This window comes from Sorghum bicolor, chromosome 4 (assembly GCF_000003195.3).
Source record: "Sorghum bicolor cultivar BTx623 chromosome 4, Sorghum_bicolor_NCBIv3, whole genome shotgun sequence".
NCBI lineage: Eukaryota > Viridiplantae > Streptophyta > Magnoliopsida > Poales > Poaceae > Sorghum > Sorghum bicolor.
In genome coordinates, this window is record NC_012873.2 from 4481233 (window position 1) to 4612747 (window position 131515).

At 41.6% G+C, this 131515-nt stretch overlaps 17 protein-coding genes, 2 long non-coding RNA genes and 1 pseudogene across 33 annotated transcripts; 13 read left to right on the plus strand and 7 right to left on the minus strand.

Annotated features, from left to right (window-relative positions):
- Nucleotides 2353-6821, minus strand: LOC110435061. 2 transcript variants are annotated; one of them, XR_002452716.1, is made up of 6 exons: nucleotides 6249-6821; nucleotides 5832-5993; nucleotides 4413-4536; nucleotides 3823-4165; nucleotides 3627-3738; nucleotides 2353-3509 (listed from the first exon to the last, which is right to left on the minus strand). It is a non-coding gene; the product is annotated as an uncharacterized LOC110435061 (long non-coding RNA). The 2 variants fall into 2 exon arrangements; XR_002452715.1 differs by having other exon boundaries at nucleotides 2353-3738.
- LOC8076117 (pentatricopeptide repeat-containing protein At2g35130) lies at nucleotides 6878-14332 on the plus strand. The gene is made up of 19 exons (XM_021458998.1): nucleotides 6878-7252; nucleotides 7790-7857; nucleotides 8010-8143; nucleotides 8534-8622; nucleotides 8754-8811; nucleotides 8901-8953; nucleotides 9190-9288; nucleotides 9373-9486; nucleotides 9956-10057; nucleotides 10142-10238; nucleotides 10363-10422; nucleotides 10980-11211; nucleotides 11465-11679; nucleotides 11860-12092; nucleotides 12268-12517; nucleotides 12620-12765; nucleotides 12887-13092; nucleotides 13181-13305; nucleotides 13387-14332. Exons 1-19 carry the CDS (start codon nucleotides 6974-6976, stop codon nucleotides 13989-13991), a joined length of 3165 nt encoding a protein of 1054 aa, XP_021314673.1. The 5' UTR covers nucleotides 6878-6973; the 3' UTR covers nucleotides 13992-14332.
- LOC8077176 (glycine cleavage system H protein 2, mitochondrial) lies at nucleotides 15056-17005 on the plus strand. The gene is made up of 4 exons (XM_002451573.2): nucleotides 15056-15325; nucleotides 15978-16066; nucleotides 16289-16459; nucleotides 16547-17005. Exons 1-4 carry the CDS (start codon nucleotides 15235-15237, stop codon nucleotides 16670-16672), a joined length of 477 nt encoding a protein of 158 aa, XP_002451618.1. The 5' UTR covers nucleotides 15056-15234; the 3' UTR covers nucleotides 16673-17005.
- LOC8077177 (TRAF3-interacting protein 1) lies at nucleotides 17428-19530 on the minus strand. 2 transcript variants are annotated; one of them, XM_002453323.2, is made up of 4 exons: nucleotides 19384-19530; nucleotides 19136-19279; nucleotides 18820-18884; nucleotides 17428-17988 (listed from the first exon to the last, which is right to left on the minus strand). In XM_002453323.2, the coding sequence occupies exons 1-4, from the start codon at nucleotides 19433-19435 to the stop codon at nucleotides 17761-17763; spliced, it is 489 nt and encodes a 162-aa protein (XP_002453368.1). In that variant the 5' UTR covers nucleotides 19436-19530; the 3' UTR covers nucleotides 17428-17760. The 2 variants fall into 2 exon arrangements, with proteins under 2 accessions (XP_002453368.1, XP_021316057.1); XM_021460382.1 differs by having other exon boundaries at nucleotides 18811-18884.
- Nucleotides 20450-21837, plus strand: LOC110434616. Its single transcript, XM_021458999.1, has 3 exons — nucleotides 20450-20703; nucleotides 20784-21172; nucleotides 21269-21837. Exons 1-3 carry the CDS (start codon nucleotides 20450-20452, stop codon nucleotides 21835-21837), a joined length of 1212 nt encoding a protein of 403 aa, XP_021314674.1.
- On the minus strand, nucleotides 25633-29020 carry LOC8076119 (MADS-box protein ZMM17). 2 transcript variants are annotated; one of them, XM_021460429.1, is made up of 8 exons: nucleotides 29012-29020; nucleotides 28418-28704; nucleotides 27021-27090; nucleotides 26757-26918; nucleotides 26629-26670; nucleotides 26510-26551; nucleotides 26063-26383; nucleotides 25633-25944 (listed from the first exon to the last, which is right to left on the minus strand). In XM_021460429.1, exons 2-7 carry the CDS (start codon nucleotides 28603-28605, stop codon nucleotides 26108-26110), a joined length of 780 nt encoding a protein of 259 aa, XP_021316104.1. In that variant the 5' UTR covers nucleotides 28606-28704; nucleotides 29012-29020; the 3' UTR covers nucleotides 25633-25944; nucleotides 26063-26107. The 2 variants fall into 2 exon arrangements, with proteins under 2 accessions (XP_021316104.1, XP_002453370.1); XM_002453325.2 differs by lacking the exon at nucleotides 29012-29020 and having other exon boundaries at nucleotides 26112-26383; nucleotides 28418-28920.
- On the plus strand, nucleotides 36923-41957 carry LOC110434617. Its single transcript, XM_021459002.1, has 4 exons — nucleotides 36923-37051; nucleotides 39188-40942; nucleotides 41078-41291; nucleotides 41428-41957. Exons 1-4 carry the CDS (start codon nucleotides 36923-36925, stop codon nucleotides 41754-41756), a joined length of 2427 nt encoding a protein of 808 aa, XP_021314677.1. The 3' UTR covers nucleotides 41757-41957.
- On the minus strand, nucleotides 42394-43700 carry LOC110434585. The gene has a single exon (XM_021458893.1). It carries the CDS (start codon nucleotides 43349-43351, stop codon nucleotides 42974-42976), a length of 378 nt encoding a protein of 125 aa, XP_021314568.1. The 5' UTR covers nucleotides 43352-43700; the 3' UTR covers nucleotides 42394-42973.
- Nucleotides 45676-53668, minus strand: LOC8076120. 4 transcript variants are annotated; one of them, XM_021460278.1, is made up of 14 exons: nucleotides 53454-53668; nucleotides 52263-52472; nucleotides 51707-51757; nucleotides 51323-51453; nucleotides 51117-51233; nucleotides 50900-51022; nucleotides 50116-50171; nucleotides 49789-49958; nucleotides 48642-48695; nucleotides 47939-48048; nucleotides 47306-47419; nucleotides 47097-47222; nucleotides 46781-46845; nucleotides 45676-46057 (listed from the first exon to the last, which is right to left on the minus strand). In XM_021460278.1, exons 2-13 carry the CDS (start codon nucleotides 52437-52439, stop codon nucleotides 46818-46820), a joined length of 1257 nt encoding a protein of 418 aa, XP_021315953.1. In that variant the 5' UTR covers nucleotides 52440-52472; nucleotides 53454-53668; the 3' UTR covers nucleotides 45676-46057; nucleotides 46781-46817. The 4 variants fall into 4 exon arrangements, with proteins under 4 accessions (XP_021315953.1, XP_021315950.1, XP_021315951.1 ...); XM_021460275.1 differs by having other exon boundaries at nucleotides 45676-46115; nucleotides 53454-53582; XM_021460276.1 differs by lacking the exons at nucleotides 47097-47222; nucleotides 47306-47419 and having other exon boundaries at nucleotides 53454-53582.
- LOC8076121 (glyceraldehyde-3-phosphate dehydrogenase GAPCP1, chloroplastic) lies at nucleotides 59742-65027 on the plus strand. The gene is made up of 14 exons (XM_002451574.2): nucleotides 59742-60200; nucleotides 60707-60780; nucleotides 60876-60934; nucleotides 61031-61069; nucleotides 61423-61523; nucleotides 62395-62507; nucleotides 62889-62988; nucleotides 63079-63225; nucleotides 63362-63422; nucleotides 63526-63623; nucleotides 63699-63841; nucleotides 64277-64360; nucleotides 64450-64539; nucleotides 64632-65027. The coding sequence occupies exons 1-14, from the start codon at nucleotides 60123-60125 to the stop codon at nucleotides 64684-64686; spliced, it is 1242 nt and encodes a 413-aa protein (XP_002451619.1). The 5' UTR covers nucleotides 59742-60122; the 3' UTR covers nucleotides 64687-65027.
- Nucleotides 75129-77363, plus strand: LOC8077178. Of its 2 annotated transcripts, XM_021460251.1 has the most exons (4): nucleotides 75130-75465; nucleotides 76052-76242; nucleotides 76344-76461; nucleotides 76534-77363. In XM_021460251.1, exons 2-4 carry the CDS (start codon nucleotides 76148-76150, stop codon nucleotides 77155-77157), a joined length of 837 nt encoding a protein of 278 aa, XP_021315926.1. In that variant the 5' UTR covers nucleotides 75130-75465; nucleotides 76052-76147; the 3' UTR covers nucleotides 77158-77363. The 2 variants fall into 2 exon arrangements, with proteins under 2 accessions (XP_002451620.1, XP_021315926.1); XM_002451575.2 differs by having other exon boundaries at nucleotides 75129-75465; nucleotides 76052-76461.
- Nucleotides 80281-80837, minus strand: LOC110435159. Its single transcript, XR_002452835.1, has 2 exons — nucleotides 80747-80837; nucleotides 80281-80589 (listed from the first exon to the last, which is right to left on the minus strand). It is a non-coding gene; the product is annotated as an uncharacterized LOC110435159 (long non-coding RNA).
- Nucleotides 80515-80992, plus strand: LOC110435158 (defensin-like protein). The gene is made up of 2 exons (XM_021460605.1): nucleotides 80515-80599; nucleotides 80749-80992. The coding sequence occupies exons 1-2, from the start codon at nucleotides 80530-80532 to the stop codon at nucleotides 80982-80984; spliced, it is 306 nt and encodes a 101-aa protein (XP_021316280.1). The 5' UTR covers nucleotides 80515-80529; the 3' UTR covers nucleotides 80985-80992.
- Nucleotides 82958-84187, plus strand: LOC8077179 (chlorophyll a-b binding protein 1B-21, chloroplastic). The gene is made up of 2 exons (XM_002451576.2): nucleotides 82958-83237; nucleotides 83363-84187. Exons 1-2 carry the CDS (start codon nucleotides 83044-83046, stop codon nucleotides 83904-83906), a joined length of 738 nt encoding a protein of 245 aa, XP_002451621.1. The 5' UTR covers nucleotides 82958-83043; the 3' UTR covers nucleotides 83907-84187.
- On the plus strand, nucleotides 86032-86964 carry LOC8077180 (RING-H2 finger protein ATL80). Its single transcript, XM_002451577.2, has one exon. The coding sequence runs from the start codon at nucleotides 86032-86034 to the stop codon at nucleotides 86797-86799; it is 768 nt and encodes a 255-aa protein (XP_002451622.1). The 3' UTR covers nucleotides 86800-86964.
- On the plus strand, nucleotides 89779-94543 carry LOC8077181 (tubulin-folding cofactor E). Its single transcript, XM_002451578.2, has 15 exons — nucleotides 89779-90145; nucleotides 90334-90504; nucleotides 90653-90699; nucleotides 90901-91047; nucleotides 91138-91212; nucleotides 91398-91507; nucleotides 91612-91739; nucleotides 91894-91955; nucleotides 92052-92159; nucleotides 92249-92283; nucleotides 92559-92627; nucleotides 93387-93478; nucleotides 93567-93643; nucleotides 93905-93982; nucleotides 94101-94543. The coding sequence occupies exons 1-15, from the start codon at nucleotides 89839-89841 to the stop codon at nucleotides 94197-94199; spliced, it is 1605 nt and encodes a 534-aa protein (XP_002451623.1). The 5' UTR covers nucleotides 89779-89838; the 3' UTR covers nucleotides 94200-94543.
- On the plus strand, nucleotides 94868-97278 carry LOC8077182. Its single transcript, XM_002451579.2, has 6 exons — nucleotides 94868-95163; nucleotides 95362-95460; nucleotides 95690-95760; nucleotides 96063-96168; nucleotides 96625-96757; nucleotides 96871-97278. The coding sequence occupies exons 2-6, from the start codon at nucleotides 95384-95386 to the stop codon at nucleotides 97003-97005; spliced, it is 522 nt and encodes a 173-aa protein (XP_002451624.1). The 5' UTR covers nucleotides 94868-95163; nucleotides 95362-95383; the 3' UTR covers nucleotides 97006-97278.
- On the plus strand, nucleotides 98337-99058 carry LOC110434420 (annotated as a pseudogene).
- Nucleotides 109534-114541, minus strand: LOC8077184 (copper-transporting ATPase RAN1). The gene is made up of 9 exons (XM_021459924.1): nucleotides 114178-114541; nucleotides 112957-113571; nucleotides 112384-112813; nucleotides 111833-112158; nucleotides 111363-111421; nucleotides 110943-111285; nucleotides 110625-110825; nucleotides 110257-110514; nucleotides 109534-110155 (listed from the first exon to the last, which is right to left on the minus strand). The coding sequence occupies exons 1-9, from the start codon at nucleotides 114460-114462 to the stop codon at nucleotides 109679-109681; spliced, it is 2994 nt and encodes a 997-aa protein (XP_021315599.1). The 5' UTR covers nucleotides 114463-114541; the 3' UTR covers nucleotides 109534-109678.
- On the plus strand, nucleotides 117991-121490 carry LOC8076122. 8 transcript variants are annotated; one of them, XR_002452737.1, is made up of 6 exons: nucleotides 117991-118612; nucleotides 119027-119122; nucleotides 119205-119246; nucleotides 119335-119389; nucleotides 119596-119639; nucleotides 121206-121490. XR_002452737.1 is itself a non-coding variant. In XM_021460413.1 (6 exons), exons 1-6 carry the CDS (start codon nucleotides 118496-118498, stop codon nucleotides 121231-121233), a joined length of 369 nt encoding a protein of 122 aa, XP_021316088.1. In that variant the 5' UTR covers nucleotides 117991-118495; the 3' UTR covers nucleotides 121234-121490. The 8 variants fall into 8 exon arrangements, 2 of the variants coding, with proteins under 2 accessions (XP_021316088.1, XP_002451626.2); XR_002452735.1 differs by having other exon boundaries at nucleotides 119348-119389; nucleotides 119596-120192; XM_021460413.1 differs by having other exon boundaries at nucleotides 119348-119389.

Sequence of the window (131515 nt, forward strand, 5' to 3'; positions counted from 1 at the left end):
CTATTTCATTGCCATGATTCTCGGTTTGGCGATAGAGTATGTAACGTGTTTCATATGTATATGCATGAGAAGAGTATATACACATACAATTTTCATAAGGAATACATATTCATACATTTTTAAGACGGGTATATACACATACTTTTGTTTCATATGCTGTACGGTAACTAGTATGGTCTGAGTATGTACATATACTATAGCTATACATATACTCTAGGAAATTAATATAATTCATACTTTATAGGTTCCGTTTTTTGGATGGAAGTATGTAGACATACTTTTTGAATGGGTGTGTATATATACATACTTATTTGAGAAGAGTATATACGTATCTGTGCATACTTTTTGGGAGTATATATACATACTTTTTAGATGAGAGTATATTTATACATTTTCTTGTTGTAAGAGGGGATATAGATGTCTGCATAATGTAAAACCTTATAAAGAGTATGCGTGCATATATTGTTCTATACATTAGCATGCGGCGCCTGGTCTCTGGACGAAGGCTAATGAACTCAATGGGAGTCGTACCTGTCTAGCGAGTCGTGCGGAGAAATAATAATTAAAAAGATCATTTATTCAATAGACGACTGGAATATGCGGTGGACCGTATACACGGTATTGGGTTTACTCATTCGTGATCCGCTAAGAGCATCTCCAACGGTTTTGCAATTGAGGTTTGCATTTGACTAATTTGCCAAAAAGCTCAAAATGAGATATCCAGTGGTTTTGCATTTTGACAAAGTTGGCAAATGAGGGAGGAAACTTAGCATTTTTGCCAAACCTCAGACGACTTGGCAAAGGCCGATCGGTCTCTCCTCCCGCGCGGTTTCTGATCTCCTGCGCGTCTCCGACTCCTCTTCGCGCCATATAGGGGAAACTTCCATCGCGACATATCGCGACACAAAGTCCCGATCTGCCTCTGACTCCTCTTCGTGACACAAAGTCTCACCACGCGCCGCCGTCCGCCTCGTGAAGAAACCCCTCCACACGCACCGCCGTCTCCCACTTTTTTTTTCCTTGAAGCGAACGCACCAGCGCGAACTGAAGGAGGCGGCGGCACAACACAACGCGCGGGAGAACGCGCGAGACTTCCCGCGCGACGGAGTGGACGGCGCGAAGAGAAAAGACGCATGAAAAAATAACGACCGGGTCCACCATTTGGTTTTGCCAACTCAATTTTGCCAAAACCATTGGAGACACTCAATTTTGTGACTTGGCATATTAATTTAAGACTTGGCAAACTTCTTATTTTGCAAAACGAAAATTGCAAAACCGTTGGAGATGCTCGGCGTGGGCAGTGCAGTTTGGAGGAGGGAGTCCGATCAAACTTAGAGAAGTTGAACTTAGTAAATGTAAATTTTAGTTTGGGACACAAGTACTAGCCGCAAATTGTTTCAAGGTCTGCGTTAGTAAACCTTTTTAAGCTTGGAGTGTAATATTATAAAATATTTTCTTCATTCTAATTCATTAGCCATTTTGGTTTCTTTCTTTAGATATATAATAGTATCTATATATAGCGTGTAAATACATAACAAAAGCTACATACTACTAAAAACGACCTATAATTTGAAAAAAGGGTAGTAGCATACTAGTGATGTGCGACTCATCGATTTTTGCAAAGAGAGAGAGAGGAAAAACTATGAAATATAATGAAACTAGGTAGCGTACCCGTGCGTTGCTACGGGACAACTATTCTTTTACTAAAAACACACCGATCGCACGAGAAGATAACAATAATATAAAATTAAATATTAATATTAAAGTGACATTTAATCCAAAAAGCTAGCAAAGTTTTTGAAATTAATGCAGTCACGAAGAGCGCAGTGTCACAGGCTCACTAACTCTATTGTATAATTTTTTTTGTGTTACAGCAGGAACAAATAATACTATGATAATTTATACATTGTGTTTTCTATTGTTACAAAAAAACGATAACGCAAGCGTGTCAAAATGTAGATATGGACGCATAAGGCGTCAACAGCTTCCGTGCTGGCCTTGTGGATGCACCACCCAAAGCGCTACAGAAACTCCATCATCCGCTCCTTCTGCTCCGCCGTGAGCTTGGTCTTCTTGCATAGCGTGGAGGCGAGGTGCCTATTGTTGCTCGTCCAGTTCTGGGGACGCCAATCTGGAAGCAGAAGGCGTTGATAGCTTCCATGCTGGCCTTGTGGATGCGCCATCTAAAGCGTCGAGCGAACTCCAGCATCCTCTCCTTCTGCTCCGCCATGGGTCGCCATTAAGGGGGACAACGCCACGGAAGCAATGCCCTAGATCTTTACCTTGTTTTCTGTTCCACTGGCTCCCAGCCTAGTCTCATGCGGCATCTCATCACTTGAACTCACACAAGCTTTTTCTTTCTTGCTAATCCCAGGGGACAGTTTCAATCACTGATTAGTCTAATTAGTAAACTCACTGCTGCCTTTCTTTCTTTCTTTCTTTCTTTCGTTTAAAGAAAATTTCTTGCTTTTCTTTAAAGAAAAGGATACCTAAAATCTTCAGAGTGTAGATTTTGTTAGGCATGTTTATGCATTTATAGCATTGCTCCAATACATGATTATAATATCTTCCATTTGTGGGAATCTAGAGTTTACTTTATTTAACATAAATTAAAAGATAAAATTTAATCCAACACATGCATATTTATAGCACTCTGACTAATGCAATTCTGATCATTATTGCTATATGGTTTGCCCATGATGCAATGCTATCTAGAACTACTGCCTACAAGCTCGGATAGATATCTACCAAATTGAACTTGCCAAATTGAAGTTTTTTTCTTATTAGTTCCCTACTCAGTTGCTCAATCATTTTCTGTTAAGCGAGTCTTCTTATGTACCATTCTGGGAAACTGGCATACATTTCTCATATTGCTAACTCTGCAATTGGCTTTTAAATAGCCTACAAACAGAGCCAACATACCTATGTGGCTCGGGCTTTTTACCGGTGGTTTGGTGCAGCTTGAGATTCTGCAAAATAGAAATAACTAAATATGTTTTCTGCACAACTATTCAGCCACATCTGTTAATAAATTGTACATTCACTTTGTGGCTGGAAGCAGTGTGTTTGCAGTCCCTTGTAGACACATTGATGGTCACACAAATTATTCTAAATTTTAAGATATTATTCAATTTTAAAACTCAATAGAATTAAAAACAGGTTTTCTACATGTAACTTGAACATAGGGAATTAGGCATAGACTGAGGCATTGGTATTCATCAGAGCAACACAGTTATGGTGTTCGGTTTCATCTATCTTATGCTTCTAATGCTGAAATCCTGATATATTTAGTAAGCATTCATGACAATATGGTAACTAAGAAATGAGTGGAGTTATACACATCAATGGGTTTTTGCACAGGATCTGAAATTAACTTAATTATCCCCGGTCCAACCTGATCAGGAGAAAGGAGAGCAGATGGCATACAACCTGAGATGATGCGGTAAGGAGAAAGGAGAAAGGAGAAGGGATGGCATACATCGTAACCTATTTATGGTCATTTGTAGTTCCTGCACAACTTATGATCGTTGGTAAATTAAGCAAAAGAAAAAAGATGAGCCTACAATGCCAATTGTGTCAAGAAAAAAAATTGACAGTCACCAAAGACAATACAGAAGGGCACTTACCTCTCCATCATTCTATCAGTTGTTTTAAGCACTGGCTCATCATCGAATATTGATTTCATTACCATGCTATGTAACTTGTAGGAGGAAATTCATTCGGTTCGGAAAATTCATTCTGCACGGCAAAGAAGATAACTGGATCAGGTCAAGGCTAATTAAAAAACTGATATGAACAAATTCATATGGGGAAGTGGAGAACCTATAGAGAATTTGGACATTGAAATCCTAGCAAACTTGGCCTCCTGTGCGGGCAAGCAAGTTCCCCAAAGATTCAAACTCAATCAGTTGATCAATGGCATACAAATCAGAAAAGCTTCAACATCATTGCCCCTCATCAACTCGCTCAAATTTATGGTTCTGTTTCTATGTCAGATAGATATGGTTGCCATGGGTAATTTTCACTTACAATGGGCACGAGAGTCAGCGATGGCATCTCATCTCATATTCAGATGCATTCGCACTACACATCTCAAATAAGAAACCACAGAGAGCGCTGCTACTAACATCAATGACAATCACTAATGATGACTGAATGCACTTCCCTGCAATTATAATAAAAACTATGAATCTCATGCCATTAACAAAAGAAAACCTTGCCAAACTATTTGTCTAGCTTGATTTTCTACTTGTGTACGACCAATCCTTGCCCTCAAGTAGGATATAGCTTAAGAACATGGGAAAACGTATTTGGAAATATGTATAAACAATTACCACCAATAATACAAATTTACTTAATCACCACCAATAATACAAGTGAAAGCGTATTTGGAAATATGTATAAACAATTACCTCCATTAATGGAGTTTGTCAAGTCTGCAAATGGCGTACGACCTTCATTGTTTTGTATAGGTTCCGTTATGAACAAACTAAACAGTAAGTTAATCCTTAGTTTCAATCAGAAATCAATCTCTTCCTGAAAGTAAAGATAGAAATTAGATGCTCTAGCTTTTCCAAAGAAGGAATACACATGAGCTAGCCGAAAACACATTATTCAACATGTTTTGATTTACAGTTAGGACCAGTGTAGAGCAATATGGGACTATTTGGATCTAGAGGGCTAACAGACATGGTTGAGTCTTCTATTATTGGTACAGTTGTTGAATAGAATTGAAAATATATATATATTCAGTATTGGTATTGTGACAAGGTGGGAGTATAAATCAATCAACCATAGGCAGGTAAGAGCAAAAAAGAAAGTAAGAGCAAAAAGAAATAAATGACCAGCAAGTATTGATTCAATTTTAAGAGAATTGTAAGCCAAATACTTCACAAATGCAACTCAACATACTTCTTAAGCATCATGAGCTCTTCCCCCCTAAGCATGACTTCTCTCTCCATAAGTAAGTACAATTGAAATAATTAAGAGATGAAGTTCAATTGGTGCATATTAGAACTCTACTGTATTTGCTTAGAAATGAACCACCACATAATTTTCGACACTGCAAGGAAAAGCTGGTACAGCACATGGATGGTTAGTAAACATGGTACCAAACAGCCCCAACCCATGCCTTTACGGCAATGCTAGATGTGTTAGATGCAACGAGCCTTTCTAAACTTGTGTATTCATATATTTTATCAGCATACTCGGATCATATCAATATGAGGCAGTGGTGTTCTTTTCAAACTAATGCAAAATTAGCCCTGCAAAATTCATGGATATATGATCACAGAAAACTCATGGAGCAGCTCCAGGTATTGCTAAGGCTGCACCTGTTTTTCTACATGAAACAACTAAGTTATGTCGTGCATACTATGAGGCCGCAAAAGTAGATAGCTGCACAATGAGTATGGTACTGTGATCGCTGACAAAGAAATGTGTATGTCCAAATAACAGAGAGAATTGTCACAACACAATGTGCAGTCAAAAAGGAAATTAAGAGTTGATTGTGCAAATGTGTTGTAAATTGCTTCTCTCTGTTTCTTAGATGCAGACAACAATCCGTTAAGACGTTGTTAACTTGTTACCACTAAGAATTGTCACCACTAATACAAATGACCTCTATAGCGACAGTAGGATGAAAATTCAACGTGGGGAGGGCTATTTCAATTCAGAGCAAAGTTTACATACAACTAAGAAAGGCTCTAGTCGCTGTTTGGCTATACCAGATCAAAGTTTACATACAAATGACATAATTCAGAGCAAAGTTTACATACAACGTGGGGAGGGCTATAGTAGATCCGATTCAAACTAAAAATCAAATGACATACCTGTTTGGCTCTAGTCGCTCGTGTTTGTTGATTCCGGTAGAAGCATCAACAACATTGTAGACCTCAGGTATTAGTTTTAAGTCTCATTCTGATCTCTTAGAGCCAATGCTCACAAAACACTCCTTGTATGGGAGAAAGCTTGGTTCTGTAATTCCTGATTTCCTGCAATATTAAACAGCTAGTAGTTATTTTACAGTAATTCCTACATTATTTTTGCCATGAAAAATTTGAATACCTGATTATTTTTGGGTAAGCTGCAATCATATGCGATGGAAAAAAACGATTAAATTCAGAGCTAACTAATATGTTGGACTCACGATCATCTCCAACAACACAACAAAGTACAGAAAGAGATCGAAGTTACTTAAGTTAGGGTTGGCCGATTTGCAGGGAGCAAAAAGAAGGGGGTTGGAACACCTGGTATCAGCAACGGTTGAGCGGGATGGCTTTGGCCTCACCAGCGTCGGGATGGATTCGTCGTCACCAGCGGTTGATAGGTGCGTCCGGCAACCGGCAAGACGCAGGCGCTTCCGAGCAGGATACGGGAGCGGCCGAGGAGGATCTGCGAGGGGGGCTCTGCTCGCCGGCGCACGGCGGCGATCCCAGGGCGGCGAACCAAGCAAGCCTGCCGGGGCTCCGAGCAGGGGCGGCGAGGAGGATTTGGGAGCGGAGGATTTGCAGGAAACGGGAGCGGCCGAGCGGAGGATTTGCAGGAAACGGGAGTGGCCGAGGAGGATATGCGAGGGGGGCTCTGTTCGCCGGCGCACGGCGGCGGAGGGGGCGGCGAGGAGGATTTGGGAGCGGTGCTCCGAGCAGGATACGGGATGCGAAGCAGGATACGAGATGCGAGGAGGATCTGCGAGGGACGTGCGGGATTTGGCGGAAGAGAGAGCCGTGCGGGATGCGCGTCGGTCGCAGGAGGCAGGACGAAACCGAGACGGAAGATTGTCGCACGAAAAGGTTGTCCTCTTTTTAGTCTTTTTAGTTGTATTGTAGGAGATAAAAGCATACTGAAAATGACCTATAATTTGAAAAGGGGTAGTAGCACACTGAAATTTATAGGAAGCACAGGCACAGAGCAACAAGCGCGCACGCACAGAAAAGCGAGGAATCAAAGCATCAAGCCCTTTCTCTGAGCGCCAATGGCACGGTATCTTCTCGCCCCCACCTCCTCCACGACCTCCTCTGCTGCGCCTGCCCTCCTCCCCAAGGATGCCGCCAAGAAATCGCCGACGTCACGGCCCCTCCGCCTCCGTGCGCTTGGCTCCAGGACCAGCAAGGCGCGGCCCATCATGGCGGTGGCGTCGGAGCAGGCCGCGCCGGCCGCCAGGTACCCCAAGGTGGCCGCCCCTACCACCGGCCCGATCCCGGCCGCCGAGCTGCTCGGAGTCATCGAGGCCGCTGCAAAAGCTGGCGCCGATGTGAGTTTCAGTTGTCTCTGTTTGCTTGATGTTTCTGCTCCCCCAATTTCCGATTTTGGGGTAACACTCGCAGGTCGCAGCTTATTGACTAGTTTGGTTGAAATGTGGTCTGTGAGTTGGCAAAGCTGCACGTTTGTTGAACCGCAACAAGAAGTGCTAGTCGTTCAGTTGGTGAATCCGCTGATTATGCTAATTGCGCTATGCTGTGCCAATTGGCAAACTAATTGTTGTAGGAGTATTGAGTTTTAGGGGTAGCTCTGGCCTCTGGCATAATTATCTCTTTTAACCAGTTATTATAGGCTTATAGGAGGCCAGTCTGCTAGTTTTTTTTTTCTTTCAGTCAAAGAGCATTGGAATTTTGATACACCAAACAAATACTGATAGTTGGATGCCCTAGTGCTTTATTAAAGTTTAAATGCTTCAAGCTCTGTAATGGTCACACCATTTTTAGAAGGCAGGAAACAAGTCCTTTTCTTTCATGTTACCATTGATGGAGATAAAATTTCAAGGTATTTCATCATCTCCTATCGATTTCAGGTTATAATGGAAGCTGTTAATAAGCCACGCAATATCCAATATAAAGGTGTTGCAGACCTGGTGACAGAGTAAGAATGCTTGTCGCTGATATTGTCAATGTGCACCAGTTCTTAGTTTGATGTCTATGAGATAGCAGGTTATATAAGATATTAGTGCCTCTTTTCATGCTGTAAAGTGAAACAGCATACTGTTTTAATCTATTGCTCTATACTTTGTTCAGCACAGACAAGTTGAGTGAATCAGTCATTTTGGAAGTTGTCACCAAGAACTTCAAAGACCACCTCATACTTGGGGAGGAAGGCGGCCTTATTGGAGATTCCCAGTCAGAGTATCTCTGGTGCATTGACCCTTTAGGTTTGGTTCCTCACTCAGTTCCTACTTCTGATTTGATGAACATCTATTTAACATTGTAACCATCGTTTGTACTTTGTAATACTGGATGGCTCCAGTAGTTTTCCAGATAACTTCCTATTTATTGCAGCAAACCTGTGAACTTGAACAGATTAGTCCATCCTCCATTTCATTGATTTAGAAGGTGACAGTTGTGTGTATTACTATTATTACCCTGTCAAGAAAAAGAAGTCAGTCCTGTGTATTATTACTGACAAGCAAATTGAGGAATAGAACAATTAGTACAATTCATATATATCACAGCAGTAAGAGTGTACCTGAAGTTGATTAGAAAATTAAGTCAGCATGACAGTCTCCCCCTTGGGATCTAATCTACCGAATTTCTCCTCTCAGATGGAACAACAAACTTTGCACATGGTTACCCCAGCTTTTCTGTGTCCATTGGTGTTCTCTTCCGTGGGAAGCCTGCTGCTTCTACTGTGGTAAGTGTTTGAACATATTGTTCTTGAACCATATGACCATTCCAATAGCAGAACCACAAACAATTAGAGTATTACACTATATATAGGAAACAGTTTCTTTATGTAATTAGTTTTACCACTTTCTTATTTAGGTGGAATTTTGTGGTGGGCCTATGTGCTGGAGCACCCGTACAATTTCTGCATCTGCTGGTAGGTTCTCCAATCAACTATGGCTTTGCTTATTTATGCTAGAGGACTCTAGAGACTTCATTTTTATGTCTTTCCTTTCTCTCGAACAGGTGGAGGAGCTTATTGTAATGGGCAAAAGATTCATGTCAGTCAGACAAACAAGGTAGCCTATTTTCTCTTCTAGAAGTAGTCATGCATTTTCCTATTATGTTCATCTGTGAGTGCAAACCTGCCTTCTGTGATGATTTGCCGGGGGGCCATGTGCTCAATGCAGTCATTCATAAAAGTGTTTTTGGATGTATGGATTAAATGTTACATAACCTGACTGTGTAAATTGTAATGTGGATGTAAGTTTTCAAGTTATTCTCTCTAATCGGTAGTCGTCAACTCATTCTCTAGGTGGAACAATCTCTTCTCGTCACAGGTTTTGGATATGAACATGATGATGCCTGGACGACCAATATAAATTTGTTCAAGGAATTTACTGACATTAGCAGGGTAAGTGTTTGCCGAACTGCAATTGTTTTGCAGATTTGCAGATCTGAGTTTTCTATCATCCTTGAAATATACTCTTTTTTTCAGGGAGTGCGAAGGCTGGGGTCTGCCGCTGCTGACATGTCCCACGTTGGACTTGGTATTACAGAAGCTTACTGGGAATACCGACTTAAGCCATGGGATATGGCTGCTGGCGTCCTGGTAGTTACTTTTTTCTCCCATGGATCATTTAATGATAATTAATTTTTCAAATCATTTTTGATAAATAATCATGAGTACCACAGAACTAAATATCGGCCTTTTTTGGCTTTGTCTAATCTTACCTCAATCAGATATTACCTGTTATTGATGTAACCTAACATTTTCGTTAAAATTAGTTATACACTTTTATGGATTGCCTCTAAGATGGCAGTAACCAATTTAAAAGTACTGTTAGAATCCTGTTCATGGCCTTTCTGTGAACAACTAAAGAGTGCACACCTAAAAAGATACAAAATTGGTGCTTATATTATATTTAGCAATCGTATAAATGAATTTACTTCAGTTAGAGCAATGCCTACTCGTTAAGTCTGAGAAATGAGAATGACAGCTTTGTTTCCAATTTAGCATATCTTGTTTTGTGGTGTATGTTATGCTGAATTGCTGATATAGTTGATCACTTTTTGAACAGATAGTTGAAGAAGCTGGTGGGGTGGTAACTCGCATGGATGGTGGAGAGTTTACAGTCTTTGATCGTTCTGTTCTTGTTTCCAATGGACTTGTTCATGGACAGGTTTGTTCTAATTAATTTGGGATATTGTTTGTGTGGATAAGTTTCCTACGGTTGTTGTTGATGCACCCTTTTATTGAACTGCAGCTTTTGGATCGGATTGGCCCTCCTACTGAAGATCTTAAGAAGAAAGGAATTGATTTCTCTTTGTGGTTCAAGCCTGACAACTACGTAACTGACTTTTGAGTTGCACCAAAAAGGCACCAGCCATGGACTATCAAAATAAAGCAACCATCATTTTTTGGTTTCCTTAAAGAAGAAACAATAATGTTTAGTTCAACAACCCTGTACTTTTAATGGCAATACAGTACAGTTCTTCGGCTCAAGTTTCAGAGTTTCAAGAGCCAAGCTCCTAAAAGAATACAGCTGTACAATTGAACATGGAATGTGCCCATTCCTGTGGCTTTTGGATTATTACATGCATCAGAAATTGAGATTTTGAAAGAGCCACAGCTTACATTCCAAAAAAAAAGAGCCACAGGTTCTGCGTCCATTTGTACATCTAACAGATTGGTTCCTTGTGAGCTGCTTTGGTCTGCTAGACTGCTACTCTTATTTAAGATACCATGCACTGAAAATTTGTCTGCTTGTAGTTACAGATAAACAGCAGATGCTTGCATGGCATTATAATTTCCGTTGCGTCTCAATAAACTTTGCATAACTGCATCGGAGATATTCCCTCGGTTCTAAATTAACATCGGAGATATATGTTAATTGTTATGTATAGAGACAATAAAAGCTATGAATCTAGAAATGTCAAAATGTCTTATAATTTGAGATGGAGGGAGTATACATTACTGTGGTGCACACTGTGATAATCAGAAGATTAGCAAACCAAAACTGCACATGTTAGTTCAGTCACTAAAAGTTGCCGGTGCAGAGGTCATGTTGGTTGTCTTTTTGGATAAGAGGTCCTGAATGATAGGTCACAGGAGGCCCAAAACACAACACTGGATAGAACGAGCCAAAAGAAGAGATATTTTGAGCTTGCTCTGCTCGCAGCTCCTGCCGTTCACAGCTCCCATCCTCTCCAAAACAGCCACAGCTCAAGCAAAAGCACGAAAGCTCAGTGATATTTTCCCTGGCTGTTTAGCAGGTCTGCACACTCGTTGCCTATCGAGAGCGGCGGCGGCCTTCGTCACCCACCCTGTGCTCATGTACGTCCCACTTTACCTCTCTCGATTCTTGTATAATTGTTCCTAAGTTAAAGCAACCTTGCCTGATTTAGGTAATTTTGTCAGTATTTGTGAATTGGGGATTCAGTTTTATGGCACTGATGTTTAACTGGATAATACTTTGGTTACTAGTAACTGTTTGATTGTGCATGTCTTGAGTAGAAGTTCTGAAACAGCATCACTGTTTCAGTGTTTCTATGAATACGCTGACATGGCTTTGTTCATCGTTTTGCAGGCTAAGTGTTGAGGCTCATACATATTACTGGATTGCAAGGCCGAGATGGAAATTATGTGCCTGCAGAAACGTCTTGCAAGAAACAGCCTTACATGACGCAGAAGTAAATTCCTACCGCCATAGTGAGAGGAAGAACAGGAAAAGGGACGGCGCTTACATTGACAAAGATGGCGTAGCAAGAACCTTCGACCGAAAGAAAATATCTAGAAAGAGGGGTAAGTGACAGTGCTACCACTCCTTTTAGTTTCATTGAATGCTGCAAATCAATAATTCTTAGACCATTTTTATCAAAAAGAAAACATCATCATTATTATTATTTTGGATTTACTGTTTTGTTGGAATTTCAAGGATATGGCATAGGTTTTAGCTCTGAATGATATGGCTTGGACATGCAGGGGGTGCTATCAAAGGCCGTGGTTGGAAGTACGGCTCTGGGTTTGTTGATGGAGTGTTCCCAGTGTTGAGTCCAATGGCGCAGGATATCCTAGAATTTGTGCAGAAGGGGACCGACGTCACCAATATCTGGGAATCACTGGACAAAATTCCTCAAGCACACGATCTTTGGGATGACATTGTCAATGTTGCAGTCCAGCTCCGCCTGAACCGACAATGGGAGCCGATCATCACAGTAAGTCCTAATCGTAGCCCTTCACTTGCTGATTATACATCTCATTCTGCCTTAACTTTGTCTGATCATACAATGTGAAACTGGCAAGAGCAAAAACTCTAGTCTTTTGTTACTTCCCTTGGTGCTGCTTTGATTCCTAAGGTTTTGATGTTTGATTTGTCAAGAGTACCTATAGGTCTGTGAGTGGATCCTGTACCGGAGTTCGTTCCGTCCTGACATAATCTGCTACAACCTGCTCATAGATGCATATGGTCAGAAGCGTCAGCTGAACAAGGCAGAATCGATTTACATGGCTCTTCTGGAGGCTCACTGTGTGCCCACAGAGGACACTTATGCTCTTCTACTGCGTGCTTACTGCAATTCTGGACAGTTGCACCGAGCCGAGGGCGTGATTTCAGAAATGCAGAAGAATGGGCTCCCTCCAAGTATGCACCTCCTTGTATTTCCTTTGTCATGACTCATGAGATGAAAAATTCTTGTCAATTTAGGATGAAAGAAAAAAAAACATACCAAAAACTCTCTTGCAGCTGCAACTGTGTATAACGCATACCTGGATGGTCTACTGAAGGCAAGATGTTCCGAAAAGGCGGTTGAAGTGTATCAAAGGATGAAGAAGGAGCGCTGCAGAACAAACACCGAGACCTACACCCTGATGATCAACGTGTATGGGAAGGTAAGGCAATTTTCCTTGTTTGGTTAATGTTCATGGTTCAAAATTCAGATGATCTCATGTCTCTGTCAGTGTCAGCATTCTGAGACAATCAATGGCCGTCGTCATGCTCATCCTTTCGCAGGCAAAGCAACCGATGTCATCGCTGAAAGTGTTCAACGAGATGAAAACGATTGGGTGCAAGCCCAACATCTGCACCTACACTGCCCTGGTGAACGCGTTCGCGCGGGAAGGCCTTTGCGAGAAGGCAGAGGAGGTGTTTGAGGAGATGCAGCAAGCTGGGCATGAACCTGACGTGTATGCCTACAATGCCCTGATGGAAGCTTACAGGTAGAAGAAAAAAAATCAATACCATGAACCTTTCAATTTGACGTGAATCAATGCCATTTCATCAGTTTATTGGTGCATCACATCACAGCCGCGCTGGGTTGCCGCAAGGGGCATCGGAGATCTTCTCTCTGATGGAACACATGGGGTGTGAGCCTGACAGAGCCTCTTACAACATATTGGTGGATGCTTATGGAAGAGCTGGTCTCCATCAAGGTAGGCCAGCAAGCTTCATCTTGTTAATTTGGCCAGTGAACTCAAGAACATGCTGGATTTAATTTGTGATTGGACGTTCAGAGGCAGAGGCGGCGTTCCAAGAGCTGAAGCAGCAGGGCATGCGGCCGACCATGAAGTCGCACATGCTGCTCCTGTCCGCGCACGCCAAGTCCGGCAACGTGGCGAGGTGCGAGGAGGTGATGGCGCAGCTCCACAAGTCGGGGCTGCGCCCGGACACCTTCGCGCTCAACGCCATGCTCAACGCGTACGGCAGGGCCGGGCGGCTCGACGACATGGAGCGCCTCCTCGGGGCCATGGAGCGCGGCGGCGACGACGACGCCGGCGGTGGTGCCGCGCCGGACACCAGCACGTACAACGTGCTGGTGAACGTGTACGGGCGCGCGGGGTACCTGGACCGGATGGAGGCGGCGTTCCGCGCGCTGGCGGCCCGGGGGCTCGCCGCCGACGTGGTGACGTGGACATCCCGCATCGGCGCGTACGCGAGGAAGAAGGAGTACGGGCGGTGCCTGGAGATCTTCGAGGAGATGGTGGACGCCGGGTGCTACCCGGACGCCGGCACGGCCAAGGTGCTGCTCGCCGCGTGCTCCGACGAGCGCCAGGTGGAGCAGGTCACGGCCATCGTCAGGTCCATGCACAAGGACGCCAAGACGCTCTTCGCATTATGAAATCAACAGGCTTTTTTTTCATACTGTGCGCTTGTTAGGCTTACCAATATCCTGTCGAGTTGTATTATTGGTAAACTTTTCTTCTGTTTTCATAATGATGAAATACGTGTTTCAGCACAGTCCAAAAAAGAGAGTAAAACCTACATACTGTTTTTAGAAAAATGTAAGTAGTAAAGAACCAATTTTTCAAAATGAAACAAAATACAAAGCTTAGGTTCCACGGCATGTTGCAGCGACACAAAATCAGTCAAGATCTGTAGTTCAAGTGGACTATTAAAAATCTGTAAGCAAGTAATAGGATTTGGGTAGAACAGAAATGCATTGTTGCCACAACAGTACCATTGCTGGGTCTTACATTCGTCAATCAATGTTTATAATGCAACAGATCCCCTTACCAACTGCAGCCTGCAGCTGTTGTTATTGTTGTTTTGCAGTCTGCATCAGCCACCAACCGCTGTTCAGAAGTCCGATCAGTGTCAGAGAGCACCGGTGTCCTCGCTGGATTGTTTACGCACGCCGATATGATGCCCGATTCCGGCCCGTGATTCGCCGATGCCGACTAAGCTACAGAAGTGGAGTAGCAACAACAAAGGAGTAGTTCAATCTTTTTTTTTTTTTTGGCTGGTTTGTTGGTTGGTGACGCCCTCCACGGCTCCACCTCAACGCAGCGCTGCGTTGCGTTGCTGCAACGTTTGGTGGTCTTCAGTTTAATTTGTTGATCAGTATATTGAGCCTCAAATCAGCACCAAAATGGCGTCCATTGGATATGGAATTTGATGCCAAGTTGCTGATGCAACCATTCATCACAAATTTGCTGGAAAAAAAGGGGTTCGAAGCTTGATAAGTGATTTTTTGGGGAACTTTGATAAGTGAAACTTTGAAAGTCTAAACTCTGAAAGTCTGAAACCTTTCTTTCCTGGCTGAAACGAAAGGGCAAGCCTGCATTTTCTTTTGCATATATCATCAGAACTCAAAGGTCAAATTGCAAACCATAAAAGGCACATACTGAAAAGGCCCACAAGGGCCCATTTTTTTTTCTACTAGTTTTCGCAGTTTGGAGGCGCACCACCAACCTTCTCCATTTTTTCTATTATATTTTTGCAAATCCGCAGGAAAAAGAAGGCGAAACGAGGCCTCCACCAGCTCACACCACCGCCGAGCGGAACGAACTCGGCGAGAGAGCGGAAGCGGCGCCGAGCACCCAGTCCCTCTCCTCTCCTCGTCCGCCGCCGTCTCCCGGATCATGGCCATGGCCGCCTCCTCCCGGCTGCTGTGGGCGTCCCGCGCCGCCGCCTACCTCAGGATCTCCACCTTCCCCAGGGCCTTCTCCACCGGTACGTTTCCTTTTCCCTCCCAACCTCCTCTGTTTCCGCCGCTCTGGTTCGTCGGATCACGGCTCTTTGCGGTTGGTACGGCACGACCCTGTTGTCTCGCGCGCGTATAGATCGGATTTTGGAACTGTTCCTGGTTGGGACACAGCTCTGCGCTCCATCAGGCGGCGGATACGTTCAGGGAATGGGGGTTTACGACGGGGTTTAGCCCCCGCCGCCGCTTCTTGTTTAATCTTTTCTGAATATGAATGTTCTGTCCTTCCGGGGTGGTTTCGTTTATTGATGGTGACAGCACGTGTATGTGTATGAAAAAAAAGAAGGATCTTATATGTTACGCTGCAAATATATTTGGAAGATTAATTTCTCAGATTTATCTTAGTGTTAGATATGGATGAGGAAGGCAATGTATTACAACCTGAAATTAATGATTTTATATGAATAGATAGCCTTTGGTCAAATTGTGCTTCAGTACAGGTGCAGAAGAAATGGTCTCAGGAACACAGATTTTTATTGTGGAGTAGATGCAAGAAGTCACTGGTTGGGGTTGGTCTAGTACTTTTGTGTGTGCATTATTAGTTGTTACCCCTGCAATGCCACTTCAATGCATACAACTTCTGGTGCTCTAATTTTTTTTCTCATGTTATCCCCTTTTCAGTGCTGAAGGATCTGAAGTATGCTGACACTCATGAATGGGTGAAGGTTGAGGGTGATTCGGCAACAGTGGGGATTACTGATCATGCCCAGGTTCATACATTCACATATTTCTATCACTGATTCACTGTGAATTTGGAGTGTGAAGCAATTCTAGGTGTTATGCCCTCGATATGTTAGGTTACCGGTGCTGTAGTCCTTATCTATACTGATAAACACAATGCATGCAATCTGTTGGCTAGACATCAAGTTCCAATGTTTCATGTCATGCTCAGTATAATTGCTTAAATTTTGTTTATTGCTTTTGGCTTCCAGGATCATTTGGGTGATGTTGTCTATGTGGAGTTGCCAGAAGTTGGCATCAGTGTCTCCCAGGGAAAGAACTTTGGTGCTGTTGAGAGTGTGAAGGCAACCAGTGATATCAACTCACCAGTATCTGGAGAGGTCGTTGAAGTGAATAACAAACTAAGCGAGGAACCTGGATTGGTAAGTGCTGCAACTCATATTAGCCAGAACTCATCTGAAAACAAACTTCCATGGGTAGATTAGTCAATGATTATCATTTCTGGTTAGGTGAATGCAAGCCCATATGAGAAGGGGTGGATTATCAAGGTCAAGCTCAGCGATTCAGGTGAGCTCAATTCGCTCATGAATGATGAGAAGTACTCGAAATTCTGCGAAGAAGAAGACAATCATTGAAGAAACCAGAGTGTCTTCTGAACACAAGGACCTGTGTTTCAAGCTTTATCACTGCTTCTAGTCTGCAGACCTGCTGTGACAAATTCGCAAGGTTCATCGCCTGGAATAAATTAGTTTTAGGATTTGCCAAGGGCTTGGGAAATCCGAGCTTGTGAATGACGTGGTCAAGTTTGATTATCTCTTTGTAGTTGTAATCTCGTGATTTCCTTCTTTCTAAAGATAACTTTTTGATTCCTTGGTATGCAAATTTGTTGGCCCTTTTGCAAATGGTTCAGAATGTTAAGCGTTATTATTACTGTGCATAGTGATAAAACAGGGGAATCATATGTGTTATACAGAGATTGCACCATCTGACCATCTGATATTCTGATTCACTAAAAAGGTATTTTCAATGTCGAAGTAATTGCAAGAAATATCAAACTCTTCCAAATCAGAATTCGAAACATTGTACATTGACTGATAAAATGTGAACAATGTTTAGTGAATCTTATGACAATCCAATCCAAGTATGGAACATCTTTTCTAGGTATGTGAGAATTCCTGTAACATTATTATCGATAGTTCAGTATTCCCTAACTTGACATCTTAACCCAACCTTCCAGATAATAAAGAAATAGTTCTGGAACAAGCAGAAAACAAAGCGAAGTGACAATTTTCTCCAATGTCTGGTGAATTATGATACACTCAAGAGAACTTTGCATCACATTCCCATAATAAATAAAGAAATAAATGAGGGCAGGGGGATCTACCTCATGTAAGGTTGCCGTAGAAAATATTAGCAATCAGCATTGCAAGAAAATCAATGTATGTTGGCACTTAACAACAGAACACATCCTTCCCCCAGAAACAGTATGTTTGCTCATTGTCAGGATCTAACAGTAGTAATAATTGAAAAACTAGCATTAATGTTAAACACTGGATACTAGAGAGACCCACGATCTACCGTCCTGCCTTAGACATTATGCACATCAGCTTAAATACAATAACCTAGAACATTAAAAGCCATTGCCACATGCAACTATAAGAAAATCTCGCCAGGAGAACACAAAATGTCTCAAGCTGAAGGACCCGATGAAGCAGAAAATGTATCATGTTTTGATGTTCCAATTGTGTGCTGAACGTGGGCCACTCGTAATCCCCTCATAGTATTGTGATGGCAGCTTTCCTTTGTTCCATTGTTTCACAAACTTTAGGAACAGATCACGAGCAGACTCTGAAGACAAATCTGAGAAATATTTGCCTTTTTCTTCCTTCAACCAGGTAGCAAACTCATTGTTCTTTGCAAAGTAGTCATCCTTGGATATTTCTTTGAAGACCTGTTTCAGCAAATGGCAAAAATGAGAAACAGGGATAATTCAAGGCTTGGCGACGAAGAAAGGAAGACAAGAATTCAGTGAATGTCAGTCACCCCTGTCTTTTGCAACGATATACAGAACCTATTGGTCCAGTCAAATAAAGTCGAATCGCTATTTCTGTTCTTCTTTCTTAGCAATTTGGTACTTTAATTTTATTATTAAAAATATCACATCACTGCTTTTCTGGAAATTTTATGATAAAAAAAACGATATAGGTCATGCAACTAGCATTATAAGCTAGGTATGCACACCATTATAACTGATTTGTTTCCAGGGATTTGCATACTGATATTTCATTCACTTATAGGCTATAGCAGACAAGGTTGAATGGTAACAGGGAATTATGTCTTTGATTCAGCCTTGACAAGAGAACAAATTTTGGCAAGTTTTGATCTCCTATTCAGCCAACAGATGAGAAATAGATTCCAGCAAGTTCCCATTGAGGCCACAAAAATAAAGGACCACACTATGGCTATGAGAATTCAAGAAATTTGCAATGTCTTATCCTTGATCCATTGTTTCAAGATTAGAAGTAAGTGTCAAGTCCGTTTACACACTTTAACTTGCAAGGCAGGCCAACGCTCCTAAATTTGGTTCTATCTCAAGCACTACTCCATTATCAACCCATAACAAGCTCAATCTTCTGCAAAAATTTATCTAAGAAGAAAAAACGCAGCCCTAAAGAGCTAGCAAGTCTTGGCAATTCAAGAGGAGTTGAATACGCCACTGTAAACTATTTACTTGGCACTGCCCAATGAAACTGAGTATAGTGTTAGTCCTTACAGAACTTACAGCATCCTTGTCTTTTCTCTTGCTCTTCTCCTTCTCCTTAGAATGCCTATCCTTCGAATCTCTCTCTGTCATCAACACAGAAACATACATCAAAATCATAACCTAGCAAAACTTTCACATGACCTAGTGTACATGGAGCCAGCAGAAATTCACTTAACATGCTGCAGGCTGCGGATCAAAATCACTTACATCAGCAAAAGTAAGCTTATATTGTTTCCGAAAATGAGAACTGAAGCTGTAACGACTTAGCATCCTTGAAATGCTGATGAAACCAAATAACCGGAAGCTGTAACGACTAACGAATTAGGAGCCCAACCTTTGCCTTTGTCCTTGTCCCTGTCGCTGTGTTTCCCCTTCTTCCTCTTCTTGTGCCTGTCGCCGTCATCATCCCTGTCGTCACGGCTGCTCCTCCTGCTCTCCTTCTTGTCCCGCCTCCTCCGCTCCCTCCCCTCTTCCTCCCCTGAACCAAGCAAGAAAAGAAATCAACGGTCCGCAGCAAAACGAACCGATGGGCTCAACCACGAGAGGGGGTGCGAAAGGAATCCCTGGGTGGTGGCTGGGTACCTGAGGAGGGAGAAGAGCGGCGCTTCCTGGACTTGCCCTCGCCGCCGCCCATCGTCGCCGTCGGTGGCCTCGGCCTCGTCCGCCGCCCCGGGTCAGAAGAAGGGAACTAGAAGGTCGGGAGCCTCGTGTTGGGCCCAAGTGTAAACAAGGCCCATGTATTTTTGGCCCGCCAAGTCGGTGGATGGAGGAAGAATGAGGCCTTGTTCAGTTTCAAAAAAATTTTGGTCGGACACGGTAGTACTTTTGTTTTTATTTGGCAAATATTATCCGATCATAGATTAACTACGCTCAAAAGATTTATCTCGTGATTTACAGATAAACTATGCAATTAGTTTTTTATTTTTGTTTATATTTAATGCTCGCAAGATTCGATGTGGCGGGGAATCTTAATTTTTTTTATTTTTTAGGTGAACTAAACAAGGCCTGAGTATAATTCAGAAAAGCTCAAGGGTTTGTGCGCAAAGTGACCCACAGTTTCAATTCCACATCTTTTTTTTAGCAAAATTCAGACCCACAGTTTCACGTGCAAAACTTCTGTGTCCTTTTTTTAAGGAAACTTACTGGACCCTTAGAGCATCTCCAAGAGATATGTTAAATGTACTAGCTAAATCTTATAATTTAGCAATTTTGTAAAATATAAGACTTCTCAAAAAATAAGAGTTCCACAAGAGGTTGGCTATTTCTCGTGTACTAAATTAAAAAGATGCCACGTCAGCTAACTACCAGCCGATTCCCATCGGATCAAAGCTTCAGACCTGTTCCTCACGCGTGAATAGGAAGCAGGGACTCATCCTGCGGCTTGGCTTCACGTTCAGTAGGACCAGGAGAGTCCAATCCGGCGAACGGACCCGTTTCTCACACGTGTTGCCCAGGTTCCGGCTTCAATCCACCACCAGGAGACGTTCATCTTGCCGGCGACACGCTGCTGCTATCATATAAGTTTTTTGATACCTCATCATGTATGTTCATCTTTAGGTCACCTCTCAATGAGCAGATTCATCTGTAGGTGTTCGATCATCACCTCGTCCATCTGTATGTATTTGATCAAGCTAATCAAAGGTTCACAATGGAACTTGAAGATGTAGTTAATGAGCTGATGGATTCTTCATCGTCGTCGTCGTCATCGTCGGATGATGACGATGAGGTATATGCTGCAGCAGAGCATATAATACTATCAAACATTGTCAATCCAGCATGCCATCGTGGTTCTGTAGAGGGACATCGTGTTGTGAATCGTGACAGGCAGTCAGGACACTGTAGATTGTATGAAGATTATTTCTCAGATAATCCTACATATGGACCGAGCTATTTCAGGCGCAGGTTAATTTTCTCATATTTTATCGACTCATGTTTAGTGTATACATTGAGGCCTGAATAATTATTTTTATCTGATGGAATAGGTTTCGAATGCGACGTCACGTGTTTGTCCGCATAATGAATGCCATTGAGATGTATGATGACTATTTCGTGCAGAAGAGGAATGCGGCCGGAACCCTTGGACTATCTTGTTTGCAGAAGGTGGTGGCGGCTTTCCGAATGTTAGCTTATGGAGTAGCAGCTGATGCTATGGATGACTATATCCGTATTGGGGAGACTACTGCTCTAGAAAGTCTTAGAAAGTTTGTCAGAGCTATTGTTAAGGTATTTGGACATGAATACTTGAGGTTGCCCAATGAGGATGATACTGCCAGATTACTTGAGATTGGTGAGAGTAGAGGTTTTCCTGGCATGCTTGGTTCCATTGATTGTATGCACTGGACCTGGAAGAATTGTCCTTATGCATGGCAAGGTATGTATAGGGGACATAAAAAGGAGCCAACAATTATTCTTGAAGCTGTTGCTTCTAAAGATCTTTAGATTTGGCATGCTTTCTTTGGGATGCCAGGTTCGCATAATGATTTAAATGTTCTTCAAAGATCTCCTATATTTGCAAGGCTTGCTGAAGGTCAAGGGCCACAGGTAAATTATAGCATCAATGGGAATAGTTATACTATGGGTTACTATCTAGCAGATGGTATATATCCATCTTGGGCCACATTTGTGAAGACCATACCTGAGCCACAGGGTAATAAGAACAAATATTTTGCAAAAGCACAAGAAGCTTGTAGGAAGGATGTCGAACGAGCATTTGGGGTTCTACAAGCTCGTTTTGCCATTGTTCAAGCGCCGGCACGCGTGTGGGATGAGGATACAATTCAACTTGTCATGACGGCTTGTATCATTATGCACAATATGATTGTTGAAGATGAGGGAGTTGATGAAAAAGATTTCAAATATGATGATGTGGGAGAAAAGGTGACTGTATCACACGATGCTACACCTAAGTTCGATGCATTTATGCAGAATTACAAGAAGATCAAGGACAAGGAGACACACACAGCGCTTCAAGCCGACCTTATCGAGCACTTGTGGCACAACTTTCCAGATTTATATACAAATAGTACTGTTGAATAATTTCATTATCACAACATCAAGGCATTATGTATTAATTTGCAGACCTATCTTCTTTGTTTGATTTATTAGACACTGTAATAGTTTCAGGCTTGCCTTTCATTTATATTGAAAACCTGAATGTTTTGCTAGAAAGCCTGCAACACTAGTTGGTAACAGTGGAAACGCTCACTATAGCCCGACAGTCCAACCTGCACTTCTATGTATTGTTGGACAGGCTACAGTAGGTTCCAGAGAGCAAATGCAGTGTCACAAGCCCAAATATATGTGATGGTGCAAACATCAAAAGCAGCTCCTTTACAGAATAATATAGATAACAAGGTTCATGCAAGAACATTAATCAAGTCGATATGCTGTGAACTAAAATGTTTCAGAAAATTAAACATATCTCACACTATGCCCAAATCTAAAAAATTGAAAATCATGGTTCTACTAATTTCCAAGCCGTCTTGCAAGTATTTTCTTCTGTTGATCATCGTAGAACTGTTGCTGTCTGGTTGACATCCTGCTCATATCAATATTTATAATTCTTTCTTCTTCTCGATCCTGCTCAAAATCAAATTTTTCTTTGTCAAGTTTTATCCTTTCTTCCTGCAAGGTAAGGGCTTTTTGGCACATCTCTTGTTTCTTCAACTCCCTCTCCTCTTTCTTCAACTCCCTCTCTTTTTTCTTCAACTCCTTCTCAGCATCCACCTCTTTCTTCTTTGCCAATAAATAATCTAAAGCTTCAATGCTCGAACGCTGCTTTAGTTTTAGCTTTTCCTTCTTAGTCCCTATAGGCCTCTCCACTGTGGTTATTGTGGTTTCAGTCTCAGCAACATAGTCTGCTACATCAGCAGCAGGAGTTGAATCAGCAGTGGTCTTTTGCTTTTTGCTGAAAGGTTTTTGAGGTCCAGTTGGCTGGCGCCTATTCGTCCACTTAGATTGGTCTTTGAGTATTTTCCAGCAATGTATGTATTGAAAAGTTCTGTTGAATGGGTCTTCATTCTTATACATAGTTAATGCGTTTGCTTGCTGCAATGGGAAACAAAGATGACACATGAGATTCAGCAAAAACATATAGGAGATTAGGATGTGAAGGTAGGTCATCTAACCTTGTCATCAACAGATGCACCACTCTGATTTCGGCCCTCTACCTTTGAAACACAACCAGCAAATATGTTGCAGTCATGTAGTATACTAGACCACCGACTCATTAGAGAACTTTGTGTGCAATCAGATTCAAATTCCTTTTTTGAATGAAAGTAATTATGTATTCTTTTCCAATAGGTATCTTTTGATTGATTGACTCCTCTCACAGGATCTAAACTCACATTTAGCCACGATGACACCAACATCTCGTCCTCTTTAATAGTGAAATTTTTGGACCTTCTTTTATTTCCTTTGACGGCAGCAGGGACCTCATCGCGTGCTTGTATTTCATTATGAGGTGAGATATTGTCAGACACTCCACCTGGAGGGAAACCTTCTATAATCATGTCGGTCAAAGGTCTCCCTGAATCCATTTCGGCTGTAAAAACATAACACAAGGAATATATTAGATGATGAACTGAACAAGGAACAAAACATAGTACAAATTAAAGCCTAATAATTTTCTGTAGACTGAGAAGGTGTGCTTGCTCATATGTATTATAAAATGTAGCCTAATAATTTTCTGCAGATTGAGAAGATGTGTTTGCACAGATGTAATACAAATTAAGTCTTATAATATTCTGCAGTCTGAGAAGGTGCTACTATGAGAAAATTTCACACAGAGTTCTCTCAAAATTAATTTTTAGATGTACTACTGCAGCTTTGATTTTGAACACCACAAGTTCACATTGATCTGTGCTACTGCCTACGGCTGCCATTGTGCATCATTCAACCAGCAATGGTACAGCGCTAGTAGTACTAGTAGTCTGAACTTTCTTTGGATGGAAACCAAAGCTGCTTCAAGTATATAGAACTAAAAATAAGTCAAACTAGTTGGTTTATCATTCTTGTCTAAGGTTTATTATTCTTGACACTCAGACCTGTTGTTTTGAAGCATTTTGTTGTTTGCTGATGAGCTCCCTGCCAACTATAAACTATTGAGACTGTAAACACTAAACCATCGAGCATGGACCCCCTACAGTTCCTAAACGACAGTGAGAGACTGAGAGATACGTACTGAATTAGACTCACCGGAGCACACATCGAGGAATGGGTTCGACGAAGCAGTAGCAGAACTGTTCGGTGCAAGGACTTGTCGTCGCTGGCCTCCTTGCGCCGCATTCTCCAACCAAGGGAGCACCACTGAGTCCTGCTGCTCCCATCCGACGGCTGCCGGGATCGACGAAGACGAGTTGTAATCTCCCCGGCGCAGTTGGGATCTCACATTTGCCTGCTGCTCCCATCCCAACTGCTGACGATCCGCCTGATGCTGCACCCATCCGCCTGCTGCTCCTATCTGCGTGATGTTGGGATAATAGAGTGGAGCAGTTGGGATCTCCCCGGCGCTCGACGGAGCTTGTCCATGACGAAGCTGATCCAGCGGTGCAGTGGGGTAGCGATTAGGAGGAAGCGACCTGTCTATGAGGAAGCGGCTCACAGTGAAGAGGAAAAAGGTAATTCGGATCGAGTCGCGATTAGCTGCTCCGGCTGTCCAGCGGCAGCGGCGGCGGTGGCAGGAGCGGGTGAGAGGACAAGGCGATGGACGGGATGGGGAATTGCGCGGGTCCATCTGGATCCCCACGATGGGAAACTTCACAGCACGCGGGAAACTCTTCTCTGCGCGCGGGAAGGATTGTGGGCGCGCGCGGGCAAGCAGACGTGGCGAGCGATTTCGGGGATGGCGAGCGGCGCAGGTTTGCTTTCTATGCCGAGCGAAGATTCTGGGATAGCCAACTTGGTATTTTAGCAAACCATATAGCATACCTGTTGGAGCTCATTTTTTCCTAAAAAATTCCAAATATAGCATACACAACAAAGATAGCATATCTGTTGGAGGTGCTCTTAGGTCTATATATCATGCAAAAATTCCACTCCCCTATTTTAATTTAGCCTTTCTATATTCATCATTTTTGTTATGTACTTAGATATAGTGTGTCTAAATACATAGCAAAAGAAATGTATCCAGAAAAATCAAAATGTCTTATAATTTAGAGAAGGAAGTAATATTTTTAAGAACCCATGTGCCATCATTTTCTAATAGGCTTTATAATATTTTAAGTACACAAATAAAAGTGAAAGTTGCAATGTTTAGTTAATGTGGAAGGTAGAGAGAGTTTTCTTGACAAAACGAAAATACTATATATATTGGTGTACGTACCAGGAGAAATAATATATGCACGTACCAACCCCCATAAGAAAGACAAAACGAAAATACTATATATATTGGTTTAATCTGATGCTCCAACCGTACGTAACTAGCTGTACTCGATCTGATCTGATGTTCCAATGCATCAACGTAAAATTCAGCATCAAATTCTAGATTAATTGTGGTTTAATCAAGTATGATGAGGAAGAAGGGTGTCAAAACTCAAGAGCCCTCAATCCCCTCTCTCTATATAGCATGCATGAGGAAGAAGGGCGTCAATAACCTCTACTCGATCGATCTATAGCATGCATGAGGAAGTTGTGATCTCTTTTTTTTTCCGCTCTCGCCTAATCTCTCTTTACTTGAGGGTTTGAGGCTCTCTAGCCCTCTTTGTAAATAATGTTAGTTTCTCTTGCAATAAAGTTCAGCCCATCACATGCTAATTTGCGATAGATTTCTTCAAAGTTATGCGCCATTTCATACACATGCATGCATGATCAATAGCTCATCATCAGCACATATACAGACATCCGAACGATTAGGCTTATTATTAACTCCAACTCCATGATTTGGTTAAATACTAGATTAGAGCTTAATAACTATTGTTACCGCCATTGCACAGATCAACAGGAGTCTATGAACCTATCTTAATTAGATACATAACTGATGAATTATCCAGAGATTGCATGCATATATAAAACTGTTCAAATGACAAACTAACATATGCAATTATGTTATGCATGATGATGAGCTTTGAGACCTTCAAACTCTCCCATCCTCTTCCACAGTGTGACAGATTGACAGTCCTCCCAATGGATCAGATCGGAGTTAATCTGCAGCAAAGAAAAGCTTGTCAGCGATTTGTAGGATGATCGTCAAGCTAGACAGCACCAAAACTTTTTGACACGCGTAGAACAATACATGTATACAAATATATAGTTGTATACACACCTGATGAGTGAGATCAGATGTGTGCACATGTCTGGCTGGGCTAGCTTACCACAGCTGCAGGCCGTGGCCATGGAGGCCGCCGCACGCCGCCGCCGGGTCCTGCAGGTTGGGCTGCGTCGGCTGTAGCCGGAACCCGAGGTCGGCGTGCTGCAGCTGCGGCGCCGCCGACATCAGCTGCAGTGCCGTGCCGCCCGACGATGACTCCCCGCCGTAGTAGGTGGAGTGCGTGAACGCCGCCGGCGGTGGCAGCATCGCCAGCGGCGCCGTCATCTCCCCCAGCTTCACCTCGCCGGTCAATGTCGCCTGCTGGTTCTCGTTGATCTGACGAAGAATCAACAACAACACAAGTGCACATGCCGATTATGCATGCATGTCGTATTGTACAGAGAACAACGTACGACAGTCAAGCTTGAAGAACACAAGTAAACATTTTCTTGATTGCCCTACCATGCGGTACAGGAAGGTGTTCTGATCTTCCAAGATTTGTTCCTGTCAGTCATTGATCAATTGCATTCAGAACTACACGATCATGCACGCGTACGACGTCGTCTATTGGATTGTCATACCTTGCGACGCAGGTTGTCAAGCTGTTGATTCAGGAGCTGATGCTGCAAGAGTACAGGAATCAGACATGATCAGTTGCTGTTCTACTGCAGCAAAATATATAACTGCAAGAGTTGAACTAGCAGTACACCTTTCTTGCACGGACTTTGGAGACAGAGTACTCGAGCTGCTGCTCGAGGTCGCTGACGTCGTCGAGGGTGAGTGAGGAGAGGTCGTCGCCAGTGTACCTCCTGATGCCAGTCTCCAGCTTGTCCATCTCGTTCTTCATCCGTGTCATCTCCAGTAATATTTGCTGCATAAAACTTGATTGACACTTAGCATGAATGCATATATAAACGGCAGTTAAATTACTGCTTAATTAGTTTATTTGTGGTCAAGCCAGCTAGTGTTGCACCTGATCATGGTTTATCTCCTCAAAGTGGTTGTTGGTAGCATGCTGATACTGCTCAATAAGCTCCCTCAGGCTGGATTTGCCAAACATCAAAACAAACACATATCCATGTCAGAGAATTAGTAATTCATACTCTTATCATGGCTAAGCATCTGTGTCTTCTAATAACTAATAAATCTCTGTAAGGTATATACTGAGAAATTACTCGATTGAGGAATTTGATCGTTTTGCTTTGTTGTGATTTTAACGGCTAGATAGTATCAACATATGGATCTGGGATTTCAGGATTTGCATCCATAGGATACTTTAGTTCACAAGCCAAGAAATTATAGTACACATTATGATCTAATTAATACTTATATGTCAGTGGCTCGGTGCTGATATGATTGCAATAACATGTTAATAAACCACTTCACTCATGTATCACGACTCACGAGCTCGTGCTGGCCAAGAACACAAAGGTAACTAGCATATTTTTCTAGATTAATTGCTACTTAAGGACATATAAGATCATGCATATGCAGATCTTGTCAGTTGTGACATACCACCAAATTATTCTTAGTTAAAAGAAGGATAACTCTACAACTCTTAGAGTGGAAACAAGTGCACAAGTACTTCTCAAGAAATTTTAATGAAAAGGGTATACATGATGCATTAGTACTAAATAATTTTGGCAACCGGCAACACACGATTTTTCCTTCTCTTCCTCTCCTCTTCTTCCCAACTCCGGTGGGGGGAGGGGAAGGAGGAGGCCATCGTGGGCATAGAGCTCTAACGAAACCCTACCGTGCTGCGGTAGGGCGGTGGCGGCGGAGGAGGAGGAAGGAGAGGTGGAGGTTTAGGATGAGAGCCGTGAGCCGTTGGATGACCATATCAATGGTAAAAAAATTCGAGTATTTTTTGGGCCTCAAAACACTCAAGTGCTCGCTAGGCGGATTCTATAATTATACCTATACCTACTTTGGCCATGAATTCTTTGCAATTCAACAAAGAACATCAGGAGATATATATTTTGTACATCCAGAGTACTGAAGAAACAGCAATTACATCAAATTAAAGAGGCAAAGAGAACCAAAAAGAAGGGGAAATAAATCATGCATGAGATCGATTTGCACACTACAAGTGAAACAATCTGGAATTCTTGAGCCAGAAAGAACCAAGGGAAAATCTAAAAGGTCAGTAACTGATTGTTTCTGCAAAGCCCTAAAACAAGGTAGAAAAGCCTGGGAAAAAAAAGGCATCTGTTGGAGAAACAAGAAACCGATCGATCATTTCGGCAGTTCATCATCAGGATGAAGATCAAGAATCACGCATGCAAGAGCAACACTGATGAGATCTGATGGGTACTGGGGAGAAGAACAGAATAAAACAAGATCAGTCACCCGCTCATAATAACTAACCTGCAGGCAGGGCTGCAGTACTCGAACATCTTGCCGGTGCTGGAGAAGATGACGACGCCGACGCGCGCGTCGCACAGCACGGCGAGCTCGTTGGCCTTCTTGAGCAGCCCGCCCCGGCGCTTGGAGAAGGTCACCTGCCGGTTCGTCGAGTTCTCGATCCGCTTGATCTCGATCTTCCCGCGTCCCATGGCGATCTCCGGCCGGCCGGTCGATCCGAAGCAACAACGCGCCGGTCTCTCGCTATAGCCAGCTAGCTGCTTGGAGATCAGGCTGCAAGCTCGCTTTTGCTACATGATCGAGGAATTAATGACGCAAACAAACAAAGGGTTAACGCGCTAGTACTGGATGGACAACTTGAATCTTGATTGGGATTATTAGTAGCATGACGGATATGCAAAATGAAGCTAGCACTAGCAGTCACATAAAGAAAACCTAATAAAAGGGCACAATCAGAAGTAGAAAATTTATCTAATTGCATTGCGGAGGATGAAGAACTAGAAAAGGCTACCTTTTCTTGAAATAATCACAGAGGAGTAGATGGAGATGGAGGTAGCTAGAGAGAGAGAGAGAGAGGGCAAAGCTATGTGTGCATACCTTGTGAGGCGCTTGCTTGAAAGGCAAAGTCAGGAGGGGCAGAAGGAGAGACATATATAGAAGGAGAGTAAGTGGCAAAGTGCTGGAGTACTGCTGGTGTGGCCAGCCTGCCTGCCTGCCTAACCAGTGTTACTTCTCGTCGGCAGTAACACTTGATCTTTTAACTGTGAGGCCAGCGCAACATGCCATTTTTTTTCTACCAGTTATTAATATACATTTCTTGCTGCAGATTGGCTAAATATATATAGTTATTAATGCTTTTCATATCTATTTTGGAATGGATTTATCAAGTAAATAATATAAATTAAACTAGTAAGGTGGCTTGCACAAAAAGCATATAACTAGATGTTTTTTTATTGTACTATTTGGAGTAGAAAATAATTTTTAAAATAGTTTGTTATTTGTTTATTCTAAATGTATTCTCTTCATGGCGCTCACACTAAAACTCAACAAGAGTTTTGCTGAGTTAATTTGTTAGAAGGAAAAAGAGACCTAAACCAAAAAAACCATATACACACCCAAAAAAGAGGAAAGAAAACAACAAAATAAAAGAAAGGAAAAAGGCTACTGTTATCTACGGGCGCGCAAAACAGCCACCGCTTGCCAAGACTTGCTCTAAGGAATGAACTTTTCCGGAAAAACCGGTACCGCCTGAAATTTTATATTAGCATAAATCCCATATAACTATCTCCAATCAATTCATTGTCTTAAAGCTATTGTTGTCTCGCACTCTCGCCTTCCTTTTATTTTTACCACTTCAATATCCCGTGACTTCAGTTTGTGTCGAAGCCGAATAAAGATAGCCTTCAGTTTTTTCTTCTTAATATAATAATGAAATGTAGCTCTCCCGCATTTTCAGGGGAAAAAAAGTAACCTTCACATTTCTCTTGGTGAGTCTGATTCCTAACAAAACCAGTACATCCAAATCTCTCACATATATTGTTCAATGTCTTGAACCTCTTGTAAATTTAAATAGAATAATCTTGGGCCTTTTGTGACATATATCCACAGTTAACTTGTTTTTTCTTAAAGTATCATCTGATTCATGTTTGCTATGTTGTTGCCTCAAGCAATCATATAGGTCGGACACCCAGTGGTTCTTTAAACCTTCCCAACCAAACTGTGAGACCTCATGGATGCTAGTGGACTGGTAACTCATCCATGTTATCCATACAACTATTGGCAATGTTGTGACCATATTTTTTTCTTCTTGCCACCATTGACCAACTTCTCGTGGAAAGAAAAGCGGAATGGTGTTTATTAGGCTAGTTTTTTGAGCAATTTGTTAGGCTGCTTGTGAGCTTGGCATGCATGCATGTAGATTAGGAAACCGGTGGATCAATTTTATGTAAGATATCGAAAGTCAATATGCATTTTATGATTGTTAGAGTAAATAGAAATAGTACCGCATTGTGTACCCATATGAGGTGTTAGTCCTATGTACCCTATATAATCAGCCCATGAGCCCCAATGCAATATATCCAATTTTTTACCAATTATATTCCCTTCATGGTATGGAAGCCAAACAGTTCCTAAAAGCTCCACCCGCGGGCTTCCATAGTCCTATGTACCCTATATAATCAGCCCATAAGGCTCAATGCAATATATCTAATATTTTAACAATTATATTTTCCTTCAATGATTTATGATTCCATCATAATCTAGTTAGTCCATCGAAAGTGATAAATTACCCCCCTACATTAGTTCAGTCTATTTGATCCCCTAGCTTGTCGCTAAATCTTGAAAACCCCTCTCAGCTCAAAAACTAGACCCCTACATCAGTTAAAAGTGATTTTAGGGTGATTTTTAGCTACGTCAATTTTTTTGTCTAAAAAACAAATATATAATAAATACTAGTTAAGATTTTCAAATTTCAAACCACAAAAAATATATTCAAGCCACCAAAAATCTGAGAAAACAAACCTAGAGATATATTAGGACAAGTTACACCCAAATAAAATATTTAGAGCTCATGAAACTATATCTTTGGAAGTTTTTGAAAATTGGATTGAAGTCTAGGGAAATGGAAAAAAAGGAAAATCTTCAGAAAGTTCTAACCGATGTCTAAACACATTTTAAAAACTTTTCACAACAAAAAACATGATATGCAACCAGCGTGAATGCAAGATACAATAGTTTAGTTGCATATTAGGACAAGATACACCCAAATGAAATATTTAGAGATCATGAAACTATATCTTTGGAAGCTTTTGAAAATTAGATTGAAGTATAGGGAAATGGAAAAAAGAAAAATCTCCAGAAAGTTCTAAACGATGTCTAAACACATTTTGAAATCTTTTGACAATAAAAAACATGATATGCAACCAGCATGAATGCAGGATACAATAGTTTAGTTTCATATTAGGACAATATACACTTAAATGAAATATTTAGAGCTCATGAAACTATATCTTTGGAAGTTTTTGAAAATTGGATTGAAGTCTAGGGAAATGGGAAAAAAGGAAAATCTCCAGAAAGTTCTAACCGATGTCTAACAAAAAACATGATATGCAACCAGCGTGAATGCAAGATACAATAGTCTAGTTGCATTCAGGTTGGTTGCATCTCATGGTTTTTAAATTTTTTTTCAGAATGTATTTAGACATTGATTAGAATGTGTTTTGTTAGTTTTCTAAATCTTTAATACATGTTCCATATTTTCTATAGCACAATCTAATTTTTAGAAGCTTTTAAAGATAATTTCATGAGTTACAAATATTTTATTTTGGTGTATCTTGTACTAATATGTCTCTAGGATTTTTCTTGGACTGTTTTGGAGTCTTAAATATATACTTCTTGTGTTGTTTAAAAAAGTTATCGTCGAGTGTTTACACATGAATTATTTTTGGAACTTAAAAAGGACAACCAAATGTACTGAACAAAAGTAGGATTTCTGGTTTTTCGAGGGTTTTCAGACTTAGAAGACAAGTTACAGGAGGGTCAAATGGACTTCATTCTTATACAGAAAGATACTAGTGTATAGCTACTAATCTTTTCCTTGAATTACCACAGTGCCGCCTGCGATGCATGTGCCTTAACCAGGAGTAAGGGAGTTTTGAATTGTTTGAGCCACCCAGCGAGTCAAAGCGCGTAAGGAATACCAAAATGATGAGCATGACCACCAGTCCAGGGCTAGCTCCAGGCTTGTATATGTACATATGCTTCTCTCACATCTCTGCAGACTGCAGCATGTACATACTATGTCTTGAGCCTTGGCCCTTGACTCCATGATTCGTTCCTGCACAGATGCACGAGCCCCTGTGACGCATATATATATATATACACTCTTTCAGTTTCAGAACGCGAAACATATACGATGCAAGCAGGCTAGCTAATTCTTGAGAGGCTATAGCTCGATCCTATATATGCATGTATGGGATAACAGGATCCGATCGGAGCGCACCTGCACTGCAGGACAGCACTGCAAAACTAATCATGATCCTTTGCAGCAGCTTGTGCAGTGAGGGGGGCTGCTAGCTGATCGAGGTGTGTGAGCTTGCGCGCGGCAAGCACCGATCTGCATGGCCTCACAAGGCAACGCAAAGGCAGGCAGAGGCAGGCGCCAATGGAGCCGACGACGACGTCGACGTCGAGGTCGACGTCGTGTCCATGCATTATGTGGGCTGGTAACCACCCTCTGACGGCGTGGCCCCGCCCGCGTTGCCGATCTCGGCAGGGAGCCACGAGCTGAGGAGGGAGGCAGACACGGCGACGCTTCCCGTTTGTGGCAAGGTGACACCGAGAAAACCCTAGCTGCTATACCGCATTGAACTGCGCTTGCTTACTTGATGGGGACTCCATATGGCTCCTTTGTTCAGATGCATGCATGCATGGTGGGGTTGGCCCTGCACTGCTCCTGTTTTGGCAATGAGGAAATTTCAATCAATAGAATATATATAGTTATAGTTTTGGCAGGGATGAACCTTTTTTCCTTTTCTTTTTTGTTGTCCAGGAATCATTTGAGTGACCTCTGATATCGATCCACATGATGGCTCGGCTAGTTAGGGACCATATTCATACACATGTGTCATTTGTCAGGTTCTGTGTGTGTAAATAGAGAGATCTGGCCACGGAAAAAGAAACTCATAGCTACTAGATAGTATGCACCATTATCTAAAAAAAACTAGATAGTTGGCTTTGATTATTCTTTGTGTGTGTGTGTGTGTGTGTATATATATATATATATATATATATATATATATATATATATATATATATATATATATATATATATATATATATATACGGCAGCGCTATTCTACACCGTAAGTCAAAACTGAAAAGAAAAAATACTGAGCAATACTGAACAACGTTCAGTATCATCCAGTCGTACATCTAGGACCGCGAAATACTAAATAATACTGAAACACGGGTACTGAACAATACTGAAATTTGTTCAGTATAATACTTTGGTGTAGAATAGTATTCTACACCTAGGGTGTAGAATAGCACTTGTATATATATGTGCGTTCAACTAGTAATTGAGTGGCCCGTGCAAATTTGTGTGGCTAGATCAGATCATTGTCATATATTTTAACATCAACTCCACTTCTTTTCGAGGACATTTCCTTTTTATTTATATATCAAAGTTAAGCTTCTCTAACCCTCTTATATATTTTATTTGTGAATCGCCCATTTTGTTAATGACAAACACTACTCCAGATCGTTCTTTTCCCTAGCGAAAAAAAATCCTGACAGGGTATTTTCTTTTTGGTTTATAAACTGATTCAGTTGCATAAATACAGTGACAGGTTTACACCCAAGTACCATTTTCAAAAAGAAAAGGCTAAACATGGAAGTTGGACATGCTTTTCACCTTGCATTATCATGTCCTCATTTTTTGGCAAAGCCTCTTCTTAGTTAGTCTTTAGGAAGCAATCCTCTTTTTTCTGTCCAAGAGTCATTAGGGCGATCTACACGACTCCACTTGATGGCTTGGCAAGCCAGAGTCAATATTCATTCGTCATATGTACTCAAATCTGTTGGGTTCTGCGAGTTTTAAGTGGATTGACGTACTATGGCAAAAATCCTAGCTAGACATAATAAAAAGGAGATATATCACATCGTGTCTGCATACATGATGTGATCTAGGCTTTGTGCACTGCTTCTGGATATATAAATCAACTTTTAGAGTTGTTTTAAGTCAAACTTTCTTAATTAAGCTTGATTAATCTTATACAAAGTAATACTAACAACTACAGCAGAAGAAGTATATAAAAAATATGTTTTATGTTGTACCTAACTATACTAATTTTTTATAATAAAAATATTAGTCTTCTTTTATGAAATTTATTGAAACTTAATTTTTTAATTTATGATAACTCTAGAAGTTGATTGTTCAGAGACAGAGGGAGTATGTTATTAATGTGTGGTTAAACTTCAATGTTTCCTTTATTTATAGGTGCATCCATATATATGTATTCTTGAGCTATATATGCAACTACGAAATAATTGTGCACTTGGTTCTTCCCAAAAACGAACAAAGAAAAGGAAAGAACATTATCCATTTGTTTGAACTATTTTTCATCATATTTTGAGAAACCAACTATATGAGTGCATGAAATCTTTTCCTAGGCTAACCAATTCGTGGTCTAAGAGAAGAAACAAATTAATTGCTAACTAATTTTATGCCGATGTATCTTCAGCAAGGCAGTTACCATTGTGGGAGATCTTGTGTCTCGACTAGCAAGGCAAAGTAATTTTTTGGGGGAAAAATATATTAATGCACTTTCATAATTGCCTATTCAAGTTTGAAGTATTTCTGAACACATATAAATGCACACAAAGAGCAAACAATTGAAACATCTGAGCAAGCACAAAAACTTGGGTTTATCAGAACTGTGTAAACATGCTAGTTGATTAGAAAATCTTGCAGTAACCAAAAGTAAATCTGAGTACTGCTGTGCATTCTTACCCACTTATGATCGGCCACCTGCTTATTTCACACCCAAACACGAATTTAGATTTGTGTACTCATGACTGTCTGCAACTCTGCATGTTGTGCACAGATAGAAAGGTGATGGTTTCCATTTATGCACTGATGATAGTGAAAAGAAACTGCCTCTCGCCATATAGCTGACGCATGAAAGTGGTAGACCAGCTGACCATAGAGTTTAAGTGTTCAACAACTTTCCCTTTCTTTAGTTGATGATGACACGCTCGTCAAGATTCTTTATCCTAGCTATCTACTTTTGATACAAATTCAGAGAGTAAAAACTTATAAAGTTAATAATATCAAAGCACTCAAATGATAGTTCAGATTATTACTCGATCTCTCTCTCTATCCCCATTAGTTTCTCAAAATAGGAGACGTGATTTGAGTTGGTGTTGTCTCCAAGATCAGACTATGACCATTAGTTTCTCTTATTTTATATAATTTATAGCAATGACAAAAGTATCATTAGCAATGACTAGTAATAAACAGTACCATCTCAGAGCTGGTATTTGTTGAAGTAATATTTATGAGATGATGAAGTAATAAACAAATTCTTAAAAATGATAGCTATCACAGATACTAGTAGATCCACTAGTATTAGAGGCAACCTACACAACATCATCGTGTTTAAGGCGACACAAATTAAGACATGAATACATACATACTTTATCTTCCATAAGTTAAGGTTCTCAAGTAGTGAAGACTTAGCAAATTGGTATATGCAACCGTATAGCCTGACAACATCAATGATTGCATTAACCACAGAAGTAAGACCTCCTGCTTACAAATTTAATATTTCACTTAAAACTAGATGTCTAACACTACTAAGTCATGTCACATAGACAATATGTGTAATATCACCTAAAGGTGTGGGAGCGTGCATCTACAAGGTGTTGAGCAACACACAAGTGGTTTGAAGAAAATATAGTGTAAGGTGGAGCATGGCGGTGGCTAGAATGCTAATTTAAGCAGTATGCTTATAGCCATGGTAGGTTGACGTGTGAGGCGATAGCTAGGTTTTCTAGCCAAATGTTTTTGTCAAGAGGATGTGTGAAAGATCTTTACCGTACTAATAAATGGACATCAAGAATTGTCGTGCAAAAATTGTACGACCAAAAAGTATTCATGGTCTAAAAAATTTGTATTGTCAAAAAATGTTTAGTTTTGTAATAAAATAATATTGTCAAAAAAAATATGTGCAATAAGATTTAACTATTAACGCAGTGATGGGGTTGCACATGAAAACAAGGGAGGCCACATCTAACGACGGTGCTATAAATTAAAGGGAACCAAAAATAAACCCAATACTATATTGAAGATTTTATCTTTCAATGCTAGATAAGGAACCACGTCATATTCCAATGCTAAGTAGGGGATTTTTCTCAATGATGTGGGGGTTGAATAACCTATAATTAAAATTTCTTGCAAGCACAAACACTAGGCAAAATAGTTAGGACAAAAGGAGGCCATAATAAATATATTTTCATGAGCTCTAAATATTTTATTTTATCCACAATCTATATTTAGGGTTTTTCAGAATTTTTAGAAGATTATAGACATTTTACGTGGTTTAAAAACCTTATCAAGTATTTACCTATTTTTAACTAAAAAACACAAAATCACCTACAAACAAAAAAAGTTAATTTGAATGATTTTGAGAGTTCACGGTGTGATGTCTAATTTTAGAGTTTGAGGTGAAAATTTAGACTACGGCAATAGTTGGAGGAGGTCAAATGGACTTTAAATAAAAAAAAGGAACTGAATTCTTTTTTTTTTGAGAAGATGAACTGAATTCATATGAGGAGGCACTATCTCGCAAATTCAACTTTATTTGGGCCTGTTGCAATCCGGTTTTCAAATTGTTGGAGGACTTGTTGGGCCTCCGACCCTCTGTCCTGTCCGTAATCTTCTTCTAGGAATAATAAAACCCAGTCGTCGGCGATCCACATCCACCCTAACCCGATCATGGCGGCCCGATGGAGGCCGGTATTCTTCCCGTCCGAACGTTCGGACGGGAGTCTCGGTCCGATGATTCCCGCGCGATGTTCCCGCGTGTGGACGCGAGCAGCTGCTACTCGCATGTACGGGCGACGGTTTTCATCCAGGTGCGTATGTTTTCCTTTTTGTTTCCTATTTTTTCTTTTTTTCCTTATTTTATCTTCTTTTCTTTTTCTTTATTATTTTTTCCCTCTCATTCGCTGTTGTCTAGTTTTCTTTTTTTTCTTTTTCTTTATGTTTCTTTTCCTTTTTTCTTGGTATTTTTATTTTCTTTATTTTTTTGTTTCTGTTCTTTTTTTTCTTATTTTCTTTTTATAGCTTCAATTTGATTTTACTTTTACTTTTTTTGTTTATCTTATTTTTATTTTACTATGTTTATTTTATCTTTATTTTTTACTTTTTTATTTTCTTTATTTATTTTTCTATTCCTTTTTCTGCTTCAATTTATTTATTTTATTTTATTTTCTTATTACTTTCTATTTCCTTTCTTCATTATTATTTTTTTGTTTTATTTACCAACACATTAATATAGCGTTAGTTATGAAGGTATTTATTGGATCGTTTTTTGCGGTATGCATGCGGTGGAAGCACAACAAATGCCTCTGGATGATCCTGTTGGGTAGTAGTTGTTCAACTGATATTAGTTACATATAGAAAAAAACTAAAAAATCTACATACAAGCGCGTGGATCGATATTATTTTTTGTATTTATTTCATTCAATTTATTATTATTATTCTTTATTTATACTATATTTAGCCCTTGTGTCTCCACAAACTGTTGTTGCCGTCTCGCGACCGTCGTCCACGGGCGATGGGCTAACCTATGTTTTTCGGCGTATGGGCGAAGTGCCATTTTCTTTTTTTGGTTTTTCTTTTCTTTTTGTGCTTCATTTATTTTTTCTTTTTATTTCCTTTTTGTGCTTAATTTATTTTTTATTTTTTTTGTTTTATGTGTTTTTATTATTCTTTTCATTTTTTAAATTGTTTATCTTTATTTTTTTCTTTTGCTTTTTATTTTCTTTCCTTTCCTTTTCTTATTATTTTTCTTTCCTTGCTTCAATTTATTATTTTTGTTTCATGTGATTTTTTTTATGTTTTCATATTTCTTTTTTTGTTTACTTCATTTAATTTTGTTTTTATGTTTATTCTTTTTTCTCTCTTTTTCTTTTTCTCTTTTTACTTAATGTTTTCTATAGTTTTTCCTTTTCATTTATTTTATATTTTCATGCTTCACTATTTTTTTGTTTTATGTTTTTTAATACTCTTTTAACTTTTTATATTTTATGTTTCTTTTATTTTTTTTATTTTCTTATTATTTTGATGCTCGCATGTTGTGCATGTAATGTTCTTTGTTTCTTTACTAATAATTATAAACGAGATGTTCTATGGTGTTTTTTATGTTCACATACTAAACATATAATACTGTGGTATGTATTTAGTGATATTCACGTAATATATATGCGATGTTCTATATTGTATTTAGTAATGTTCTATGATATATCTAGTGATGTTCACTTAATATATATGCGATGTTCTTATTGTATTTAGTAATGTTCTATGATATATCTAGTGATGTTCACTTAATATACATTTTATTTTCTATGATGTATTTAGTAATGTTCACATAATATATGTGATGTTCTATATTTTATTTAGTAATGTTTTATGATATATTTAGTGATGTTCACTTACTACACATATGTTGTTATGTGATGTATTTTATTAGTGTTCACATAATATATATGTGATGTTCTATAATGCATTAAATGATGTTCTATGGTATTTCTAACAATGTTAGTTTAGTATACATGTGGTGTTCTATAGCATATTTTTAGGATGTTTAAAAAGCATCTATGTGATATTCTTTTAATTTTTTTCTATAACATGTTTTATTTTTTTGTCTTATGTTTTTGCTCTACATTTTATTATTTTTATTTATGTTATTATATATTTATTTTTATGTATATTATAATACCAGTTTTATGAACGAACACTCTTCTTACAAAGATAGAACATTATTTTTTTGAACTTAGAACATCATTTCTGATAAATAAATAAAAATATTCTATCTTTATAAAATAAATGTTCGTTAAAAAAAGTTATCTAAATATATTCTATTTTTTTGTTTTGAAGGATTTATTGTAAGGAACTCGATGGTCAAATCGAAATTTAATTTTAATATTTGGTTTAGTAGTTATGACTTTTTTTTTTGTTTCGTTAAAAATCACGTGCATGAGCTGAAGGCTGAATTGATTGTGGTGGGCCAGCTAGATATGACAACTTTAGCTTTATGCATACTACCTCTGTCTACCGTAGGCTACCTCTGCCAGCTGCTAATTAAATTTGCATGTGATACAAGCGGCGGGAAAAATAGGCGGGAAGCTGCCGGACGGTGGCCCCGGTCCGAATGGGCGGACTGTAGCAGCCCCCGATGGAGGCGCAGCGGGAGCGACGGCGACGGAGACGGAGACGGCGCTAGCACGAACGTATCCGACGGCTCGCGGGTGGGCATGGCTCGCAACAGACGCGTGATTCTACGATTCATGTACGGATACTACGCGGAGGCGCTCGACGCGCTGCCGCTGGAGCGCATCCCAGTGCTTGGCCCGCGCCTCCTTGACGCCGGCGTCTGCTTCGGCTTCGGCGACCCCGTCACCAACATCATCGCCAACACCCTCTGCTCCCTCTCCGACGAGGGCGTCGAGCCCGACGTCGCGGTCGCCGGGAAGCGGAAGCCCTCGCGGGACGTAGGGGCGCGGGTCGAGATCCTCTCCAAGATTGTCGCCGGCGACGTCCCTTCTCCTCCAGAGGCACGGACCATCGCGGAGCGCTCTCTGGAAGGCCTGGTCACTCTCCTGACATCGTATTACCGCTACCTTCCCACCTGGGATGCGCTGCGGTACCTCTGCTTGTCCCGAGCCGATCTCCTCGTCGCCGTCCGCCTGATCGAGCTGGATCGCTGCCATGGTCGCAAGGACGAATTCTGCATCAACTCACTTGCCGTCAAGATGGCTCTCAAATGCGCTGCTCTGTCAGCGAGGCTGCCCAATGTTGATGCGTTCCTCACCGGCTCGGCTGCGCTAGTGTCTCACCTCACCCAAATTCTGTCCACAGAAGGCCGCCGCAGCATCTCTGTTCAAGACGTGGCAAAGATGTCTGGACTGCTGGAGAAGCCACTCAGGATGAAGAAGTTCAAGGACGATCATATGGATCTTGCTGCTATGAGGTATCATCAGTATGAGATGAGGATTTCACCCATGCCGATGCAATCACTGCGAGGCCTTCTTCTTGACAGAATCCATGTTGTATATCTCAAAGCAATTTCTCATCTGCCAATTGAAGATTTCCAGAGTCGACACCACCGTGGCCTCCTCAAGGCTGGTTACTGTTATGGTCCATTCAATCCTATCTTCAACATCATTGTCAATACTATCTGGTATGACACTGCATTCCCTGCACCGAAAGAATTCAAGCTCGACATGATTTGCACTCGGATCCTTATACGTGCTGAGTCTCGGTCCTTGGATGGTCTCATCCACCTGTTGCTTGCATGTACTTGTAACCTGAGTGAACATGATGCAATGGTTTATTTACTCAAGAGTAATCTGGAACTTCCTCAAGCAATTGGGATGGCAAGGCAGGATGGATTCGACACAACTTGCTGTGATGCTGCTGCTTATAAAGCTGCTGCAGGTGCATCATATCATCCTGAACCTGAGGCATATGTGAAGTTTGCGATGGAATCGCTTCCTATGGTGCAGGCTGCTGTAAATGAACTGATGACTACACAAACACTCTCTTCCAGCAATATTCTTCAACTCTCTGCATTGTTGTCATCTTCAACGAGCTATGCTTATGAATCACTGGAGGCAGTGGATGAACTGACAAAGGACGCCTTCGAAATTGTTTCAAGCTATGAAGAGAACTTTCTCTCTCAACAGAATTTTGTTCGTGGAAAACTGGAAGTTATATTGCAGAAATATAATGAGCAAACTAAGGTTAGGTCCTCTTCTACTCTTACTAAGGACTTCTGAGTAAATTCACCTTTTCACCTTGTTTATCTTGTAATATCACCAGATTGCCTATGTGTTTGTTTATTTATTTATTTATTTATTTTACATGTGTGACTGTAGGAGCACTATGAACTCAGTTTCATTTGCACTGTGAATGGAAGTGTGGGCAAAAAAAAATTCAGGGATTTAAGACACCCATATTCACATGTGAATTTTTGGGCGAAACCAAAAGATGGAAGTCTTACCCTATTTTTTGCCCAAGCCAGTAATGAAGATGGAGATAAAGAGCATCACTGGTCGTTTTGTCAGCCTGTGTTAAGTCTCTCAGAAAATGGTATGTATTTAATTACTGCACCAGATACATCTCATATTTTAAGGCATTTTCTTAAAATACGAATTTAATCCTTATGTTTCTATATGCTAAAGCTCAATATTAATTCTTCTCATGTTTTCTTTTTTCTTCCAAAAAGCTCGTTGCTGTTACTGTGAGTCTGAAGGGACTAGGATTCTGCATCCAACTCAGAATTTCTGTGGAGGCGACATGGATTTTGAGAAGATGGCTTTGGGGAGTCATGCTATCACCAATGCACGAATCATCAGTCACGGGAATCTTATAGCTTGTCCGGTGGGCATACTTACAGAGGACTACATCTATTTCGATCGAGTTAGAGACACCAAGTTTATCCAAGCTATGAACAGGACTGCTCGTTTAATGAATCTGAACTGGGGAGATGAAATTAGAAGGGCGAGACAAAGTTTTTCGAAGGACGGCAAAAAGCTTTTGCCGGATTTTTATTAGACGATGAAAAAGAAAAAAGGTGTTACAAATTTAGGACAATGAGACAAAGTGAATGTAACAGCATAAAACAAATAGATACATGCTGATGCCCTTTTCTTGGTAGGGTTGTATTTAAAATTTAGCATCTCAGTGTTTACATTTTTATGTGTATGTCTGTGTACCAACTTGAGATGGATTGGGGAAAGATGCTTGCTTCTAAAATTCCATCAATTTCATCTTAAGCACAAATTCGTATTAGAGCAACTTGAGCTGTGATATAGCTCATTAGCATAGCATTTATCTTCATGGTCGATTTCAATATCACAAACACAGAAACTTCCATTTAACACGGAACAAACATACGATTACCTTGAACAAGTGAAATCAGAAGACACTTATATATCCTCAAAAGAACATACACAAGACCGATACACAAGTAAAGAAGACAAGATTATTGGCCTTCCCTAATTTCTTATCATAACAGGACTGCAAAATTACCTTTCATGTTCCCACTTTCAATAATGATGATCTCGGATGAAAATGTTAACTACAAATCTGCAGGGCACATTTAGAGCTAAACCATTTTTTATAGACTATATCAACATCCACGGTTGTTTGAGAAAATAAAAAACACTCAAAATAAAGAACTTAAAACAAATTGAGCCTCTAAACGATCTTAAATGAAAGAAATTATCAACAACAAAATTGTAGATCGTAGTATAGAGTTATAAATTATGTATAGTCTATGCTAACATCCTAAAACCGAACATTTGAGCCGGTGTGGCCTTGTGTTGTTCTTGTTCCTCCACATTCCCCGCCACTGTTCTCTTTTTGCCTCGGCAGATTTGTTCGACAATTCGTCTCAAAAGAAGAAACATCTTTTCAAACACCGTTGTGCACATGAGCCCCCAAAGTTTTCATCAGTTGTTTATTGCAGTTGCAGGCAGCGCTGCTTCAGCTCAGAGTTCAGAATTTCTTTTGCACACAGCAACAGTCGAAGAGATGAATCTTGAAAGTTGATTGAAACAGAGTACCAAAGTAGCTGGAGCAAGAGTAGTAAACTGCCAGTGTGACAAGAAACCAAGAACGACAAAAAAAACGCACGGATGCTCGGCGCGGTTTGTTGTATATACACAATCAATCATGCTCCCTTCCCCCTTGGTTTACAGGAACAAGAAGAGGATGCTGCACGACTCAACCCTGCCTATTCTACTCTAGCATCATCTAATTTGGTAGCACTAGCTGGTGGCGGCGACCGGAGCAGCGCCGACGGCGGACGAGGAGGCGGCGGCGGTGGCCGGGACCAGCGCGAAGCGCGAGGAGAAGGAGCAGGCGTAGTAGATGCGCGCGGCGTCGGCGTCGGCGTCGTCGGCGTCGCGGCCGAGGTCGAAGTTGCGCGCGTAGCTGAGCGGGTCGTACTGTCGGCACGACGACGACGACGCCGACGCGCGGTGGCGGCGCGGCTGGTGCGAGTGCGAGGCCGCGGCCGCGCACAGCGCGCGCCTGCCCTGCCGCCGCAGGCGCCGCATCAGCCGCGCGAGCCCGCAGCACGGCGGCGGCGCGGACGGCGGAGCCCGCCGGGCCGCCGCCGTGGAGCTGCCTCCTTCTTCCGCCATGCGCCTCCCCCGCTCCCGGCTTCTGCTTCCTCTCCTGATGCGGTTGCTTGCTCCTGGCTGTGTGCGACGCTGGAGTGTAGTGTGACTGGGGTAGTGCGTTCTTGCTGGTGGGTGGGGTGTCCCCGTGTCCGTGAACCGTGATTTATAGGGACGCCCACCTAATCGCTCCGATTACGTGACGGTCGGACGTCACGGATTTCACGAGTTGTATGTGTGTGTATGGGCCTTCCAAATTCTCTAGGCCTTGTTTAGTTCCCAAAAAGTTTTATAAAATTTTTCAGATTTCCCGTCACATCGAATCTTTAGACGTATGCATGAAGTATTAAATATAGACGAAAATAAAAACTAATTTCATAGTTTGGTCGGAATTGATGGGACGGATCTTTTGAGCCTAGTTAATCCATGATTGGACAATATTTTTCACAAACAAACGAAAGTGCTACAGTACCTGTTTTGCAAAATTTTTTGGAACTAAACAAGGCCTAGGCACCGTAGCACTTTTGTTTATATGTAACAACTATTGTTTAATTATAGACTGACTAGGTTTAAAAGATTCGTTTTACAACAAACTGTGTAATTAGTTTTTTGTTTTTGTCTATATTTAATGTTTTATGCATGTGTTCAAAGATTCAATGTGACAGAAAATCTTAAAAAATTTAAGGTTTTGGAGAGGAACTAAACAAGATAGAGGGGCGCATCAGTGTCCATCAATCGGACCGGGATACTAGTGTCTCTAATTGCATTGCATAGCTTGGGTAAATCTGCAATGGTGGTGCCGTGGTGTGCTGCTAGTGAATAGTGATGGGCACTTTGCCTGGCAGACGCGGAGACGGCGAGTCGCCCAGAGCCCTAGAGCCTCAGACCAAGGTCTTGTTTAGTTCAAAAAAGTTTGCAAAACAAATATTGTAACACTTTCGTTTATATTTAATAAATATTCTTTAATTATAGATTTTAGGTTTAAAAGTTTTGTCTCGCAAATTACAGTCAAACTATGTAATTAGTTATTATTTTTATCTATATTTAATGTTACATGCATGCGCCGCAAGATTTGATGTGACCAAAAATCTGAAGTTTTTTATAAATTTTTTTGAGAATTAAACAAAACCTCGATGTGACTAAAAATATAAAAAATTTTGTAAAATTTTTTAGAAGTAAACAAAGCCCCAAGGAATTGAAACTGAAACGGCCGCCAGCTTGTGAGGTGGGGCCACGCCAGCCGGGGTCTGGGTCTGGGCAGGGCACATTCCCCTCAAGATCCCGAATGATCGGACCACGTGCACGCGAGAGCGGTCCGTGCTTGTGCTTGCCGGATTTTTTTTAAAAAAAAAATAAAACACTACTCCGTTATAACCCGAGAGGACGAGGATCCACTGCAGGTAATATTTGGATCCCGGCAGCAGCCAGTACAAGTGAGGCCTTGTTCGGATGTAGTCGGATTCGCATCAATCCACATGTGTTGGGGTGGATTGGAGTGGAACTTGAACTAAATTCCACCCAAATCTACTCCAACAATTGAGGTAAATCCGATAACATCCAAACAAGACCTGAAGGGAAAAAAGGAGCGTGGCTTAAAACCAACGGCTCCATGATTAACCGAGGGAAAAGAGCTCCGGCGCTTTGCCCGCTGATCCCAGCATGCATCCAATGGTGCAGAGCCGGTGATCGGACACGACAAGATTGCCATCAGCAGTCGATCCATCGGCAGCACGCTGATGAAGTGATGAGTCACACGAGCGTGCTAATCTGAGGCCGAGTCGATCGCATTGGATGCTCATGATTCAGCCACTGGGTGTGCATGGCTGGTTCATGGGATCGATCCATGGGTCTCTTCTCTCACGTGCTTGCACAGTTCCTTTTGGCGCTTATCTGTAGCTGTGATTCCAACTATCACCATCATCCAGCCACCAGCCTACTAGCGTGTAGGAGCAGTACCGTAAAAAGCAGCGTCGCAGTAAAGCCAAATCTGGGCAACCGACCGTACTATAGTGCGTGTCTCGTCTCGGTTCTACAGGAATCTCACGAGTTCGGCGACCTTACAATAATGCACGCCTCATGGAGTCAGGCATCGGGACGCACACGATCAGCCGGTTTGTCACTTGTCAGTCAGTCACGATTACAGTTGGTGGTATCGCATCATTTCCTTGGCTTTTCTGCAGACTCAGGACCAGTGGTAACATGGCTGTGTTCACAACTGCGACGCCGTTTCACGGTTCTGCTGTCAGTGACACATGCTATGACGCTAATCAGTCAACTTGTGCAGTCGTTACCACGGCTGCGTTTACTTCATCCTCGTAAGGACGTAAGCTCAGGTTGAGAGAGAGAAAGAGAGAGAGCAGCGTGTTAATTGGATCAATCTTCATGGTAGATGAGTCACAAACCTAAAAGGTCAAATGATTTTCGTAGCGACTGGCATGTGGTATAGCATCTATAACAGTCTACTGGTACATGTACTATGGAGCGTCAATAATTTTACTGGCCCTTTTCTTCTACGGTTCCTATTATACAACAGAAGAGGTACAGTTTGCCATACACCAACAAGCGGAAAGAACGGGAAGGGCAACTGAGACGAGATCAATCATGGTTTAAACATGAGCAGGGCACCAGCGACCAAATTGTATGTACGAACTGACAGCCCCTGTTACCCCTGTACCTCGTGTAGTCCAGCAAGAAAATTGCTTGTCAATACCCGAACCCTTGGGAGGGAATCTGAAAATTGGCAAGAGTGTCGTGCCGATGAGCATTCGTAAATGATCCTCAACAGAAACTGCATTTTCGTGAAAACGATAAGCAGATGATATTGATACAGATGGGCCGCCTTTCTAAAAAAAAATATTGATATAGATGGGGAAAGTGGTGTAAGATCTCATTTGACTATTGCTACTGCTATCCCAGTCATTGATTTGATTTGGTAGGTAATCAGGCCATCAGGGTCTGTAGAGCGTTATGGCAATGATGGACACCCCGACGGGCACTCAATCAGGCATCTAAAGAAAGAAAGGCAGCCTGACCCAGTTTCAAGCTCATTACCAGATCACCATCCGATTTCCTATCAGCTGATGTAGGCACATAGCACACAGTTGAGTGCACAACTGTACTGTGCAGCACATTTAGATGATTTTGACATAAATAAACCCTAATAAAGCCATATGACATATGACATTGAAGGGAATGGAGTAGGCCAATCTGTCTTTTCAAAATGTGTGCTTGTTCTGCAACTACCGAATAAGGAAGTAAATTCTTGTAGATAAACAATAAGGACTCAGAATTCTCTACTCAGTGTAAAGCCACAAACTCATTAGTGAAAGTTATGCTATGGTAGCTTCCGTAGCAAGTGTCACCATAAGATGACATAATGAAAAAATGCATATTCATCGATATTCATAAATAGAGAAATATAATTGAAATATGGGTTTGGAATGAAATTAATACCTTCAGTAACCAAAGTCGGAGGACGTACCAGACAACTTCACAAAATACAGCAGCTATTATGGTCCCTGAAAAGTGTACAATTTACCAGTATGGTTAGAGATGTGCAGATCAATGTTTCTTTATGCAATTGCTAATATGGTCCATAGATGATTGTCCGACGAGATGAAATATTAGATAAATTTTATGCCAATATTACTCCTTTAGCACCCTCTTGGCTATAACTCAGCTACACAAGTTTGCTGAGTCCCAAATCACATTATAAACTATAAAAATATTCATTGATAAAAGTTAAGCAAACTGTCAAGCAGAAGCATACTTCTTTGGATCTTGATACTGTGTTAATGACTCAAGGAATTGGTTCCAAAAAGGCCCAGTCTCCTGAAGACTAACATTCTCTGGTCCCCCAAGATAAGCTTGGACAATGAATTCGTAGCTTTGCTCCCTGAATGCGCACGGCTCTTAGTAAATTTCAGATATTCACTAAGGTGAATCTAGTTTTTCATAAGATTCAGTCATGCAACTAACCTTCCTTCGTATTGAGACAACCATGCCAAGTAAGATGCACCAAAGTACATTGATGCAAAAGGATTGTAGAGATCATCTACAGAGATCACTGTATATGCCCTGTAGCGACAATCCCTGTGCATTCAAAGGGGAACTACAGGTAATTTTCCATATAAATTATGAACATACAATAAAAAAACCAGAGCATGGCAATTTTGCTTCAAATACCCAGCCAAGATTTCTAGTGCTTAGTTAATTATTCAGTTGATCTGCTGAATAATACTATTATCTGACTTTTGAACTTATTTCTTATATGAAATATTATACTTCGATCACTGCACACATACTTATGGATGGGGGGCATGGGGAGGCTAGAACTAAATTTCAACTACTTATGACAGTGAAACACTTGGCAAAAGAAAAGGGGACTGGTACTGCAAAAGTGAGTATCTAATTTGTTAGGATGAACAATACCATTCAAAATGAGAAGCTCCTAATGAAATCCAAGTTAGCTCACCATAGATTTTTAGATGAAAGTGTACCATTCAAATGAGAAGTTCCTACTGAAATCAAAATTACATCTCCATAATTTTTTTAGAATTTAACAAGTTCATGGCTAGTGAAAGTGTACAGTAAACATAGCATCACACTTGCCTGGAAAGCCATGAAGCAGTAGGGTAGTCTATTCCCATCAATCCAGTCCGGGTACTTACTCCATGAACAAAGCGCATACTGCAGACCTCTGCAAGTGCTGCAAGAGCTTCCTGTGCAGATTTCGATAGGAAATAGAGAATTTAATCTGTATTAATTTGCAATGCAGGAGTCCATAAAACTGACTATAAGAAATTCTAACAATATATTTACTGTTATTGGGACACTGTTTTCAAAATCAGTCACTGTTATTTGATCAGTCATCCCACCTAGTTTTTATACATTGGTTCGTGTCACTGGATTTTTTAACTGAAAATGATTTTATTCATCAGTTTTACATGGAGATACAAGCTAAGGTGATTGACATGTGCATATTACATTTGCATAAATTTTAAAACTTATAGGATAAAAAAATGAAAATATTCTGGTAAATAACAACCAAAATGTTGTATGAACTGGATACTCATGCTTGAATACTGTAAGTTTGAGCCTTCAACTTAAAATGATTCGAAGAAAAAGGAAAAAAATTAAGAACTAAATTATGCTGAATGGTTTGGTTGCAAAAACATGTTCATGTTTCACTACAGTACAAATTTACAACAAATAAGACATGCTATAAGAGGTGGTATCTTTTATAAAATTAGATATACGACACACACTATCTGCTAAAATGGCCTGCAATGGCTTATCAATAAAAAAAACTTACTGGTTTTACTCCTCTTGTGCTCAAATGGCGTGATATGATTATTTCGGCAACAGCCTGAAATCATAATTCAAAATTGGACAAGTCTGTGACAAATGGAAAACTTAAGTATTGGTGGCAAATTCAACATTGAGATAATATATATATATATAGTGTTCCTGTTGAATAAACAATAGGTAATGACATTTAAATAAACATTAAAAAATGCTCCTCCAAAGACTATTTGGTCATGGCACTTAGATTCTTGGAATCACATGAAAGAAAAGTACATGCAAGAAAATGTTGAGGTTTTTCAGTTTTCACCTTTTTCAGACTAGTAAATAAACTATTGTTAGGATGAACTGAAGACATAATGAGTTAACGGCTGTGAACTATCATAGATTCATAATAAGTGAATAAAAAACTACTAGTGAATACCTGTGGCTATGTTATGACATGAGCTATGCAAGACCATACAATACTCTGTTACATGACATCCACATGAAAGGTTATGTTAATGATATCAAAGTCATTAACTACTTGGTCAAGAGTACTATGTAGTTGTGTACGGCTCTGTGGTCCCCCAACTATCCAGATTTTACAAATCCTGAAGCTGTATGGTTATTGGTTAGCTTTATTTCAGAAGGCGGTGCAGCACCACTTGCCTGGTGCCTATGCATTCTGTTGGCGATTTTGCACGTTTATAAGAAAGTGAGACAAAAATAGAAATGGACAAAGATGACTTATGGTCATGGAACTCATAGGTGCAAGATAAATGCCTAATTATTTGTTTTAATATGTCATATCCCTTTATTTAACAAACTCCAACTGAGCTGAAAAGAATACAACAGCTGCCTAGAATGCCTGGGTGCTTGGTGGAATCTGACAGCCTGCCCAGCAAATAGCGGTTTTTGAAACATTGATTGTTTGTGGCGCAATCAAAAGAAGCTGTGCAGGAGTTGGTAGTTGCAACCCTCAACTGGTATGGAAGCTCTACTCCCAAGAGCTTTTCTTTCTTTCTTATTGGACCAAAAAAGGGGGGAAATGTATGTACAAGCAGAAGGCTTTAACTCCATGCAAAAACATATGCTATTTATAGAAGAACATATGATATTCAAGATTTTAGAACATAAGTTGAGAAGCTATTGCAAATATATATAATCCTATTTACCTTCACCTCCACGCGAGAAAGGTAAGGCCTCTTCTTTTCATCATGGGAGAATCGTACATTTCCACGCCTCTCACCAGATTTTATCCACTCCTTATATACATCCGGATGTTTCCACATTGCATCCATATCAGCCTCTGATACCTTGGAATCCCAATATATCAACTGTGCTTCTGACTCAAAAATCACGTCAAGTTATAAGCTGTTCCTTTCTAAGTGGGGAGAAGATATATGTCCTATTGTCCTTATGTTTTTCACATAACTCAATACCACGTGTATCTCAGTCAAGAAAATATAGAAAACATAAATAGCAGCAAAGCAAAATCTAACCTGCGCTTGACAAATCTTCTAGGTCAGGAGTAAGCTCGTGGCAAATTTCTGGTTGTCTGAAAAAAAAAAATAGTGAGAAACAGTATTTCAACTGGGGCAAACTTTCAAATGAAATGTATGAAAGTGCACAGATGAATTCGAGGTCTAAGTTCAAACTTCAAACAAAAGCATAGCTTTATCTGCAAAAGAACAGCATCTGGACTTTAATTTGCTGTGTAGTTTCTATTTTGCTGACCTGAATGAATATGTAATGAGATGTAGGGAGTTTTATGGCCATAAAGGAAGATTTTAGATGACAAACAGTCCATGTAGGATGGAATCTGATGTTCTGAACATGATAGTAGTCACCATATAGTCATCGCGAAAACAGAAGTTGCTCCTTACAAAACTGCTTAGTTCATTAGATTAATATTAATACTTTAGTGTGTCAGATGAATAGAAATGATCTTGATGTCTAGTTAGGTAGCAGTATTAATGCTTAAGTGCAATTGTTTTTTATGAGCTCAAATATTATACGTAATAGTTTAAACTTGGACATGAATCCTACTGCGCTCTTAATTCTTAAACCCTGTCATCCATATCAGATTTTGGCTTATGGCCCAGCTATGTTGGATGATCGAGGGATCTTCTCCCAGCTTGAGTTTACTAATCTCATAATAAATCAAGCTTTGTAACAGGTCCTCCACATGCCACCAGTGCTAAGAGAAATAAATTTAGTTAAGGAAGATTACTGAAAACCATAAGAAAGATACGTGATATAGAACTAAAGTATTATGAAAGAAACCTCATAGACAACAAGTTCTCTTTCACATAAAGATAACGCTGGAAGATGGGGGAAGTTGATTTGTGAGCAGCCTTCTTTTTGCCACCTTTATATGCTCTAACAACAAACTCTTCAGTTCTTTGTCTGCAGAATTTTGCAATATAATTGTTTATTAACTGCTGAAATATCAAAGATGATAATATCAGTAAAACATACAGTGCCAAGTAAAAATACATACTTGTCATCACAAGAGAAGAGCCATTTTGCATAAGCAGCACCAAAGTAGACATTGACAAGAGGCCAGTACAGCAAATTAGTATTATCTTCAATGTCATAACTCTTGTAACCTAGTTCCCTTGAAAACAAGGAAAATGATAAATGTAGCTTCAGAACATAGAAGACAAAGATAGTTGCTAAATTGTGCTAATAAGGTTTCATGATTACCTTCCAAGCCATTGAGCAACTTCAGGTGCCACCTGCATTATGCCAACCTTGGTTTCTTTAGTCTTGCGATCATAGGTATCTACAAAGAGTCTCCTTCCGCTTGCAATTTCAGCGAGTGCGCCTATCATATACTGCACGAGAAGAAAGACCATACTCAGCGAGTCCACAGTAATACATACCGATAACAAGATTGGTGAACATATCACCACTTTGTCTCACATCATTCGTTTAGTATTATCTTCAGACTCCAGAGGACCATCACAGCAAATGCATCATGACAATAAGAACATGCAGTTGTACTCACTGTTGGACGTGAGACTACAGAGAAAAAAGGAGAGTGCACCTACTTGTTGAACATAGAGAAATGGAACTAATACTGCATACCGGGTCTAGCTGAGATTTGAAATGTCTATGAACAGTAATTGCCGCCACTGCCTGAAAGAATCAATGGATGTACACAAGAATCAATTCAAAACAACAGATAAAACATAGAATATAGAAGAACCTTTACTGTCTATTTTCATAGAGTGCCTTAGCAAACTTAATTCAAATAGCTTTGCAATAAATACTCCTAACTAGTGATTTACTCGGTAACCACTTTGTTAAATATAGCAAAATACTGTTTTCGAGAAAAAAAATAAATATAGCAAAATACTACAGTATGGCTGGCAACTCAATTTAAAGTGTTGACAGTTTCTTTATGTTCGGCAAACTTGAGTGAAATTTCAGTGGCTGGTACTGATAGCCTTCTTGAGGAATTTTTAGTGCCATTACACAGTTGCAATTATTGGTTTTGGTCAAACAACCAGATACAGACCTGAAATGTTGAAAAGGCAGAATTACATATTGGAAAGTGGTCATTTATTTAGCAGGTTTCAGTGTGATTCCATTATTCTAGAGCTATTAGTGTCAATATCATGGAATTGGACAGACTACTCACCATCATTTCAGTTTGTGTGAGATATGCCTCACCGTCAGGGTCCCGTGATAGGTGAACTTTCTGTCCTTGCTCTTCCCCAGCATCAGTCCACTCTTTACTTACAATAGGATCCTGCCACATTAATCTCATGTCCTCTGGATCTAAGCAATCGTCCCAGTATTTGAAGCTTATAGCCATTTTGTACTTATCAGTAGTTCTTTGTTTTCTTTGCTGATGGGAAGAAAAACAATAAAATTTAGATGACATATGGTCCTACTTTATTTAGGAAAAGTGAAACAGCAAACCCCATGCCCCAATCTGCATTATGTTCTGGACTTACATATAAGGTGAAAGGGGGGGTTTATATGTTCAGCAAGAAACTGTGATGTGTATTTTTCATAAAGATGATGGCAAGTTGTAAAAAAGAATATCCAATGATTTCATCAACGGATAACCAGAGCAACCACGTTTTCTCAGAAAACAAAACATGCATTCACAGATGAAAACACTTGTTGACATCATCCGTCAAACACGTAAACATAACATGAAACAGCAATTAACTTAACAGTTAGGAAACACAGAGATACAGAAGAACAAATGATACCGAAATTTCAACTCACCCTTATGTAATAAAAAACATGCAGAATTAGCAAGGCACAACGAAACCTGAACAATTAATTAGAGGGAGCGGGGCTACACGCTAAATTTGGGCTACCTATGCAAAGACAAAGCTAGCTATGGTAAACTGGTCAGCCTCCTAAATTTGAATTGGTGACCCAGTAGGCCAAAGACAAAAGGACTCGATATGCACATGACACCTCATAATCAATGACTCAGACCGCAACAGAACACTGAGCACCAAACCTTCGCCATCGCCACACCGACACACGCACAAACAAAAAGGACTATGAGAACCGCACGCAGTGCGAATAATGGAGCGGACACCCAACAACAGCATCACGCTATCATACCCACCGCATCTTAGCGTCACGGCGCACGACGAACAGTGAGATGAGATCACGGAACATCAGCGGCAAGCCAAAACGCAGGCGGCAACAAGCATCCCCCGTGCGGCAGCGCACCTCGTGATTCTAATCTAACCACAAAAATCTATAGACTAACCCACCACCACCTTCGCGGCCTCTCTCGGTAGATCGACGAAGCGAACGGGAAATGGAAATAGAATAGAGCCGGCGCCGGAATCGAGCTCACCGGTGCGCCGCAGGCGCGCGGGGTCGGGACTCGGGAGGCGATTGGGGAGCCCCCGCCTCGTGTGCCTTCAGGAGCTCGGATTCGACGGGGATTCGGGAGGCGCGACGGTTTGGTGGGACGGGGAATCGCCGGCCGAATCGGGGGAGGGAGGGAGAATGGAGATAGAGAGAGGCGCGTGAATGAATTGGGAGAAAGAGGGGGGACGAGGGATGGGTGGCGAGCGGGACGTTTAAATGTGGGGGCGGGGCGCATGGACACGTGGCGGGCAGCAGCGATTCAGCGCCCTGCTGGTGGGTGCGCCTGTCTTTCTGATCGGCGCAACCGCTTGCCTTCGATGGGAAGCGAAGGCGTTGGGCCGTCTGATTCGCTGCAGTGAACAGTGGTGATCACTTTGGAGTTTGGACAGCACCACCCAGCTGTCACGTCCAAGCGACGTTGGATCATCCACAGCTGAAACATCAACAGAAGCGTGGCTCTGCGGTGCTGGTGCTGCATTGGCGGTGCACCAGACTTGCACGACGCCTGCGCTGCACAAAACCGTCATGCCCTTCGCATGTGCAGCCTGCTAGCTTGCCTTTGTAGTTTGGCAACATATATGTTGTTCGTTGGAGGCTGCAATGATAGATCTCTCGGCCTGCTGCGATTTCTATGCTGATGTGTAAATACTCTTATGACACGATCACTTGATCGATTCCCTGATATATGGCCTTGTTTAGATTCACCCAAAACTTTACGAGATTCTCTATCACATCGAATCTTGCGGCACATGCATAGAACATTAAATATAGATAAAAAAGATAACTAATTGCACAGTGTAAATCACGATACGAATCTTTTAAGCCTAGTTACTCTATGATTGGACAATGTTTGTCAAATAAAAACGAAAGTGCTAAAATGTCAAAATCAAAAAAAAAATTAGATCTAAACAAGGTATCCGGGAGTTATGGTTTCGAAATATCGTGAAATAGGCAAATAGCACTAAAGTTTCAAAGTAGGAGTACAATTTTTTCCGCAACATCAGACCATGCATGGAGTTCTTTTAATCTAGGATAGAGGAAGTATTTATCAGACCACGCACCGCGCATGGAGGTCCCTTCGTGACTTAGGGCAAGATTGGCTTACGGTGCTAAGTCAGTATTTGGTTTTCCCAAGTATTTTAACTCTGGTTTGATTTGGATACCATGTTTGGACTTATACAACCAAAAGATTTGGCAATGCCAATGCAACTAGAGGCCAACTTTTGTCATGGACGAGCGCCAGCAAACCGGAGATTTCACTTTTGGCTTGCACGGTGATCAAGCTGCCTGCTGACCTGGTGGCTAAGTGGTTGAAATAAATTCATGTCTTTTGGAGTTAGCAAAGCTTCAAACGATCATACATAAGTTCTGAATAATAATGTGTTCAAATCACTTGGCCACCAAAAGCTTCAACATGTGTATCTTGCATTTTATTAAATCTGGAATTTAAAATACACGACTGTATTTTAGTTCTTCAAAAAGTCATGGCGAGTTTGATTTCTTGGTCCTGCCTGGCATGGCTCCCATGGTGCAACCTCGCTTGTTTGATTCTCATGTTCCTATTGAGCAAGACTGAGGCCTTGTTTAGTTCCTAAAAAAATTTGCCAAAAAATTTAGATTTTCTGTCACATCGAATCTTGCGGCACATGCAAGGAGTATTAAATATAGACAAAATAAAAACTAATTACACGGTTTATCTATAATTTGTGAGATGAAACTTTTTAGTCTAGTTAGTCCATAATTGGACAATATTTGTCAAATAAAAACGAAATTGCTACGGTACCCAAAATTCTAAAATTTTGCCAACTGAACAAGGCCTCAGTTGATATTGTGTTTGATAATATAACAATCACTTTGCATCTAGAATATGGTGGTATTAACCTTTTTCTCTTGTTGGCATTTCATCAAGCACTTGTTAGGTGTCGGCTAGGCCACCTAGATGACGACAAGACACACGAGCAGGACCAGCACCACCTGATGATGGGGCTACTCGTGCAGCCTTGCACGTGCGAAAAGCATGCCCGACGGCTCGGTCAACCGCGCCACCATGCACGCCACTACTGCCATCCGCCATCTTGCGTAGTGATTGCCCTGGAAAATCTATGGACACTTGTAGGTGGGGGAAAACCACCACGAAGCCCCTCGATCGGACTCACATTTGCTGCCAACAACACCACGCCATGGTCGACATTGACTAGCGAGCATCTACCTGATGCCCTGCTCCGCTCAGACTCGCATGCGCGCGTGGCCCCGTCTACCTCGACGTGTGCTTGCGGCCTGGCTAGCCTCAGCCTCGCATTGGCTAGGCGCCAGGCGCTCAGGGCGTCATCACGCTCGCCTTTGCAATGGCCATAAGTCAGGCAACAGGACTCCTGGGCGTTGTCGTTGGCACGACGGCGGCACCGCATGCACAGCTAGAGTAGTGATGGTGGCACGCGACAACAACAACGGAGAAGAAAGGGAGCAGTAGGTGAGAGACACAAGACTCGGAGGTGATTCGATCTCGCGCTGAAGCCAACCGCGCTACCAAGGATGAACCTAGTTTTCATTTCCTACGAGCCAGGTGAGAGATGATGTTTTTCATGTGGTGGACCTATATTGTTGGTGAGCCCAACAAATCAAACAAAGCCCGATCACAGCCTACGGACTCGGCTAGGCCTTGAAGCTAGAAATCAAATACACTCTTAGTGACATGTGGAGCCAATGCAACAAACTCGTACCTTTGGCTACACATGTATTGTACTGGGGGGTCCAGACACTTTGGTTCGAATCCAAACATCCTCGTACTTAATCAAATTTTTGGCCATACCCAAAATTAGTGAGAGACAAATCTTGGCCTATGGGAACATGAGCCAAATGCATTAGGCCTTGTTTAGTTCCCAAAAAATTTTGATTCGAGACTATATAGCGCTTTCGTTTTTATTCGACAAACATTGTCCAATCATAAAGTAACTAGGCTTAAAAGATTTGTCTCGCGATTTACATGCAAACTGTGTAATTAATTTTTATTTTCGTCTATATTCAATGCTCTATGCATGTGCCGCAAGATTTGATGTAACATGAAACACTAATGACGCCTCGTGATATGTCGTGTTCATCGAAATCGTGAGTGCGATGCGTTAGGCCTTGTTTAGTGCCCAAAAATTTTTAAGATTCTTCATCACATCAAATCTTACGGCACATGCATGGAGCATTAAATATAGATAAAAAAGATAACTAATTGTACAGTTTATCTGTAATTTACGAGACAAATCTTTTGAGCCTAATTAGTCTATGATTGGATAATATTTGTCAAATAAAAACTAAAGTGCTACAATAACAAAATCCAAAATTTTTCCCAAACTAAATAAGGCCTTAGATGAGACAACAAGCTAGGTAAAAAGCGAGACCTTGCAACATTTTTCTTTTTCTTTTTGTTATATATGTGCATCTATCTAGCCCTTGGCTCTTGCTAGGAAAACTCACAAACATTAGGTAGCAGAGTAAGGGGGTGTTTAGTTCCCCATAAAATCTAAAATGCAAATTGTCAACTACTTTAGAAATGCAAAATGCAAAAATTTTCAGTGTCATGTTTAGTTCCATCTAAAATGTAGAATTTATTGTCGTCATAAAGCTTCTTGAGGCTTATTTTGGATTTTTTTACCCTCTTGAGACTAAAATCCAAAATAGAGAATAGCTATTTTTTTTCTAAAAATTTTGCATAGTGTTTAGTTCCATTGTGTAAAATAATAGACTAAAACTCAAATTTTTTTAGGAAAAAATTGGAACTAAACACCCCCTAAGCAGTCTGGACTCTGGAGAGCTACTCTGCCCCCATCAATTTCAAACCGACGATCACTGAAACCTGACGAGCATTTCTTTGGTCGGTGGGTCGGTGCAGGTTCGAAAAATGTGTCATTCCTGACGGGGTGCTGCCTCAGGAAAGGCACGTTCGACGTCACTGCAGCCCGTTTTAAGCCTTGTTCAGTTTCTAATTTTTTTTGTTTTCAGATAATGTAGCACTTTCGTTTTTATTTGATAAATATTATCTAATTATATATTAACTAAGCTTAAAAGATTTATCTCGTGATTTATAGACAAACTTTATAATTAGTTTTTGTTTTTATCTATATTTAATAATCTATATATATGTCACAAGATTTAATTTGATGAGGAATTTTGAAATTTTTAGGAAACTAAACAAGGCCTTAGACTTGCCCCCGGACGGAGGTTTCTAGGCCGTTTTCGGCCCATTCCCGGAGCCGCACGGCTCTGATTGGGCTCTGCTGACGAAAAATAGCTTGCTGCTGCCATCTTGGATGAAGACAATCCATCCAGTTGCTAATAAACTACTACAAGTATGGTCCTAAAAAAGAAGGGAAGGGCTTGTCCTGATGGCTCATAGTCTTGATCGACCGATCCAGCGGCATATGATATGTGGAGCACTTTTCTCGTAGAGAACGAGTGGGAATCGAATCTGCCTTTTCGTGTGCTGATTGCTGAAGAACAATGGCGACCGATGGTTATATATATGTTGTGAATCCTATAGCATGGATGGATGGAAAAGGAAATGCTATGCGTGGGCAACCAATTAACCACGAATTTGTTCTACACTAAAGTTGCCTGTCTGCTTCCTTTCGTTGAAGCTGACCTTCGGTTGCACGTTATGCTTCCAAAGTGCTAAATTCACATTCCAACTCAAGCCCTCTCTTTGGTGGAGCTTTTTAGGCTTTAGGCCTTATTTAGATCCAATTTTTTTAGATTTTGACATTGTAGCATTTTTGTTTTTATTTGACAAACATTGTCTAATCATATAGTAATTAGGTTTAAAAGATCCGTCTCGTGATTTACAGACAAACTGTGCAATTAGTTTTTGTTTTTATATATATTTAATGCTCCATGCATATGCCGCAAGATTCGATGTGATGGAAAATCTTAAAATTTTTTGGTTTTTGGGGTGAACTAAATAAGTTCTTAGCTTCATCTGATTTTTTTACTGTAGCAGCAACCTGATATTTTGACTATTTTTCTATATTACGAAAACTCAAGAAGCAAATAATTTAATTAAAGCACATCTTAAGACTAATAGTACATGTACATTGCCTTAGCGTATGCGAACTAGATATTTTAAGAGTTATCAATAGGAGCTTGAGTTGAACTTTGCCAAACAACATGAATTGTGAGATCACCTTTGGCCGAACTCCCCGCTCCAATAAATATTGGTTCTAAAGCTGGTGACACATCAATCAGATTTAGATCATTCAGTTTATATTTTATTTATGTGCTAGATATAGATAATAAAATAGTTAAATCATTTTAATTTAATATTCCAAAACAAAATAAAAGCTAGGGCTGCGTGCCCTGTGCCCAACTGCCCAACGATAGTTTTGTTTGGCTTCAACATTACATGTCAATGGAAATGTGTTCTATATAACTGAGTGAATTCCAGGCTGCCACAAAAAAGTGAAGGAGTTAAAACTTGTTTATCAACATAATAAAGCTAGATAAATGAAATAAACACCCAAGTGTTTTAGAGCATTCCAACATTCGATTTTTCTTTTCTCTAATTAGGTCTTTTCCCTCGGTTCTTCTCCAAATCCAGCAACCTTAGAAGGGTCTCGAGGGAGCTAGGAAGGGCCGGCTAGACGATGGGACTGCGGAAGAGCGGTGATAGGATTCCGACGACAGCAAAGACGATCGGGCCAGATCATAGAGGAGGTGCCCATGGACCATGGCATGGTGGCAGATGGAGAGGGGGGAAGGAGGAGGCCACTACACACGGCAACAGAGCATTGATAGAAGGAAGAAGACGATAAAGAAAAAAAAATTAAGTCTTGGAATAGTGTTAAACCCTTTGAGTTGACAGCTCCTAAAGTTATAAATCAAGATGGGTCTGTGCATATGAAAATTATTATTTTTTATAAAATAAATAACCTCAGGAGAGTCAGGACAAGGACGCTAGCAACTCACCAACTCATCGTTTTTACGGGGTGGAAGTTGTCGGTGCTTACGATCAGAGGCCAAACCCTAGGTGACTACTTATATTAGAAAAGAAAAACAACCACCTAATGTCAGAGGAGGAAAAGAAGGCAAAATCGAAATCACCTGGGTGCGAGAAATCAGAAATATCGATGTAGTCAAAGGTAGCCGCATAGAGCCATACAATTTACAGACGAATGGCAATTGATCTCTTTTCTTAATCGCAGCCTGGTGGGACCCCCCTGCTGTCTTCACCGGAGTAGTTACGAGCCGTATATTAGAGCCCAGACTCTGGCAGGTTTGGTGGTGGTGGTGGTAGGCGAAGCAAAAACTGCACAGGCGCAGCAGCACGACGCGAGCAGAGAACGATCGCACGGGCACACCCGCTACCTACCCACCCGGGGCCGCCGGGTCGCTGCACGTTGTCGCGCTGCGCTGCACGGCCACGTCCTTTTTTTCTATTTAATTTAATTTCCTCTTCTTTTTTTTATACGAACGAGGAACGATCACGCGCTGAACGCTTCCGCCTCGCCGCCACCTTCCCACCCCTCTCCTCCCTCCGCCCGCCTCCTCCGCGCCCCCGAAAGGCAGAACCCTCGCTCCCTATCCCGGTCCCCTCCTCGCGGCGTCGGTCAAACCCTAGCACACGGTACGCGCAGACCCGTCCGCCCGCTCCCATTCCCCATCCCCACACATGGCGGCGCTCTCCGTGCCCCTACGCGCCGCGGCCGTCGCCGCCGGATCCCGCGCCGCCGGGGCCGACCCCGTCAAGGTAATACTCCCCGACTCCCGTGCTCTCTCCGTCTCCGGCGTGCATGCTGGGTAGTATTTTTTTCTTCTTTCGATATATTGTTGGCGATTCGCGGAGCAGCTCGTGCCTCGCGCGCGGGTGGGTGGGTTGCGGGTTCCTTTCACGGATTCATTCCCGCGCCTAGATTTGGTATCGGTCCTAGTTTGGTGGCGGTTGGGCGGAGCTCTCAACCGTGTGCTAGGCCAAATCGCAATATGGTTTTCGCTGCGTTCCAGCCGTTTGTTTGGGTGTGAAATTGCAGGCTTCAGGGAATCAGTGTTTTTTTCACTGTACTATTTTTGTTTTATTTTAAAAATTTTGGGGTCGGAGTTTTGTCCCAAGTTCCTTCCAGTGCCCCACGGGAGGACATTAGTTTCCTGTTTGATTGATTGCATTGCCGTCACCCCTGATGTAAGGGATGTGTGATTCCTAGTACATTGCAGCGCCCCCACTGATGCGATTTGCCTGTTGTTATGTTGTACTTGCAGGTCTTGTGCGTGAGGAGCACTGGCTCGGCTCACTTTGGCTGCGCCTTCCCTTCCATCACGGCCTCCTCTTCGGTGTAAGTGCTTACTTTTGACGCCGTAGTCCCTGTCAGCCCTTGTAAATGTTGTTTCAGACAGTGGTATAGTCTGTCTAACTTCTTGTGAATTGAAGTGCGAGGAACATCGAGCCGCTGAGGGCGATAGCTACACAGGCGCCCCCTGCCGTGCCACGTAAGTAGCTGTTGTGCTCACCGACCAAACATTTTCAGGTGAATTGTGCAGACTGTGGTGGATTTATAATTTTGTTCTTACTTTGTTTCTCTGTAGAATATTCGAGCGGGGAGAAGACAAAGATTGGCATCAATGGTGAGTTCTTTTATGTACAGTTGTAGGAACTAAATTGACGTGAAAACTATTGTATTGTAATCTGAATGAGACAGATCAATTCATCGATCATTGACCGCCTTGGGCTGGTCAATGCGTTCTGTCTTCAGGCTTGGCTGGCTTTTTCACTAATATCTAGTGTGCATTTTTTTGCAACCAAATGCGCCGCTTGAGCTAACTGCATTTAGCAAATACATCATTCTTGGTACTCTAAAAAAATAAATCATTCTTGGCTTTCTGAGTTACTTTGCACTTTGGTGCAAGTATGAACTAGGTGAATTATATCACAGATTGTATTTCTGATTCATTCTTACCCCCTTTTCTTGTTAATGTAGGGTTTGGACGGATTGGCAGGTTGGTCCTGCGAATTGCAACCAGCAGAGACGATATTGAAGTTGTGGCTGTGAATGACCCTTTCGTTGATGCTAAGTACATGGTAAGGAAGCTAATAATTTTTTTGTTTATAATATTTCAAATTTCAGATTCTGGACGTTTCATTTAAGAGCAATGAACTAATTAATTCTTTCTGGATATTTGATAACTGCTCTACCTGAGCAGAGATACACAGTTACGGTCCAGACTACAACACTAGATTAATTGAAATAATTCTCTTTAATCTGATGCAAGCCATAATTCTTGTTAGCTCATTTATGTTATGTTTCATGTGCTTTCACATAGTCGCTGAAGTATGATATGCATGTGGTGGCTTTACAAAATAACTGCTATACTGATCCTCCATCTTTTTTTTTATTTTACAAAAGCATCGTTTTGTATGCCAAGTGAATGCACATTATCCACTGGAACAATGCAGCTAATATGAATCTAGCAGATTTTTTAGATCTACTATTACTCCCCGTTTGGATCCTTGGAATTGAATTCATTCTTATAAATTATAATTTAGGCACATATTAATTAAGCTAATATGGTTGTATATGGAGTATATTTGTATACTATTGTTATCCACGCAAGAAAGATGCTTATATGTTGCATTTCTACTATAGGGAAGCGAGTTGAAGAGCGTGCTATAAGTTGTAGAGTAGAAACATAGCATGGCGATCTACAGAATCAATTTCCATCTCCCACCCTATGAATTTGAGATAGGCTTATATGTGAACATTGGAAAGTTGTGGAATATCAAATTCCAAGCCAAATAGCCTAATCCATTAAGTAGATTCCAATTCCTCCAAAATGAAGGGATCCAAACATCCCCTTTACATCTTTTACTTCACTGTTGGTTTAACAACTGTCTGTGGTTTGGTATTATTTGTGTTTGTATGTTAGTTTCTATATAACCTTCCCCTTTGCAGGCCTATATGTTCAAGTATGACTCCACTCATGGCCCGTTCAAAGGTTCTATCCGTGTCGTGGATGATTCAACCCTGGAGATCAATGGGAAGAAGGTCACAATTACAAGCAAAAGGTAATGTTGATTGAGGTCACATCAGTATCTTATTTGCCTATTGTACATGACATTGTTTTATTGCAGTTGTGGTAGTAAATGTTTATTTCAGCCTGTTTCGAAGTCACAACTCAGCAGACTTTATAACTTGCAAGCTTGCCATGCAGTATGCCATTTTTTTTTCTGATCTGTTAAAATGTTCAGCATTTTATGTAGACATACAATGTTTGTAAACATTTTACTTGTGCTATTTCTGGATTACTGCATCACTACCATCTTTCGCGCTTATCATAGTCATATAATGATTTGTTGTGTTTTGCATTACTATTTCTTGATCTGCAGTTTTACCGTTTTTCACTCCAAGATATGTCTAAAAACTCGCAACTTTTTGCTATATTCCAGAGATCCTACAGAGATTCCATGGGGTAACTTTGGGGCTGAATATGTTGTTGAATCTTCTGGTGTCTTTACAACGATTGATAAAGCATCAGCACACTTAAAGGTTTGTGTACCAGACTACCAGTAATTAACTAACTACATTATCTTTTCATATCGAAAACATGTTGAGGTTTCTGCTGTATCTTGTTTACAGGGTGGCGCTAAGAAAGTGGTGATATCTGCACCATCAGCAGATGCTCCCATGTTTGTAGTTGGAGTTAATGAGAAAAGCTATGATCCAAAGATGAATGTTGTTTCTAATGCTAGTTGCACCACCAACTGCCTTGCTCCACTTGCCAAGGTCATTTTTTCTTATTGCTCTCTGTTTACCAGTGTCAGTTTCTGCCAACAACAGTTCTTAACAATCACAATAAATGGCTCTTGTGCTTCATATTTTCTGCCTTCCTAAACACTAATTAGTTGACCACGGTGTGCAGGTTGTCCATGAGGAATTTGGCATTGTGGAGGGCCTTATGACAACTGTTCATGCCACTACAGGTTGGTTACTGGCTTTCATCCAGTGTGTACCTGTTAAAGTCATTTGCCATTTTCATGCATTTTCAGAATAATTGTCATGAAAATGTTACTTTACCATGTTTAGCCACTCAGAAGACTGTTGATGGTCCTTCGATGAAGGACTGGAGAGGAGGACGTGGTGCTGGCCAAAACATAATTCCTAGCTCCACTGGTGCAGCAAAGGTAGCTGAAGCCAAAGGCACACCATGCTTATTTTAGACTCAAAATTTGCACTGACTGGTTTTGCTTTATTGTCAGGCTGTTGGAAAAGTCCTACCTGAGCTGAATGGAAAGCTCACTGGCATGGCCTTCCGAGTTCCAACACCAAATGTCTCTGTTGTGGACTTGACATGCCGGATTGAGAAAAGCGCCTCCTATGATGATGTGAAAGCAGCCATCAAGTATGTAGAAGTTCCTCGCTTGTGACTTCCGTCTGGTTTTCAGCTTCTGGTTTGTTATTCCGATGAGTGAAAGCACAAACTTCTTGATAAATTAGTGAGCAATAATTTGAAGGCCCACATAATGGTCATAGCACGTAATACTGTGGAGTGCATGATTTACATCAACTAGTGGTAGTTATAGCATTTGTAAGATCTGGAGAGAGGAAACAAAATATCTTGGTTCAACATCTTGCTCACTGTAGGCTGTACAATTGGACAGTAGGTAGCTCAATTACATGCTCATGTTACTCTGGCTACAATAGAAATTCTGTGTGGACTGCATTTAAAGTGTGTTCTGCTGCAGTATTCTTAAGATTTGTGCAGAGAGAAACATGTGCATAATTTCAGCCAACCTACAGTGGATCTTACAGACCATCTCTCTCTTCTTTTTTTCAGGGCGGCATCAGAGGGTGCACTCAAAGGTATTCTTGGCTACACAGACGAGGACGTTGTTTCCAATGATTTTGTTGGTGATTCTAGGTGATTACCTCAATCCAGTGATGTAACCTAATTCTTGTCCAGTGGGTGGGAAGGTTGCTGAAATCACTTTCATTGCCTTTGTATATCAGGTCAAGCATCTTTGATGCCAAGGCTGGTATTGGACTGAGCTCTTCCTTCATGAAGCTCGTGTCTTGGTATGACAACGAGTGGGGCTACAGGTAAGAGTTTGCTACTTATTTCATAGCATCATTTGTTGAAGGTTAAACCTTCCATTTTCCTAAGAGTGCATGCTCTTTGTTCGCTTTGACAGCAACCGGGTTCTGGATCTGATCGCCCACATGGCTCTTGTCAGCGCCAAGCACTGATGTTCGTGCTCGTTCCTCCAGTAGTAGCCTGGGAAAAAAAGGCTGCAATTTTGACGGCCATTTTCTTTTAGCTGTTGTTTGGAATAAGATAAAAATGCTGGAACGCTTTGAACTCGCGCAAAAATGGACTCAGATCCATGAGCTGTATTTTAGTTGTAGAAGGGGCAAATTTGCACCATAGTACCCTGCGGAATTGTTGATTGATGAGTCCTATGGTTCGTCGACTTGATGTTTTGTTATGATGTGTGGGCCCTTGAATGAGTTGATATTTTTTTAGGCCATCCATGCTTTAATGGAAATATATATAGGATGGCAATGGCAATCCGTCGACTTGCACGGTATTTTGGTTTGTACGCATTATTATCTATCAGTTGCCTTTCCGTCCACAATACTGGCCTATGTCAGACTATGCATAGTTTCATTTTTTTTTGTTTTTGATACTGTAGTATTTTTGTTTTTATTTGACAAATATTATCTAATTATGGACTACCTTCAAAAGATTCATCTTACGATTTATAGATAAACTGTATAATTAATTTTTGTTTTTGTTTATATTTAATGCTCCATGCATGTGATAACAGATTCGAACATGTGATAACAGATTCGATGTGATGGAGAATCTTGAAAAGTTTTTGGTTTTCGGACCTTGTTTAGTTGGTGAAATTTTTTGAGTTTTGCTACTGTAGTATTTTTGTTTTTATTTGACAATTATTATCTAATCATAAACTAACTAGGCTTAAAAGATTCGTCTTGCAAATTACAGGTAAACTGTACAATTAGTTATTCTTTTTACCTATATTTAATACTTCATATATGTGCCGTAATATTTGATGTGACAGAAAATCTTAAAAATTTTTGGCAACTAAACAAGGCCTAAGGTCTAAGCTGAATTTTTTTACTGTACTTGTACCCAAAAAAATGGGACGTTCCTTTTTTTTACTGTACTTGTACGAAAAAAATGGGACGTTCCTATCTTGCAAGTATAAAAAAAGAAGAAGAAAGCATGAAACAGACAAGCGCACAGATACTCAAGAGCAGCTAAAACTAGGTAGTAGACTAGTAGTAACTAGTAGCGAACTGCGTAGTAATTACGAACTCAGTTTTGGATTTAGTCGAATTCGCATCAATCCATATGTGTTGGGGTGGATTGGAGTGGAACCTAAACTAAATTCCACCCTAATCCACTCCAACACATGTGGATTGAAGTAAATCCAACAACATTCAAACAAGACCTCAAGTGCATTTGGAACGAATTGACAATGAGACTATTGCAGTAATTGTTTCTCAGAGTGTTCTTCTCATGATTACTGTCAGAAAATGAATTATTGGTGCAAGGCAACTACTGCTAAAAAAAATCTTTCTTATCTATGTTTAGTTGTTAAATTTTTTTAAGATTTTTCGTCATATCGAATCTTTAGAGTATTAAATATAGATAAGAAAAATAACTAATTATACAATTTATCTGATCTATGATTGGACAATAATTATAAAATACAAATAAAAATGCTATAATAGTCAAACAAAAAATTTTCAACAGCTGTGCTATCATTTGGAAGACCCACATCGGTGAACAGTGATTTGCTGCCAGTGCCGGACACGAATACTTCCTTGGGCGCGTGGCGCCACGCAATCACGACACCTACTGGCTGGCACGGTCGCCTTCTGGGCTCTCTTCTCCCTCGGTATAGCTGTGTGAGAGGTGTTAGGCTTGTTAGCTGGTGTTTGCCTGATCGGTGAACCCAAGCGCTGATAATCAATTACTTAATCGTCATAATTTACTTACTCCAGGTCCAGGGTAGGGCTCTGTTGCAACGATAGTGATTTAGTGAGTGTAATCTGAGGTCTTGTTTAGTTTCATTTTTTTTTTTTGCAAAATCGACACTATATCACTTTCGTTTGTATTTGACAAATATTGTCCAGTCATAGACTAACTAGACTCAAAAGATTCGTCTCGCAAATTACAGTTAAATTGTACAATTAGTTTTTTCTTTTATCTATATTTAGTGCTTCATGCATGTGTCGCAAAATTCGATATGATGGAGAATTTGAAAATTTTTATAATTTTTTGAAAACTAAACAAGGTTGAGACAAACCATATGAACCACCGAACATTGTAATAATACTCTGGAGACCATTAGAAAAATTTCTTGTGGCATTTGTACATCACATTAGTTTTTTTTTCCTCTCTCCGCCAGTGTTGCCACTTGCCAGTACACCTCTCCTCCATCATCCCGTGAACAACTAATATATATATATAGGCCCTCTTTGGTAGAGATCCTGATAGCGCCAACTCCATTACCATTTTTGTTATAGCACTATTGTTTTGGAGCTGAATTTCTCTCTTCCCTCTACCTCTCATAGAGCTAACTTTTCTATGAGGAGAGGGAAGAGAGAAATTAAGCTCCAACAAAAATCATAGTGAAGCCGGAGCTGCTAGGATCTCTAGGGGGGCATATTTTTGGAAGTTGGTGGAGCCATTGAAATTTTCACTTACCCTGTCCTTTGTTATGGTCATAAAAAGGGTTGAAGTTGGAGCCATTGGATGGCAGGATCTGCCGTTGATGGAGATGAGAGCAACCTCTTCAAGAAGAAGCGTGGACAAGGCATCCAAGAAAGGCAATGGAGTTTGTCTTAATTGTCTATGTCATGGAGTAGTAGGTCTTGTTTAACATGTGGAGAAGGGTGAGAATTAGAGTTGGACCAAAGACAAGCTGCTCGATGTTAGTGAGGGCATCGACGTAGGACTTGAGGTGCTAAGAGTATGTGAGGATGTCTGTGTAACCCTTAGATCAAGTTGCGGAACTCGGCCTCTAGAGATAGCGCACACAAAGGTCTTGGTGCTGCATAACAAGTTCTCGATACTGATCTAGCTAGATTGTGTGTGCCATCAAGTGAGGAGTTCTATTTGACCATGCCAAGTTACCCAAGTACAATCCCGGGCCTTGTTTAGTTCTAAAATTTTTTGGAAAATCGACACTGTAGCATTTTTGTTTGTATTTGACAAATATTGTCCAATCATGGACTAACTAGGCTTAAAAGATTTGTCTCGTCAATTTTGACCAAACTGTGCAATTAGTTTTTATTCTCGTCTATATTTAATACTCCATGCATGCGTCTAAAGATTCGATGTGACGAGAAATTTGAAAAATTTTGCAAAATTTTTTAGACTAAACAAGGCCTCGGAGATGGAACCATTGATGAGGGAGAGCATAGAGTAGTCCATGATGACCCATGCCTGCTGGTATGTCATTAATATGGTGGGCGAGTAGGAATGAGATGTGAGTGCACAATTTCGTGTGGAGAGAGTGGATGCAGTGGTTGTGGATTGTGGTCGAGGTTGGGAAAGGGCAGCGGTGAGCGGCATTGTCAGATCTTGTGCATCGTCAACCATTGGAGGTAACATTCTATTTGTGCACCTCTTGTGTCTCTGACAGACTCTTGGAGAGTGAGAAGGGTGGTTTTAAGAGCGGAAAAGGATAGAGTGATATAGACAGTCTATTAGAGCATGCTTTTTTAGTTTGTTTTCTAAAATTTTGTGATACAAAGCAATGTAGGGAGTCTCTTTGAAATGCTCTTAGCCTCTCTTTTTTTCACGAACGTGTCTTCATGATACATGTTTTATTAGGGGGCGTTTGAGACTGCTCTACAAACTCTACGTGGAGCAACTCTACAAAAATCTAGAGTTTGTGGAGCAATTCTTTAGGTGCTCTCATAACTCTACTATTTTTCTTTGAACATAATGCGTGGAGCTGAAACCATTTGGGTAAAAAAAACGTGGAGCAAAGATGAAAAAGTGAGGCGGTGCAGTTCCAAACACCCTTATGTTGCATTCGTTTGGTAGAGAATAGTGACCAGAAACCGTTTCTAATAGAAATACTAGTGCAATTTGTATAGCCAATTCTCACCACAAGAACTATTGCTGATCAGAAATGGCCATAAACGAATGAGCCCTTAAGTAGAAGCAGAGATACGTTGGTTACAACAAACCCAAATAATCGTGGAACATCAAAGCTTTGCGACGAGCAGCAAGGATCAGAGGCAATATGCGCCGGTACGGACCCAGAGGGGTTAACGGAGTTGTGACGTGCACACGCGCGTTCAGATCACGCACATTCCAGATGTCGACGTTTTCGTTTGCCATAAACAAACAACGTGAGGTTCAAAAAAAAAAAAAAACACAACGTGACTAAGCACCGACTGGCGGGGCAGCTAGCAAGCTTCCGGCGTGGAAGGCGATCGACGGCACCTCCGGCGATCAGGCTGGGGGTGCGGCGACGCGCCTGGCGAGCTGGCAAGTGAGGGCCGAATCCTGCTGGCAGAACCGGCCCAGGTGAGAGCGTGAAGGTCCGCGTGAGAACTTGGGCCTCCAGCGACGCAAGCTGGACGTGATCGTCTGGCGTGGCTGGCAGTGGCGGAGCTCGTCAATTTTGACGTCTAGGGCCACTAATAAAGCACACACACCGTTTACGTTGAATCAAGATATCAGTTGTACCAAGTCTAATACCGATAGATAACAAAAATAGCTTATAAATACATAGTTCGAGATAAAAATCTTAATTTCAAACTTAAATCCATAACATGAAAGTGGATAAAAATCTTAATTTCAAACTTAAATCCACTCGCGCTCGGCCATCTAGGGTGCGTTTGGTTGGAGAGCGTGGAAGAGGGATGGAATAACTATTATTGTGTTTGGTTGGAATGATAGAATTATGTCTTTGCTAATAACTGCAAAGAAGGACGTGTTTAGCTAGAAAACAACAACAAAGCCAACCACGATGCCCTGGAGTACACTATGAGCTGGGATTGAAAACGTGAGGGAACCAGGAAGGAGTAACACACTACAAAGCGGGCACAAGCAAGAGATGAGAGAGGATGATCGAGGCAGTCTATGGTGATGAATATAATCCAAAAAATTAAAAATGAGTATTAAGAAATTTTGGTCCACAAGTAGGGCCAAGGCCCTAGTGGCCCTAGGTGGAGATCCGCCCCTGGTGGCTGGGCTTGTATCTCTCAAATAGGGCCCACCTGCCATCTCGAAGTAAGGCCCTAGTTCTCTACCAAAAATTTTTTTATCTATCCCATCGAATCTTTGGACACATGTATGAAACATTAAATATAGATAAAAAAATAAAGTAATTACACAATTTGGTTGAAAATCGCGAGACGAATCTTTTAAGCCTAGTTAGTCCATGATTAGCCTTAAGTGCTACAGTAACCCACATGTGTTAATGACATATTAATTATGCTTAATAGATTTGTCTTGCAGTTTTCAGGCGAGCTATGTAATTTGTTTTTTATTAGTTTTTAAAAACCCTCCAAATATTCTTTCGACACATCCAATATGATACTCAAAATTTTTTTATCTCCAATCTAAACAGGGCCAAGTCTAGCAGGCTCCGATGCGGCTTCCATGAAAAGTCAATTCTCATTGATGAATAGACATTTTTCATCTCTAATCTAACAGGGCCAAGCCTAGCAGGCCGATGCGGCTTCCACGAAAAGTCAATTCTTATTGATGAATAGACGTGTACTGATGTACAGGTACACAATGTACAACTGGTTTACAGGGCATTGATCAATCAATCAATCAATGATATTCATCAAAGGCCTTGTTTAGTTCACTCAAAAACTAAAAACTTTTAACATTCCTCATCACATCAAATCTTCCGGCATATGTATAAAGCATTAAGGCCTTATTTAGTTTGAGAAAAATTTTCGATTTCGGTACTGTAGCACTTTTGTTTGTTTGTGGCAAATATTATCCAATCATAGACTAACTAGGATCAAAAGATTCGTCTCGCGATTTACAGGTAAACTGCGTAATTAGTTTTTGTTTTCGTCTATATTTAATGCTTCATGCATGTGCCGCAAGATTCGATGTGACGGGGAATCTTGAAAATTTTTGGAAACTAAACAAGGCCTAAATATAGACGAAAATTAAAACTAATTACACAATTTATCTGTAAACTCTGAAATGAATTTTTTAAATCTAATTAATTTATATTTGGATAATAATTACCAAATAAAAACGAAAGTGCTACAGTATCAAAAACTAAAAAAATTCGGAACTAAACAAGGCCAAATTTGCTAAATCTACTAAATATAGCTACTTCTCTGTACATGGTAGGCTGTAATAATCAGGCAATATGAATGCCTGCAGTGCACGGCTGATGTGCTGGATGATGAATAAGGACGCAAATGTATTGTTTAACAACAAGCTATGTTGAGTCCTAGATAGAGAGCTAACGAATTACTACTAGTTTTCTCTTTCGAACATCTCCAAGAGACTAGGTAATATAAGATTTAGCTATTGTGTAAAATAAAAAAAACTCACTCAAAACATAGAATTCCACAACAGCCTTTGTATAGGATAGCTAGTGAGGACGACATGCTATATATGACAAACGAAAGTTTAGGAATAGCAAACTTGCTATTGTAGCAAACCAGATAGCACACCTGTTGGAATTTAATATTTGCTTTAAAAATGTAAAAATAGCCTAGATAACATATCTGTTGGAGTTGCTCTTAGCGGAGGGAATAGTGTCCTTTTTGTTAATAATAAGGTAATACACACATATAGACCTTGTTTGTATGAGCTAGAACTTACCTCTAGCTGTATAATAGTTATAGGTAATTGTTAGCTGGTTAAAATTAACTAAGATATGTTTCGACACAATTAACTAATATATAGATGGTAGAATTTCTAGTAAAAGTCCCTTTTCCCCTTTGGTATGCACATTAGAGGTGTGGAAAGGGGTCGTTGGGACACAAGAATGTTTAAGTCTTTTTCTAGATCAATTAGCTCATTTCAACCATATAATGGACCAGTTAGAATTCGGATTAATCAGCTCATGTTAGCTAGCTCTCCTATTCAGATGAGTCAGAGCTAATTTTTAGCTAGTTAAGCATTAGCCTTTACATAAGAAAAGGCTTGTAGTCTTCGATCTGTACACCATGCCCGCGTAGTGTCCTTCGAGTTCGAGGGCTAGCCAGAGTGCACCCGGACTTTTGTTCCGGTGACCAGCCATGTTGTGTGCATAGATAAGAACACAGTTTTTCTGGATTCACATTGAGAAGTGTGCAAACACACATCTTAATCTAGTTTCATATTGAGACGTGCGTTTGCACATTTCTCAATGCGAATCCAACAAATGAGAGAGTGAGATCATATCTTAGGAGCAAAATAAACTTTACCACATGGACAAATCATTTTTACATACCTCCCCTCAGTATCCCACCGCGATTGTGTCATTGTGTGCATATAAATGCTATGCTAAATTCGAAATGCACCGAGATTTACATCGCTGGCAAATAGATGATAAATATTTTTTCAGTGACAAATAATATGAAAATATTTTTTTTCATACATATATATCAATGTCTCCGTAGACCAACGGCCCGATACCCCATCACCATTCACCTCACAAGTAGTAGTTCTCTTGCACGCATCGTTGGTCTCAGCTCAGAGAGAGACTAGCTAGCTATCTGTTGTAGCCATGGCTTCCGGCACCTCGGCGGCGGCGTTGCTCCTCCCTCTACTTGTCTTGGTGCTCTTCGCCGGCGGTAAGTAGTGTTGCACGCGTACGAACCAAGCATTATCGCATGGATCGATGCATTGCATGCATGCATATATGTTAGCTGACAGAGCGGCGGCTACGCTAGCTGAACTTACACATACAGCTCCATATATATTTAATTAGCAGCTGGTGGTGCACGAGCTGACGACGGCGCCATCGAATTCTCGCCGCCGGGAGCGCGCCGTGCTGGCCCGGCGGCGGTGACCGTTGATGGAGTAGTCCGGGCGGAGAAGGCAAACTGCCCTCTGATTCGGGTGCCGGACCTCGTGGACGCCTGCCGCAGTGCCCCCGGCCTCCCCGCCTGCGCGGCGCAGTGCGTCGTCTACCACTACCGCGGCGGGTACTGCGACATGCTGCCCAACGGCAGGCCCGGCAACTGCTACTGCACCAACTGCCTAGCCGCCACCACCACCACCCTGGCGTAACTAAGCCATCACTAGGCGTCTAGGCCGGCCGGCGGAGCCACCTCGTCGTCGTCTCGGTCTCCGACGGATGATATGTATATGATCGGTTGGAGGCTTGGAGCTGGCAAATCCATCAGGGTCAGGGGAAAAATACTTATTAGATCGAGTCCTATTATTTGTTATACATCTGCAGTGTGAGCTACTACACTTGGGATCCGCAGTTTCTTCGTCAGTTGATGGTGTCTCTTCCTGATTTCTCATTCATTTCGTATTATTGTTTGATCTGCAAGGTGATCAATTTTTGTCTATGTTTAGATTGTTTACTTAGTGAAATGGATGCATATAATAATAACAATAATAACAACAATAATAACAACAATAATAACAATAATAATAATAATAATAATAATAATAATAATAATAATAATAATAATAATAATAATAATAATAATAATAATAATAATAATAATAATAATAATAATAATAATAATAATAATAATAATAATAATAATAATAATAATAATAATAATAATAATAATAATAATAATAATAATAATAATAATAATAATAATAATAATAATAATAATAAAGCGTTGGGTGGATGTGTATTCCGCATTCCGGCATTAATGCCAGCTAGCTGAATTAGAAGAGAAGCCACATTATATATATGTTCATATTTAATTAGGTCCTCCGATCCTTAGGTAAAATGGAACTAAGTTAGCAAGAGCAATGACAATGAGAGATTATCGTTCCAAAATGAGAAGTTTTTTTTTATTGGGACCAAAATCAGATTCTAAAATTCAGCTATCCACTCGAAAATTAGCATGCGGAGAGATTCTCACAATTCCAAGCCAATAGCCACTATGGAATGCCGGAATCATTATGAAAATGAGGTCCAAACAGGGTAATCAGATATTAGCCAAGTTCATAAAATAGGTACATTATGAAATAAAGAAAAAAAATGGATGATGAGTATTTTTTCGAAACATATAAACCACTCGGGAACCGTTAAAAAGGAAATTGTTCCAAATAGTAGTTGAGTGGGGACACATACATCCAATTTTCCATACAAAGGAGAAAAAACACACTTTTAATTAAAAATAACATCGACATTAGTTTGTACTAATGGTTGTGCACCCCCCTTCCCAACAGATAATGAGGTAATAATTAAAATTAGCTTGCTTCTCCTCTCTAGGTCCGGCACGAGCGTCGCCGCTATTAACACTGCTATCCAACGCGGCCAAGCTAATCTTAAGCTTCTCCTCTTCTTCTTCGGTGTTCGTTGTTTCTCATCTAGGCCTGGCACCAGCATCGCCGCCATTGTCACTGCCATCCATCGCCACCATGCTAATCCTAAGCTTCTCCTTTTCTCCTCTAGGTCTAGCACGAGTGTCGCCGTCATCGCCACTGCCATCCATCGTCGCCACGCTAATCCTAACCTTCTCCTCTTCTTCTGTAGTGGACATCTTGTCATTGACAATGTCCAACTGCCCGGTGCCATCGCCACTCCATCCCCCGCCACCATCCCGACCATGCATGACCATCGGCGGTCCGACAAGCTCCCCGCACGACCTTCTAAGCGTGGAGAGTAGAGACCCTTGCAACCATGAACCCTAACGCCACCACTTGCTTCATCTTTAGTGGCGGCGATAGCAGATGCGTTCATCTACAATTTTTTGTCTTAGGGTGTGCATGCCAAAGCCTTTCCATACGCACATGTGAAAAAACATTAGGGAAGTTGTTATGAGAGCCCTCAAATTTGAGAGGGCTCCTAAATCCCTCTACACCTCTTAAGGCAACTCCAACCAAGATTCTATTCGAGCCCTCATCTCATTTTGAGTGTTAAAATGCAAAAAAAACATTCTCCAACCGGTCTCCTATCTACTCCGTGACGGATAAGGGTGTTCATTCCTCGCTCCTCATTCCCCACATCTGAGGGCATCCAAATATCCAATCCAAAGCCAAAAGCCGTCTTCATGTGCCACCTTGGAGTTCTGGTATGTTCATCTTTCCCTCTTGTCGTTGTTGTGCCATCTATGACTGCCTTCTTGAAATAGCCTGGATTCTAGATGGATGGGAGATGGGGATAGAAATGAGGGCTCAAATCGTAGGCCTTGTTTAGATGTGAAAAAATTTTGTAGTTCGCTACTGTAGCACTTTCGTTTGTTTGTGATAAATATTGTCCAATCATAGACTAACTAAGGTTAAAAGATTAATCTCGCGATATGTGCCGCTTGATTCAATATAACAGATAATCTTGAAAACTTTTTGGATTTTGAAGTGAACTAAACAAGGCCGTAATCTAGGGGCTCTCGTTTGTGAGAGTAGGGGGCCAAACTTTGAGGGATTGGATCCTTGGCGCAAGCCCTCAAAAATCCGTTTTGGCTGATTTGGTCGCGCGGGCTTCTTTCCCGCTCGCGATCGAAAGCGGCGCGCGCCGCCGTTTCCTTCCCCCGTTCACGCTGCTTCCTCCCTGACGACGCCCCGCCCACATCCTCCACCTTTTCGCGCGCGGACCGTCCCCTCCGCTGCATCTGGCTCGCGCGCGAGCCCCGTCCACGTCCTCCTGCCGGCTAGAAGGAGGACGGCGCCGCCTGGATCCGCTGGATGTGACCGGCGCAGCCCGGTTCTTCCCTCTCCCCGGCTGCTTCCCCTACCGGGTGCCCCCCTGGGTCTGCTCGCGACCGGCGCCTTCCTCCGTCATCGCGCTCGGCAGCAGCAGCATCTCTGCTCCGAGCGGCACCGCCATCCCCATCCGCACGCTCGGCAGCAGCAGCAGCACGCCAACACCACCGGCGGTACGTGCTTGTGCTTCTCCTCGATATGCATTGGATTGGTTGGACTGTCTACAACTCCAGATCAGGCCGGCGGCAGCAGGTTCCTCCGCCAGCCGACTGGGTCTGTTTATTTTGTTCTCAAGCAGAGCGTAGGCGTTCGAAGCAAACACGTCCACGCTACCTGCACTTTGGATTTTGCTACTGATGATTACTCACCATAGCGCTACTTCCATCATGGCAATAAGAAAATTTTTGCATGGCAATAAGAAAAATTTTGCACACGGCAGTGCAGGCCGTCAAAGCTCTTTGCGCCGTCTCTCTGTTCTTTTTATCCATTACTAGTTGCTACCGTCTCTGATCAATGGAGGTAGTACGTCTTAAATTCGCTGGGAAAACAAAATTTGCCATTGTTTTTAATTTCTTTATTTCTAGTTTCAGTTATATGATGCTGTAGTAGTGGTAGTAGTATGGTGCTCCTGTCTTGCGTCGTCAAACTTCAGTTAGATGTATGACGTCAGACTTCAGTTAACTACATTTTGGTTCCCTTGCCGGTTGCTGTTAAGGACTGGACTAGCTCAATTATATGTGTTGTCTTTCTTTTGCACAGTTTGAGACATGTCGCAGGGAGATAATTCGCCATTGGTGATGTCCGAGGACATTGAGGTTGATGACATTGCAATTTTACCAATTGGTACTGAGATAAATGGTACTCAACCTAGTGCACCAAAGAGGAAGCAAATCCGTACTACCAACTACTCTCAGGAGGAAGATCTCCAATTATGTAAATCATGGGAGAATGTAAGTTTGCATCCTGTCACAGGAACTGAGCAACTTGGCAAGGCATATTGGAAGCGAATTCATGATAACTTTCATGCCAACAAAACATTTGCATCTAACAGGAATGAAAATTCTCTAGAGCATAGGTGGGGGGTAATTCACAAGGAGTGTCAGAAATTTCAAGGCTTATTTGAGGAGGTTGAGCGTCGTCATCCTAGTGGAGTGCCATATGAGGAACATGTAAGAATTGTTTTTATTATGATATTAAATCATTTATTAAAAATTTGTAATGACACATGTCTTCGATTTCAGTTGCTAGAGGCCCAGAATGCATATGCAAACAATGATCCAAAGAAGAAGGGGTTTTCTTTCCTTCATTGTTGGTTGAAGATTAGACATTCCCAGAAGTTCATGCCCCCTACCACCAACAAGAGGCCTAGGAGAAGCAACTCACCACCAACAACAGATGTGTTTGATTTGGAAGATGATGAGAGTATAAAGAGTCAAACCCCTGACTCTTCCATGCCTAATGGTAGAAGGCGTATGGAAAGGAAGCAAGCAAAGGAAAAGATGAAGAAAGGGGGGAAACAAACAAATCCTGCAGAGTTGCTAGAAAAATGGCTTACAGAGAAGGAGAAAATTAGAGATGATAGGTGGCAGGAGAACAAGATGATGGAAGAGCGCAAGTTATCACTTGAAGAGCGCAAGTTATCACTTGAAGAGCGCAAGGTTGCAAATGAGGAGAAGAAGATGCTATGGGAGAAAGAACAGAAGATTATGTTTTGTGACCTTGACATGTTGGAGCCCTCCCAGAAAACATATGTGATAGCAATGAGGGCTCAAATTGCAGCTGAAAAGAAGGCTGCCTTCAACAATGCTTTTGTTGGCAGCAGTGGAGGACATGAAGCTAGTGGTGGACACAGTGGTGGAGGCTGAATTCGATAGATGTTTCATTGTGATATGCATGTTATGTTTTGGTGGGCGCTTCAATGGTGCAAGTTTAGTTGTATTGTTGGACTTTATGTTTGATGGTTATGTCATTTGATTTGCAAAGATGTTATGTACTATGTTGTGATCAAATGTCATCAAGTTCTGACCAAATTTGTGTTTGAATTAAATTGGAATATTTGGATTTCCTTTCATATTTTTAAATTGACACTTTAGAGTTACAGTGTAATTAAATTGTTATATAGTGTGGTATTATCAAATACATATACATATAGTGTGTGAGAAAATAGATGGATTTTAGAAGTAGGGCTCTATTTTGAGGGCTCTTTCTGGAGTTCAATCTACAAAACAGGGCCCTCAAAAGTAGGAACCCTGGAACAAAAGTAAGGGCTCTATTTTGAGGGATGTTATTGGAATTGCTCTTAGCTCATAATAATTATGTCCTTTTGATCTAAACGAGGCTCACTAATAGTGTAGCTAATGGTTAGTTGAATACCAACTAACTACTATTTCACTAGTTGGGTCACACCAACTAACAATAACTAATAGTTAGATATCTATTATTAGAGTTAAGCTAGCCAACTATTAGTGGTTAATAGATCCAAACAGGACTTTAGTTATTCTTCATTAGCAATCAATCTGACCTTAACCATCCTCATATAGAAATTGTATCTTACAAGCCGGTAAATGCTTCTATTTTTTTAGAATAAAAATGCTTCTATTTTACTGTCTAATAAAACTAGAAGGACATTATTCCCAATCAATAATTCAATACCGTGCCAGGTTTAAGGCTTCTTCGTATATATAATTGCATAAAAGCAGCCACTCTCGGCAGACATCCATCCCATTCAGTATCCAATAAATCCACACTACTGCACTCACTGTCACTGCCATACAGCTCCAATTCAGAAGTGTCTCGCCCGAATCCCAATCTGAAGCCATATGGCTCGCAAGGCCACAGCCCTCGTTGCATCTGCCCTGCTAATACTTCTTGCAGTAGCCTTTCTGTCTCATGGTAAAAGCTCGTACTGATGAAGTAGAGAACACATGCATGGTACATACGTATATATGCATATACTAAACTACCAATATGATAACCCTTCTCATGTAAACAAACAAAAAAAAGATATGTAGCAAGCACTTTGTGCTTCACATCAAACATTTTTCTTTTCTTTTCTTTTTGTTAAATATAAATACAAGTGTTTGATCGAGCAGACGCTGGTGTGGAAGCCTGGTGCATGGAGTACCCGGCGTCGGATCCCAACGCCTGCCGTGGAAGCGGCGGCCTCCGTACCTGCCGCGATGAGTGCGTAGGGGCCGGCCGTGGCTTCGCCGGCGGGGAATGTAACAAGGGCGAGTGCCTCTGCCTCAAGTGCCGCGACGACGAGCCACCACCAGCGGCGCGTGCTCTGTAGGATTTTGCAACGGAAGCATACGCATGCATGGCATGCAAAGATGCACCATGTTAATTAGGAGTGTTTTCGTTAGATTATGTTTTTCAGTTCATAGCAGCATGCCGGACTAGGACAATAATAGAACCTATCTATCTACTGCTGTTTTGGAAGCATGTAGCACTCGAGTGCCGGAAACACCAGGTGACAAAAATCTAGTAGTGCTTCTAACGCACATAATTTGAACATACTATACACCATAGAGGAAACTTCAATTCTTGTAAAACATATATCAGAACAACCATATCCGTCTGGAACTTATAAAGTCTGAATTATCAAATTCAGAATCCAACATCTAAAAATATGATTCTGATAACTCAAAATCTGATATAAATTTTGGAGGACAAAACTGATGTAGTGAACTATAGAACATTCACCATAGATCATACATATGGTCGAATATATTAAGCAATTCATATATTAAGCTTCAACACAAAGAAAAATGTTCACACATAGGTCTCAAGCACTACATATATTAAGTTGCAACACATTGATCAAAATAGCATACCCAACCAACATATCAGTAAACTGTACATCAAAGACGATCATATCATTCCCACCCACCACCAAGATCATCTTTACATCATATAAGCAACAACTGACCCAGACTCTCTCCATCCTATAATGTAGTGCACTCTAACATTCAAAATTCCATTTGTTGTAAGTCACTTGAAAAGCCATTTACTAAGGGGAACTTATTTGGTGGAAACCACAGCCTTCGTGAAAACCTATGCAAACCACAGCAAAAGTCTCTAAATTCACCAAAAAAATCACACATGTAGATGATATGATGATACACAACCTTGTAAAATATCTTGTCCAAACTCAAATTCGTTTTTGAGATATAAAAATAATAAATTTCTAACAAATCCTATAGACAACTTTCTGGCTTTAAATTTGTTATTTTTGTATCTCACAAACGAATTCGATTTACAATTGATCGTGTGGTATGGTGGTATGGATGCTAGCGGTTTCAATCTCTAGAGGCTTACTTGTGTGAAAAATGTCATATTTAGGGCCTGTTTGGTTCCCTTTGATAAATTTTAACTAGCTAAAATTATTTTAGCTACTTTTGGGTGACTAATGGAATTAAACTATTTTAGCTTCTTTTAGTCAATGTGTTAGGAACTTTAACTACTAAAGTGACTAAAATTTAGTTAGCTAAAATTTAGCAAGAGGAACCAAACAGTGCCTAATACTAGCAATAGATGCATACAACAAAAAAATTGGCACGATTTAATATTTTGTGATTTTAAAAATAAAATCTAGTCAACTGCCCTGCTCCATTCTTACAATCGGTGGTTTTTTTTAGGGAACCTTACAATCGGTGGTGTAGAAGCAGTTTTGAAAACCACCCCAAAATCGATTTTTACCGTGTTTAAAAATAGACTCACTGGTAGCCAGTGTAATAAAGTTCATTTAAAATTATATCTAATTGAAAGTATTTTGACAGCCTTCACATAGCCCGGTGGTTGATATGTTTTTTTCTATATATGACCAAGACACAATTCTGGTAATATATATAGTAGCTAGTCAAATCATCACTGAAACTTTGATGATTTGTTCTCAAAATGGCATACCTTCAATATCCAACTCTAACATGGTCTATCTTCAGGGCCATTCTACCAGTAATTTTTTTGGTAACGTCAGAGACAATGGATGCAAATAGAAACATGATATATAAATATAATGCACTTCCATTTTGGCTGGCAATCAAGATCCACCTTGCCTATCTATGCAAGCACGCATGCAGCACCTCTCTGATCGATGCATATATATAAATACCACGCACCAACAATAGCCTCAACCGTACCAATAGCTACCTCGCCCAACAATTTTTCAGTTCTTCTAGACGACGATATCTGCAAATTCTGAGAATTGAGCTCAAAATATCGATCTATCAGCAGCCATGGAGTTGAAGCCCTGCAAGATGGCAACTTTAGTTTCCTTGATCTTCATGCTGCTACTCCTGACAATCGGTACGTACCTACGTGGTCAGATCAGAACAGATCTCTACATTTGCGATGATATTTATGAATATAATGCACTTCTATTTTCTTCAAACCAATAGAAAATTAAGAAAAATGGGCGCAAAAATGTTTGGTTTGAGCTGGATGCGTGCTTACAGGTGGCCAGGGCGCAGCAACCGGCGATGAGTGCTCCGCCATAAGCCGCAGCACGGCGTTCCAGGGCGACTGCCAAAGCAGAGACCTCTGCGTCGCGACGTGCAGACGCGAGGGGCACACGGCCGGCTACTGCTTCAGGGACGTCGCCGACCCGGACCACCGTGTCTGCTTGTGCACCTCGCCGTGCCCGCCGGAGCCGGCGACGACGACGACGTCGTCCCGGGGAAATATGGTGTAGTAGATCAGGGGAGGATAGGCTGAGAATGACGCCGCCGATCGGTATCAATTTTTGTGTACCAATTCCGTGTGATTGTGAACGAATTTACACTGCCTGATCCAACGAGATAAATAAATTAGAAATGAGAATGCATTGTTGCCATCTTAGTTTCTCTGTCTTTGCGCATTTCATCACGTCCTGTGTAGCGTTCAGTGGGTTGAGGATGTGATCTGCTATTGTTCGATAGATCCATCCACACTTGTGACAACTTTCATCGGTTCAGAATTTTGATACTTTCTCTTGAGCTAGAACGAAGGAATGTGACATCATTTCCCAGCTCGTTGCTGCTCCGAGATAAGAGCAACTCCAACACTACCCTAAATTTCACTTGGCAAATCTTGGATTTTGCCAAGTGTAAAGCTCAAATGCCAAGTGAAAAAAGAGGCTTCTCCAACAGTTAGCTATTTTTTTTTGGCAAATTTGGACTATCTTGTGATTCCTTAAAAAAATCAGAGGAACTTTTATGCAAAAGTTGCAATCTATTTAAGGCATGTGTGCATGCTGAATGTGTGGGTCCCACCGCGTAGGCAGGATGCCAAGCGCTCTCAACGCTCCTAAATTTGAGCCAGTTGGCCCTCTTTTTGCCAAGCATCCTATTTTGCCAAGTGCATATAGGGTAGTGTTGGAGGAGCTTTTTCCATGTTTTGCCAAAAATTAGGATTTGCCAAGTGCATGTAGGGTAGTGTTGGAGTTGCTCTAACTGCAAAAAGGATCACAGCATCTCCTGTGGGGAATAAATGATGGGTATCCCACTATAGACCCCTGTTTTTGACGTGAAGTATTTTTAGAATATTGATGAAAAAGTAGTTTGATTTTGGAAGATACTTTGGTTTTCTAAAATTCGCATTTGATGCTACTCATTACCTCTTTTTCTAAATCATGATTTTGCACATCTTTAGCTTATTAACTGCAATTCTTGTTACCATATTTTTGTAAAACTACAACATCCAAGCATGTCCTAGGAGAGCATGTTGGAGCTTGATTTTTTTTTGGTTTGTTTTCAAATTTTTGTGATAGAAAGCTTTGTAGAGAGCCTCTTGGAAATGCTTAGCAAATAAGAGAAGGCATGATTTGCTGACAGGCAACAAAGGAGTCGCAGATGAGCAACTTGTCATAGAAGATGTCTCTCTAAAATGATGTTTTATTGCTTCATTGAACCTACACCACATTTTTAGACTGGACCGCTTCCCGCATGTATAGGCCTTGTTTAGTTTCCTACCCAAAAATTTTTCATCCATCCCATCGAATCTTTGGACACATGCATGAAATATTAAATATAGATAAAAAAATAAACTAATTACACAGTTTGGTTGAAAAAATCGCGAGACGAATCTTTTAAGCCTAGTTAGTCCATTATTAGCCTTAAGTGCTACAGTAACCCACATGTGCTAATGACATATTAATTATGCTTAATAGATTTGTCTTGCAGTTTCCAGACGAGCTATGTAATTTGTTTTTTTATTAGTTTCTAAAAACCTCTCCCAACATTCTTCTGATACATCCGATGTGACATTCAATTTTTTTTGATCTTGAATCTAAACAGGACCTAAGTATCTGTGTCCGTAACCTTGATGATGTATTCTCAAAGCGGCACTTTAATGCACCTTCGATATCCAATTCTGATATGATCTATCTTGAGGGCCATTCGTTTCAATATTCTTTCTGCCAGTATATCAGAGTATGGATGCAAAAGCATGCTATGAACGTACTTATTACTACTTTGCATAGGTGGCCAGAGGGCGATGAGTGCTCTGCCAAAGTGGCAGCAAGACGTTGAAGGGCCATGCCACGTGGGTAGGTTGGCCGGAGATATATCCATTCCTACGTGGCCCAATGGAGCGCCGGCACCCGGATATTGCAGCCAATGGCGGGCAGGTTTTGGATATCCCCCATCCCGCTTCGTCTCCGGCCGCTCCTGCTCTTAATAGCAGCCTCAGATTCTTCTCGCCTCTCAAACGCCACTTGTTCTCTAGCTTCCTCTCCCTCCTCTCATCGGAAGCAGGCAGGCAGGCAGCCAGCAATGGCCATGGCGTCGTCGAGCGGGCTGAGGAGCTGCAGCGCCGTGGGCGTGCCCAGCCTCCTGGCGCCGTCGTCCCGGTGGTCCAGCCGCCTGCCGTTCTGCGCCAACGCCACCACCTCCGGCCGCGTCACCATGTCCGCCGAGTGGATGCCCGGCCAGCCCCGCCCTGCCCACCTCGACGGCTCCTCGCCCGGGTAAGCTAGCTAGCTAGCTAGCGGCTGAGTCTCTGTCTCTGTCTCTGTCTGACAACGGCGGCGCGGCGGCCGGCGGCGTGCTCTGCTCTGATTTCTCTAGCTCTCTCTCTCTCTGACGATTACAGGGACTTCGGCTTCGACCCTCTTGGTCTGGCGACGGTGCCGGAGAACTTCGAGCGGTTCAAGGAGTCGGAGGTGTACCACTGCCGGTGGGCGATGCTGGCGGTGCCGGGGATCCTGGTGCCGGAGGCTCTAGGGCTAGGCAACTGGGTGAAGGCGCAGGAGTGGGCGGCCGTCCCCGGCGGCCAGGCGACGTACCTGGGGAACCCGGTGCCGTGGGGGTCGCTGCCGACGATCCTGGTGATCGAGTTCGTGGCCATCGCGTTCGCGGAGCACCAGCGCACCATGGAGAAAGACCCCGAGAAGAAGAAGTACCCCGGCGGCGCCTTCGACCCGCTGGGATTCTCCAAGGACCCCGCCAAGTTCGAGGAGTACAAGCTCAAGGAGATCAAGAACGGCCGCCTCGCCATGCTCGCGTTCGTCGGCTTCTGCGTGCAGCAGTCGGCGTACCCCGGCACCGGCCCGCTGGAGAACCTCGCGACCCACCTCGCCGACCCGTGGCACAACAACATCGGCGACATCATCATCCCCAGATCAATCTCCCCTTGAGCTCAGATCAGATGCATGTTTTGTACGTGTGTCATTGCCTTGCCATTACTAGGCATTGCCTGCTGCCTGCCTGCGTGCAGGAGCTGTACAACGACGACGGCGACTTCCTGCGCCGGAAAACCCCTTGTAATGTAAAGCTTATATTATTAAGTAGCGGCTACTCTTGTAGTCTTGTATCAAATCTAAACTGGTTTAGCTGAGTCCCATGGTTATTTCGAGACTAATTAACCAGGGGAAGTTTAGCTTAAAACGGAGAAAATTCATACGAGAACTTTGACAAATGATAACTACAAAGTATCTGTGTTTCTGCTTTCCGCAAACCCTTTTTTTTGTTTCTTTTTTTTCTCCTAGATCTCTTTCGCTCTTTGCTGTAACTCTCACTTTCTTTTTGTTGTAACTTAACTTACCTGCCTTTAATAAAATTCCTGTAGGGGCCAAGGCCCCTCCAGTTCTCTCAAAAAAAAAATAGAGTTTTTCAGCCGAAGAACAAATGTCTTTTTTTTTCTCGATCATGCAAAATGTTTGCGCGTCGGATCACTACCGGACTCAGCTACTTTGCCTAGTGCCGAAGACACACGGCAAAGGCAATAAAACACTCGGCAAAGGCTTTGCCGAGTGTAACACTCGGCAAAGTCAAGACGGCAAAATAAATGTCGGCAAAGAAAACATTGCCGAGTGTTTTCCGTCGAACGCTCGGCAAAATATTTTCCGAGTGCTGTTGTGACCCTCGGCAAAAAAAAGCGACACGAACGGAGACCAAACGGCTAACGGAGACTTTACCGAGTGCTAACACGTCGAGACACTCGGCAAAGAAAATAATTCTTTTTTTTTCAGAAATTCTTTGCCGAGTGTCCTTCTTTCAGGCACTAGGCAAAGAAAATAATTCTTTTTTTTCTAGAAATTCTTTGCCGAGTGTCCTTCTTTCAGGCACTAGGCAAAGAAAATAATTCTTTTTTTTGCAGAAATTCTTTGCCGAGTGTATTTTCTCTTGCACTAGGCAAAGCCTATATCTTTGCCGAGTGTCTTTGCTCTTGCACTAGGCAAAGTCTACATCTTTGCCGAGTGTCTTTGCTCCTGCACTAGGCAAAGCCTACATCTTTACCGAGTTTCTTGGTTGCTGCACTCGGCAAAGCAACTTTCCAGATCCATTTTTCTTTATTTTTTGCATTCCAATGAATCAAAATAATTTGTACATCACACATATATAACAGATATCACAGATATCACACATATAGGCAAAGCTTTCGGCACTCGGTAAAGGCTGGGATTCCGGTAGTGGATAGAAATAGTTTGGTTAGAAGACCGGACAGTGAAGAACAAATATCTGAGTTTAGCAGCTTCAACAGAAATGAAGGATACAAACTGCCAGTCAATACTAGTATTGACTAAGAATTATCTGAAAAATAATAACTTTAACTCTAAGGATAAGGAAATTGGTAGTATATATGCACTGTACTTAGCATGATAGCAATCACAAGCTTCAATTTCTAGAGTGTGTGTGTGTATATATATATATATATATATATATATATATATATATATATATTCTGGAGTTCATTGTACATTCCTTTTTAGAAACCAACATCTGACATTCCTTTCTTTTTTTTTTCTGGAGTTCATTGTACATTCCTAACCAGGGGAAATTGCCTGGCCAGGCATAGCTTAATTAGAGGCATCCGATTTCAGACATCAGAAAGTCAGAATTGCTGGCCTGGGTATGATCTAAACAGCACCTAAATAAATGCTCCTAAATGCTAGAGCCTAGATGAACAATTGTAATAAGTAAAATTAAACCAATAACCGAACCAAAAAAATAGAAAGCGGAGAAAGAATAAACCAAAAATAAATTACAAATTGGAGAAAGAAATTAAGAGACTACTAGTAGTAGTAGGTACTCTACAGAACCAACCTCTATTCTATTCTTGTCAAATGGGTTTGTTGCCTTGGCGGTGAATGTATCTTCCCTCCCCACCCCAAGAGCCTTTGCCTCTTGCCCGCACTTCCCTCGCACCGCCTACACTACCAAGCCATGCGCCATGGCATGCAACCAACACCCTTCAAAAGCTCCAAATGCGCCCGCATGCACCGCCTCCTTCTATTGACCCCACACGCTGTGCCTGCCGCAATGCCATCACGGCAACCGCCCTCGCCGTCTTCTTTGCCTCCGGCTCCGGCACCGGGCACGGCGGCGGTCCAGGCCCTCGCCGGCGCCGCGAGCTGCCTCCCCGCGGACCAGTCCTGCTTCACGGTCTCGGCGGTCTCCGTCGGTGCGCCTAGCTACTACTCCTCGCGTCACGACGCTGCCGCCGCCATTGTCGGCACACACGCCTGCTGCAACACAGCCTCCTACATCACCGTCCTCGGCATCAGCTTCGGCTCCCTCCTCGTCATCCTGCTCATCCTGTGCGCCATCCGGTGGTACCTCGTCCGGCGGTCCGCGAGCCGGGACGACGCTGCCGCCCAGCAGGCTACCGCCGCCGCGGCGGCGGAACCGGCGGAAAAGAAACAGCCCAAGGGACTGGATGCTGACGCCATCGCCGCGCTGCCGGAGTTCATGTATCGGCGGAAGGAGGACGCCGCCGACGGGAAGGAGGAGCGGGAGCTTGAGTGTGCTGTATGCCTGGGCGCAATGGCGGACGGCGACGCGGCGCGGCGGCTGCCGTCATGCATGCACGTCTTCCACCGGGGCTGCGTCGACGTGTGGCTAAGGGAGCGCTCGACATGCCCGGTCTGCCGCGCCGAGGTGGACGTCGTCGTCAGATCGTCCGGCGAGGGCTGTGACGGGAAGGACGACCAAGAAGGCGGCCCGTCAAGGGCGTCCACGTCGATGGCGTGGACAGCACAGGAAGAGCTGATAGACGAAGGGGAGAGGGACCTGGAGGCGCAGCTGTAGAGTGTATTGGCAGAGGTACATGCTAGGAGTAGCTTTGTCTTGTTATTATTCTTTTCTTTGTCAGGAATAGTGAATTAGTAATATAGATGATTTGGATGGAATTTGTATAGGATATAAATGTATATGTAGTGTAGTATTCTACCTACGGAGTATCCCATATATACCACTGCTGGTGAGAATAAATAAAAGAGAAAAGGAGGAAATGCTCAAAGGTTTTTATTTTGTGATTACACGGAACAATACAAATACTCACAACATACGCACACGCACACGCACACAAACCCTACCACTACGAGCATCTTTGGAGATTGGGCTGACAAATCTTCGAAATTAATGAAGTCACTATATGTGTCTCGCTATGGATAGAAATGTTGCATTGTTAAATTCTAAAAAATTCGCTCCTACGGAGAGTTGAACCAAGGATCTGAGACTCTTGTAACCACTAATCTACTAATTAAAAGAGAAAAAGAGCAAGTGTCAATGTTTTCGTGTCGTGTGACACGACACATGTTTGGTTGGAGGTAATTGAAAGGAGAGGGAATATGAGTTTAGTTAGAAATCTTTTGTTTGTTTGGTGGGAGTGAAAGTTTTGGTGGAAAGAGAAACGGAGTTCACAGGACCAACTAAGAGCATCTTTAACAGATTACTTATCCCACATCTCCTAAAAGTTTATATATATGTGATCTCCAATTGTTAGTAGTGTAGCTATATCTTCTCCTCCTCAACAGTTTACTAATATATTTTTTAAATGGATGGGAGAGAGATGATGGATCTCCTACAATTGAGGGAGAGAGGGTGAAGATGAGTAATCTATTGGAGCAACACAATATCTTATATTGCATATATGTTTTGTATTGGGAATGGATATAAGTAATCTGTTGGAGATGCTCTAATTGATTCCTAAGGAGAGAGAGAGGAGGAGGAGGAGGAAATTGTGCTCTTAATAAAAAATACATCCTCACCGTATATCATGACTAGTCATATAGTTTCTCGCTTGAAACTCCCACTACCATAAGGGATATGAATTTCATCATCAACTCTCTCTCTTATTTCTCTCTAGGAACCAACAACGTAAAAGTCATATTAACACCTTAACTCCCTCCATCAACTCACACCACTAATGCTCATGCCCTTTCTACCCCCTCTCGCTCTCGCTTCTCGATGAATCAAATATTTTTAAATTTGATCAAATATATATAAGAAAAAATTAATATTTATAGTACATAATTAATATTATTAGATAGATCATTGAATCTATTTTTTATAAAAACTTATTTAAAGATACAAATGTTACTAATATTTTTTTATAAATCTAGTCAAGCTTGAGAAAATTTAACCAGCATAAATACCATAGTGACACTTATTCTAGGATAGAGAGAGTAATCACCAAAACACATTGAGTGAATTGAAATTGCCCTTAGGGAAAAAAAGAAAGACGCACTGAAATAGACTTCGATTCTTGTTTCTCCAAGATCAGTCATTAATCAGGCGGGAATGATCATGTCGCTAAAGGGCTTATTCAGTTAGAGTGGAATGAGCTCAGGAATTATTCCCGTTAATCAAAGTTATACATATTAGACAATTATTCTAGCTAGGAATCGTTGCAGGTGACCGTTCCTGGTCAACCGAACAGGTCCTAAGGAACCTACAAACACTACTGTAAAAGCAGGATTCCACGTTGGTGCTAAAACGTTGAGGCAATACAAACTACCGTAAGAAAACTTGGAAAATTAATTTTCCAATTGGTTTCATAGACAGGAACGAAATAACGGATATACCTAAAATGATAGGAAAATAAAGTTTGCCTCATGGAGCATTGATAGAAACAATTCTCTCATCGATTCTTTTCTGTCAGAAAAATCCTGGGCCATCAGATTTGGATTTCTATCCCTGTCGTACGAAAATGATACGAAAATGCATTTGAATAGTTATATGGAAAAAGGTATGTCTCAGTTCTGAACTGTGAAAAAAATACAGCACTATTTTTATTGTTGTCGTCAATAAGGTCAGTCTCAGTGGGGGTTTCACCAGGATGTCATGCACATTTATTAGAGCGCCATGTCAGCAAAACTGCACTTTTTTGCATGAAACGAAGAGGAGAGAGAAGCAAGTAGTTTCACCATGGTGAAACTCTGCTGGCGTTGTTTCCCACGCGGTGAAACAGGATGAATCCCCACTGAGGACTAAATCGTTTCACCATCTTGCATGTGATCCAATCATTTTGCAGTAATTAAATGCTTTGTCCAGCCTAGAAAACATCAAGGTGAAACTCATGCATTGTGGAGGTTGTTTCATTGTTCGTTTTATTGATGCTCTGTCAGCAGATTTGTTTTGGAAACAGTGCATTGAAACGGGCCATTGAGACTGGCCTAAGAATAACATTCACACCGACAGAAAAATTATCCAGAAAGGAACCTTATTTATTTATTTAAAAATTCATACGTAGTTTTCAATATATTTCATACATGATTCCATCACATTTATACACAAATTCAAACAATATGTTTATATATAATTAATTAAATTATGTATACTATCTTATCTTTACTTCTGACAGATATTTTAGTCTTCCAACTACAACTATACAAGCAAACGTGTGGTGTAATATATTTTTAAGTTAGCTCTTGCTTTATAGTTCAAATCTACTATCCCTTTATCCTAAATTTTAAGACGCTTAACTTTTTTTACTCTAAATTTGACCATTTGTCTTATTCAAAAAATTTGTATAAATATAAATTTACATTATTTTCTAAAAAGTTTATTAATAAACCAAACCATGACACATGACAAAAGAAGTGATATTTTACGTAAATTTTTAAATAAGATGAATGATCAAACTTGATGTCAAAAAGTCAAACGTTTCATAATTTAGGATGGATTGAGTATTAGTTTGGGCCGAACAAGCACAGTTGGGCCAAGCCAATGGGCTTCTATCACTCATCAGCCATCACGCCTCTCACCAATCACCGACGGCCAGATGCCCAGTTGCCGTTTCTGAAAAAAAAGCCCAGTTGCCCACCACCGTCCAGGCGTCCAGTCATGTCCAGCGCCGCCGTCGACCTCCGCCTGGGCCAGCGCGTGCACGCCGCCGGCGACCCTCGCCGCGTAGGCACGGTGCGCTACCTGGGCCCCGTAGAGGGCCACGCCGGAGACTGGGTAGGCGTCGACTGGGACGATGGCGCCGGCGGCCGGCACGACGGCTCGCTCGCCGGCCGCCGATACTTTGTCGCCGCGGGAGAGTGCTCGGCCTCCTTCGCGCGCCCCACCGCGCTCAGCGGAGGGATCTCGCTCCCGGACGCGCTCCGCCTACGCTACCGCGTTCAGGACTTCACCAAGGAGGAGCAGGGTTAGTGGCTTAGTGCAGTGCGTGCCCACCGACGGCTCCTTGAATTTGCTGCCTTCACATTTCCTTTGATCCGGCGATGCTCACTTTCTTTCAGCAAAGGAGTAGAAATATTTGTGCAAACATCATCGCAATTTGTTGAGTTTCCTTCGTAATGACCCTGATTACATGCTCTGCTGAACTGTGTTCAGATGAGATGTATGTCTTCTCGACAAGCCAGAAGCGTGTCTCGGTTGAATTTGTTGGCACAGACAAAGTTCAGCAGAAGCTCAACAACTTCAATGAGTTGACCAGTGCATCCGTTTCGTACATGGGAGTGAGCTCAATTGGAGCGCCAAATGAACTAAAGAGTTTGGTTCCAAGTAAATACTGCCTTATGTTGTTTTTATTGCAAATAAGCCATAATGTGCGTAGCAATTGGCGCAGATGGTTCTGCTACAATTTGTTTCTTCAGGGACTTATGAAAGCCTAGGTTTCCATTTGTTCTGACAGCTGTTTTGCATGTTCCAGATCTCAGACTTCTTGACTTAACTGGAAATCTATTCTCACAGTGGCAAGTAAGAATTCCCACAGAACGATTCTTGTTATTTCAATTGCTCTACTTACAATTGGTGTGGCTTTATATAACATCAAAGCAACAGAGAAACTGTGTTGGTGGTACTACCAAATGTTTGCAGCATATCCCCTGACCATCTTTGTTTAGCTGTTTGTTTATTTGTTTGTTTGCTGTGTGTCTGAACATTTTGGTTGCCTCTCAGGATATATCATCTCTTTGTCAAGCACTGGCATCCCTGGAAGTTCTTAATTTGACAAACAATACCATGGAGAGTGATGTTGTAGAAACTCCAATGCTCGAGAATATCAGAATTCTTGTTCTCAACAACTGTGGTGTAACATGGGAACTGGTATACCCAATTGCTGTCACTTTGAAGTTTTTCTTGTTTGTTAGTCATTGCCAATCACACTGTGAGCTCATTTTAACTTCTTTGTAACAGGTTGAAAAGATTAAAATTTCCCTTTCATGTATCAGTGAACTCCACCTGATGTCAAACAGGCTCAATATGATCATGGTTAGTGTTTCTTCTTATACCGCAGCTTCCATGTGCATCCATATATTAGAGAACACATCTAGTTGTTTTTGGATCATTCTTCCCAATATTTCGAGTGCATGTTTTTCTTGCTTCATCAAGGTGTACATCAACATTACAAATTATGATTTTTTGTACATCTAACTGTATCTCGCTTTCTTATCTAGACCCCAGATGGAAAGTTTGTACAAGGTTTCAATACACTGTGGCTCCTAAATTTAGAAGATAATCACATTGATTCATGGGATGAAATTGTGAAACTTTCTTACTTAAGAAGGTAAAGATGGAAATAACCATGTTTCCATCCTTAATTTGATTGATACTTCTGCATTTGATTTGTGTACTGTGAATATTTATCATCTCTCTCCCTTGTTTCTCCAGTTTGGAACAACTCCATTTGAACAAAAACAGGTTAAAGCATGTGAAGTATCCATCTAATCTTTCACCAGATGGACCTCTTGATGATACAGCTGCTGTGCCATTTGAAAATTTGCAAGTTCTTTTGTTAGGTATATGCCTTCTGTCAGCGGGGGTAGTTTTTTGTTGCCTTTGCCATATAAAGAACCCAAGATTCGAGCATGATTCTGTTTAACTTTAGTATTGCACAAGTGCTTCCTGCTTTTCAAATGGAAGTGCTAATATTGATTTTTTTAAGTTCACCAGGATCTAATGACATAGACGACTTCTCTTCAGTGGATTCACTTAACCTGTTCCCAAGTTTAAGGGTGAGCTAGTTTCAGTGAATTACACACGTTTTTTGGAATCTTGTTGCTGATCTATAATACATTGGTATGACCATACTGATCTCTATTTTTTTGAAGGATGTCAGGCTTTCTGATAATCCTATAGCTGATCCTGCCAAGGGTGGTGCTCCTCGTTTTGTGCTTGTTGCTCGACTTGGGAAAGTTGGAATACTAAATGGCAGTGAGGTTTATGCCAATTCCCTTGATGTTTTTTTTAGAATGTACAATATGTTGTACAGATGTATGACATCCTTAATCCTTCTTGCCATGTCTAGATAAGCCCACGTGAACGGAGGGAATCTGAAATACGGTCAGTTGATCCTTTGTATCTGTAAATCATTCCAACTAGTATATGACCATATGAGGTTTCTTTGTGGTATGGCTAGTCATTTAGGATATCAGATCTGTATTAATATTAATGGAAATTTAAAAATGTTTTCCCCCTATCTGAACTGCACAGTTTTCTTCTGGTTCTCTGAGGAAGTGCTACTACATTCTTTCGGGCATTTTTTTAAAAATAAAAAAGACCCTTCAATTGCCTTTCTTGAAGTCACTGCAATGCTGATACAAGCAATGTCATTGTAGATATGTCCGCCTTGTTATGGGAAAAATAGAATCAAATGACCTAGAAGAGATCAAACGGCTGCATCCTAGGTAAGTTTGTGACATTTATCTCATTCTTATTAGGTTTTTAAATTGTATATGCTGACACACCATGATCCAGAGAAGAAACAGTCCATTGATTTTGTGATATAATTCTTTTTAGGGGTGACCGGGTGGGCATTCAGTTTTTTTTGGTTTGGTTAATTTATCTTTTGGAAATTTTGGCTCCTGACACTCGAAAAACAAAGCAAATAAATTTTGGTTTCTGAAATTTATAAGACAACAATAGTTCAGTGGAAATTCTTGGTTTCCACCGATTTCTTTCTCGAACAACACAGGAGAGCTGTGTGTCATTTCATTAAGAAAGGAAAAACTTGCAAAAAATGGGCCTTGGGCCTTCATGTTGAAGTGGTATCGGCCTAGCTTTCTTCATCAGTTATGTTGCAAGAAACTACAGCTGAACCGAAAAGTCGAAAACTGAGGATATATGTTTCTTTTGCCTTCAATGTTTGGTGTGTTTTTGCCATCCCTAATCTGTTTCATAAATGATCAAGTTCAGTTATTGCGCTGAAGACCATCATTAGCCACGACATAACACATTCATTCAATATTCAATGGAATCAACATCAATGATGCTGTGTATCATGCTTATGCAGTGATTATCTCTAACCACGAGAACTGCAGCTGGCATGAATACCTATGGGATATGCAATGCAGAATAATTACTTCTGAGATGTACTTGATAGTTGCATCACTAGTGATAAGATTGTTAATGATACTTATACATGTAGAAAAAAAAACTTGATGCAGATTTGCTGAACTGAAGTCCTTTCATGGTATTGAAGATGAGAAGCCAACTTCAAGCACATCGGGGCCACAAAAGATGGCTTCTGGTCTTATAAGTACTGATCTTGAACTTTAATCTTGATAAGATTTACACAGTTGATGGGCCACCTCAAAGAAATGGTTGTTTTTGTATGCTGCATGCAGGTGTTACATTGAAATGTGTGGGGGCATCAATGGGTGAAAAGCAACCACTGACAAAGAAACTGCCTCCTACAACAACTGTGAGTAGTTGTTGGTACTACATAGCTATCCTTATTTATCTGGTGGTTTGCGTTCTCTTGGGAGGTCCTAGTATATTTCAGTGCAATGATGGTGGGACATGATTTGCTGATTTTTATTCGAGCTATCTCTTAGCAATAATTGATATGTTAATTTGACTGCTGGTAACCAGTAAAAGTTCTGGTGCCTAGTAATTCAAAGACCTTTACTTGTTTCTTCCATGTATCTAGATGAAATAACGTTTAGACTCCTATCTGTTACAGGTAGGGAAGTTGAAATCTTTGTGCGAAAGCTTCTTTAAACTGAAGGACATAAACGTGAGACTGTTTGTCGAAGAAGAGGTATGAATTGTAACTGCGTCGTGCACGATTATTGTCTCATATACCTATCGAAAAGATCTGGTCCTGTACCTTTCATGCATTAAGTCGTGTATGATGACTGCTGCATTTACTGGAACAGCGATGCCCTCTACCACAACTTCTGGAGGAGGACACGGCCTCTCTGATGGAGCTTGGAATTGGCTCGGGCACAACCATTGTTGTGGACGAAGAGAGCTAGCCAGTCGTCTTCAGAGACGTCGGCAACTATATGACTCAAACTACAGCTGTTATTAGTCTTTGAAGAGAAGAGAGCTGATGATGCTCTTCGTTGTCCATGTCCTGTATATTTCTCTCTGTGGAAATGTGCATTTGATGAATATTGTTGTGTGTTTGGGCTACAAAATGGATCAGCACTGTAACAATATTTTGACAACGGTTATTTGTTTTTGACAAGTTTTTTCTCCCTTCGCCAATGGTAATGAAGGGATGGGTAAGCCTATGTCTTTTGTGATGCTCAATTTGTAAGGTTCCTTGATATGAAACCGGAACTTGCTATTTAGTTTCAAATCTTTAGCTTTGCAAGGTCTGACTTACTACTTTTAATGCTAACCAATGTATTAATGCTAACCAATGTATTTGTCGACAACGAGGTAAGTCCAGTCTCCGTGTTTCAGAAGTAATCTTCTCAATAACTATTGTCAAAAAATCTTCTCAATAACTGTTGCTTAATAATTAGAAAAAAATTTCGAAACCACTGATGAACAATACAAAGTCGCTATCGTACAAACACTGATTGTAAAGTTAGACGTGTCACCCGTTGGTTGTCATTGTCAAGCAAAGATGGCCGGTGTCAAAAGTCCAAAACCCTTTTTTTAATCTGTTTTTTTTATTAAAAACTTTTCCTGCAGCTGCAGGATTCAACGATTTGCACTCCACCTGACGTTGCTTTGCCCGCAACTTTTGCTTGTCACGACGGAGGCCCGCCAGATCCAGGTTCCTGGGCGACCTCCTCCATTCCGGCCCTCTCGTCCTTCCATCTCCGGCCCGTTCCTCGTCGGCGCACGAGCACCCAAGGTCCCCGGACTGCGTTCACCTCTGCTCTCCTTTTTCTTCTCCTGTTCGACAACTGTGGCGTCCGCCGCTGACGCCGTAAGCTAGGTGCCCAGGTCTTCGCCGGCGACGAGCACCCGCCACTCCACCAGGTATGCGCACCCCCTTCTCCTCCCTTCCTGCTATTTGTATTCGGATCTGAGACGATTTTACAAGTGTATTATTATGCCTACTAAACTAAGAATTCTGTGCAAAAATTATTGTTTGTGCATGTGTATACCCATGTCCTACTGTCCTGTACTGCTCCGCGCCCTGCCACTGCTCCCTTCAATCAACTCCGGTACCACCAGGGGATGCCCCGGGCTTAATTGAATGGGCTCTCTTCTCACCAGGACTGGCGCATGGCTCCAGGCCAAGATTTTTGATCCCGTGCTGCAGGTCATCAGAAGGTAGGGAGGGACCCTCACTCTTTCCCCATCTGCTGCACTGCACTTCTTCAGCCTAATCGCTTCATTTCAGTAATAATAATAAATAGCTAATGCGTCCTACGGACGAGCATTTCAAACCAAGATTTTGGCATTCCGCTTGGCAGTACCTTGGTTCTTTGCACGCATGTCTTCTCCATCTGCATCTTGACTCTTGAGGTTGTTGACAACCTTCTGTTGAAATGGCGTGCAGGGGAGCAGAACCCAAGGAACTGGCCTTCTCTGCTGCCCTTGGTGTCACGATTGGGATCTTTCCAATATGTGGTAAGGAGCTCCCTAGCATATGCACTTCATTGTGTTCTTATCATGCATCTAAAGCATGACCCATCTTTTCTCAAAAAGAAAACCCCCCTTTTTTTTTGCTCTGGCAACCTATAAGTACGGCATAGATTAAATTGAGTCTAAAAGCTTCTCAAATTTCAACGGTAGTCATGCTTAATCACCAATCCTGCATTATATCTATGTAGCTGTGTAATGAGTAACAGTAACAATTATATGAATTGGCGATCCAGCCATATGTTCCTCAAAGCATCATCACTTATCCTTGAAGCATTTTGTGATTCCAGGGACCACTGTTATTCTTGGCGCTGTTGCTGTAGCAATGTTGGGAAGTCGTTGCAATGCTGTTACTGTTATGGTTCTAAATTTGGCCGCCACTCCAATTGAGCTAAGGTATGCACAGTCAAATCTCCTGTGGCCAAAGCCATACCTGATTGGCTATGAAGGTCTCAAATCTCTGAGGTCATTGCATAGACCACGCTTGTAGTAGTATGCTAGTGGCTGCTTCAAGAAACAATCTTCAATAATTGTATGTGCATGTCACACTGCTGATATCAGTTATTATTGCCATGATTATGGGTGTGACGATTTTGCAGGCTCTATTGAGTCTTAACTGAATATATCATCAAATTCTGCCCTGTGCCAATGATCTGCTTCATTCTGCTTTACAATTCAACTGAGACATGCTTTTCACATGAATGACCAAACTAAACATCAGTGGTGTAGGCTTCTAATCCATCATGTTTTCAATTCATTTGAAGCTACCTGATGAGTTTCCAGTTCACCAAATTCTTTCTTTCTGGTTTCAATATGTTTGGCTCTGCTAATTGCTTATCCCTTTTTCTGCAGCTTGATCATCCCTTTCTTGCGCTTGGGGGAAACCATCACTGGCAGTGGCCACTTCGCCTTGACGGCCGACGCATTGAAGAATGTCCTCACTGGTCATGCCTCAAAGGATGTGCTACTGAGCATCGTCCGTGCGGTTAGTGAACAGCCTTTCCGCAATTAGTTCTGCTTATTCATAGGATAGGAGCACTATTTTACTCTTGCTTCGCTGCGACATTGACATAAGACTACTGCTATTGTCGACAACAGATGCTGGGTTGGCTCGTTGCTGCACCATTTGTACTGGCCGTGCTATACGTTATTTCGTTCCCTTGTTTCAAGGTTCTGGTCAACAGGTTTGGCGGCATTCCTTCGAGCCCCAGGACCCCAATCAAGGCGGTGTAGCTAGTGTGGCATGCTGAATGCTCCTGAAATTGTGTACACCAAATTCTTTGTGATGCCGTCGGGTTGAGATGGGTTCCAGCATCATGTTGCTCGGCCATCCCAGGCACTGGCGAATAAATACGACTTGAGAGGCATGTGTCCTCTGTAATTCTGTATGCTGACTTGATAATCATATAGTGGGATGTGTATTTATGAATTTATTTACAGTCTTCAAATAAAGCTACGAAGTACAAAGGGCACGGACCACTGTGCCGGCCTTCCCATTGTACGGCATGGGCTGTGTTCAGCTAAATTTTCGGTGGGCACTGTACATGCGTGTAGGAATTCAGAGGCAGCTGTTTGAAATTTAAATCATATGTTTTCAGTGGCCAGGTAACCTATTGCTTAAGAATCCTATTAAAATGTACTCTCTTTGTTTCAAATTATAAGATGTTTTAACTTATATATATTGCTTTTATTATATACCTAGACATAGTGTATGTCTAAGTGCATTGTAAAAACTATATATATAGAAAAACCAAAATATCTTATAATTTGGAATGGAGTATGTTATATTCATGAATACACATTTAAGTTATTTAAAGTGCTCATTTTAGTTCATTAAAAATAATATAGAAATCTATATCTCTTATAATTCTAAACCCCACTAAAAGTCAATCTTGCATGCATGCCATCTATGTCAGCAGGCCACTAGCGCATGTAGTTATAACACATATCTATTTATGCAAGTTATCTACATTAGCAAGCCGGTCATCTATCATGTCAACATGCCACACAATTCACTAAAACTAAGAAAATACCCTGTGCATTGCTGCGGGAATGCGGTGGATTACATGGTATGATGACGTGAACAAACAAAATACTTATATGTCTTGTTGACGTGGACATTACAATTATATGACTAGTGGATTTTAGTTGTGTGTAATAGTGCATTGCTTAGTTGAACAGCTTGCATGTTGAGATAAATATAATACTTGCTGACGTGAACACTGCAATTGCATGGCCTATTGGATTTTAATTATGTGTGATAGTGGGTTGCTTAGGTGGACAGCTTGCATTTTGAGAGAAATATGTAGTGGGGTTTAGCTTTATAGAAGTATAAGATTTATTCGTGATCCCTGCAGTGCATATAAATAGCATAAAGTGATATATATTATATAAAGAGAAGGGAAATTATTTTCTACTTCCAGGGAGTAGTTGACAAAGTGTATATATAGAGAGAGAGATGATAGAGATAAAGAAACAGAGAAGATATTTTTTTTAGATATTGAAACAAGGTTCTACCCTCTACTCCACCAAAATAGAGTACACAGAGAGGAGATAGAGATACAGAGGTAAAGAATCAGTGAAGGGATAGAGATAGAGATACATAGAGATAATAAAGATAAAGAAGTAGAGAAGAGATAGAAATTGAGATAGAGTGCATAACATAAAATTTATTTGATGCGTGGCGTTGAATGGATGCACTCTGGACTCTATAAATAGGCACAAAGTGCTCTTTGCTTCTCCTTCTCACCCAACAATTCAACAAAGCAACTCTTCAATTCAACTCAGCCATGAAGGGCGAGATTGCAGCAACAGCCATCATGGTCTTGCTCCTCCTGACCTTGGGTGATGAGTGACTCCATCCAAACTCCATGGCATGCAAGCGATAGGCATCTACTACCTGTAGGCTGTAGATCATTCATGAGTTATTAGATGCACTTGCAAACATGATATCTATACGTATTAATACTATGTTTGATTGGTTGTATAGATAATCGAATTTGATTGTGCATACGACGTCCAGGTGCTGAGGCCGACCAGTGCTTCACGCCTAGCAAGACCTTTGTAGCGTGGTGTGAGTTCAGCCCGGATTGCGTCAGAGTATGCATATATACGCGAGGGCAGTACCGGCGGATTCTGCAAGCTCGGGGTTTGCATGTGCACTAGGGGTAAAGCCCCACAGGTGTCAGTAGCTGGCCATAGTAGTTGAGAGCTGTGCGATGGAACTACTCTCTTGTGCATGCCAAACTCTAGAAGAGTTGACATGAATAATGATAAAATGGTTTTGCCATGCTAGCTCTGGACTATTGACTAATATATGTTAAATGATTTTATTACTTTATTATATGATGAGTGAATATCGGTTGTGTTTGTTCTTAGCGAATCTGTTTGATAAGGTTATTTGTTGATTCAATTCTACCAACGGAGCGACACGGAGCATAAACATTCGATAGAACGAAGGAAACTCATGCACGGATTAACAGTGCGATGAGGCTTAGGCGCTTAGCACTACTATAAAAATAAAAATTTTGTAGCAACATTTTACTACCGGTTCACCCAAAGCCGCTTGTGCTTCACTACTAGAGTACTAGTACATAGCACAAATCCCTGGTGATCCGGTTTTACTGCCAGATCCATAAGACTAGGGATATACAGAGGTAATTTCTATTGAACACTATTATATATGGTAAAAGCCTAAAAGAATCAGTCATCTTGTGACAGAGGCATGTGTTAGCAATGTTGTCGCATAACCATTGGCCAGTTTCTAAAAAATACTTAAAATTTTTTAAAATTTCTTATCACATCGAATCTTGCGGCGCATATATAAAGCATTAAATATAGACGAAAACAAAAACTAATTGTACAGTTTGCCTGTAAATCGCGAGATGAATCTTTTAAGCCTAATTAGTTCATAATTAAACAATAATGCCCTGTCAGCGGATTTATTTTGGAAACAGTGCATTGAAACGGGCTACTGAGACTGGCCTATGCATGTTTCATAAGAGTGGCATGCACATTAAATAGGGTGCCACATAAGCAAAATTGGTGACTTGACAGAATTATTAAGGTTAGTCTCAATGCACAGTTTTATGACACAGTTACCAAGACTAGTTAATAAACTAGGTAACCGAGCCACAAGAGTTTCATGGGGATGAAACTCCTCTCTCATCTGATGAAACTTCTTCATTTAATAACTCTGCCAAGTCAGCAATTTTGCTTATGTAGCACCCTATTTAATGTGCATGACACTCTCATGAAACATGCATTGAGACTGACCTAAATGACGTAGTTTCAGAGAAGTTTTATCCCTATAAAACTCATATGGCTCGGTTACTTAGTTTATAATCTTGATAACTGTGTTATGAAACTATGTATTGAGACTGGCATTATAGTGCCTTGTCATGCATATAGCGTGGCCCGAGGGTTTAGTTTTAAAAAAATCCGTGTTAAAATTAAAATTAATAAAAAAAGTTAAAAAAATTCGCGGTCCGTACACCATTCATGGCTATTATCAGGGCACTCACAATGCAGACTCTATCATAGAGTCTAAAGTTATTTATTACCTCGAACAATGTGGACTTGGAGTCTAAATAAGACTTGGAGTCTTATTTTTTCTACATCTTTCTTCAATAAATATGCTGTCACATCAGCAAAATATCATAAATAATATGTAATTAAATGTCTTGGACTCTGTGATGGAGTCTTGCATTGCGAGTGCCCTCAGTCCAATCCAAGAGCCTCCATTAACCTCACGAGTGTCGAGTCACGTACCAACTCCCAAGGCACTCCAACAGTCCAACTCCGATCTTTTGCCCAACCCGCCGGTGCGGTGCGTGGGAGGCGAGGCGTCATGCATGCAATAGTGCGTTGACGACGCTTCGACCGCAATCTGCGCCGCGTTCGCTGCTCTGCTCTGCTGCTCACCGGTGAAGGTGCGGCGGTGCCGTTGCATGCATGCATGCAGCATCCGTTCCAAAGGTGCCTATTAAACCGGCCTCCTTCGCCCTCCAACTCCAAAGGAGTCTAGCTCCCAATCGCTCGCTCTCCTTCCAGTCACAGTCAGAAGCATAGCATTCGGCCGGCGTGGACGACGACGACGGCAACATGCAGCAGCCAGGCAGCGGCGGCAGCGCCCACCCCTCCTCCTCCCTGCCGGAAGCGGCGGCGCTCGACGTCCCTGGCCGCCCGGACTTCGTCACGGTGATCGAGCCCCGCGAAGATCGCCCCATCCCCGCGACCGCGGTCCGCGCCGTCACCCCAGAGCGCGAGCGCCGCACCACCCGCCCAGAGTCCGTCAGGGTGTACGTCCACCGCGCCCGCCGCCCCAACCCAGACAGGCCGAGCCTCGGCCGACGCATCGCCTACGCGTACATCACCCCGGCCGCCGGCGGCGCCGCGGCGTCGTGCAAGGCGGACCCAGGGCCCTTCATCCGCCGCGCGATACGCGCCGCCGTCCCGCGCGAGCGCTTCGAGCTCCAGGGGCCTGGCGGCCACGGCTCCGACCGGACGGTGATCTTCTGCTCGCCCGAGGACCGGGAGGCGGCCATGGAGAAGCAGCCCTTCTTCGCGCTGGACGACGGCGGCGCCGCCGGCGCCGCCTCGTCGGTGCGGCTGGTGCGCGAGGGGGAGACCAGCAACGTGCGCCGCTTCCGGATGGACTCCCTGGCGCACGTCGCGCTGCTCAACTATCCCAAGGAGCAGCGGAACGAGGAGGACATCCGGAGGAACTGCAGCGGCTTCGGGTACCTGCTGGAGGTCGACCCCGGCTGCTACGACGACGACGCGCCCGACCTCTCCCCGGTCCGCGTCGTCCTCAGCATGGAGCACCACCGGGAGATCCCGCGCGAGGTGCGGATCAGGTACGGCTACGATTTCAGCTTCCGCAACGTCGTGCCGGTGCAGATCCTCAGGCTTTGGGACAGGTCGCTGTCCACCGACACCGACGGCAAGTACGTGCCCATGTACCCCGCCGCGGCGGGGGCGCCGGCGGCGGCTGGCACTTAGTAGTCTGCATCCTTCCGGTTCCATTCCATGATCGATGTGCCACCTGTTGGGTTGATCTCTATCTCTGACCCAGCCCAACGGCTGGAGCCAGATCCCTTTTGACCAAGCCCTGATCGGGGGCACTCAACCACCCATTGGAGTGGTGGGGCCCCTGGCGCGCTGCACTATAAGTATAGAAGGTGGGGGCCGCAAGCATGAGAGAGGAGTTCGCGACTGAACGACTGACCCCACTCGACTCAAACCCTAGAGCCATCCGATCCGGCCTGTGCAGCAGCGTCGGGAAGTGCCACCACGCCGCCGTCCTCCTACGAAGTGCGGACCCGATGGCCGACGTGATCTACACCGCCATGGACGCAGCGATGGTCTAATCCTATCCTCTAAACCTCTCTGTTTTTCTCTCTGTGTAGTAGATCTAGTGCATACAAGTGCAGTTGCACTACCTATGTTCATTTGCTATATTTATTGTACTCGAATCCCGATCTATTCTACTGCTAGATGATCCTAAATATCTATCAATGGTATCAGAGCAGGTTTAGCATGTAGATAGGTTTTCGGATTCGCCCGAAAGTCAATCACAAGAAAAGCAAAAGAAAAATGGGATTTTCACCAAATCTCTAACCCTAGCGCAAGAAGACCGAGATCGGGGGAGGGGTTTTCAGAACCCTAACTCTAAAGCAAGGGGAAAGGGCGGCTCTACCTGGTGCCTTCCCATCCCAGCCTCACCGTCGGCCATCACCATGGCCGACGAGGCGTCAAGACCGAGGAGGTCCCCCGCGTGGACGTCAGGCGCAGGGCACCGACGCGAACCCCATCGACGGCGGCGCGCTCACCCACCAGTGGGAGCGCGCGCTCCGGCGATAGGAACCGCGGCGGCGCCACTCCCTCCGGCTGACGAGGCAAGCGCTGCTGCTGCGGCGTCCCTGCGACTGCTTACGGCGCGGGCTGGAGAGAGCAAGCGAGAGAAGGCCATCGCCGGCGGTGGCCCTGCTGCTGGCCGCAGTGCCGGCGGCGGCGGCTCCCTGCCGTCCGGGGCGCTGAGAGAGAAAGGGCAGAGAGAAGAGAGAGAGAGGGCGACGGCAAGAATGAGGGCTAGGGTTTCAGTGGCAGCCAACTGGGGGGTTTTGTTCACCCGAGATCAAAGGAGGGCCGTCGGATGCAGATCAACGGCCAAGATTGCGTCGGGCCAAATATGGCCCAGGCGGGGGCGCAGATTCCCGGCCCAGGCCCAGGTTGCGGCCTGGGCGCGGGGAGGAGCAAGCGGGCGGCCGAGCTGGGCCAAGCCCAGACAGAGAGCGAGCGCACAGGCCGTTTTCCTTAATAGGCTGCGACTGCTGGGCCGAAAAAAAAATAAATAAATAAAAAAAAAATAAAAAAAAAAATATATATATATGTATATATAAGGGGCAGCAGCTGCGCGCTGCTGGGCCATTTCGCCCGAGTCGGCCCAGTCTGCGGTTTCCCACCAGCGGCCAGACTGGACGGAAAGAGGCCGTGGGCCGCTTGGTCCGCCCAGGCCCGAACGTGCACAGAAATTTTATTTTATTTCATTTTCAGAAGCTTTTGAATAATTGTTTTGCTCAGTTTTAAACTCTATTTAATTGCACCAACGTGTTTATTATTTAGAGAGTAAAGTCAGCAAGTTATGCTTCTGAAAATAGCAAGTCAATTAATGTTTCCGCTGCGCAAGTTGTTGTTTTAATTCTCATATTAAATTGAACCAACGGGATATTTAATTTGAGAAGCCGAGTTTTCAAGCACAGAATTCTTTGTAATATTGTTAATTTTTGACCAACGTCAATAATAGCAATATTGCAAATTCCAAGTTACAGCAAGTTACGATTCTAGCAAGTTAATTTACGTTTTCCGCTGCGCAAGACTTTTTTAGTTCTCTTATTAAATAGAACCAACGGGATATTTAATTCGAGAAGCAAGTTTTAAAGCCTAGAAATTTTTGTAATATCGTTATTTTTGACCAACGTTAAAAATAGCAATATTGCAAATACCAAGTTCCAATTTTAAGCATTTATTCTATTTTGCCCAACGGTGATTAGATTTTATGCAGCAAGTTAATTTTGTATATCTTAATTTCGACCAACGTTAAATTAATATATTCAATCATACTGCCAAGTTTTAAGTGTTGGTGTTCTCACCATCTTCTCATCATTATTTCAGAGCAAGTGTTGCACTTCATTAGTGCAATCCCACAGCAAGAGAATACCTCAAGAAAGTGCAGAATCAGGTCAATGCCTAGACAAAGGGATTTACATGATGTCTTTTATGTTCCCTCCAAGCAAAGATGATTGAAAGCTACAGTTATATAATAAATATGTGGGTCTTGCCTTCCGACAAGACAAACCTTATTTATTATTCATGTCTGAGACTATGAATGTTGAATGTAATAAAGCTGAGAATGCAATGACCGCAAATGCTAGCAAGAAAAGAAAGAGAATTGATTCCTCATCGAAATTATGGCACTGTCGTTTAGGCCATATTTCGAGGGGGAGAATAGAACGCTTAGTCAAAGAATCAATCCTCCCACCATTAGAACTCTCAGAGTTAGAGCAATGCGTTGATTGCATTAAAGGCAAGTTAGTAAAGAACATAAAGAAAGGCGCTAAGCGAAGCATGGGAGTACTAGAATTGATCCACACAGACATCTGTGGACCTTTTCCAGTGACATCTGTGGATGGTTTTGATTCCTTCATCACATTCACAGATGACTACTCTCGTTTTGGATACATCTATCCAATCAAAGAACGCTCAGAAGCTTTAGACAAATTTAAGATATTCAAGGCTGAGGTTGAAAACCAACTAGACAGAAAAATCAAAGTAGTAAGATCTGACCGTGGGGGGGAGTAATACGGTCGACATACCCCTTATGGACAAGTTCCTGGACCTTTTGCAAGGTTCTTACAGGAAAATGGCATAGTAGCTCAGTATTCAATGCCAGGGGCCCCACAACAGAATGGAGTAGCAGAAAGGCGTAACCGTACTCTAATGGATATGGTGCGCAACATGATGAGTCATTCCACTCTGCCACTGAGTTTGTGGATGGAGGCCTTAAAAACCGCCATTTATATTCTCAACAGAGTTCCAAGCAAGTCAGTACTTAAAACCCTGTATGAGTTGTGGACCGGCAGGAAACCCTCAGTCAACCATCTGCGTGTCTGGGGGAGCCCCGCTGAAGCAAAAGTGTTTAACCCAAACATAGGAAAGCTAGACCCCAAAACAGTAAGTTGTCATTTCATTGGCTATCCAAAAAAATCGAAAGGTTATCGTTTCTACTACCCTGGTAGACATACCAAGTTTGTGGAAACGAGACACGCTAGTTTTCTAGAAGATCAGATGATCAAGGGGAGCAAGGCAGCGCGAGAAATTAACCTTGAAGAGAAGCGGGTGTTCGTGCCCATTCCCATGGTGCAAGAACCCTACTTTACGCTGCCTGTTGTTGTTGGATCTACTCCAGTAGTGACAACACCTGCTGCTTTTTCGCCTATGGCTAATTTTGGAACCTGTCCCTCAGGAGCCGAATGAACCCATAGTCGAAGAACAACAGCCCCAACAAGAGCAACCTCAAGAGGAAATGCCAGTAGCAGAAACTTCTGGCAGACCTCAAAGAGCAAGAAAGTCTCCTATTCCAGATGACTATATAGTCTATGAATGCGAAGAAGTTCAGATGGAGGATGAACCCACTTCATTTGAAGAAGCCATGAGGAGCACCGAAGCATCTAAGTGGCAAGAAGCCATGGAAGATGAATTAAAGTCTATGAATACCAATAAAGTTTGGGACCTAGAAGAAATTCCTGAAGGAGCCAAAACAGTAGGCTGCAAATGGGTCTACAAGGTGAAACGTGACTCCAAAGGGAACATAGAAAGGTACAAAGCAAGACTGGTAGCCAAGGGTTTCACTCAGCGAGAAGGGATAGATTATAATGAAACATTCTCTCCTGTCTCGAGCAAGGACTCTTTTAGAATCATAATGGCCCTAGTGGCACATTTTGATCTAGAATTGCATCAAATGGATGTGAAGACAGCTTTTCTCAATGGGGATCTAGAAGAAAGAGTATACATGGCACAACCGAAAGGTTTTGTTGTGACAGGCAAACAAAGAATGGGCTGTCGCCTGAAGAAATCCATTTATGGATTAAAGCAAGCATCCAGACAGTGGTATTTGAAGTTTGATAAGACAATCAGAAAGTTTGGGTTTTAAAGAGAACGTTGAGGACAATTGCGTATATGCAAAGTTTAAGAATGGGAAATACATTTTCCTAGTACTGTATGTAGATGACATTCTACTAGCCAGTAGTGATGTCACTCTACTACAGGAAACCAAGAGATTTTTGTCCTCAAATTTCGATATGAAAGATTTAGGTGAAGCTTCTTTTGTCTTGGGCATAAAGATTCACCGAGATTGAAGTCGAGGGGTATTGGGATTGTCCCAAGAGGCATATGTAGAGGAAGTATTGAAAAAAAAAAAAATTCAATATGCACAAGTGTAGACCTTCACCTGCTCCTATTGTAAAAGGTGACAAGTATGGGGAACATCAATGTCCCAAGAGCAAGTTCGAGCGCGATCGCATGCAAGCCGTTCCATACGCTTCAGCTGTCGGAAGCTTACAGTATGCTCAAGTGTGCACACGCCCAGACCTGGCTTTTATGACCGGGCTAGTTGGTAGATATCAAAGTAATCCAAGTATGGAACACTGGAATCTAGTAAAGAAAGTCTTAAGATACTTACAAGGCACGAAAGGGCTCATGTTAACCTATAGAAGATCTGATGACCTACAAATAGTAGGGTATTCAGATTCTGATTACGCGGGAGATGATAGAAAGTCTACCTCAGGGTACATATTCACTCTCGCGCAAGGAGCCATATCATGGAAGAGCTCAAAACAAACAATAGTCACTGCATCGTCCACAATGTATGCTGAGTTTATTGCTTGTTATGAGGCATCAGGACAGGTGAATTGGCTTAAGAAATTTATACTCAGTTTAGAGGTGGTCGACAGCATCGATAAACCACTAAAGTTGTATTGTGACAACGAGCCAGTAGTGTTGTATGCTCACAACAATAAGTCAAGCAATGCCACCAGGCACATTGACATAAAACATTATGTTGTGAAGGATAAAATCTGGGATCACGTCATAAGTCTTGAACATATAAGCACAGAAAAGATGCTAGCGGATCCGCTTACAAAAGGCTTACCGCCCAATATGTTCAGAGAACATATAGCCGGCATGGGTTTAAGGGAAAGCCTGTGATTCCCGAATAGCAAGGGGCCCAAGGCAAGAATTTATCTCTAAACAGAAAAGTGTTTGTGGCTGTCTAATCTAACAGTAATAACTGTTAAGATGAAACATGCTCAATACACTAATTTGTGATGAGGTGAGTTAACCAAGCGAAAGAGCATAGATGAGATCAAGGGGGAGAATGTTGGGTTGATCTCTATCTCTGACCCAGCCCAACGGCTGGAGCCAGATCCCTTTTGACCAAGCCCTGATCGGGGGCACTCAACCACCCATTGGAGTGGTGGGGCCCCTGGCGCGCTGCACTATAAGTATAGAAGGTGGGGGCCGCAAGCATGAGAGAGGAGTTCGCGACTGAACGACTGACCCCACTCGACTCAAACCCTAGAGCCATCCGATCCGGCCTGTGCAGCAGCGTCGGGAAGTGCCACCACGCCGCCGTCCTCCTACGAAGTGCGGACCCGATGGCCGACGTGATCTACACCGCCATGGACGCAGCGATGGTCTAATCCTATCCTCTAAACCTCTCTGTTTTTCTCTCTGTGTAGTAGATCTAGTGCATACAAGTGCAGTTGCACTACCTATGTTCATTTGCTATATTTATTGTACTCGAATCCCGATCTATTCTACTGCTAGATGATCCTAAATATCTATCACCACCTACTTTTGGTGGGCTGCAGGGGCTTCTTGCTGCATGCTCCTTTGCTTAAATCCTCAGCCTCCATGCTATCTTATTATGTGTGTTGAAGCTGCAATGACAGCAGGTTAATAATGGTCGTGGAGCAAGGTCGATTGATGAGTGCTTGGCGTCATGGTCTAATCCTCCCAGGAGATTAGTCCAAAGTGTCTATTCTGTGTCGTGTGTCGTCGATGGTAGAAGCAACTGTGTTCAGTATCGCTTGTCTCATTGTCTGGGGCTTTTAGAGATGTGGCGGAAGCTAATAGCTTGCTTTGTAATCATCTTTATTTTCTATGAAATGAAATGAAGGTCTCCGTGTAGAAACGAATTTATGGTTACCACCTTCATTTCTGGTTAATATAATGCATCTCCTGCAGTCCTGCATGCGTGTTTAATCCGTAAGAAATAACTATCTTTTGTCATGCTTTCGAAATAATGACAAAAGACCAATCTACTTACGTATGGTGTATCCGCTTTATCTATATTGACGTTTAAAAAAAATGTTATTCCTCTATCCAGATCAATATTTTAATAAACATGTACCTTCTGCATTTGTATATTTTAATAATATAGGTAGCATTAAATATATAATATATATCTAGTACCACTTTAAAAAATGACTACGAGTATTGTGCGCCCGCACCGTGCCCCCGCACAGTCTTAAAAAAAATCCGTTTCCAACTAGGAAAATAAATAAAAAGACTCAATCAAATAATTTAAATTTTAACTAAAATTACATTAAAAATACTCTCACTCATAAAATAAAATAAAATAAATATTATTAGATTAGTTAAATATATTTTTATAATAAATTTATTTGAGATATAAATATAAATATTATTTTTTATAAACTTAGTTAAACTTGAGCGCACGCTTCTCATAGTTGAGTACTAGCAACCTGCGCTGTTATACGAGGGCTTCCCCAACAAGGACACAAATAGCTAGCAGATATTGTATTATATTCAGGCCTTTGTTTAATTCGTAAAAATTTTGATTTTTGGCTATTGTAACATTTTCGTTTTTATTTGACAAACATTATCCAATCACGGAGTAACTAGGCTCAAAAGATTTATCTCAAAAATTACAGATAAATTGTGCAATTATTTTTTATTTTTATATATATTTAATGCTTCATACATGCGACCAAAAATTCGATGTGATGAAGAATCTTAAAAATTTTTGCGAAGCCTCTGTACAGATGAGATAATGCTAAAAACACCCTCGCTAGTCGCTAGCGAGATGCCAAGCAGCTAGCTCGCGCGGTGTTGAAGAATTTCACTATGGTCGTGTTTAGTTTCCAAAATTTTTCAAGATTTTTGGTCACATCAAATCTTGCGGCATATGCATAGAGCATTAAATATAGATAAAAAAGATAACTAATTGCACAGTATACCTGTAAATTACGAGATGAATCTTTTAAACCTAGTTAGTCCATAATTGGACAATAATTGTCAAATAAAAACGAGAATACTACAGTAAACTCTTAGCATAGCTCACAGTTTTTTTTTCACAGCCCAAAGCGCAACCAAACATACAATAAGGCCCCTAGAGCAACTCCAGCCCAAGCCCCTAAATTAAGCCTTTAAATTTTTATTTACATGCTATGATAAAAAAAGTAGGAGCTCAAATTAAGACCCAACTTCAACCCACCTCCTAAACAAGTAGGATAGGGGGTTAGAGATGTAAGGGGTTGAAACTATAATTTACGAGGGCATGAAAAATGAGAGCCCAAGTAGAAGGTGGGTTGGAGTTGATTTTTTTATCAAGTCCCTAGATTTAGAATAGGGACTTGTTTAGGAGGTGGGTCACCAGAAATCCTCACGCAGTTAACATGTATGATTAACATGTATGACTCGGTTGCAATTGCAAACTGTTAGATATGTACAAGTGTTTGACCCTCAAAACTGCACGACACCAACATTCACGTTGTCGGGGACATTTTCTATTTCTCTACGATGAACTGAAGAAAAGAAAAAACTATTCCACTGTTATCTGAAGCACGGTGGTGAGCCTCGGTTTCCTATACCTCCTCAGCAGCAGCGACGAACACACCACGCTGACGGACGAGAATGCCATGCACGCGCCAGCCAGCCAAGGCGGCATCTGGACCCCGGTGAAGGGAAACAGCGCGCCAGCAGCCACGGGGATGGCGATCACGTTGTACGCCATGGCAAAGAAGTAGTTCCACCGGATCCTGCTGAATGTCTTCCTTGAGAGGTCAATAGCTGTGATCACATCCTCCAGGTTGTTCCGGACGAGCACATAGTCAGCCGCCTCAATAGCAATGTCAGTGCCTGCACCGATAGCCATACCAACATCAGCGGCGGCCAGGGCAGGCGAGTCGTTGATGCCATCTCCGACCATTGCGACAACACTGCCATCCTTTTGCAGAGAGCGGATTACATTGGCTTTTCCGGCTGGCATAACCTCGGCTCTCACGTCGTCAATGCCAACCTGCAGAAACCCGTAATTTCAGGATTTCACATTTCATACCAGCAAGTTAATAAATGTTCTGGTGTAAGTTGCTTAAACTACTGTTGGCAACTAAAACTGACCTCCTTTGCAACTGCTCGTGCAGTCCTCCAGTTGTCCCCAGTGACCATAACTGGATGAACACCCATCTTTTTTAGACCTTGTATAACCACAGCAGCCTCCCTTTTCAAGGGATCAGTTATCCCAATCAAGCCAATGAAGTCTCCATCATATGCTACGAGAATACCAGTTTTTGCATTCAGCTCCATGTCTACCAAGAAACATTCAGCTTCTTCTGGAATGTTTACCCCATTTTCAGTTATCAATGCACGATTCCCTACCTGCATAAGTATTTAAGCATCAACATGTCATATTTACTCGTCATAAATCAAGTCCAAGCTCCAATTATTTGAAGGGCAAAGTAAAAGCAAAGCTATATTCTCCAACTCACCAAAATTTTCTTCCCATTGATCCAACATTGAATCCCTTTGCCAGGCAAGGCAGAAAAGTCCGCAACTTCCAGAAGCCACTGAGAAAGTATCTCTTCTTTTCTTCTATTAATGTTGTCTTTTGCTGAGGTAAGTTTGCCAAAGAAATGGAAATGAAATGTATAATCCAAGATAGCTTTTGCAAGTGGATGCTCACTGCTTGCCTAATAAATTAGAAAAACCAAAATAAGTTTAGCAGTTACAGCTTGCCACTTTGCTGGAAGCATCATAGGAAAGTAATATGCAAGAGTACACTTTTTTCCCCTTTTTGTTCACCTCACCTCAGCAGATGCTACCAATGTGAGAAAGTCCCCCAGATCCATTCCTGAAAAAATCTTTGCTGTTGTTACAGTAGCCTTTCCTTGGGTCAGTGTTCCGGTCTTGTCGAAAATAACATATTTCACATTCTGAGCTCTCTCCAGGGCATCTCCGCCCTTTACAAGTACTCCATGACTAGCCCCAACTCCAGTTGCTACCATAACAGCAGTTGGTGTTGCCAGACCAAGAGCACATGGACAAGCAATCACCACAACAGATATGGAGAACATGAGGGAGAAAACAAAGCAATTGCTACTTTCAGCAGACCATGAGTTTGGATATGCTCCCAACCATCCACATAGAAACCTAGAAAGTCAATAATGCACGAGTCAGAAAAATAAATTCATACCCACAATACTGACCCCAGAGATGTTGAAACTTACCATGCAAGAAATGTCAAGAAGGACAGGGTGATGACAATAGGAACGAAAATGCTAGCTACCTGAAATGAGGTAATGTCAGTACAAAAGGGGCATGCAATTATAGGTGTTCATAATAGAGCAAAAGGCCACTGCATATCAAGGATTTATGTCATGTGTGCTATGGTCTATCCAAGATTTTTTGACAGAAAAAAATATGAATGTAAGAAAGGTGCTCTGTAAGAATTTAGAAGAAGATGAAAAAAATCAACCGGGTCATATCAGGTAACCATCAAACAAATGTAAAATTTTGTCATAAATGATTTAATTTTCTCTACGAGACACTTTAAGTAGAAAAGGCAAAGTCAATGTTTAACCAATAATAACAACATAGCAGATTTAAGTTGCCCAAAACAATGCTTTGCAGATTTAAGATTACAATATAGAGTTAAGAGACTATTTTTATAATCTAAGGAATTGATAAGTGTACTTACATAATCAGCAAACTTCTGAATAGGGGCCTTAGACATCTGGGCAGTTTCAACAAGAGAAATTATCTGGCTCAGAACTGTCCCAGATCCTACTTTAGTCGCTTGTATATGAAGAATACCATGCAAGTTCATTGTGCCTCCAATTACTAGACTGGATACTTCCTTGGAGATTGGTACAGATTCACCGGTTACCATACTCTCATTGACATGACTTGTACCCCAAATGACGATACCGTCTGCAGGAACCTTTGAACCAGGAAGCACTTTTAAGGCATCACCAGGTTGTACTAACGATGCGTCAATCTCCTTCTCTCCTGAATATTTTCCCTCTGTATTTGAGGAAAATATTCTGAGTTTATGTGTACAACTAACAGAAAAAAGAAAGAGAAAATGCCATAAAGACTATGTGCAGGAGGCTACTCTAAGCAACCAGTTAAGATGGAATGCACCACCAAGAAGAAGATTAAGGTTTACAATATGAAGACTACGTCTATAAGCTTTCTAGGACTGCTAAGCGTTATTACTGCAGGTGGTTGCATAGTTGGATCAGATACCTTTGTCCTTCAGAAGTAGAAGAGCTGTAGCAGGAGCAAGCTCTACAAGCTTCTTGATAGCATCTGATGTCTTTCCTTTCGCAAGCACCTCAAGATACTTCCCAAATAGCACAAATGTAATTATCATTGCACTCGTCTCAAAATATATTGGAGGATGAAATCCAGTGAATGCCCCATAAAGAAGTGCACAAACAGAGTAGACATATGAAGCAGTAGTGCCAATAACAACTAAGACATCCATATTTGTAGAGCCATGTCTTAGGGCCCTATAAGCTGCAACATAGAATCGTTTGCCAACAACAAACTGTACCATGGTCACCAGAATCCACTTCAACAGATCTCCAATACGAAATGGCCCAAAGTGCATGAGTAGGAATGAACTAATCAGAGGTATGTGAGGGCATACCATGCGGATGAAAAATACAGGAATCTGGTGCAAGGAAATGAATGCAGAGTCAGTATGCAAGTAACACACACTGTCAAACAGTATGTATAGCATCGAAAATTCAACATAAACATGTCATCAAAGGCACATAACTAAATCTTTAGGATAGCAGGGGAAACTAAACTTACACTTAGGAATAAACTAAAGCGAAGAAGGTGAAGCGTCTTATTTGCCTCCTGTGCATCATTTGAAGCAGCTCGTATGTATGGATTCTGTACATGAGCTTTCAGTCTATTGTTGCTTTCCATCTCGATGGTATCTACAATCTGTCTCAAACCAACTACTTCAGGGTCAAATACAATGTCAACTTCTGATTTCGCAAAATCTACACCAAACTGACGCAACCCTTCCATTTTCTTCAGTATATCATGCAATACATCTACATCTCCCTCAAAATGCAACCCTGTGACAGTTAATAAGGCTTTGTCTTGCTCACTACTTTGCAACAGCGCAGCATCAAAACCAGCATCCTCGATGGCCTGAACAATTTCATCTTTGCTAATGGCAGAAGGATCATATTCAACTTCACCCAATGAGGTCGCTAATGCAACAACTGCTCTTTTTACACCTGGCAATTTTTTTAAGATCCCCTCAACCGAGTTCACGCATGCAGCACAAGTCATTCCCCCTATCCTAAATTGTCCTGACAAAGTCTTCTGTGATTTTGGCTGAGAAACAGTAGAGTCAGGAAGAATTTCCGCTTCGAACCCAGCATCTTCTATTGCTTCTACAATGTCATCGTCCTGCATACAACAAGCTTTAAACATTAAAAAAGGGACAAATAAATCTTGAGTAGAAAACTTCCTGTTGGGGCCCTTGCAGAGACTTAAAGTAAAAGGAAATGAGTTGCTAGGTAATGGTTGCAGACTAGCAACGTGTCAAATAGTGAAGCTATTTAAAACGACAAACATCTATTTTAGCTGGAGATTGCTTCCATTCTATCGATCCCACTGATAAAGCTTCCAAACACAGGAAACATTTCGCCAACAACATCAACTAATAAAAATCGCAACCTATCTGCAGGTCCAATGAATTCAAACCACCAGCTTCAACCAGAAGAGAAGAGAGAAGAAATTCAAACGGTTACCGAGTTACGTACTTCTGAAGCTCCTCTAAATGAAGAGGAGCTAAGCAGACATGTACATCTCCTATCCTAACCACCCTAACCAACAGGCCGTAGTTCAATTTCCCGCCCCAAGCTCCGCAATTCCCCAACGCAACGCAACACAACGCCAGAACTCGACAGAATTTGTAGCGCACAGAGCTAGGGGGGAAAACTATCCATCGAGAGGGCGCGCGGGGTGGACCGAGGAAGGAGAGGTGAGGGATCACGGGGCCAGCCGACGGACCTTGGCGAGTGCGGGGTCGAAGACGACGTGGGCGCGGTTCTGGAGCAGCGACACGGCGGCGCGGCGCACGCCTCGGCGGGCGGAGAGCGCGGCCTCGACGGCGCCCGTGCACGCGGAGCACGTCATGCCGGTGACGCGCACCTGCACCCGCCGCATGCCGGCCTCCGCCTGGTCCTCCCCCTCCGGCCCCACCCCGGCCTCCTCGTCGTAGGAGCCCAGCAACGCGACCTCCTCCATCTCGTCGTCGGCGCCGCCGGCGAGCGCCGTGAGCTGGAGGTGGGCCATGGCCGTCGGCGACGGGGAGGCGGGGGAAATGTTCGGGAGGGGAGCGGAAATCGTGGGGCAGGGGAGGTGGAGGACGCGCAATGATGGGAGGAGACGACTTGCCTAGGGGGTTGTTTTTAATATTAGCGTGAATTCCAAGGGGGTTTCTGCAAATGCTGCGGGATTGACTTGATCCTGAAGAGTTGGTGGGTAGCCGTAGGTAGGCGTCGTCGTGGATGGGGAATTCAGGCGTCTACACTTGGAAGAAGGCTCTTTTGCCTCCCTTGTTTGTCTCGCCGATTCGTATTTAAAATTTTAAATGTCTTAGAGCGTGTTTGGACTGCTCTGCTATATGTTCTTTTTTAGCTCCGCTTTATGTTTTTTAGCCAAACAGTTTCAGTTCCACGTACTGAGTTCGTGGAAAAAACGTAGAGTTGTGAGAGTACCTAAAGAGTTATTCCAGAAACTTTAATTTTTTGTAGAGCTGCTCTACGCACCCCTTAGACTTAAAAATATTTTCTAAATATGTACCACTATCGTGGTCTCAAATTTTCATTTAACTAAATTTATAGAAAATATTAACAACACTTATCTTCAAATAAATCTATTATAAAACCATATTCAATGATTTATTTAATAATATTAAGTATGCACCATAAACTAATATTTCCTTATATTGTTTAACTTTTCGAGCCGTAAGAATAATGTTTTTTATAGGACAGATAGGATAGATTGTTTCATGAGCAAGACAAAAACCACATAGGTCATATTGAGACGGTAAGTATGTGTCAAAAAGCCATTTACTTGTTCTTTTAGAAAAATACTTTCTTTGTTCTTAACTATAAGTCATTGTGACTTTTCTAAATATACAGTTTTTACTATTATTTATTTAATTATATATAGGTTATATTTAGGTGTACAACAAAAATAATACACATAGAAAATTGAAGAGTTATAACTTATAACCGATAAAGTGTGTGTGTATATATATATATATATATATATATATATATATATATATATATATATATATATATATATATATATATATATATATATATAATCTCCCACTAACCACGACAACAAGGCACGGCGTGGAGTACAAGGGAAAAAGAGATTTGTGACTCACGGGGAGCCGGCGGCACGGTCAGTCCGAGTCTCCGAGAAGAAACATTCTTGGTGCAACCGTGCAAGCCCTCTGATGAGATCTGAAAACGATGTGGGAGGCAGAGGCTGGCAGGTGACGGATACGTCGTTTCCATCTCACGCGCGCCGGCGCCGGCGGCCGATCGAGCATGTTCACGCCTCATGGCTCACGCTCGGGATATGCAAGTCCTCTGGGCCGGCCATGCCGTACGTGTCCATGCCGGTGGCTTTTCGGTCTTGAGGAGCAGCGGTCAGCAGAGATCACGTACAACGGTCGCCGGATCCTGTGGTGTGAGGCTGTTTCCTTGAGACCACGAGAGCATCGCGTGCGACTGAGACGTTTATGAAGTTTCCCTTAACTCTTTTGTGAAAGTCTACTTTTCGTCTCTGAATTTCAAAATCGGATAAAATACATCCTCAACTTTTAAAACCATGCATATTACCTCCCTAACATGGTTATGAGTGGTGTGAAGGCAGTTTTGTCTTTTTTATTTTTATTTATTTCTGTTGAATATTTGTAAAATTATAGTAAGTCACATAAAATTTAAAAAATAGTAAATATAATTTTGTTGGACTCCAACTAAGTAGAACATATAATATAGTATGCTTTAGTACAAATTTTTTTATTGTAGCTTTAGATCTATGTTTTTCTATAATTAATTCGAATAATTCATAGCTATATGTTGTATGGCCCAATTGTGGTGAATTTTTTATGTTGTGCTAATTATTATATGTTTAAACTATGGTAAAAATTTCATACTCATTAGATCATGTATAACTTAGTTATAGATTTATTAAGATTTAACAAGCATAAACTTGAATAAATCTATAACTAAGTAATACAAGATCCAATGAGTATGAAATTTTTACTACAACTCAATCATAGAATAATTAGCCCACCATATAATTTTCATCACAATTGGACCATAGAAACTATAGCTATAATTAGTCTAATTAATTATAGAAAAGCATAAATCTAAAGCTACATAAAAAATTTGTACTAAAACATACTATATTATATACTCAATGTGTAGATGTACTCATCTGAAGTCCAACAAAATTGAGTTTTCTATTTTATGATTTTTATGTGATTTACTGTGATTTTTCAAAAAATTCAGCCAAAATAAATAAAAAGAAAAAGACAAAACCGCTTTTAAAACCAGGTCAGGATGTAATGTGCATGAATTTAAAAGTTGAGAGATGTATTTTATCCAGTTTTAGAATTTTAGAATTCAGAGATGAAAATCAGACTTTCGTAAAAGTTGAGTGACGGACTTTTTTCTATCCATTATATTTGCGTGTATTCGTATGCTGGGCTAGCACTAGCAGGACCCGCAAGGCTGTTGGGCTAGCAGGAGCCGAAGAAGCAGCTCTCGCAAGGCCCACAGCGGAACGCACACGTTGGCACGTTGCTGCAGCGAACAGACTAGCAAGCAGGGCCGCGAGAAGAAGAAGCAAAGCTTCAGTTGGCCTAGGCTCCTCCTCCTCCTCCTCGACGTGGGCCGCCAATTTTGGTTCACGAGGGATGGAAACAACATGCAACACCCCCAAATCTATAGATTTTTAGTTTGACTTATCAGTCAAATCCATCAGTCATACAGCAATATTTTTCTCTCGTAATAAATCAGCCAATGGTACTCAAACGAACAATACGCGGGTGGGATCCTGTGCTCAAGTAGCAACAACGACTTCCGATCAGGCTGATAGATTTTCCACGTCTCGGTGTTTTTCGACCCCATCGTTTTCAGGACATATGCACGGTTGCTAAGAGTCAAATTAAAAGGCAGTCCGTTGTACGTACCGCTGTTGTGCACCTCGTCAACATCCTCTTAAAACTGATCTTAACCATCCTTTATTCATTTTCATGAACAGATATATATATAGCCCGCCAATAGTAACTACAACTCCTATTGTCTCCTATCTTATAAACAGGGTAACAAATACGGAATATTTGTTTATTAGGTGGAAAAAAGAATTTTATGGGGGTGTTTGGGACTGCTCTGCTCCACGTTTTTCAGCCATGCTCCATATTTTTTAGCCAAACAGTTTCAGCTCTACGCACTCAGTTCGAAAAAAAAAGAGTGGAGGTGTGAGAGCACCTCAAGAGATACTCCACGAACTCTAGTTTTTTGTGGAGCTGCTCTATAGTGGAGTTTATGGAGCAGAGTTCGTGGAGCAGTGCCAAACACCCTCCTATATATGCAGCTGAGGAAATATGACGCCTAGAACAAATCATGCAATATATATACGTGTGGGGCAAAACACATGGATAGAACAAAAAAGGAATCCAGAATACACCATGTATATCTCCTACATATATACATTACAACTAAAAAAACTAAAACTGGGACATTTCTTTGGTGCGGTTTTGGTTTTCGTCAGCCTGCCCCTCGCGCCGTGCGTCCGCATCCGCGTATTAGGAAACAGCCCCATCGTTGCGACCCCCTTCCCCTTTTCTCTCGCGCTGCGATCCCCTCCCGCAGCAAGCGCTTTTCTCGGTCGCGCGATCCCCTCCGATCAGCATCAAGCGCTCTTCTCGATCGCGCCCCGATTCCCTTTCTGATCGCGAGCGCTGCCACGAGCGCCGTCGCGTCCGCCGCCACGAGCTCACCGGTGGCCGCGTCCGCTCAAACCCTGGTCTCGAGCACCGTCGCGACCGCCGCCGCGAGCTCACCGATGGCTGCGCATCGCGATCCCATCCTGCCCAACGCCGCAAAAGCGCTCGCCGGTGGCCGCGCGCGCCCGCTTTCTGAGCTCGCCGGTCATGCTCATGCCGCCGCCCTCCGCTGTCCCGCATCCCGCTGCCTCGCGCTGCCACCCAGGGGCGGATCTACCAATCTAGCATGGTCTGGCGGCCGCCACACCTTCCGCCAGCGAGAACCCCCTGCATCCCTTCTAGCCGAGCGGCATGCCGACGTCTCCCTTATGCGCGCCACACCTCACAAGTATGCTACGCGGAGCTGAGGCCCAGCGGAAGGCATTTTCTGATGGAAAGCTACTGCAATTCTGCTGTAGCAAAGAAAAGGTTAGTGAAAATAGCTATCCTGTTTGTGAATTTGTCTTAGAAATAATTAGTTCAGCACTAAGCTGATATTTGATACTTTGGTTAAATCATTACCCAAAAATGTCGGAAGTGATTTCAAGTCATTTATTTTTTAGACTAAGGATTTAGGATATGTATGGTTAGGATTTAGGATATGTAGCTGCACCTAAAATAAATAAAAATGTGTTTCAATATTTTCTTGTTCTTCTAAAAATATTCGAAGTTGTTGATTTTTTTAGTCTTAACCTGTTAGAAGTTTGAGCATTAAAAAATACTATCATTTCATTAAATAAAATTGGTTATTTAAACAATAATCTTATTCAGTATGTAGTAGTTGTACCCTTGATACAGCTTTTATCATGTGAAATTTTTTACTATGTTATCTTCATTCCTTAGAGATCTGTTTCGTGCATTGTTATGAGCATTGTTGTTCCCCAACCGAGTGCAGTGGAGAACCTAGAGATATCTCTGAAGCATATCCCGTCAAGAAAGGTAGAAACTTGACTGTGTGGTTTATATATTTCTACATTACACTATTTTGGCTTGTATTTGACAAGGGTTGATATGTTTGCAGAATAAAACGTTACCTGATCAACTCTTTGATCTCAAAAGTAAGGTAATAATGATGAGCTCCAGTTACCTTTTGCCTAATTTTATTTATGTTCCATGCATTAGTACTAAACCTTGTAACGCAGAGATAATAGTTATGTTTTGCAGGAACAGGAATTGCATGATCCCAATAAAGACCTAAGGAAAAAGGTAATGTCAATGACCTTAAAGCATCTCTCTCTGTGTGTGTGTGTGTGTGTGTGTGTGTGTGTGTGTGTGTGTGTGTGTGTGTATATATATATATATATATATATATATATATATATATATATATATATATATATATGTATATGTATGTATGTATTTATCTTGATTTTAAGTTGTTTACATGCACAATGTTCTTGATCCTTATGAAGGACTCCTTGACCATCCGAGCAATGATCCTTCGCTGCAGATCGGGGTAAGTTTTTCCAGGTGATAAATAGCTAAGATAGTGAAAAATAGAGAGAGAGAGAGAGAAAACAAAATTATATAAGCATATCCACGAAGCCACGCACAACTGTTATATGAACACTGAACTAAAGCAATTACAGTCAGAGTCGGCTCGCATGGATGAGGCCATGACACCATCACAATTTCCTATAAAGAAACATAATCCTAGCACTGCACATTCAGAAAATCAAAACTGAAATTTTAAATTTTAAATGTGCACATCCTTCTAAAACTTATTCCTTAATAATATGACACGCCAGCACATTCAGAAGATCTTGCATTTCTCTATAGCTATTTTCATATTCCAATCACATTCTTTGCGGCCCTTCTCATGAATAATAGTGCAAGAGCCTTTCTTTTGGTACGAATAGTCTAAATTTTAGTAGATGTACATAAAGGTAGTTGGTTTGAGCTTTGGATCAACTTCTTCATTGTGCTAATCTGCAAGTACATTGGGAATCAGACATTGTGCTCTGTAGCTGGACGGTGCACAACAGGTTTGTAAACTTGGTGCGCAACAGGTGTGTAAACTTATGCCTACTAACTTTGATCTCTTTCAAAGATTATCAATAGTACATGTGCACACCAATGTCCTTTACTGGATCCTGCCTGTAGTTATGTGTGCTTTCATCTGATCCAATTTCAAGTGTATTATGCCTATTAGCTTTGGTCCCTTTAATGCCTGCCGTTCTTTGTGCCTGAATCTGTGAATGGAGTGCTTCAATGACCTTCAACCTTTTCGAATTACATCCCTCTCCCCTCTTAAAGCTAATGGTCCCATTAAAATCCAAGTTATGTTTCATACATCGTTTAGTAAGAATGGGCCCGATCCTTAGTTGTTGGAGAAGAAACGATAGTGATGAACAACTATCAATTTACCTAAACATATTTCTTGGTTTTTTAGCGAATCTTAATTTTCCATGGCCTTTAGTACACATTGTGGCCTTAAAAAACATTAACAAGCACGTGCAGCCACTATTAGATCTTTAGTTTTATCTATGATTAGTCTTATGTAATTTCACTACACTTCCATATAATGCTTAATCGCAAAACTTAGTTGAATATTTTGGGGGATTTTGAATTTTGAATTTGTGTTGTCTTTGAACAATAAGGAATCAGTATGTAGTGTAGATCAAGTTGGTTTCCAGAGGCTATAAAGGCAGAAGATGGATATATTGTGTACTAGGTCGCAAAAGATTGTTCCAATAAAGTGAAATCTCTATTCACTTTTGTTATCTGTCAGCGGTTTAGTCAATGATGCCTGGATAGTAAAGTAAATACATGATGCAATCGTTGCAAGATCAACTACACAAGAAAATAGTCGACATTATTTTTTTATCTAAACAAATAGACATACTAGAGAATTTTATGCTTCTTCTAAGACCAATTATGTGAATCTATTTTGTTATGGTTCCTATAGGAGTGTCAGGAGCATAATAGTGGATATGGTTTTCAGCCCTCACCGTGCATTTTTCTTGCGAGTGGTTGATATGAACTAAACTTCATAAATTATTTTTTCTCTTTCTGTGTGCAGGATGAGATGGAAACCTTCACCACCCTAAGTGTCAACAAGACGAAGGACGCTAACACATCATAGTATAGTTGCTAAGACATCATAGTATAGTTGCTAATATATCTGTTGTATTCTACCGTTTGATGAGCAAAGCACACATATATTTTTTTATATTGCACACTTCTCAACTTTAGCAGTTTTCATGTATTTAAAGATGTGGGCTTCTCTTTGTGAAAGTTTTCATATATATTGCACATTTCTTAATATTGGTTGTTTCTATGTATTTAAACATGTGGTCCTTGAATCTGTGAAAGTTGATCTCATATATTTTCCTTCATAGTTATCAAGGTATTATTTGTTCCCATTGCAACACAAAAGGTTTACACAATAAAGTTTTTGAGCTTGCGATATCGCGCTCTCCGTGTCTTTTTAAAATTAATGAACTTAGATTTTTGGATTAAATTTCAGTTGAATGTTGGTATTTAATTTTATAGTGTTATTATTCTATCATGCAATCCGTATGTTTTTAATATAAAAAATTAGTTGTCCCGTAGCAACGCACGGGTACACTACCATTATAAATTAAGACGTGAAGTTCGGGCGACGAAATACCGAGCTTCGTCGATTCGTAAGGAGCAGATAGAGATTGACGTACGGGTGGAATTATTAGAAAAATCAAAAGCCGAAATTGTACGATGCGTTGCCATTAATTATTTGCCGCCACGTCTTAAGATAGGCAGCACTATAGCTCACATTCTGCAAACCTCACATGGAACATGTACACTGAGATCAGTTTCAGAGGCAGAACTCCCTTCTCTCTTTGGGCCGCCGCGCTGCACTATAGGAGTACTGAGGCTGTATCCAACAACTCACGCATTAGCAAAAGCAAACCAAAAAATGTCTACACCTTGCTTTTAAACTATCTCCAACAATAAGAACGCAAATCCAACACCTTTGGAAAGTACTCTCACCTAAAATTTCCCCATCTCTCATAGTAAAGAGAAAGGAGAACGTAATCCCCTCCCCATCCCGTCAAAGTTCACGTGGTTGCAGTCGCCGCCGCCGTCCCCGTCCCCGTCCCTATACCGCCCCACCGTCATAGAGCTGCAGTTGGAGGTGGCCGTGGTGGCACGCGAGCGGTGGAGGGAGCAGGCGCTACTCAAGGTGGCCATGGCGGCGGCGACAAAGGAAGATTTGGCAGCGCTGCCCGCCTCCCTCCCCGCATCGTCGTCATTGGGCCCGTCTAGCCACGCCGACCGTGCCTTGCAGGCGCCGCCTGCTACCTCGGACCCGTTGGCTATAGAGAAGCCGTGACCGTCTCGAACTCGATTGGAGGAGTGGAGGAGCCACACTCTCCAGGATCGCAAGTCCATGACTGGCGAAGCGACGCCGCGACCGAGTGGAGATAGGCTTGAACGGCGTTGTCGTTGTCGTCGCCCCCGGGCCGGCTGCTTCTCGCGTGCGGGCCCACTATTATGGGGCTAGAGATTTGTGTCACCTCACCTTGACAACGGTTATCTGCGTCTTAGCTTTGTTAGACAAAATATGTGTTGCATTTAAGTCTCTTGTTGGAAGGGGGGTTTTGATATGTAAAAACACTATAGGCTATCTATTTTGCGTTTGTGTTCTCTACTTGGATGCATCTCGTCTTTGGGACTTTGGGAGCTCGATGGTGTGCCATGGTGGCGCCCCGCCCAGCCGCCACACCCATGCACGCTCCTAGCTCCCGGCCGGGAACTTCTGCGTTCCTTGCAAAATTGCACGGCTCCAAAGAAAAACGAAGGTAGGGTCTTGTTTAGTTCACCCTAAAAACCAAAAAGTTTTCAAGATTTCACGTCATATCGAATCTTGCGGCATATGCATAAAGCATTAAATATAGACGAAAACAAAAACTAATTACACAGTTTGCCTGTAAATCGCGAGATGAATCTTTTGATTCTAATTAGTGGACAATATTTATCACAAACAAACGAAAGTGCTACAGTAGCGAAATCCAAAAAAAATTCGCATCTAAACAAGGCCTAGCTAGGACTAGGAGTAGCTATAGGGCATCTTCCCCAAACCATTGGCAGTCCATGCGCATGTCTCCCATACAACAAGCAAACGTAGGTGTTTGGTTGGGGTTGTTAGAGTTTAATATTTATTTTTATCATTTTTGTTTTATTTGACTATTATTGTCTAATTATGGATTAATTGGGCTCAAAAGATTCATCTCGCAAATTACTCTCTAGCTATGTTTTTAGTTTTATAAATAATCTACATTTAGTACTTTATGCATGTGTTCAAACATTTGATGTGACAGGCAGTAAAGTCTATCGCCCATAACCAAACAGGCCCTAAGGCCTTGTTTAGTTCACCTCAAAATTCAAAATCCTTTTCAGATTCTTCATCACATCAAATCTTGTGGCACATGCATGGAGCATTAAATATAGATGAAAACAAAAATTAATTGCACAGTTTGTCTGTAATTTACTCCCTCTGTCCCGGTATATAAGGCATAACGAACTTTGGTTCAAAGACCAATAACACATTTAATTCTTTTTCACAGCACTAGTAGTACTGCATTTAAATTTGTGAAGGAGCATGCCTTATATTATAGGACATAAGTAAAAAGTGGTTACGCCTTATATACTGAGACGGAGGAAGTATAAAGACAAATCTTTCGAACCTAATTAGCCTATACTTAAACAATAATTATTAAATAAAAATAAAATTACTATAGTACCTAAACATGACCTAAATCTAGAGAGGGTTCATCGCCGAGAGATTCCACGAGATCCACACATACGACTAGGGCACTACCGCCTATGGTCCGTGCCGCGTGCCCAAGCTCCAGCTCCCTCGTTCATTGATGAAGCTATGCACCATTGTTATTGTACTAGAAAAAAGTTTACATAACCACCACACTATCTAAGATAGACTAGTTCACCCTTTGAACTATAAAACCGATATTCTATCTCTAAACTTTTCAAAACCGGTCAAATAACCCCCATCGAGTAGTTTTGCAAGATGGTTTTTTTATCTTTTATCATTTTATTTATTTCTATTGAATCTTTGAAAATTCATAATAAATCATAGATAAATTATTAAAAAATCTAATCTTGTTGGACTTCACATGAGTAAATCTATACAGTGAATTATAATATGATATGCTTAGTAAAAAGTTTTTGCTATAGCTTTAGATCTATATGTTTTTCTATAATTAATTAGAGTAATTCATATATGCAGTTTTTATATGGTGAACTTTTTTTTGACCTAATTATTGTCTAGTTGAAGTACAGTAAAAATTTGGTGCCCATTGGATCAAGTATAACTTAGTTATAGTTTTATTTAACTTTATTCTTGGTAAATCTATGCTTTATCTATAACTTAGTTATACGTGATTCAATGAGTAAACTATTTATCATAGTTCAAGCATACAATAATGAACCCACCATAAAAAAATTTACCATAATTGGGCTATAGAAACTGCATATATGAATTATTCTAATTAATTATAGAAAACATAGATTTAAAGATACAACAAAAACTTTGTACTAAAGTATACCATATTATATATTCATTGTGTAGATCTACTCATCTGGAGTCTAACAAAATTAGAATTTTCATTTTATTATTTTTCCTATGATGTATTATGATTTTCAAAAATTTGGCGGAAAAAAAAAAGAAAAAGACAAAACCATCCTCTAAAACCGGTCATTTGACCGGTTTTGAAAAGTTTATGGGATAGAATATCCGATTTTATAGTTCAGGAGTGAAATAGACTCTATTAGATAGTTGAGAGGCGTTATGTAGACTTTTTTTATATTCTAGTACTACATACCCAACATCAACAGACATCCCTCGTTGCCTTTTTAGAGACTTTAGTTCCCAAAAAATTTTGTAAAATTTTTCAAATTTCCCGTCACATCGAATCTTTAGACGTATGCATGGAGTATTAAATATAGATAAAAATAAAAACTAATTGCACAGTTTGGTCGAAATTGACGAGACGAATCTTTTAAGCCTAGTTAGTCCATGATTGGACAATGTTTGTCAAATACAAACGAAAATGCTACAGTGTCGATTTCCCAAAAAATTTTAGAACTAAACAAGGCCTTAGATGGATACATAAAGTATTAAATATAGATAAAAATAAAAACTAATTGCATAGTTTACCTGTAGTAATTTGAGAGATAAATTTTTTAGTCCTAGTTAACCTATAATTGAACAATAATTATCAAATATAATCACCAAGTGAAGTCCTTAAAGTTTTTCGTCCCTCTTCGCGCCGCCGGACGGACGTATGGACGGCAATGCATTTGGATCCGACAGGATTGGACGTGTCATGTACGTGTTGCCTGCAGCAAACATGCATGCATACTATGCGCCAGTGCGCCACTGCCAACCGTTATTGCTGTATGAACGGTGCTGCCTGCCTAGTGCCTACCATACCTTACCGGCTGAGGCCCGGCCGTCTGTGTAGTGTGTACTACTGTAGTTCTATTTACTGTAGAGTGTACGTATAGCACTATTACACTGATCCAGCTTGAACTCGTGCAGTGCATAAGTCCTGTCCTGTCAATCTAGACCATACGACTAGGGTCTTGTTTAGTTCAAAAAATTTAGCAAAATAGATATTATAGCACTTTTATTTATATTTGATAAATATTGTCTAATCATAAACTAACTAGGCTCAAAAGATTCGTCTCGTAAATTACAGATAAACTGTGCACTTAATTATTTCTTTTATTTATATTCAATGCTCTATATATGTGCCACAAGATTCTATGTAACGAGAAATCTGAAAATCCTAGAAAATTTTGCAAAACTTTTCATACATTTTCCATCACATCGAATCTTACGACACATGCAGGGAACATTAAATATAGATAAAAAATAACTAATTACACAGTTTGCCTGTAATTTACGAAACGAATCTTTTGAGCTTATTTAGTCTATGAGTAGACAATATTTGTCAATACAAACGAAAGTGCTACAATGTCTATTTTCTAAAAATTTTGGAACTAAACAAGGGCCTTGTTTAGATGGCAATTTTTTTTTGTTTCGGATACTGTAGCACTTTCATTTATATTTGATAAATATTGTCCGATCATGAACTAACTAGACTTAAACTAATTAGTCTTAAAAGATTCGTCTCACAAATTACAGGCTGTGTAATTAGTTTTTATTTTCGTTTATATTTAATGCTCCATACATGTGCCATAAGATTCGATATAACAAAAAATCTTAAAAATTCTTGAATACCTTTTGAAAACTAAACAAGGCCAAGGCCCTAGATTTTCTTTTCTGCTCTCTGAGTCCCTGCTAGAGCTGCTAGGGTATAAATGCTGGCCGGGCACGTTTGGTAGTGCTCCGCGAGCGGCTCAACCTGAGAAGCAACCAAACGGCCTCCCGCTCCACCAAAAAAAAAGCTCCTTGATTAGCATTGAGAGAAGCGAGAAGAAAGAATATACTAGTAGCTCTATCTCACTCTTTAGATCCGTTCACTTGTCTTATAAGTTATATTTTTTTATTAACCAACAGTGATTTTCTTCTATAATAAATAAGCGAACAACAGTCATGACTTTCAGACACTCTTTTTCGTCAATCCCATGCCCTCCATGGACGATGTCAGATTTGCCTTGCTAGGTAAGCCGACGAGGCTCTAGGTTAAAGATGGCAACGGGTAAAATCTGTGTGGATAGCAGTGTCACGTGCCCACACCTGTGACCAAAATTTCGTTCCCGGTGCCACGCCCGCCACCCCCCGCGGGCGCCATCCTATGCTCGTGCCCGCTATCTGCGGGCATGCCCGTCTGCTCGCCAAATCTGGAGGAGATTGGTGTTGGTGTGGCGAGGACGACTGCAGGGCAGGGTGGCTCAACGGACGACAGCTAGGACGGCAGCCTACCTACCTGGTAATCCAGCATGGGCGGGCAACGACGGGCTGTAGAAGCTGCAATCATGGATCTTGCGGATGACAAGCTACAGAAGCTCCAATCACAGAGAAGCGGAGCTCTAGATCTCGCCACCCACAGAGAAGAGGAGGAGAAGTTGGAGGACAGCGCGGTCGTGGAAGCCGGAGGAAGGAAGTGTAGTTGTGAAGATGGAAGAGGTTGAGAGGAAGAGGAAAGTGCCGGATATGGCCCTGGTGGCAGCGTAAGATAGGGAGTGGCGTGGGATGAATGGAATCCTGGGGATATGAAAGAAGATTATATACCTCTTTCGCTCTAGCCCAACATGGTATTGTGGGTTTGGTGGGTTTACTGGTGTGAGCATGGTATTTTCTTACCCGTATAAGTTTGGCCGTTGGGCATAACTCTTTACCCGTGCTCGTGCCCGCGAGCATAGATTCATGCCCGTATCCGCGCCCGCAGGGTCGGGTGTTCGTGGGTACACAGGTTTTTCTTGTCCGTTGCCATCTTGACTCTAGGTAATGATAGCAAGGGCTGGGGAGGAGACAACCAGACCAACAGAGGCGTGGGGTGGCCTGAGGAGGGCTGACGGTGGTGCGTCACGGTGCAGACTATGGAAGGTTGATAGCAGTGCGATGTGGGGGCGGGCCGAGATGGTCAACAGTGGGGCTATGCAGGTAGACACGTTGACACCAGCATGGAAAGTCAAGAATGGGGAGGGTAAACGACGGTGGCATAGCATGCGCGCAATGGAGGTGTAGGAGGAAGAAGTAATAAAAGAATAATGAGGTGAAATGTGGACAGTTGGAGAAGCTATAACTAGAGTTGTTTTAATTAATGTGGAGCTTTATCAAATGCCTCCTAGCTCCACAACCATGTCCACATTTCTATGTAGTAACACTTGCTCTGTCTCACAATGTTTAGTAGACCTTATAGCATTTAGATTTTGTACCAAAATAATTATCATTCTCACTTTTCAATGTACTATTTCTCTTCTTTTAATATTTTTTCCTCTATCAATTCATCTCTATTTTTAGGGTGACCTTAAACATTAATTGGTACCGGTGGTAGATCCTAAAATCTAATGTTTTAGGATAGAGGGAGTATGATTCATTCTCTCTATTCTCGGTCATGCACATCCTATATATCAGCAGAAAAGTAAAAACAAAACATAAACCTGCCATACGGTACAACTAATTCTAATCTTCGCTACGCCACGCCACAATGATGGTAGCCACAGCATGGCGTGGCGGTGGCGAACAAAACCCGCCACACTTGGTCTCGCCACAATTAATATGTGCTACGCAATAGGGTGCAGGAGCAACCGACAAGAAAAAACACATATGGTTGCCATCACTGCTAAAAACTGAACCAACCAGCTGCTTTTGCTCCGTGGCTCGCTGAAGCTTTAGGCAAGCTATGTGTGGCCGCCAAATCTTAGGCAAGTGAAGTGTGGCCCTAAGCTAAATTGGACAATAATTACCAAATATAAATGAAAGTGTTACAATACCAAAACCAAAAAATTTCTCAAACTGAACAAGGCGAACTGAACAAGGCGAGAGTGCTGCTGTCAATCGACAACACTACTAGGCCTTGTTTGGTTCCGAAAACTGAAAAGTTTTCGGAACTGTAGCACTTTCGTTTGTTTGTGGTAAATATTATCTAATCATAGACTAACTAGAGTCAAAAGATTCGTCTCGTGATTTACAGTTAAACTATATGATTAGTTTTTGTTTTCATCTATCTTTAATGCTTCATGCATGTACCGTAAAATTCGATGTGACAGGGAATCTTGAAAACTTTTTAGATTTCGGGGTGAACTAAACAAGGCCCTAGTTTATTTTCTGCTATCTCTGAAACCCTGCTGGTCCACGCATGTGGCTGGAAATTAAAACAACCGATCGGACTCGATGCTGTACCATAACATCAAAACACAGTCGCTTTGATACACACTGCAATTGAAGTGCATCGTCGCATCTGTCCGTGTCCGGATCGGGAGCGCTTTGAAAGGGCTTGCTGATTGAGTTCGGTGTACATGGACTCATCACGGCGATTCGCTGGAATGCCTGTGGCCTGCGCCTGCGTGGTGCGTGCCCCTGTGCCTATGCGCGCAATGCATGCATGCAAATGCAGCGCAGGGCAGGGCAGAAGAAGGCGCCACCGCCCAGCCGTACGGCGGCGAGGGGCTCCAGAGGAGACCAGGGAGGACGGAGCTCCAGTCGTCGACAGGCGGATCACGAGACAGGAATTGAAGAAACCACTCGCCACTCCATCATGGCCGTGTGATGCTAGTACTGTTAACGATCGACGTACTACAGTTTGCGGCAGCCGGCAGCATGCAGCTTTGATGCTAACTGTTCTCGCCGATCCGTCTCCTCTTGTCTCGCCTCCAAAGCCTTTCAAAAGTTTGGTTCAGGAATCTGAAAAGGCCGGTAGGCACTCAGCACTACCTAAAAGTTACTTGATTTGTACTGGGTCCTAGGTCCCTTGCATTTGCATTTGCATCTGTTTTTTTTTTTTTTTTGAAGTTATGCATCGGTTTGGAAAAGATGGATCCATATGGTCATATGGAGGTAGACGGATGGAGGTCATAGCGCCCTTTTTGTGTCCGCTTTGGTTGTTAACCAGCGGTTGTCTCCTATTTTTTTATAGTATTTGCATTTAGGCTCTTAGAGGTAGGATTAGTATACCATATCAACTTCAAAGGTGTAAGCAAACATATACAGAGTAGTACTCCTGTCGTTCTAAATTATAAGTTGTTTTATCCTTTTTAGATATACTTTTTTACTATGCTTCTAGACATAGTATATATGTGATAACAAAAGTCATAAATCTAGTTCTACAAAATTCAAAACGTCTTAGAGCAAGCCTAATAAACTTGGCTTTAAGCCAAGACACATCACTGATCTGAAAAGTTAAAGGCTAAAATTATTGTTGACTGATTTATTATGAGAAAAAAATAGGCTGGTAAAAAAAATACGGAATAGGGCTGAAAAGAAAAGAGAGCAGACTCATCGGTCTACAATAGCCTGCTCCTCACACGGTCTAAAAATTAAATTTTTATTAAACGGGCCAACATGCTAGGAAAGTTGCCGAACCTTTGCATGCTGCATTGGGAAGCGCGTTGCGCTCGACGCAAGTCCAGCACCATTACATTCTCTCTCGATGCTTTTCTCTCTTCCACGTAGAATTTCGCTGAGTTAACTTGGCAATAAACAAACTGAATTGTATTAGGCCTTGTTTAGTTCACCTAAAAAATTAAAAAGTTTTTAAGGTTTTTCGTCACATTGAATCTTGCGACACATGTATGAAGTATTAAATATAAATGAAAACAAAAACTAATTATACAGTTTGTCTATAAATCACGAGACAACCTTTTAACCCTAGTTAGTCCATGATTAGATAATATTTGCCACAAACAAACGAAAGTGCTACAATGATCGAAAACTTTTCATTTCGCGGAACTGAACAAGGCCTTAGTGTACCTGCTCTTATAAGTAGGCCTTGTTTAATTTTTATCCAAAAAATCTTCATATCATCCCATCGAATGTTTGAACATATTCATAGAGCATTAAATATAAATAAAAATAATAATTAACTGCATAATTTGCAAATATTTTGTGAGACGAATTTTTTAAACCTATTTAGTATATAATTAGTGTTCGTTTGACTGAAAACCCATGACAGGCCGATTCGGGCCTTGTTTAGATGTGAAAAGAATTTGGATTTCGCTACTGTAGCACTTTCGTTTGTTTGTGGTAAATATTGTCCAATTATATATTAACTAGCAGGGTCAAAAGATTCGTGTCGCGATTTACAGGCAAACTGTGTGATTAGTTTTTGTTTTCGTCTATATTTAATGCTTCATGCATATGCCGCAAGATTCGATGTGACAGGAATCTTGAAAACTTTTTGGTTTTCGGAGTAAACTAAACAAGGCCTCGGTAGACAAGCTCAAATGAACAGACTCAAATTGCTATAATTATACATGTGCTATAGTAAAAAAGAAACTTTTTAGGGTGTGAGATAAACATGCCCGACGGGGAGAGCAGTAGGTTAGAGAGTGCCCGCAGTCACCATCGTCGCCTGCTGCCTGCCTTCATGCCTTGTGTGGGCTGTGGCCTTTGTCTGGCCGGCCAGCTACTGGCAGCAGTGCCTGGAGATGGATCGGAGACCACGGTCAAAGCGCATGCGCGCACCATGCCGCTGGCGCTAGGTGCTGCGCGCGGCCTGGTGGCCGGCCGGCGGGGCATGCAGCTGATGATCGAGCAGCTTTGTTGGCGAGTGGCACACATGCGGACGCGCGCGGTGCAGCAATGTCAGCATATCCATCCAGTTGCCGCACCGGCACCGCAGCTTTTCTTTGAGGCCGAAAGCTTCAGAGATGGCATGGCATCGCGATGAACGGCAGAACTCACACGCAGCTGGTAGCGCT

Excerpts from the sequence above, each read along its gene's own strand:
- LOC8077178 (XM_002451575.2), top strand. The coding sequence starts at position 76,060 with ATGTCGCAGGGAGATAATTCGCCATTGGTGATGTCCGAGGACATTGAG. Across the intron at positions 76,462-76,533 it reads GAGTGCCATATGAGGAACAT|TTGCTAGAGGCCCAGAATGC; the intron begins GTAAGAATTGTT and ends CTTCGATTTCAG.
- LOC110434585 (XM_021458893.1), bottom strand. The coding sequence starts at position 43,351 with ATGGCGGAAGAAGGAGGCAGCTCCACGGCGGCGGCCCGGCGGGCTCCG.
- LOC8077177 (XM_021460382.1), bottom strand. The coding sequence starts at position 19,435 with ATGGGCGGCGGCGAGGGCAAGTCCAGGAAGCGCCGCTCTTCTCCCTCC. Across the intron at positions 19,280-19,383 it reads CCGCTCTTCTCCCTCCTCAG|GGGAGGAAGAGGGGAGGGAG; the intron begins GTACCCAGCCAC and ends TGCTTGGTTCAG. Across the intron at positions 17,989-18,810 it reads ACAAGGATGCTGTAAGTTCT|GTCTTCAAAGAAATATCCAA; the intron begins GTAAGGACTAAC and ends TTGCTGAAACAG.
- LOC110434617 (XM_021459002.1), top strand. The coding sequence starts at position 36,923 with ATGGAGGCCGGTATTCTTCCCGTCCGAACGTTCGGACGGGAGTCTCGG. Across the intron at positions 40,943-41,077 it reads AATATAATGAGCAAACTAAG|GAGCACTATGAACTCAGTTT; the intron begins GTTAGGTCCTCT and ends GTGTGACTGTAG. Across the intron at positions 41,292-41,427 it reads GTTAAGTCTCTCAGAAAATG|CTCGTTGCTGTTACTGTGAG; the intron begins GTATGTATTTAA and ends TCTTCCAAAAAG.
- LOC8076119 (XM_021460429.1), bottom strand. The coding sequence starts at position 28,605 with ATGGGACGCGGGAAGATCGAGATCAAGCGGATCGAGAACTCGACGAAC. Across the intron at positions 27,091-28,417 it reads TACTGCAGCCCTGCCTGCAG|CCTGAGGGAGCTTATTGAGC; the intron begins GTTAGTTATTAT and ends TGGCAAATCCAG. Across the intron at positions 26,919-27,020 it reads AGGAGATAAACCATGATCAG|CAAATATTACTGGAGATGAC; the intron begins GTGCAACACTAG and ends AGTTTTATGCAG.
- LOC110434616 (XM_021458999.1), top strand. The coding sequence starts at position 20,450 with ATGGAACTTGAAGATGTAGTTAATGAGCTGATGGATTCTTCATCGTCG. Across the intron at positions 20,704-20,783 it reads CCGAGCTATTTCAGGCGCAG|GTTTCGAATGCGACGTCACG; the intron begins GTTAATTTTCTC and ends CTGATGGAATAG. Across the intron at positions 21,173-21,268 it reads TTGTCCTTATGCATGGCAAG|GTTCGCATAATGATTTAAAT; the intron begins GTATGTATAGGG and ends TTGGGATGCCAG.
- LOC8077176 (XM_002451573.2), top strand. The coding sequence starts at position 15,235 with ATGGCCATGGCCGCCTCCTCCCGGCTGCTGTGGGCGTCCCGCGCCGCC. Across the intron at positions 15,326-15,977 it reads CCCCAGGGCCTTCTCCACCG|TGCTGAAGGATCTGAAGTAT; the intron begins GTACGTTTCCTT and ends TCCCCTTTTCAG. Across the intron at positions 16,460-16,546 it reads TAAGCGAGGAACCTGGATTG|GTGAATGCAAGCCCATATGA; the intron begins GTAAGTGCTGCA and ends ATTTCTGGTTAG.
- LOC8076120 (XM_021460278.1), bottom strand. The coding sequence starts at position 52,439 with ATGGCTATAAGCTTCAAATACTGGGACGATTGCTTAGATCCAGAGGAC. Across the intron at positions 47,420-47,938 it reads ACTGCTTCATGGCTTTCCAG|GGATTGTCGCTACAGGGCAT; the intron begins GCAAGTGTGATG and ends TTGAATGCACAG. Across the intron at positions 46,846-47,096 it reads CAGTATCAAGATCCAAAGAA|GGACCATAATAGCTGCTGTA; the intron begins GTATGCTTCTGC and ends TACACTTTTCAG.
- LOC8077182 (XM_002451579.2), top strand. The coding sequence starts at position 95,384 with ATGGGCTCTCTTCTCACCAGGACTGGCGCATGGCTCCAGGCCAAGATT. Across the intron at positions 95,761-96,062 it reads TGGGATCTTTCCAATATGTG|GGACCACTGTTATTCTTGGC; the intron begins GTAAGGAGCTCC and ends TTGTGATTCCAG. Across the intron at positions 96,758-96,870 it reads TACTGAGCATCGTCCGTGCG|ATGCTGGGTTGGCTCGTTGC; the intron begins GTTAGTGAACAG and ends TGTCGACAACAG.
- LOC8077179 (XM_002451576.2), top strand. The coding sequence starts at position 83,044 with ATGGCCATGGCGTCGTCGAGCGGGCTGAGGAGCTGCAGCGCCGTGGGC. Across the intron at positions 83,238-83,362 it reads CTCGACGGCTCCTCGCCCGG|GGACTTCGGCTTCGACCCTC; the intron begins GTAAGCTAGCTA and ends TGACGATTACAG.
- LOC8076122 (XM_021460413.1), top strand. The coding sequence starts at position 118,496 with ATGCCGACGTCTCCCTTATGCGCGCCACACCTCACAAGTATGCTACGC. Across the intron at positions 119,123-119,204 it reads AGCATATCCCGTCAAGAAAG|AATAAAACGTTACCTGATCA; the intron begins GTAGAAACTTGA and ends ATATGTTTGCAG. Across the intron at positions 119,640-121,205 it reads ATCCTTCGCTGCAGATCGGG|GATGAGATGGAAACCTTCAC; the intron begins GTAAGTTTTTCC and ends TTCTGTGTGCAG.
- LOC8077181 (XM_002451578.2), top strand. The coding sequence starts at position 89,839 with ATGTCCAGCGCCGCCGTCGACCTCCGCCTGGGCCAGCGCGTGCACGCC. Across the intron at positions 90,146-90,333 it reads CTTCACCAAGGAGGAGCAGG|ATGAGATGTATGTCTTCTCG; the intron begins GTTAGTGGCTTA and ends AACTGTGTTCAG. Across the intron at positions 93,644-93,904 it reads AACTGCCTCCTACAACAACT|GTAGGGAAGTTGAAATCTTT; the intron begins GTGAGTAGTTGT and ends TATCTGTTACAG.
- LOC8076121 (XM_002451574.2), top strand. The coding sequence starts at position 60,123 with ATGGCGGCGCTCTCCGTGCCCCTACGCGCCGCGGCCGTCGCCGCCGGA. Across the intron at positions 60,201-60,706 it reads CCGGGGCCGACCCCGTCAAG|GTCTTGTGCGTGAGGAGCAC; the intron begins GTAATACTCCCC and ends TTGTACTTGCAG. Across the intron at positions 63,423-63,525 it reads AACTGTTCATGCCACTACAG|CCACTCAGAAGACTGTTGAT; the intron begins GTTGGTTACTGG and ends TACCATGTTTAG.
- LOC110435158 (XM_021460605.1), top strand. The coding sequence starts at position 80,530 with ATGGAGTTGAAGCCCTGCAAGATGGCAACTTTAGTTTCCTTGATCTTC. Across the intron at positions 80,600-80,748 it reads GCTGCTACTCCTGACAATCG|GTGGCCAGGGCGCAGCAACC; the intron begins GTACGTACCTAC and ends GCGTGCTTACAG.
- LOC8077180 (XM_002451577.2), top strand. The coding sequence starts at position 86,032 with ATGCCATCACGGCAACCGCCCTCGCCGTCTTCTTTGCCTCCGGCTCCG.
- LOC8077184 (XM_021459924.1), bottom strand. The coding sequence starts at position 114,462 with ATGGCCCACCTCCAGCTCACGGCGCTCGCCGGCGGCGCCGACGACGAG. Across the intron at positions 113,572-114,177 it reads TCGACCCCGCACTCGCCAAG|GACGATGACATTGTAGAAGC; the intron begins GTCCGTCGGCTG and ends TGTTGTATGCAG. Across the intron at positions 112,814-112,956 it reads GCTTTAGTTTATTCCTAAGT|ATTCCTGTATTTTTCATCCG; the intron begins GTAAGTTTAGTT and ends TCCTTGCACCAG.
- LOC8076117 (XM_021458998.1), top strand. The coding sequence starts at position 6,974 with ATGGCACGGTATCTTCTCGCCCCCACCTCCTCCACGACCTCCTCTGCT. Across the intron at positions 7,858-8,009 it reads GTTGCAGACCTGGTGACAGA|CACAGACAAGTTGAGTGAAT; the intron begins GTAAGAATGCTT and ends TACTTTGTTCAG. Across the intron at positions 10,058-10,141 it reads ATGGACTTGTTCATGGACAG|CTTTTGGATCGGATTGGCCC; the intron begins GTTTGTTCTAAT and ends ATTGAACTGCAG.